This window comes from Acipenser ruthenus, chromosome 9, assembly GCF_902713425.1.
Source record: "Acipenser ruthenus chromosome 9, fAciRut3.2 maternal haplotype, whole genome shotgun sequence".
NCBI lineage: Eukaryota > Metazoa > Chordata > Actinopteri > Acipenseriformes > Acipenseridae > Acipenser > Acipenser ruthenus.
In genome coordinates this window covers 33,620,494-33,764,672 of record NC_081197.1, presented here as the reverse complement: position 1 = coordinate 33,764,672, position 144,179 = coordinate 33,620,494, and the positions used below count along the sequence as shown (strand labels likewise).

At 38.3% G+C, this 144,179-nt stretch overlaps 2 protein-coding genes across 8 annotated transcripts; one reads left to right on the top strand and one right to left on the bottom strand.

The window, feature by feature from the left end:
* Nucleotides 1-72,339: 72,339 nt before the first annotated feature.
* On the top strand, nucleotides 72,340-113,609 carry LOC117405208 (collagen alpha-1(VIII) chain-like). The gene is made up of 4 exons (XM_034008080.3): nucleotides 72,340-72,455; nucleotides 79,800-79,911; nucleotides 106,259-106,562; nucleotides 109,871-113,609. Exons 2-4 carry the CDS (start codon nucleotides 79,900-79,902, stop codon nucleotides 111,787-111,789), a joined length of 2,235 nt encoding a protein of 744 aa, XP_033863971.3. The 5' UTR covers nucleotides 72,340-72,455; nucleotides 79,800-79,899; the 3' UTR covers nucleotides 111,790-113,609.
* An 8,574-nt stretch (nucleotides 113,610-122,183) lies between these two features.
* Nucleotides 122,184-143,852, bottom strand: LOC117405374 (type 2 lactosamine alpha-2,3-sialyltransferase-like). Of its 7 annotated transcripts, none has more exons than XM_034008373.3 (10): nucleotides 143,699-143,848; nucleotides 142,159-142,319; nucleotides 139,150-139,260; nucleotides 132,058-132,164; nucleotides 131,033-131,096; nucleotides 130,328-130,423; nucleotides 128,680-128,866; nucleotides 126,225-126,362; nucleotides 125,175-125,318; nucleotides 122,184-123,584 (listed from the first exon to the last, which is right to left on the bottom strand). In XM_034008373.3, the coding sequence occupies exons 3-10, from the start codon at nucleotides 139,248-139,250 to the stop codon at nucleotides 123,498-123,500; spliced, it is 924 nt and encodes a 307-aa protein (XP_033864264.3). In that variant the 5' UTR covers nucleotides 139,251-139,260; nucleotides 142,159-142,319; nucleotides 143,699-143,848; the 3' UTR covers nucleotides 122,184-123,497. The 7 variants fall into 7 exon arrangements, with proteins under 7 accessions (XP_033864264.3, XP_033864263.3, XP_033864262.3 ...); XM_034008372.3 differs by having other exon boundaries at nucleotides 142,180-142,319; XM_034008371.3 differs by lacking the exon at nucleotides 142,159-142,319 and having other exon boundaries at nucleotides 143,699-143,851.
* Nucleotides 143,853-144,179: the final 327 nt, after the last annotated feature.

Genomic DNA, 144,179 nt, shown 5'->3' with positions numbered 1-144,179 from the left:
AGCATTTCTGTTCAGGCTACCCAGCAGTCACAAAAAATATCTGTGTGGTATGTTTTGAGACTAACACGAAAAAACTGTTTAGAAACATCTGTAAAGAGGCCACACAATACAGCCCGAGCACAGAAGATCTTTAATGACAGAACAAAATAGATCAGATCATTCTGTCTGCTACTGTACTTAAAAACAAAAGTACAGTTATCATATTCAACTGTCTCTTGTGTAAGAAGCTGATCATGGTAATAGGGTGTGCTATTCATGTTGATTAAATTGAATGTATTTGTCACTTTGCTATAATGTTTTATTTGAATTATTCTTTTTGCAGCATTCATAATATCTTCGTAACGGGTACATAAGACCGTGCTAATCATAACTACATTAAAAATGTGTAAATTATTATTTGTAACAAGTGATCAGAACATTTGTTACAAACAGAATTACTGTGTTTGGAAATGCAGCTGCATAAGGCATTGCCTTCACATAGAAACTCTACAAAGGATGAAAAATACACTTCATGAATTTACCAAGAATGATGTAAAGCAGTTGCTAAAAAAAGTTTTATTCTTAGAGAACTAAAAAAAAAATTGCCATTGTGAGTCTTCTATACACACCTTTAAAATAAGAAAGAAAGAAAAAGAAAAAACAAACTCCCAATGGATAGGTTAAGTACTGGCTGTCAAGCTAAAGAGAAACATTATAATAAAAAATACTTCAGACTAAACATTTACACACTGTCTGCTCACCCAGGGTTTGATTTCCTTAGTACTGCCAGGCTGTGGGTTGTGAGCACAGTTGTTTTAGACTCTGCCAGCACTTCACAGCTTTACCCTCAGAGCCTTTAAGTTGCTTTCCAACAGTGTGCAAATTCTAGACTTTGTAGGTGAAGATATTTATACAGTCTGATTGTTTTTTTTTTCCATTGATACCTTGAATGTTCTATTTGAGCATTGGTTGCTTACAACAGCTTGCTACGGGGCCACAATTTACGATCTTCATTTTTTAATTATTATTTTCTGAGGAAAAGATGAGTTCTGCTCAAAGGTGCTCTCAAAAAAATGTACTTCCCCATGGTAGGCTACAATCAAAGTGTAATTAAGTATAAAGTAATTTATTGTAAAGCATTGTACAGCAAACCATTGCAAATCACAAAAGTACTGCAAAGCATGAATTCATTTGAAGTAAGAATCAGTTCAGGAAACATTCCATCTATACTTATATTGGTGATATTTATAAACAAAAAAGAAGCTTATTTATCATTAACTAATGCTTTTGTTGGGGCTATAATTGTTGTTTGCTTCATTTGAATTTAATAGTAAATCGTATTCATTTGTAATTACATTTTAATGACAGGTACTCATTATGAACCGGAACACCTTTAGAAAGGGATGTTCCTTCTCAAGTGCACTTTTAGTGGATGAGCCAATCATGATTTCTAATCATAGTTCAAATAGCCAGGGTCAGTGTGACAGGGTGGCTGGGCGGTGACGTCACGGCAGAAGTAGGAACTGAGAATACTCTGACACCAAACTGCAGTTTCAAAAGACGCGGCTGGCCGCTGTTTTATTTAAATAATACAAAAATAAATCAAAGGTTTGAACAAAAACACTGTGCTCACAGAGCAAAATAAAAGGTGTAAACAAAACAAATCTCGAACACAAAATAAATAAAACACAGGTCAGGCTGGGCAGATTGCCTTCACTGTTCCTATGTCTATTATTAATTTAAGTTTCGTTTTCTTTCCGTTCCTCTCGTTCCTCACGTCACTCTCCACTCTCCACTCTCCACTCTCCACTCTCCACTCTCTCATACACCCCACACCGAATGCAGAGAGCTGCAGGCTTTTATAGCGTGCACAAGTTTATTAAATACTGTGTGGATGGGGCTTCCCATCCACGCTACTAAACAAAAACAAAACATTCGGCTACGCCGTCACTAACAAAACAATAACCAAATACGCGGCACTTCACCGTCATATTTCCATACAATAATAAATAAATGATAACGATAATAATACAAAATAACACAGGGGTGGAGGGGGAAACCCCATTCTAAAATAAACAAATACATTCAAACAGCAGGGCTTTCTACTGCCCTGCTACAGAGAGAGTGTGTCACCACCCCAAGAGGGGTGGCTGAGTCCAGGACCAGCTCAACTTCCCAGGGTGAGCCAATGAGAGGAACCCCTTAAGCTGGAGAATTGAGGCAGCGATGCTGGCTGGGGTTCATTTGTAGTAAGACAATTAAAATACAATATTGTTCTTACCAGCAAAGACATTGTCCTGGGAAAATGTGGTGCATGATTCATTACATTTATTGCCACACTTTCTTTTTAGTCATACCCTTCAGATTTTGTTTTATTTATTGTGTACTGCAAATAGAAGAGTAAATGTAAGATGTTTATTTACTGTGCATTTCACTTCGTTATTTTACATAGACAATAGCTAACATTTTCAGTGCATATAAAAAAACTACTATTAAAAATGATGTGATCCCAGGAATTTGTATTTCCCTAAATCCCACTGTGGGTCATGAAAGCATGAAAGCCTTAAATACATTTCATGGCCGTTCGTAGTACCAAAAGTTAAGATTGCTACCAGATTGAAAAGAGTCAAGCTTGCAGTTGAAAAAAACAAGTTTTAAGGTTGTAGTGCAGATGTACAGCTTTGGTAAAAAGTTCTGCATCACCCTATAGAATGAACTCATTTTGCTTCATAAAGCTTAATAATGTTATGTTAACACATTGAATTACATACCTGTAACAGGGAGACGTTACCTGTGTGGGTCGTCACTGAATAATAATGAGTCAGACACAGAGCATTGGGTGTTGACACGGTGCACAGGCGTGCAGATTTAATCAATTACCCAGGTGCTGCAACTTGGGTACCAGCAATGGTAGCCCTAGTCTCAAATTTAATAAAGAAAAGAAAACCAAACAAAGCTAAAAATAAAAGTTTGCCACACAAAGAGACGTCCTGCTCCAGGAACCTACTACTATGAAACCCTCTCTATACTGGTTGGGATCCATATCTCCTAAACTAACCTACTGCTGTTGCTCCTGGCCTCCCGGCAACTCCTGGTCTTTCCGACTGTCCTCACTGGGCAGTGCCTTCACAGTCACCGTCTTGCAGTTGAAGGGTTCCGTAGTAGTTATCCTGCAGAGCGGAAGATGTTCTTCTCGATGTAAACAAAGCGTCCGTCTGTGTAGCCATGGCGGTGCAGTTGCCTCAGGCTGTGGCGCAGACGCTTATTGTACTATGCGCAGCCTCCTCGGGCATGCCTTTTAGCCAATCTGGACCTCCTGATCAGCTCAGCGCCGGGAATTCAGCTGGGATGGACAGGGGACCCGGCCGGCATGGACAGGGGACCCGGCCTCCGTGGACAGGGCAACTGGAGTGCAGGCTGGTGACTGGGAGGCTGCAGTTGCCGGCAGAGATGAGAGCCTTGGCGACAATGCAGCGATGTCTGGTTCACCAGGTGGAGTGTAACAGGAGTCTGGGCGAACAACTGTGCCTGGTGATGCTGCGACCTGGGACAGGTCCAGCGATGGGAAGTCCAGACACCAAGGTCGGGTGTCTGGGAGCACAGGTCGAGGGCTCTGACCCACAGGCGCCAAACTGTTGCCCTGGGGTGATGGTTGGGGCTGTAGTGGAGGCAGTCTCCTCCTCACTGGCTGTCAGGACAGTAGCTCCTCCTTTAGCCCTCGGACAAGCAACTACACCGTTCTTCCTATTGCTGGGCATGGCAGCTCCTGCCTCTCTGTATGCCTTGCCCAAGCCTCCCGTTGCTCCCTCAGCAGCGCCTCCGGTGGCTGCTGATCATCACCTGGTTCTTCCTGTGCATCCTGGCAGCCAACTGCTTTGTGCTTTCACAGGCACCGTCTTGCAGTTGAAGGGTACTGCAATAGTAATCCTGCGAATGGATGCTCTCCTCCTCAATGTAAACAAAGAGCCCGCCTGTGTAGCCATGGTGGTGCAGTCACCTCGAGCTGTGGCGCAGTTGCTTTTTGAGCTGTGGCAGAGACGCTTTTTGAGCTGCGCGCAGGCTCCAGATCAGGACTTCCTGTTCAGCTCAGAGCCGGTGTCCCAGGAAAAAAGTAGATCAGGAAAAAAGTTGATCTTTTTACATAGTACAAATCTTATCCCTTAGTAATACTATATATTATTGCAAGGAATACAATTGTCACGTTTACGAAGAATATGGCATTTATGTGAATGTATTGTGTGCAAACAACATGAGAGATTTTTTTTTTTAATTTCCAGGTGCAAGGGTGTTTATTGATTTAATTAACAATGTGCAGAGCCTCATGGAAAACACCTGTAAATAATAACGATGGCGTGATACAGCGGCGTGTATCACTCAATATTTGTAATTCCCTGGGTTTGACCCGTAACCAAAAGTCCAGTTTTACACACCAACACTAAATACAAAACACAAACACAGTTCGTAGTGATAGTGAATATGTGCAAGTGGTGTAATACAGTTCTCCATGAAATGCAGAGGTGAAAGTGATGTCCGGGTTTATGCTGGCTTTCGCTACAGCTCCGGATCGTGCAACTGGTAGTCTATTAAAAAACAGATGACAGTTAACAAAACACGAACAAACACAAGACAAAACTCATGGTTCACGAAACAACACACAGACTCCTTGTAGGTTTTCAACACTAACCATTTACCAAGGAACAGATCACGTATGCTAAGTCCCCTATTTATATCCTCGCTCATGACCCCTAGGTTAACGAGCGCATCCGCTCCTCCAATCCTCAGATGCCACACCGTTTACCATCTGGGTCACTTAGTTTGGATACCGTAGCCGCGCCCCTTTCCTAAATGACCAACTTCCACCTACCCTACGGAATAAATTGTCGTGCCATTTAGTTAAGGGTACTCTGTTCCCGTTACACAGTGCCCTCACAGGTCGAGAGGGAGATCTAACAGCAAGCACCATTCGATCTCTGTCACAGGCACCAAGGGCTAAATTCTCAAAGCCTTGACCTCCAAATTTGGATTGTTTTCTAGTCAGAACCGTGTTTCCTATTTTTCTTTTTGTTTTCCCCTTATTTAATTTGCTGTGCTGACAGGGCAACACCACCCCATTGGTGTCAAATACCTGGGATATACCTAACGTGCACAAGTGGTTCAAAGACATTGTTGTGTTTTAAGGTGGTGTCGGACTGTGTTTTAAACTGCTGCGAGAGACGGAATCCACACAGCAGAGAACAAACCTCATCTCAGCCGGAGGATTAGGAAAGCTGGAATAGTTATTATTATTATTATTATTATTATTATTATTATTATTATTATTATTATTATTATTATTATTATTATTATTTATTAGCAGATGCCCTTATCCAGGGCGACTTACAATTGTTACAAGATATCACATTATTTTTACATACAATTACATTATTTTTTTTACACATTACTTTTACATACAATTACCCATTTATACAGTTGGGTTTTTACTGGAGCAATCTAGATAAAGTGCCTTGCTCAAGGGTACAGCAGCAGTGTCCCCCACTAGGAATTGAACCCACAAGCCTCTGGTCTAGAGTCCAGGGCCCTAACCACTACTGGAATAGTTGTGGAGGCAGACTAACACAGAGGTCTGGGGCCCGTGCCACTTGGGGTGGGGTGGGGTGGCAGCATGTGGGAAAGCTTAACTGCAGACAGAGCTTTGTATGGCTGCATCAACACGTCAGCCACCACCAAGGGTCTCCACCAGCCCATCTGAGTTCTGGCCCCAGGAAGAGGAGGACCTCACCACCACTCTCCATATCTTCACCCTGGAATAAGTGTGGTTTTAGGTAGAGTTTTTTTTTTTTTTTTATAAAATCTATAGTATTAAAAGAAGGGCTAGATTAGAGTTGTAATGTAGGTGTAGGAAAGTAAAACATCCTTAGTAATAGTCAATAGATAGGGGACATGTTTGGTTTGTTGTCATGGCGTGAATGTGTGAGTTTCAGTGTATGTATTAGGAGGTACCACGTGTTTGTGGCGGTGGGAGGAATCAGCAGCCTCTTGCCAATTGTCATTTGAGGCGAGTGATCTGAGGTGGAGGAAATGTATTAGCCCTGAGGGGGTAGCCCCCCATAGAAGTATGTGAGGGGAGGGCTTAGGTACCAAACAGCATTGGTGGTTGGGCCATGACGTTTATAATTAAGGTGGAGATAGAAGGATAAATAGTGGAGCCAAGCAGGAGTGATATAGTTCAGAATAGAGTGAGCCAAGAAGAGAATTGCATTAAATAGGCTGTATTAGCTCTGGTCTGGATAGAGTAGGGACAGCAGGCATAATTAAGGACGCATTTAAATGATAATTTGACAAAAGGTATTTGACCTAATCTTGGTATGAGGTATATACAGTGTTAGGTCGTGTCCACCTTTTATAGAGCAGCAAGTTGTAGCATTGTTTACACTCTTGATTTGAACACTTTTTCTGCAGTGAAAAACTCTGTGTAATTTATACTTGTGCTGAAGACCCAAGAGTTCACTGGGGAATATGAGCAGTCCATTCCTAGAATAAGTATATTTTTGTTTCAAAAAGGCAGGTGGTAAAAACCTGTAGATGAAAATGTTATTTAGAGACTAGCAGATGGTCCTGGGAAAGATTTACGCTTGGAAAACAATCGCAGCATCTCCTGGGCTTCATTGTTCCATTTACAGATATGAACTACTTCTTTCCCTCAGCCTTCAAACATGCCATTTTACCATAATCGGTTCTTACATGGACTTCAATGTGCATTTCACGATGCCATAAAACGAATGGGAAAAAGAATAGAAATGCAAGGAAGGATTGAGTCATTGAGAGTTGTGGTAGTTGCTCCTGCCAAGTAAGATTAGAATAATGACTGGAGCAAGTACTGTGACTCTCTATACTTGACCATTTTTATGAGAAAACTAGGGTACCACCACAGCTATACCAATTGTTTCTGCTTTATATATATATATATATATATATATATATATATATATATATATATATATATATATATATATATATATATATATATATATAATGTGATGATGTGTATGTACCAAACATTAATTTGGAGGCTTTAGGACCCTGGGGATAGCCACACACTTTGTATGATAACAAATGTAACAATTGCTTAATTGTAGAATTAATGGGCAAATGCTGATAAGATGGAAGTGATCAAGTCAGGGTTAAAAAGGTTTCAGTTTGTGTGTTCAAGGAGAAAGGTTGAAGTGGTGAGAAGGGAAAAACTGAACAGTGGAAAAGTGTGTTGGACAAAGAAAGATTTTCTGATAACGAAACAAAGGTACGGGTTTTTGACAACGAAATTCTGGATGGTGATTTGGATTAGGTGATTTGTGGAATTAGTTTAAACAGGGAAACAGGCTTACCCTGCCCTGCATTAGATAGCACTACTGTTAACCAGTTTAGTTAGCACCTGAAGAAAGGCTAGGTTTTGTTTTGTGTTTTTGTTTGTTTGAAATATCAGTTTGCTAATAAACGTACGCCACGGCGTTTAAAGAGCACTACCCTTGTATCGTGTATAATTAAAGTGACAGACACCTATTTGAAAGAACAACACAGACTCCGGCTGAAAAGGTCAAAGTACGTCACAATATATATGATCACACAAAAACACATTCAAAACTAAATTTGCTCTTGTTGTTCCTGTTCTCATTTATTAAAAAGCAATAGATACAGTAAATTATGATGGATCTTCATGAAGCTGCACATACTTGTTGATATTTAGATGAACTAGGGAATGCAATGTCATTGGATGCTTACCTATGGAGTGGCATCATCAAAATGAATCACTCGAGTTTGGATAAAATAAAACAATCTGACCAAAAACATTTCACACGTACAAAAGCAGCAAAGTTAAATTAAAGCAGTCGTCCTATCTGTCCCACCTAATTGCCTCTCATGCTCCAAAGTGCACTTGCACTCCTCTAGTGCAGGAGTGTTACAGATCCCTAGAGCTAATCTCAGAACATTCGGCTCGAGAGCTTTCTGCTGTTATGCCCCCAAAGCCTGGAATGCCCTCCCAGACGAATTCCGACATACAGACTCACCTCTTTCTTTTGGTCAGCTACTGAAAACCCGTTCAGAGCTACCTTTAACTGTTAGAACTGTCCTTTTGATCTTTTTATGTGAAACGCTCTGCGATGTGAAGGGCGCTATATAAATGTAAGATAGATAGATAGATAGATAGATAGATAGATAGATAGACAGATAGATAGATAGATAGATATGGACAAGGGCCATTTCATTGTTTTTCAGAGCAACCCAGTATTATTGCTTTAAAGACTAAAACAACTCAATGTGAAATTCCAAACATATATTCCATTAGTGAAAAAGCATGAAAGCGTGTGTTTAACCTTGAACTTAATACTTTCAGAAAGCCATTCAAATGTTTGAAGAAGTTTTAAGAAGAGGTTTAAAGGCACATAGGACAGCAGGGATTGCATTTTTTATGGGTCAAAAATGGATTGTAATTTGTGATCATATAAGATTATTGCGTTGTTCAAATGCGTTAAGTTGTTCAAATGCAGTACACACGTTCAAGTGAGCCCTCTAGTTACTGTATTCAACAAAGCAATTGGTGGTCATTCAAGATGACATTCAGTAAGGTTTGTATATAAAGAAATGTGTGTGTAATGTCGCCTTGAAGAGTACATCTTGGATTCCCTTTGAGAAGTCTAGCTCCCTTCCTATGAAATTCTAATAATAAGCAAAGGAAGTTCTAAATTAGCCGAATGCTGTTAAATGAGGGATACGACCAATACCAGAACAAGATACCTGCTGGGTGTTTGTGTGGCCGATACAAACTAGACCAGAGCACATTGTGAAGAGTGCAATGTGTAGTCTGATACCAAATAAACATGGCCACACATGTATTAATAAGATCATTGTTGAGAGGAATTCAATTGTAAATAAACTTATTTTAGTCTCTGCTCTGTGTGGTTGTTTTTTTTTATAGGAGAAGCCAATCCAGACCAAGTTACCTGCTCCATTAAGGATGTCTATTGGTCCCAGGGGATTTGTGAAGCATTTATCTTCTAATTCTTTTTATTTAAATGACACATTAAAAATAATAAATCTTTCCTTTTTTGATGTTCCCCTTTGTATAAATTCAATGATAGATACACTTTGTATATACAGGCAACATGTGCAGTGGATATTTTTACAACGTGTGCTTAAAAAAAAGGATAGAATGTATAAAAAATAGCATTCCTGGAATTTTACCAGACACCCTCAGTGGCTGGAGACCAAACTCAGTACTTTGGAGTGGATTTCAGAACCCAATCTCTTTAACAGGGGTTGCAAATTCCAGGACATATGTTGCTCTTTTCTACCAGCCAAGTAGTGATCAGTGAATAAACAAACTTATGACTTATCAATGCCAATAGGGCTTTAGTGATCAGTGAATAAACAAACTTATCAATGCCAATAGGGCTTCTCTGAGGCTCCTCTATAGTATAGTAGTTCACCATTCCTAGTTTATTTTGCTGCTGGGAGAACTGTAATTTGTGATGGAGGGAATAGGACAGGTACTGTAAATAGTTTCAGAACAAACAGACAAAAAACTGCCTCAGAGATGTGAAGGTGATGGTTGATTGGTCCCTAGTCAGATTATGACTATAGAACACCTGCTGTGTAGTTAAATCCCTAGTCGCCAACATCTGACATGGAGGATTGACATAGTTACTGCTGAAATGACCCTAGAACTGAACAGCACTGACCCCAAGCAGGGAACGAAAAAGTGTGCAAGGATTTTCATTTTTGTTTATTCACTTTTTCTCTGAAAAAGCTGTTAATATTACTCAATGTCTTCCCATGTGTCAGCACAACTGCTAAATGAAATCAGCAGTATCTTGTATATTTTTTTCTTTTTTTGTGTGTGTTTCAATATATTCTGTGTTTCTTTTTCGTTTTGCTACTAAGAGCAAAACTAAGACCCATTGAGGATTCAGCTTTCCTCAGGGCATTATTGATTTTTTTATATATATAATTAGAAAATATTTTCCATTGTAATTTTAACATATTGTTTCTGAATTTCCAATGCTCCAGTATTAAAATAAACAGAGTTGGGCACGTTACTGAAAAAAAGTTACTTATTACTTGTTTCTTCAGAAAAAAAATATAATGGTGTCAGCAGGATATCTTGGTGGTGACGTCAGACCAGGAAGAAAACACACTCTCAGTGCTACGGGTGAAGCGCTGGTGCCCAAGTTTATTATAAATAAATGATTTAAACACAACAGTTCTACAAAAGAAAATGGCACATTGGCCAAAATAATCTGAAAAACCTACTACAAGTAGCAATTGTTGTTATTTTTCTATTTCTTTCTCCTTCTCTCTCCTGTTCTTTCGTTCCGAACACACCAACCCCGAGTGAGAAATTCTTCACACTTAAATACAGCTGTGTCGGGACTCAGTTGCGAATCACTCAGTCTGGCCCCAGCACAGTCTGCACGTGAACTAATTGTGACATCCCCGTGCCCACATACCAACATACATTTTAAATCACCCGTGCTACATAACCCACAATAGATACAATTAACCAAACTACACCCAGGGGCAGGGGCAACCCCATCTCAAATGTCCTTAATTAATACTTTAAAAAACAGTAGCGCATTCTATTGCTCATTACATATTACTCGTTATATTTCTTTCTCTTGTCTTGTCCTGCGAAACAGTTGTTGTGACTAATGTTTACTTTTTAACTACTGGTAATTTATTTTTTTTATATGTGTCTGTGGTCGAGCAGCTGTTGAGTGGCGTGTGTGGTGACGTCACGGACCAGGAAGTACCAGAACCAAAACAATGGATGGGCGGGTGAAGATGAACGCTACTGCGCTCAGCGTATTTATTAAATAATAAAACAAAACAAAAGACTTAAACAAACAACAAAACAAAAGGGCACGTTGGCCAAACAAAATAGAAACAAATAAGCGTGCTGGTTTTAGCACCAGCACGATACTTAGCAGTTGTTTTTTTAATTTGTTTTCTCTCTCCTCGCTCTCTCCACTCCCCGTACTCTCCTCTGTACACTCTCCTCTGAGCACGGACAGCTGCAGGTTCTTATATTCTGGCCGAGGGGTTAACTAGCTGTTAATTATCTTATTACCCCTCGGCCACAGTCTGCACGAGTTTAGTAAGGATGCGTGACTGTCAGCTAGTTAAATAATCAGTAGCTGATCAGCCACGCATCCTCAAAGGGTTTTTAAATTATAAAAACAACAATAAATACGCAGCGCTTTGACCTGCGCCGCAAACAAAAATACAAATAATAATAAATATATATATAGGGGCGGCCACACATGCCCCCCCTTGTGCGCAGCACACACATGGCCTTTTCGGCCACCTCCCCCCTTAGTCCCCAAAGTCCTGGCTAGCAGTCCCGGCCCAGGAACAGGGCAGCAATGGGCCAAAGGTGGCGGCCACGGTGGGATGTCCTCCTCCCACCCAAACAGCCGTAGCGTCCCGGTGGACTGCGCACAGGCCAGCTCCTCTGGCCAAAGAAATTTTGGGGGTGGTCTCCAGACCTCCCCCCCTTCTTCATGGCCAGCAGCTCCCCTCCGTGGGGCTCCGGCCACCCATTCTCCTGCAGTGAAATTGCTGCGGGGGGAGCTGGTCTCCTGACCTCCCGCCCCATCTTCATGGCCGGCAGCTCCCCTTCATGGGGCTCCAGCCACAGTATTTCCTGCCGCATGGCAGGACTGGTAGCGACCCCAGGTAAAGCAGGACCCTTGGGAGGCGACGGCAGCAGCTACGGACCCTTGGGAGGCGACGGCAGCAGCAGCAGCGGACCCTAGCAAGGGCTCCTCTCCCTCTGGCGCTGGAGATGGCAGCAATGGCTCCTCTTCCTCCGACGCTGGAGATGGCAGCAGTGGGGCTTTTCCCGATGGAGCTGGAGATAGCGGGAGCCCTGCCATATCTGCAGCCAGGTAGAGGATTACCATGTCCGCAACCTCTGGGAGGGACACTGGGCAGTGTTGCTTTTCCCAGGCTTCCCATCGCTCTCCATCTCTGGCCCACAGGAGGTTGATCACATCGGGGAGGGCCTCTTTGGCTCCACCAGCCAGCCCCAGATTCCCTCAGAGGAGAGTGCTTTTGTCGGCCTCTGAGCCATCGGGACCTCTCCCCCTGACACCAGATGCTCAGGCTCCTCCATCTCCTACCATGCGTGGCTCTGGCTGAGTGGACGATACCTGACCACGCCACACAGAACACCACCCTTCCTCATCCAGACAGACCAGGCAAACATCCGGTGTGGTAGAAACTGCGACCGGCCCCGCGCTGTTGTTGATGCGCCTCCTGCTGCTGTTGCTGCTTTCTCCTGCCGCTTCTTCCCATTTTTTAAATTTTTTTTTCCTTCCCAATCACAAAAAAACACTTTTTGAAAAAAACGAACAAAAAAAACTCCCTTTGCTGTTCCTGGTCCGGCTCCTGGAGGCATTGTTTATCCCACTACTAACACCATATGTGGTCGAGCAGCTGTTGAGTGGCGTGTGGTGACGTCACGGACCAGGAAGTACCAGAACCAAAACAATGGATGGGCGGGTGAAGATGAACGCTACTGCGCTCAGCGTATTTATTAAATAATAAAACAAAACAAAAGACTTAAACAAACAACAAAACCAAAGGGCACGTTGGCCAAACAAAATAGAAACAAATAAGCGTGCTGGTTTTAGCACCAGCACGATACTTAGCAGTTGTTTTTTTAATTTGTTTTCTCTCTCCTCGCTCTCTCCGCTCCCCGTACTCTCCTCTGTACACTCTTCTCTAAGCACGGACAGCTGCAGGTTCTTATATTCTGGCCGAGGAGTTAACTAGCTGTTAATTATCTTATTACCCCTCGGCCACAGTCTGCACGAGTTTAGTAAGGATGTGTGACTGTCAGCTAGTTAAATAATCAGTAGCTGATCAGCCACGCATCCTCAAAGGGTTTTTAAATTATAAAAACAACAATAAATACGCAGCGCTTTGACCTGCGCCGCTAACAAAAATACAAATAATAATAAATATATATATAGGGGCGGGACACTCTGCCACAGTGTCAAACAGGTTTTTACAATTTTTGTAGTATAAATATATTTCATTTTTGGCATATAAACAATGTAATGTTTTTTCCCTGACTTTCAATAATGTTGCATTATGAAGAGAAAATTCAATAAAACCACGAATAGCAAATCAAGAATAACAACAACCAAAAAAGTCTATAGAAAAACAAACTATATGGTGATAAAGCAGTAAACGCAAAAATGATAGAGTGATGCAATAAATGTGGTCACCACTGTGTCAGCAAGCAAATAAACAAATAAATAAAAGTGGTACGTACAGTCAAGTAAGCCTTGTCCTATTAAACTTCAAAATACGCTGTGGTAGACGGGTTTCTTGTGTTTTTTAAGTTTATCATCAAAATTGGCATGTAGGGATACACACCTTTTTGTTCCCAGTGCCTAGCCTTATTCATTGGCAAGACTCAGAAAGACTGATTGGATTGCCCCACGGCTTATTATTTCCGCGAGACATCCCGGAAGAGATTGCGTCATCTGTGGTGGGGCACCGACATTAGAGCAATGTGGCGCGTCAGGGTTAAAAAAGAAAAGACCACTAATGTAGGTGTACAACAGAGAAAAGGTAACGAGACTGTGACAGAAATACAATGATTCTTGGTAGTAAATCTCCCTCCCGACCTGTGAGGGCGCTAAGCAGCGAGAACAGAGTTCCCTGGACGGGCTGACCTGACAGTTCTTTCCCCGGGTTCAAGGGAAGTCGGCCAGCTAGAAAGGGGGCGGAACTCTGTTGCTTTAATGCATTGATCCGGAAGGGAAATGTGGAGATAGCGGGAGCCCTGCCATGTGGCAGTTGTGGATTGGAGGGGCGGCTGCACTTGTTTACCAACTCTTTTTTGCGGAAAGTAACAGTAATATTATTACTCAGATTAAAAATATAACGTGTTATATTACCTTATTATTGAAACTTGTGATGAAGTTTCTTAAATATGTAAAATCGGTTCATTTGAAACAAATGTTTATTCCTAACATTGACAAAAGAAAGATCAGTTCCATACCATTGTATTTCAGCCAGAACTCATCTCCAGCGAACAGTTTTCTCACACAAAATAAGGGAAAGGAAAAAAATACAATATGAAAGCGCTCCAGTGTGAGAATCGGTGTGCTGTAAAACCTGAGGATTTATATTACGGCTGTTATTGGAAGGAAACATTTGGAAGCTGTTTCTCCACTGTGGTGAGTTTACTCAGCTCTGTTTGTAATAACACATAGACTACAAAGTGTCTGAAGATGCCCTGCCCTGCCTAAAGCTCATGACATGTCTGATCTTAAGAAGCGCTTGGATGTTAACTATGGATATGGTTATATTTAATCGCTGGCTGGGGGCTTTGCACCATTGTTTCTTTAGCAAACAGTTGAATGTTGTGCGCCAATCAAAACTTTGCTGCCTGTCTCTGATCTAATACAGTGTAAAGTGAGTGATTAATCAAAGCTCTGTAAATATTCTTTGGAGCTTTTATATCTTTGAAAGTATTCCCTCCTGGAGACAGCGAGTGGAAACTGAACAGACTGGCATGTTGGTTTTCTCTGCGTCTCATTGCTTGTCTGCTATGCATCATTAGCTAAAGAAAAGGCTTCATGTACAGGTCTTATATGTCAGAGGGCATTTGGTTCAGCAGCCATAATGCACTGGACCGTGCTACTTGACTTCTCAACTTCTCAATGGCACATAATGACAGAACATGCCCTTAAGATAGATTGGCCCATGGCTGTGTTAAAAGTCAACAGCAAGATCTTGTAATTGATTTTAAATTTTACTGGCAACCAATGAAGGGATGCTAAGATTGGGGATATGTGCTCATGCTTTCTTGTTCTTGTCAAAACCCGTGCAGCACTATTTTGCACATATGAATTCGTTTTGAAGAGACACCAGAAAGCAGCGCATTACAATAGTCCAACCTTGATGAAATAAAGGTATCTTTTAGTTTCTCGACATCAGGCACAGATAAAGATGGTCTAAGGCAAGCAATGTTTGGTAAATGAAAGAAGGACACTTTGCAGATGTTCTTAATGTGAGCCTCAAAACAAAGTGTACAATCCAGCCTCACGCCTAGGTTAGTAACTTCAGAGGTTGGACTGATCTCACGCTCATCAATAACCAATTTAAGATTTCCAGCTGTGCTAACCTGATGGGGAGAACCCAATAACATGACCTCTGTTTTATTACAGTTTAATTGCAAAAAATGTTGCTGCATCCAATTTTTTCTATCAGCTAAACAGTTATTGAGTACAGAAACAGCCAAAGGTTTAGTCTGCAGATACATTTGTGTGTCATCAGCATAACAATGATAATGAATGCCATGGCGTCTTATTATTTGACAAAATGGTAGCATGTAAAGATTGAATAATACTGGTCCCCTAATAACGGAACCCTGCAGAACACCAGGCGGAACAGAACTGACATCAGACTTAAACCCACCTAAGGTAACAAACTGCTTTCTACTAGACAAGTAGGAAGTAAACCAGTGAAGGACAGTACCAGAAAGACCAAGAAAGTCCTTTAAACAATGTAAAAGAATATCATGGTTAACAGTATCAAAGGCCGCACCCAGGTCCAACAAAACAAGAATAGATGGTGAAGCTTAACTAAGGCAGTTTCTGTGCTATGTGGTCTAAAATCGGATTGAAAAGGTTCATGAAGCTGATTAAGCACTAGATGAGACTGAAGCAGAGATGCTACCACCCGTTCTAAAATTTTTGCCAAAAAAGATAAATTTGAAATTGGCCTGTAATTACATAAAGCTTCAGTATCTAGATTAGTTTTTTTCAGTACAAGAGTAATAGCAGCCAATTAATTAAGCTAGTAACAAAAGGGCACAAAACCGAAAAACAAAGGGTGGGGACAGGATCAAGAGAACTGGTGGTGGAATTCATTTTAACAACTAGCTCAGATAAACATAAAGAAGTAACCTCTACAAAACCAATTAAAACAGTCCCAGTAAAGACAGCAAGATCAGCAGTTAGAGCAGCATCAGTTTTAAAAGAATTTGAAGTCTGATATTGTCAATTTTACTTTGAAAAAACTCCAGGAAACTATTACACTGGTCAATAGAGGGTGGTAATTAAAGTGTACATGCTGGCTGTAACATACGATGAATAGTAGAGAAAAGCAGCCTAGAATTACCACTACCTCCTTAGAGGAAAAACGATGATCTAGCTAATTTCAAGGCAGTGCCATAGGCTAGCTGATGCTGCTTATAAGATTGCAAATAAAACAATTGGACGTGTCTTCCTCCACAAATGCTCAAGCTTGGGACCTACTGCTTTCTTTGTACATAACTCCTCAGTGAACCAGGGGGATGAATGGAAGAATGACACAAGGCAGGTTTTTTTTCCGGAGCTAAATAGTCCAAGGTGTCACTCAGAGAGCGATTGTATAACTCAACCAAACATTCAGGGAACACAGCTTGAGATAACATAGAAGTAAAGCAGCAACTACATCACTTTAAATAATAATACTACAAATACAAAATAACACAAAACATAAAGTATGCACAGGAGCGGGGAGTACCCAGTCACAATCCATTTGAATGGAAAAAGTATAACTCACTAGATTAGTGTGCACACATTTTCTTCTTAAGATCACCAAGAAATGTGAGTAAAAAAAACACAGTAAAATTATATAAATGTTTTTTGAGCGAGTTAAGTCCCTGTATAGAGCTTATTCAACCCTACATATGATTTTCTACCCTTGTTTCTAAGGAGAAGGAGGAAACTGCATGAGATAGCTACACAATTATTAATAAATAGGAATTAAACAAACACATTTTTTATTTTACAAAGCATTAAAGAGTAAGTAGTGGGGTTCGGAAAAACATAACATTACACATCCTCATGTGTTGCTACACCTGTTTAAATAATATACATGTGATTTTTCTTTTCATTGTTAACATCCTGACAACTTTTTACACCTGTAACTTTAAAATCTGTTTCAAAGCTCTTTTCAAAATGTCAACTCTAGTGCACTGATAGTGTGAGGATTATTGCCCACATTGTCAAACAGGTAACACAGCAATAACGATCCATGATGTGGTACGGAACAGAAAAGCCAGAGCACTTGTTGTTATGTTTATTTTTTTTGTATCGCTCTTCCTGCAGTGATTTAGAGGACAGATCTCAAACCCCAGTGCACTAGAGCGACCATTTTAAAAAGAGCTTTGAAACAGACTTTAAAGTGTAAAAAGTTTTCAGGATGTTAACAATGAAAGGAAAGATTACAGGTACATTATTTAAACAGTTGTAGCAACACGTGGGGACGTATAACGTTGTATTTTTTGGAACCCTGCTACTTACTCTTTAAGTTTGTCAGAACAAACTTTTTTTTTTTATCTTAGCAATAGGAAGAATAGTTCCTCAACAGAAAGCAGTAGAAAAAGCTACTGAATGTTTTCCCATTAAATGCATATAATCTACAAGGAAGTAATCCACGTTTTTCAGCAATAAAATTACCATTATTGGCAGCTAATATGAAATAGTTAAAAAGTAATGATACCAAACAGTGATATCACATTATTGATCTTTTGAACCAATAACAACGAGGCGCCGGTATTGCAACTTCATCTAGATGGTTGTTATGAAATCTGGTATTGTATTAAAAAGCTGGGTATGTCACTACATGTGTAGGGCCCTGCCTGTAAATAATAATATTGTTTTGTGGTGATTTGGTGGTGGTTGGCAGGGATGGGGTTAATTTCCTATCCCTGCCAAAATATATGTGAGAATGTGGCTGGAGCTAATTGAATAATTGATAACTTGGCTCCAGTCACATGGTATAAAAAGGGGAAGAAATTCCTTTGTTTGGTGGAGGGAGTTTTGGGGTGAGTGAACACGGTGTTACGGTGTTACGGTGTTACGGTGTTACGGTGTTACGGTGTTACGGTGTTACGGTGTTACGGTGTTACGGTGTTACGGTGTTACGGGCTCTGCCCAGCCTGAACAGTTTTGTTTTTGTTTAAACTTTTGTTTTGGCCCTTGTGCCGGTTATTTTGTAATTGTTTATTGTGTGCAAGATTTGTTTTTGTTTGACCTTTTATTTTTGCTCCGTGAGCAGTAGTGTTTTGTCTTGTATTTTTATTTATTGATTAAACCGTGCAGCAGAGCTTCAACTGCAGTTTCCTTGCCTCTGAGTCTCTTTGCCTGCTGATAACATCTGGACCTGCAACGCTACCCTTTCACAGGGCATGGTTTCTATATCTCCAGATACTACAAGATGCACGGTTTCACAGCAGAATGTTCGAAGGAGCTTAGAAAGCAATTTTGTATAAAATATGGATGAAAATGATTTTAGTTTGTTTTTTGTGAGTTAAAATGAAAGTAAAAATTCCCTAAACTAGCCTTGCTATTTGGATGAAAACCCAGTTGAAGAATGTTTATTGGCTACTGTGACAGAGATCAAATGATTCTTGGTGTTAGATCTTCCTCCCAACCTGTGATGGTGCTGTGCAAAGGGAACAGAGTACCCTGGACTAAATGGCGTGATAGTTTATTCCCAGGGTTAGGTGGAAGTTGGCCATCTAGAAAAGGGGCGGAGTTATGGTACACAAACTCAATGATCCAGATGGGAAACGGCGTGGCATCTGTGGATTGGAGGAGTGTTTTGTGTTGTGTGGGTGTATAAAGAACAGGAATTTTGGTTATGGGTCAAACCCGAGGATTATAAATAAAGTGATACATGCTGCTTACATCATTATTGTTTACTGTTGTTTTGCTGTCAGGCTCTGGACAGAATACAATCAATAAACACCATTGCACCTGGATGTCGTTGTCTGTCTGTTTCTTCTGCACTGCTGTATTACCTTCACCTGCACACACGTGCCCACTTTGCCACAGCTACATACTGCCTTTCTGACAAAACTGTGCTAATGAATTAAGCAGGATTTCATTTTGTATCTATGAACAAGTAAAACTTATTGGAAGCAATATGAATTGAAATGTACTGCCAGTTAATTTATGATGCGTTCAACATGTATTGATATATAAAAAAAGTGGTGTCTGTTCATTATAATGTTACCACTGTTCTTGATGAATTAGGTTTGGGGTTTCATGTTGCATTCATATGAATCTATTAATTACTCATGCAGTATTCACATTGAAATTGTCAAATTGTAGAACAGAAAATGGTTTAGCATGTCAGAGGAGGCATGGAGCTCTGTTGAACTGTGAAACTGAATTATTTTCTATGACCTTTTCTGTATTCAGCAGAAAGCTTTTGTTGATTTACTCTGTCTCAGAGGAATGTGAGGAATTGTTTGCTCTGTCTGTCTCAGTAGCCCTTCTGGCACATTCTTGTTTGGTGCTCCCCCTGTGCCCATCCAGAAATGTATGAATCTTGTCCATCTGTCAGTCTGACCCTTTGGTACTAAAATGCAGTCTGTAATAACAGATAAATTAGTCTGGACAAAAAAAAAAAAAAAGATAAAGTTTTCTCAGACACGTAATTTTCGACCAGGTCCCAAATTGTACGTGACGACTTTTGTTTTAGGAACTGCGAACACACTGCTATGCTTGCAAATTTGAAATATTTTATTTGTGATTTACTGGGGAAAGATAGGTGGATGCTGTGCTCCAGATAAGCTGTGTACTGGGTGTTTTACGCATTGAATAAAATATGAAAAACTCATTATTGTATCTTTATTGCATTAGTGCAGGATTGGTGCAGTTTAAAAATATACATTTTTTGACTTAAAAAATACAGAGGGAGAGAGCACAAGAAAGGAAGATTTACAGAAAACAAAAAAACAACTTTAACAGCTTAGTACTAGTGGGAAGAGACTCAGTGAACGCTGCAGCTAACTACTTCAAGTCTAACAACTTCTTGGACTATATAATATTAATATTATCAAGGCAGGACTAAATGGCTGTATTTTTTTCAGGTGGCAATTAATGAAAGAGAAGTTTTTATTGTAAGAACAAGTTTTTGTGCAGTATTTCAAAGTAACATTACAGTTAAAATGTAAGGCTGTAGTTAGTGCATATAAGTTAGCATTAAAGTCTGTACTGTATTTATTGGAAGTACTCTTGACTTCACGGTAATGCATACCCTCCAACATTTGAGAGCTGAAAATAGGTCCACCTGTGTGGCATTAAGAGAGCAAACAGCTCATAGTGAAGTAGTGAGTGACCTGCTTCCATGGGCGTCTGGGGCATGCCCCTCAGAGAATTTTTTAAATATTCACTTTAAAATACACAATTTCCTGCAAATTAAATGAGTATTTGTGACAGGATTGACCGAGGTTTGAGACTCAGAGACAGTTTTAAAGTTCAAAAATAAAGTTTTTAATAAACAAAAATACAAAATAAACCAGCACAAGGGCCAAACAAAAAGGTTTAAACATAAAACAAACACAAAGCAAAAAACAAAACTTACAAAAATAAAGGTTTCCAGGCTGGGCGTTGCCTTCACTGGAACAGAAAAACACAGCACAAACAAAACACACCTTCTCCTTCCAGAACTCTCTCTACCACTCTCCAACTCTCTCTAGCCAGGGCCTCTCCCCTGGCTTTTTTCCCCTGTGGCTGGAGCCCAATTAATCAATAATTGCTAATTAGTCAATTAGGGCTCCAGCCACATTCTCACATGTTTTTCTGGCAGGGAGGAATTTTAACCCCTTCCCTGCCAGTCCCAACCATGATCATAAAGACGGGGCAGTCCCCCGTCACAGTATTATTACAATCATGTGTTCCCTTAGGGATAAGGGATAAATGGGATGGGTTAAGATTAAGAAATCTAGCAGTTTCAATATTATTATTTATTTCTTAGCAGACGTCCTTATCCAGGTCGACTTACGCTCGTAAACAAAAATACATTTCAAGAATACCTGGCACCAGCAAGAGTTTCAGCCTCACAAAAACACCCTCAAAATATTTTTAGTTTTTAATCTCCAGCACCCAACCCGCGTGTAAAAATGTTAAGAATTCTTACTGTGACAGGTTAACGTAATCCCTGCTGGTGGAGTCCGGCCTCCCAAAAGGTGGTGGCGCTGCGTTCACTTTCTCTGCAACCTCACCAAGATGGAATGGACCTTAAGTCTATGGTCGCCTTGTGTTGGCCATCTTATTATTTATTTCTTAGCAGATGCCCTTAGCCAGGGCGACTTACAATTGTTACAAGATATCACATTATTTTTTTATGTAAAATTTTTTACATACAATTACCCATTTATACAGTTGGGCTTTTACTGGAGCAACAGTGTCCCCCACCTGGGATTGAACCCACGACTCTCCGGTCAAGAGTCCAGAGCCCTAACCACTACTCCACACTGCTCTACACTCTTGGTGGAGTTGAACTGCACATGTGCTCTGAGCATCACCTCGTAGAGTCAGCCATTACACCTGCCAACTAGGGATAGGTTTATTCGATACACACAATCAATTTGTGGGGATTCAGTAACAAAGTTAGAAATTAGGTATTGTACCGGCTAAATTGGTTAAGTCGGAGCGTACAGATAATGTTGCATTTTACTCACCCAAAACACATTTTATAGACTCATGCAAGCCACACAAATCAGACAGAGAATAATAGAAAATCTATTTTCATAAAAAGCACCTGTCATCAGATGTGCATAAATAAAACACACACAAACTATTTTTCTTTCATTACAATATATCAATTTTTTTGCCAATTAACTAGCATCGGTGACTTACAAAAAACATTTCTCAAATGAATTCAATTGAAATGCCCAGCCTTTTCTTTTCCTTCACCATAATACACACTGGTATTTCATAATGTTACCTAAAATCATATAGAGTTGTGAAGTCGTGTAGTTTTCAATCTGGTTTTTCCTCTTTTGTTCTTATTTTCTTGCTTCATCAATTTCAGTGAGCTCAGGGAAGTTGTCTTCAAGCTCTATACACTACTGCGCTTCCTGGGAATTTTTGTTTTAATTTAAATTTTTTTAAATTGTGAAACGTTCTGCTCCATTTTAAATGTGTGTATAGCAGCATTTGCGTGTTTGGAAACACCAATCCCATAATTCATAGTGACTACTTAAAAATATATCGTAACTGCTTTGCATGGCCATATACTATTATTCATTACGGTCAGCAGGAGATTTTATTTTGAATTAGAAAACACTTACTCAACAGTAAAATGCCACTACTATCAATGGAAAATTGCAACGTAAAGAAAATATGGAATTTTCAACGTAGGTTACTAGCTCTTACTCTGAATAATTTACCAACTGGAAAATCAGGCCCATAGTGCTTAAATTTGAGAGTAAATTATTCAATGACCCAAAACCCTGGAGTGCTGGGTGGATGGAGGGGTCAGGAAGCAGTCTACAGTGGGACCATAGTAAATGCAGTGCACCATTTAAAAAAAAAAAAGAAGGGTGGTGTTAAAGGATGCTGTACTACAACTTTATTGTTATTAGTGTGGCAGAGGAGGGGATGAGAGAGAGGAAATGTGTAGTCTAAGAGTTGTAGTACAGGACTACGTCCCCCAGAATGCCTTGGGGTTAGAATTAGAGCTAGGATGGGAAACACCTGGCAGGCAGGTATAAAAGCAGGTTACAAATGTTTGTTGAGAGTCTGAGTGGAGGCCGATCTGTGTGAAGGCTAAAGAAGGTTGTGTGGAAGATGTGTGGAACAACCACGTTTTGGGATAAGGAAAGGTACTGTGTGTAGGAGTGTTTTGTTTCTGTGTTTGTTTGTTTTTTGTGATTTATTAAAAGTGCACAAAATCATTACAACTGCAGTTCTTGTGTCTGGGTCAATTGTATTAAGGGTGCAAACCAGCCTTGACCTGCAGGGGCTTTACCACATAAGTTATATTCACAATAAAGATAGACATTGTGCCCATGCCTTCCTACCAGAGCTGTTGCAGTCCCTGTTCTACTACTGAAGGGATACCCAATAAGCTCCACATCGGAGTTCTCACATGCACAGCACAAAAATCAAACAAACAAACCAAAGAAATATGTTGAATGCAGAATTAAGTTTTACACAATCTACCTGAATCTATCTGATTTAGAAGAACAATACTGTCTCTAACCTGTCTGCGCAATACGCAGCTTATGAGTGAGCTCTCTTTCACATCACAAGAATCAAGCTGAGATAGAACGAGGAGGACGCATCATCATGTGAGTGCTGTCTCTGATTGGTCAGGTATTTTTTGAAGATCCATTCGTTTGACTGCGGACCAGATTTGCCAGTTTGCATAATGGAACATTACCTTATCAAACCGAACTTGTATTGCTAATACAAATATGACAGAAATATACAAGTTCCTTTATCATGACACTTCCCTATTGGCAGATCATTTGCAAGCCATTTTTATCTCTTTGAAATAGGAACAGTACAGTAGAAAAATACAACCAGAATACATCAATTGCATGACTTTTGTTTTTTTTTTCAGTGATTTCATTCACATTCATTTTTTTTTTTTTTTTTTTTGCAGGAACAATTGGACGTGCCCAGATTATAAAATTATCAATATATTTTAATATATCTTTACATACTGCATTGATTCACACACAGATGACTGTGACTTTGAAAGAGGGGTAATTGTTGGGGTGCGTTTTGCAGGAGCTTCAGTGACCAAGACAGCTCAACTTGCTGATGTTTCACTAGCAACGATGTCTAAGGTAATGTCGGCGTGGAACTCCGAGGGAAAGACATCATCAGCAAAGGGCAACAGTGGGCGGAAGCGCATACTCCAGGATCGTGACATCCGTGCATTAATTTGAAGTGCAAGGCAAAACAGGTGAGCAACTGCAGATCAATTGACTGCAAATTTCAACCTGGGGCGCGAGCAGCCAGTTTAATCAAAAACGGTCCGCCGAGAACACCACAGAGTGGGATACCAAAGTGGCCCAATGCCCTATTAAGTGACTTTACATTGGTGTTTCCATTTTTTTGTCCACTACCTGTATATGGTATAATATCATTGTAAATATATCTGTTTCCATAGGGAATGTCTTAGGCAAAACTATAGTTTTAAAAAAAAAGAATTTTGAATTTCAGTTCAATTTTGAAAAATGAGAGCTTTCCATTGAAGAACTGCTGATGGAGTGTTTATGAACACTATACAGAATGTCTAGAACGTTTTATACATATTATTTTTGGAATTGTTACACTTTTGTCTCATGCAGAGGTCAATTACAAATGTGCAAATCCAACCAGATGTCTCAGAATTTCAGAAGGAATAATTTTCTTTCACAAACCCCTTTACCACATCTGGTTTACTTCTCAGCATATAGGATATCATGTATTGTAAGCCATCTATCAAATTAATGCCACATACTGTATAGAAAAGCTTACACTGCTAATCCTTTCAATTACATTTTATACAAGCACAAGAACAACAACAGAAGTGTTTTGTTAAGGAAGAGTGTCTCTTAATGAAAAGGTATAGCGGTGTATAAATGCAGATGAATAAAGGAAATGTGCAAGGGTTTCTGTTAGAAGTCTTGATGTCAAATTCAAATACCTTAGCCCCTGTAACGCATGTAATGTGGTTAAATGCTTTGGATTATCATACCTACGTTTCATAAACATCTGTTACAGGCCCACTCGTAGTGGTTTGAAGATGTTAATATGCAAACTAGTGTTAAGTCCTGAGTCATTCAGGACTTAAGCATGTTTTGATGAAGCTGGAAGATTCAGTACTTTTCTTGCACATGACAGCCAAAAAGAATCAAGAATATTGTAACCCCATTTATATTCACTGCCTCGAAGTTAGACACTGAATATGAGCTTAAACTGTAAAACTGTGGAATTGCACATTAATATTGCAGCCATTCACATCCCAGTACATTTCACTTAATATGTCTTTCCATTACTTCAGAGAGCTCACATAAAAGAGGCCCATGTACTGGTAAACAAAATGAACCAACTGTTCCCTGTAGATACCTGCACTGCTGCAGATTCAAACTCAAGTGGTCACATGAAACAGACATGGTTACTGAGAACTTACTGAGACTCACAACTCAGACTCCCTGAAGCCTTAAGCTACGGCTCTTCTCAGTACAGTAACCATTCTCTTCTTTTTCTACGACTCATATGTTTCCAAGGTCTCATATGTGGCCGAGATGCACTAGAAGTGTAATATCTTGAAGGAGTGGTCAGATTTACTGGAGATATTTTGTTAACACAACAGGCAGAATTTGGATGACAGTAGTAAACTACCATTAAAACCTATTCAGAGATATTATTAGAATGGTACCACACATAGCAGAAGTTGTTGTTGAGGCAGACTTTCTTCTTCTTCCTTTGATTAGATCTGAACCTATATGTATAATTCTACAGAGCAGCAATGGCTACACACTTCACATACAGCTTCCTTGAAGCATTAATTTTAGTAGACAATCAGTGTTGTCCTGGTTGCCCATGGTGACCCACCCCATTGACAGTGTGTGACAAAGTGGTAAGTGAATACAGGAGAGTGCAGTGCAGAGCGGATACAAAACAGACAGACAATGATTTCCAGGTGCAAGGGTGTTTATTGATTTAATTAACAGAGTTAACAAAACACTAACAAACACAAGACAAAACTCACGGTTCACGATACAGCACACAGACTCCTTGTAGGTTTTCAACACTAACCATTTACCAAGGAACAGATTACATCTGCTATGACCCCTATTTATATCCTCGCTCATGACCCCTAGGTTAACGAGCGCATCCGCTCCTCCAATACTCAGATGCCACACCGTTTACCGTTGGGTCGTTGAGTTTGGATACCGTAGCTCCGCCCCTTTCCTAAATGACCAACTTCCACCTACCCTACGGAATAAATTGTTGTGCCATTTAGTTGAGGGTACTCTGTTCCCTTTACACAGTGCCCTCACAGGTCGAGAGGTTGATCTAACACCAAGCGCCATTCGATCTCTGTCACACAGTGTTATGGCAGAAGTTTCAAATTTGTACAAATTCTGTATTGGGCCAAGCTGCAGATCCCAACCAGCTAGACTGTCAGCCTTGGTGTGTGTATGATTCTCCCCAATACCCTGTTCACATTCTTCACACAGATGCTGTGTATTTTTATTTCCACCATGCATACATTCTTTGTATAAACTAAAGGTGCCAAATGCATACATTACCAAAATTCTTTATAAAATGATTCATTTCTTGGAAAACCAACACAAGTATTAAGGGAAACTGAGATATTTTTGGCTTCTGTGAAATAATTTTTAAAAAGGTGTTTTTTTTTAATCTTTTTAACTTGTTCTTACCAAAAGACATAAAAAGAGACCATGTTGTTTTACAGAGTTCCTCCAGAAGTCAGTAATTTTACCAATTCCTGTTTGTCTTTATTGTAGACAAGCTCAAGTTAATTGCCAGGTTCCGCTGATGTCCAAGTTTTCAATCATGATATGTTTGACTGGAGCTTTGTTCGGAAATGTATTCTAATTACACTGATTCAAAATAATTTAAAGTTGAGAAAAATATATTTTAAAAAAAATAAGATTTTAGTTTAGTTCTCCTGCAGACATACTTATGATCTTAAGCCCCGGACAAGCCCCTATTCAGTTCTTAAGATATAACTTGATTATTTTCTGTTGTTTCAGCACCATGTGAGAAGATTGTTATATCTAGAATTATCTCGGGTTTACTTTTTTTGCGTTTTAGGGCTGTTTTGTGCATTCTTTGTGCTTGATTTACAAAGATTCCTAGTTATGCAATAACCTAGGTGCACCATGCACCTCTTCATGTGTTGAAGGTACTCCATCATAATGGAAAAAAAAGGATTGGAAATACTCGAATACTGGTCATGAGCACCAAATCGTCCTAGCTTTTATCGCCCAACTGGCAATAATTGAGTAATTAATACATGCCTTTGTAATGAATTGGCATCTCAGCCCATTGAAATGAATGGAAAGGCAAGGGCTGGACATGTGCACTTTTTAAACATGCTACATTGTGTACTAAAGTGATTGCTTGTTAAAAAAAAAGGCACTGTGTGTCTGAGGAATAACAGCAGGGTATAAACTATCCAGTCCAGGAAGAAATTCTTCAAGAATCACTTCTTTGTAAAAGCTTGCTCAAAAGGCCACCCTTTATACATTTCTCAGCTTTTTCAGCTTTAGGGAATCAGTTGCCATCTGAGATCAAGCCAAAAAGTCATCATCACCAAATTGTGGCAGTTGCTGATTAATTTTATCTCTGGTTTCAACATTTCAGACTCTACCTTCTACCTAATGCCAATGATCTATCACAGGCTTTACATGTCAAAAGCACCCAGTAGTTTTCTCATTTAGGCCATATAGCTCGGGCTGCCAGACCTTTGAGGCGTAAAGCAGGTTGGGACTTAATTAAAAAAAAAAAAGACCAACAGTGAAACTAAATAGGAAACCATATCATGATTGAGATCCCAGGAGGGCTTTCTGCCAGGAATTTTCTCCTTCATCAACACAACATGCAAGGTCCTTTGTAGGCAGTATGTAAATCAATCGCAAGTGGATATTTATTTCTGAAATAATATCATTATTGTGACCACAAGATCATTACACTCTGGCTCCAAACAGAAAGGTGTAAAACCAAAGAATGGGAAATGAAAGCAAATCAGACAGCTGAGCTCATCTAATACAAACTTCCATGAATAACACCAGCAAATTAGCTGGTCTTGTCCCTGTATAGGTGTATAGAGATGACAGCATTTGTTATCCTTTTTTAAAATAGGTTTCAAACCCATGCTGACATTGTAAAAATGTACCTATTGTTTCCCTATTTCAATGTGCCAGTTTGCTTTAATATCAGCGAAAAGGCAGTTTAAATCAGTGAAATGGCCTGTTTAAATTTAATAGAAAAAACTTAAATGATTACAATGTAAAGAAAGATCCCCCAGAAACCTTCAATTGAGATTTGATTCCTATTATTTATTTGGTTGAATAATATATAATGTATTAATTGCGCTATGAAATATTGTGCATGCTATTGAATGTAAAGTAAACCATATCAGTGCTACACTGATGCATGTATCTTACAGACGTGCTCAAATTTGTTGGTACCCCTCCACAAAAAACGAAGAATGCACAATTTTCTCTGAAATAACTTGAAACTGACAAAAGTAATTGGCATTCACCATTGTTTATTCCATATTTAATAGAAATCAGACTTTGCTTTTGATTTTTTATTCAACATAATATTGTAAATAAGAAAACAAATGAAAATGGCATGGACAAAAATGATGGGACCACTAACCTAATATTTAGTTGCACAACCTTTAGAGGCAATCACTGCAATCAAACGTTTTCTGTAGCTCTCAATGAGACTTCTGCACCTGTTAACAGGTAGTTTGACTCACTCTTCCTGAGCAAACTGCTCCAGCTGTCTCAGGTTTGATGGGTGCCTTCTCCAGACTGCAAGTTTCAGCTCTTTCCATAGATGTTCGATAGGATTCAGATCAGGACTCATAGAAGGCCACTTCAGAATAGTCCAATGTTTTGTTCTTATCCATTCTTGGGTGCTTTTAGCTGTGTGTTTTGGGTCATTATCCTGTTGGAGGACCCATGACCTGCGACTGAGACAGACTTTCTGACACTGGGCAGTACGTTTCGCTCCAGAATGCCTTGATAGTCTTGAGATTTCATTGTGCCCTGCACAGATTCAAGGCACCCTGTGCCAGGTGCAGCAAAGCAGCCCCAAAACATAACCGAGCCTCCTCCATGTTTCACTGTAGGTATGGTGTTCTTTTCTTTGAAAGCTTCATTTTTTCATCTGTGAACATAGAGCTGATGTGACTTGCCAAAAAGCTCCAGTTTTGACTCATCTGTCCAAAGGACATTCTCCCAGAAGGATTGTGGCTTGTCAATATGCATTTTAGCAAATTCCAGTCTGGCTTTTTTATGTTTTTCAGTCAAAAGTGGAGTCCTCCTGGGTCTTCTTCCATGGAGCCCACTTTCGCTCAAAAAGCGACGGATGGTGCGATCAGAAACTGATGTACCTTCACCTTGGAGTTCAGCTTGTATCTCTTTGGCAGTTATCCTTGGTTCTTTTTCTACCATTCGCACTGTTCTTCTGTTCAATCTGGGGTCGATTTTCCTCTTGCGGCCGTGCCCAGGGAGGTTGGCTATAGTTCCATGGACCTTAAACTTCTTAATAATATTTGCAACTGTTGTCACAGGAACATCAAGCTGCTTGGATATGGTCTTGTAGCCTTTACCTTTACCATGCTTGTCTATTATTTTCTTTCTGATCTCCTCAGACAACTCTCTCCTTTGCTTTCTCTGGTCCATGTTCAGTGTGGTGCACACAATGATACCAAACAGCACAGTGACTACTTTGACATGTGTGATACTAATAAAATAAACTAATTAGTTTGAAATATCACTATGATCCAATTATTGATTATCTTTTCTAAGGGGTACCAACAAATGTGTCCAGGCCATTTTAGAATATCTTTGTAGAATAAGCAATAATTCATCTCTTTTCACAGCTTCTTTGCTTTATTCTATGACATACCAAAGGCATGCAAGTATACATGATAAAATAGCTTTTAATTTCATCACTTTTCAGGAGGAATGAAGCATTATTTCAATGAGCTGTAAGGGTACCAACAAATTTGAGCACGTCTGTATGCCATAAAATAGTAACTAACAAGATCATGCTGAAAGCCCTGTTTATTAGATTGACAAATATATCTATTCTTGGGAAAATACATCAATAAGAAATAAACTGACATTTTATAACTAACCCATTTCTAATTGAACACTAGTTCACACTACTGTTATTGCAGTCTCTATAAACTACTAAAACTGACTCGGAGGGGGTTGCTTTTGTGTACTGTACAACACATTTTATAACTCAGTATGTCTCCTTTGAACTTAGAGCTCTAGTCGCCATCGAAGGATTTAATAATCCAATTAAAAATAGCTACACACTGAATTGTATATCACACATTCCAACTTTGAAACATTGTGAATCTCCTTGTACATCATTCCAAAATGAGCCCGCTGGAGGCTACTTGCCAATCCTGGGGGCAGATAAACGCTGCCGCTCTTGGGTAAAAAAGTAAAAGTTGCAATAAAGGAACTGAGAGTGGCTCCCAATCCAGTAGAGCGGCATGGAAAACATTAAAACTGATGACAACTTTCCCTCTAAAACACATTTTAGATTAAAAAAAAAAAAGTTTCCAAACTGTAGTGCTCTGGTTTCCCAGTGCAGTTTTTGGCAGCTCTGTATTCTGAGAGGTGTTAATTTCATGGAATTTTCAAAGCAAATACAATTTCTATCATTCTCCTGCAACCTACCACTCCTGTCACCTGTCCTTTGTTTCCATGGAAACCTGCCCAGACCCAACATGAGATGAAGGAAAGAAAAACAGAAACACCTCTGAGGATATACTCTGTTTGCAATTTCTGGCTACGGGGTAGAATCCCATGTTAGTGACTACTGCTCATGTGTTTCATAAACTGTAGAGACGGATATGAGCCAGAGTGTGTGGAAATGAATAGACGATGAAACAATGTGTATTTCAGTTGTAGCAGATAGCATCCTATTGCTTTATACCATGTAATGCAAGTACAGAAAAAATACTTGAGATACAGTATTAAAGGACTGTTATTGTTTTGTTTTTTTTCTGAGGTGAACATCGGGTCTGTCTTAAGCACAATTTTAGCTGTATGATTATAAAGATATTTCAACCTAATAAATAAAAAAAAAATGGAAAGACAGTATTTAAACACCCCCTCACAAATTCTGGTCCAAAAGGGATAAGAGTTTATTACGAATCTGGTTTATTATTATTTATTTATTTAGCAGACACTTTTATCCAAGGCGACTTACAGAGACTAGGGTGTGTGAAATATGCATCCGCTGCAGAGTCACTTACAATTACATCTCACCCGAAAGATGGAGCACAAGGAGGCTGAGGGGGAATTTGAACCAGGGACCTCCTGGTTACAAGCCCTTTCTTTAACCACTGGACCACATAGCCTCCTGAATGTTCTGAAGAGGTGAGGAGAGCTAGTCTGATAAGTTAAAAATAGTGTATGTTTTATGTCTGGTAATCATTGGTAAGAAAACAATCATGGTGGTACAAGTGTTTGCGACAATGTGATAGCAGTCTCTGCAGTCATCATTGCAGGAAGTACAATAACCTACACAGAATGAGTCTCCACCATCCTACTCTAAAAGTGGATAGCCTCCATTACTTTTCACCCTACTTATCCTCCATGTATCACATCACTTTCCCAAACGTCTCCATCTTCATCATAGTTAAGGTGGTTCCAAGGTAAAACCTGAAGCCTAACTAAGTAACATGTATTCAATAACATGGAATTAACAGAACCCCAAAACACATTTTAGAATCATCTTGGTATATTCAAATTATGTTGAGTGGATGCTAATCCAGGCTGGTGAATATATTTAATTGGACAATTATTAATCCATAGATCCATGTTTGCCATATACCCTGCTTGGTAGGTGGTTTCAGCAGTATAAACTCAGTAAAATCAGTGGAAGTTTTCCAAAAATATGTTTGTCATGATGAGACTGTTTTATTCATGATTTGATGTCTACAACAGTGTTATTTTCTTGATTCTGGCTTCAATCCTGCAGCCACTGACATGAGACAGCCAGAACTCATATATATTAGCAGCCTGACATTATACAAAGAATTGTTATTCACTCTTATATAAGCTATTTTCAATGTCTCTTTCAGAGGGGACATTCCCAGCGTAATTACCCTTTGCCACTACTACTTGTTACCTGTGTGGTCCAGTGGTTAAAAAAGGAGGTGCCCGGTTCAAATCCCACCTCGGCCACTGACTCATTGTGTGACCCTGAGCAAGTCACTTAACCTCCTTGTGCTCCGTCTTTTGGGTGAGACGTAGTTGTAAGTGACTCTGCAGCGGATGCATAGTTCACACACCCTAGTCTCTGTAAGTCGCCTTGGATAAAGGCGTCTGCTAAATAAACAAATAAAAAAAAAAAACATGACATGACTTCAGAGCTTTGTTGTGCAGTCATTGCAAGCTTCTGCTGGAACAAGTTAGTCTTTGGGACCAGCCTCACACATCACCTGCTGAAAAGGATATGGGTGCTACCAACAGGAAATGTTCAATGAAAAGCCAAAAAGTGGGGAAAAAGAGCTGACATCTAACACTTCCCAGGTTTGAATTACAGTTTTAACTATTTATTAAAAAAGCACTGTTTGATGACAGAATACCAAGGCACAGAAAATTGGAAATGTAATTTCTTCCATTGTCGCTCTTTTTTTGTCAGGGCTAACAGTTTTGTGCACACCCTCCTAGAAGTAAAACAAGCACTGGGAAACTGTACAGCACAGTATCCTCCGACACCTTTTTTAAAAAACTGTAGGAAACATAATTTATTTTATTTGATATCTAAGTGATTATTTATTCAAGACACATTTTATTCATCAATATTATTTAATCAGAAAAGCTTGAATGAGATAAACAGATCTTGATTTAAATGTTGGCAGCAACTATCACACCAGTCAAATTCACTCATGAATGCAAAATGTGGGGAAACGTTAACAACAGCTTTAGGAGTCATACATTTCTTTTAACTGTTCTTGCTTGGTAATGGTTAGTTAATACATAGTGACTTTTTCATTTGGATGATTAATTGTGTGTATTGGAACTGTAAAACTTGTAATAGAGTTAAATGTGCCTTGGAGCAACAGTAGATCACTGGAAACTTGCTCTAGCTCCAGTAAAGAGGTTCCTTGTAGAATGCTAAGTTGTATGGATGCTTTTTATGAACTTCAAAGGATCATAAGTGTGGATTGCTCAAGATTTCCCCCCATATTTTCTCAATATTATATCTAGAATATATAATATCTATAACTAGCAAGGTACAACTTTTGTTGCAGGTCAAAGTTGTGAGAATGTTCATACAGCTAAAATGTCTGTAGCTCTGAAACGTGTTATTTGCTATGATTTATATATGTGTACTGTATTAAAATTGTTGACACCTTTAACATGAGGAATAATAAAAAGAAAACAAAAATAAGCCAGTAGAGCTGAATTTAGCAAGTCAAATTCCGAGCGTCTACAGGGCCAATGTTTTTACATAGGCAACAGTTGGTGTTTAGGTTCATATGCAATACAATTTTGCAATATACTAGTGCACTGGTCTAACAACAGTAGGTACTGCTGGGTCAAAAGTTAGGATTTCACTGCTTGTTACCATGTTCCTTCATATAACTGCCATGAGTTTGTCCACTGAAGGTTTTATTGATATTATACATGGTTACATAGAGGGTTCCCCATTGCCCCATGAAATTCCATCTCCTTTGTGTTAGTTACTTCAGGAATGGGAAGAATGGTTTCTCACAAAGTGGGGAAGCTTTCAAAAAGGACTGGGAGGAAGCACGCTTTGCAACACCCCATTTCATGTCAAATTATAACCTCCCATGTTTCCACTTCCACATTCCTCAGCAACACAAGTTCAAAAGTCAGACTGTGATGTTAGTAACACCCTGGTGCTGCGGTTTCTGGCTTGTGCAAAACTGTTTTCCCCACCTATGAAAAGATATCCGTTATCCACCTCATCAAAGATCCCTTTTATACTTCATTGCATTCCAGCTTATCCCAGGTATAAAGTTTATCTTGTACTGTGTATGTCCTGTGGATCATGTAACTCTATGATGTTTTCTTGTAACCTCAATGTTCTATACTAGTTTCTGTCACCTCATTTTACTTTATCGTATTTGTTTTTTCCAGCTGCCAATATGCTTATATGTATTTGGCTAGCTTATGTTCCCCCGATAGAAGTGGGGTATTTGTTTCCTATTTAACACACTACGAGTATGACCTATTGCTTTATAAAGATCTTGGTATAATTGAATAAGCAACTGACCCTCTTCAAGTAATGCAAAAGATGTTAACGAGTGAGCTGTCTCAAAACTCAAGAACAAATGGGTATCTGTAGTAATGACTGCCAAGACTAATGTTCATTTTAACTGAGACAGAGTGAGTGAGGTTTTATTTATTTACAAGCAGAAATAAACAAGTGGTGCAGGGAGTTGCATTACCGTGCTCCACCACCGGGCTACCCGCAATGGTATGACTCAGGGTGTGCAGCAGCTTCATCATCTGCGTGTATTAAAAATGCAGAACAAAAATGGCAAATAAAATACAATACAAAACAAAGCTATAAAACAAAAGGTGGTGCAGTATATCTGCCATATGTGAAGGTCCTGCAACTGCAACTCTTACATACTCTTCTTAATTTCTTACATTTAAAAAAGATTTATTTTCTTTTAATTTCTTCGCAGTTTTCTCCATCCGGGTAAAGGGATCGGAAGCCTCTCGGTTTCATCAACCTGATGATCCTGGCTCAGAACAATGGATCTGGTTCTCAGCTCCTCCTCACAAAATGATTCATCATAACAAGCTTTATTTTAAAAAGACGGAATTAAACAAGACAGAGGTGGGACACAGCCCTTGCCACAGTGCAGCACAGAAACATATAAATAAAGTATAAAATGGTGTGGTGTAGAAGATATATTTTTCAGTTATTTTGACAATTTAGAGGAAGTCATTAATTTTGTACATGATCCACATGTGGCAGTTTGGATTGTTCATTCATTATATGGAAAAAATAAATCTGTGCTGTAGCTACAGCTTGAATCTAGTTCTCATTGTAATGTACTTTCATCAAGACAATAAACTGGCCAAAATCCAATGCAGTACCTTTTTCCATAAAGAGCTTCTGAGCTAACCCCTTAGATCATTCAGGATCAAATATGTCTATTTTGTGTTGTATTATATTTTAGTCATTTGTATTTCAATATAAGTATGGGATAACAAAGTTATCTTTCAGTTTCTGTGCACTATATCGGGGCATTGTCATATAACATTAATAACTATGTAATCGCTGTATTATACTACACTGTGAGTTCAATCTTCTTCTCGTGTCTTTACACCACGTTTCACCATTTTTCTACATATGCTTTTAGCCATTTGTTGTTCTTTGCAAGGTCATTGATTGTGTATGTGCCTTTGATCAGCAGACCCTGCAGCAGATGTTGCATAGTCTGAGGCTCAGTGCCGCAATCACGTTTGAAGCATCGCTACCTTTGCCATGGTTCATCAGCCCCTGGTGGTAAGGACTCGGCTGCTGGTATCGGGTCTTCTAGGGTGTGGTGTTGAGAGGTTAGGTGCTGGTGAGGAAGCCCCTGCATGACTTCAGTTGGTTGTGGGCTGGGGAGTGGTCGTACAGTGGGTGTCTCACATCTTCTGCTTGTCTTGATCATTCTGTTCTGCTGGCCACTGCTCTTCTGATGTTGGGCAGAGCAATGCCAGCCAGCAGATAAATACTGGTAAGGTTGGTAGGCTTCAGGCAACCTGTGATGCATCGGCAACTGGTATGTACGGATCTTTCCCATATGAAACATGCATGCTCAGTGGTAGAAAAGCTGACAACCAAGCCACTGGTTCGAATGGTTAAGGGGCTGCCTCCCCATTTCGAGTTGATGAGTTTGTATAGAATGTTGTTACGGGTGCTCACTTTCATTTTTGTCTTCGTGATGTGTGCTTTGTATGAGATCAAGAGTAACTCCAAGGTAGACTGGGTTCGGGCAGTGAGATAGTGGGGTCCCGGACCTTGTGACGCTGAGCTGACGGTTGGCCTCATGATTTTTCAGGTGGAAGGCACAGACTTGTGTTTTCGTTGGGTTGGTGTGTAATTGTTTTTTTATCGTAGTATGAAGTAAATGTGTATGCAGGTGTGTCTCGGGTAACATTGCATATCCAATGATAACCCATGCAGTGTATAATCATTATCAGGACATTGTCAATTAGAACATGTTATATATTCTGTGGTGCATATGTAACAGGACGGAGGCTAGGCACACTGGCAACCCCATGCACTGCATGTGAACGTTGTAACCATAATGCAAAAGAGATTACATGATTTTTAGAGCTTTTAACCTTATCTCATCTCATCGATAGGACAGAATCCGTAACAACAGTGCATTACACAACACTGCCCATTACACACAGCTCAAAACACCGCTAGGGTGACCACCTGTCCCTAATTGGACGGGACAGTCCCGAAATGTTAAAGATCAAGTCCCGGTCCCGGGCTTAATGTCTCCGGGATGGCATTTGTCCCCAATTCCTAGACACAGTGCAATCTTACAGTTTAGTGCCAGTCAAACCATATGGCATATCTGTTTATAGCATATCATAGCACCGCCCCTGCCGTATTATTTTGCAATACACTCACTCGCTCTCTCACCAGTTGAAACAATAAAAAAAAATACATATGTATCTTGATTCAGCACACGCCCGCCCACCCGCTCGCTCTCTTGCTCTTTGGGGGTAACAGTAAAAAAAAATTTAAAAACATATGTAAACATACCCCAACATAAGAAATGGCCAGTGTCCCGTTTTTGCATTTTGAAAAGTGGTCACACTACAGACCGCTGGTGTGTCCAAAAAGCACAGCTGTCTGTTGATCTGTGCACCACAGAAAATGCAACAGGTTCCTAATTGCCAGGGTCCTGAATCAACTTCTCTATTTAGTTTATTGCAGTATGCCTAGTTTATTCCTAGTTTTTCGAAAAGGGGTGTCACTTCACAACTCTTAACTCATCTCGGTGCTTGTGTGTCCTTTCTAATAGTTAGACAGATTGGATACCATTGGGATTTTGTTTTTCATCCCCTTCTCTGCAATAAACTAAACTGAGAAGTTGATTCAGGACACTGGCAATTAGGAACCTGTTACATTTTCTGTGGTGCACAGCTCAACAGACCGCTGTTGTGCTCAAAAGCACAGTGGCTTTTATTAACATCTTTTCTGCAGATTTCCAGCTAACAGTTTTATCAAAGGGTTGGAAACTGTAAATGAGGTACTTTGAACTGGTTTGCAAAAGTGATGAGCTTGGTGATGTTGCAGTGGCACAGTACAGTAGTTCAAATAGAAAAAAAACAATCCCTTGCATAGTCTCTGTTACACAGCAGGTATCCTGTAGGGGAATTGAATTCAAAGGGCTATTAAAACATTAAAAGTACAAAACAACCCAATCCTAATGCCATTTTGAAATGGTACATTCTATTGTCCTTTGTTCTTGTTGATTGAATTCTGCATTCTCTCATCACTCTGTTTGGCAACAGATACTCACTGTGGCATAATTGTGTTTGTGTCTTCTTAATATACTCCACTGTTTCTTCATATCTTCCAAGGTTATAAACCACTTAAACTGAGCTTAACAATGGTGCTAGACAGTGAGGGTAGATTTTCGACAATTTTACAAAAATAATATTTTGTGTGTACATTTGTATATTTATCCTACAGAGTTCTTGCTATTTGATGCAGTTCATTTGGGAGTGTTATAATATAGCAAAATTGAACTTTCCACTGTGTCTTAATGTGTTTGCTGTGCTACCAATTGTTTTATTATTATTATTTATTTCTTAGCAGATGCCCTTATCCAGGGCGAATTACAATTGTTACAAGACATCACATTATTTTTACATACACTTACCCATTTGGGCAGTTGGGTTTTTACTGGAGCAATCTAGGTAAAGTACCTTGCTCAAGAATACAGCAGCAGTGTCCCCCACCTGGGATTGTACCCATGACCCTCCGGTCAGGAGTCCAGAGCCCTAACCACTACGCCACACTGCTGCCCAGAGATTAGTTAAGAGTTGTGAAGTGACAACCCTTTTCGAAAAACATTTTAATACCCTTATTTGTGCTATTTGTTTTGTACATATCATACCATACTGTACTGTTTTAGAGACAGAGGAGTTACTGTCCACAGGTTACCACAGTAAGCTATAAGCTTAAAAAGCCTGGTTATTATTGTCCACTGTCAGTCAGTATTCTTTATGCATACCTGTCACAAAGACGGCCGGAGTGGGTGGCGTCAGACCAGAAGCAGGAAATAAACAGACAGAGAGGTGTGGTTTGGTGGAGCTGAGCGAATGGTTTCGCTCAGCATTTAATAAACAGCACAGAAAATAAAAGGTTTTAACACAAAACATGGGACATGGCACTTACGCCAAAATAAACAGATAAACAAAACGAACAGACACTGACACACAGGGACGAACACTAAACAAACACGTACCACGTAGCAATTGCTTCTCTATAGATTATCTCCTCACTCTCTCCCGTTCCTTCGCCCTGAACACCCAACCCCGAGTGAAAGAAATGTGCATCTATATATACTGTTGTGCTGGGATTCAATTACTAATTAATTATTCACTTGAATCCCAGCACGTGAATTAATTCTGTGCAACCCCGTGCTCACATATTACATTTAACCAGCACGTGAAGTGATTTGTGCCCTCCTCGTGCCTAAATACAAATCTACATTTTTAAATACACGTGAAACACAGACCCGTTTATATCCCGTGTACCAATGACTATACACCAACATTAACACACGCAACATACAACACATAACACACAAAATACACACAGGGGCGGGCACTTCGTCACAATACCTTAATCAGACTCATGTCTACAGGCAATGTCATCCCAATCTATTTTGCACAGGTAGAGTGCAATTATCTGGGCAAGCTACTGTAGTCTCATACACATACATAATCCTATCCCAGTGAGCAGTGAAATTGCTGAAATTGTGTGTATTTTTATTGTATAGTGCATTTCTACTTCATAACATGGTAACTTAACACAACTAAGACCCCATTCTCTCCAAATGTCTGTCACAAAGTTATTGCTCAAGCTCTCCTAACCATATGCCCTGGTATTATTGAGCAGGCACACCAAGGGGTCTGCCCACTCACCTTCTTTTTAGGCCCAAAGCGTATAATAGAGGGCATCAAACAGAAATAAAATGGAACCGCATTTCTTGTTTTTCTGAAACGGTGAAAGAGGGCAAGGGCTGAAGAAGCTAAATGGAGTATATACAGGGTGATTCGAAAGTAACTTTACCACATCAAAGATATGGAGCGTTGATATGGTAAACTTATTTTCTAATCACCCTGTACAATAAATAGAGGGGTGCTGAAGAGTAACTGAAGCTAAATCAGGGATCAGACTGTTACCTCTGTGACCTACTGTAGGTGGTCTAAGGAGCAGTTATCAGGTTCAGGTCATTCCCCCTGTATGAGTTTGAATCCCACTTTATTCTGACAAGATTTAAAAAAAAATAGATTCTATCAGTTATGCATATCAAAAAGGTAAAATGTCTTATGAAGACTAGGCCAGTAACTCTTTCTTCAAACTGTTGGAAGGGGTTAAGAAAATCCTACACAAATAATTCCTAACAAAACTGACCTCAATTCCTCTACGTGAAAGGATTGGACCTTTACAAATATTATCAAACTGCATTATCCCAGAAAACTCATGTGGATAATATTGTAGCGATCTGGACTATTTGTGTTATGTGTTGTATCGTTTTGTGTCGCTGTTCCGTGTATTGTCTATGTCCTCAGTGCCTGTGCATGTGAACGAGTGCTCCTGTGGGGTGGGACAGCGTGATCGAGTCATGGCCCCAGTGTGCTTGTGAATGTTGTCCAATTGTGCTGTGTTTGTGCCCCATTCCATTTGTGGGGTCCAATAACGTGTTTTCTTATGTCTAAATGCCACCTGTTTTCGTGGGGTTTGGGGTATAAAGGGGCAGCTTGCATGCAGCTGTGGGCTGTGCTGGCCTTGTGAGTAACATCTTGAAGGAGAACTTGCTGCGGTCATCTGGGTCCCTTTTGTTTGCCCCAGAACGCTACAATATTTTGAAATATGCTATATATTTTGCGCTTGGGATTCTTTGCATTACTGTATTGTAAAGAGCAAGAGATACAGCTGCCTGCTTTCTTAGCTACTGTACAGTAGGTGCAGTGCAGTACAAGACAAATACAAGTGAGCACATCTATTGTACTCTATAGAGTGTATGATAAGAAGTCTTTCAGAAGCCAGTACGGGCTACTCAGAGAAGTACTGTCTGCTGACGATGCACAGCAGAAGTTAGCTCAGGAGACACAGAATACAGTGCCGCCACCAGTTTATGCCCCCTTTTCATCATTATATTTATATTTGTTTTAAAAAAAATGTAAAAATAATAAAAATGTAAAGCAGTGTCACAAAGACGGCCGGAGTGGGTGGCGTCAGACCAGAGCCAGGAAATAAAACAACAAGAGAGAGGTGGAGTTTGGTGGAGCTGAGCGAATGGTCTCGCTCAGCATTTAATACATAAACAGAACAGCAAAATAAAAAGGTTGTAACACAAAACAGGACACGGCACTTCACGCCAAAATAAGAGACAAACAAAACGGACTAAACAGTAAATAGACAAACGAGCAGACAAACACGGTGAGTGAGAACACTTATATTTATGTTCTTATTATTTTTACAATTATTACCTCCGTCTCCTATCCCGTTCTCCACTCACGAACACCCAACCACGAGTGAGTCAAACGTGCATCTATATATACTGTTGTGCTGGGATTCAATTACTAATTAATTATTCACTTGAATCCCAGCACGTGAATTAATTCTGTGCAACCCTGTGCTCACATACTATACTTTAAATGCACGTGAAGTGATAGTGCAATCCCGTGCCTAAATATAATTATACAATTTAAATACTTGTGCTGCACACACCCATTTATATCCCGTGTACCAATGACTATACACCAACATTAACACACGCAACATACAACATATAACACAGAAAATACACACAGGGGCGGGCACTTCATCACAAGCAGACAAATGTTTTGGCAACATTTTAATACAGATTTTTAAACTTATATACACATTATATAAGTATGTCATATACACATTACAATTTTTGTTTTTATGGGTACAAATACTTTCAATTACATCCCCTTAAAAGGCCTGCTGTTCAAAAACTCTGATTTAAACATTTTAAAATATATATATTCAAAGAAACCAGTGAATAAATCAAAGGGAATTTTGTTTGTTAACTACCACCATTAAATTAGTAAATAAGAATAGTTACACAGTTACATTTGGTACATTTCAGCACCCAGCACTGAATGCTTGAGCATTATCACCCTCAAGCCCCCTCGTAATCTTATTTATTCTTATTAGGTCAAAGAGGCTGAGTAGTGCCTTTTAGTAGAAATTTGCGTGCGGTTACGTCACATTCCAGGTCTTCACTGCTGAAGTCTTGTGAATACATGGTACAGCTTTCAAATGTGTTGCCATGCAAACAAAAAACAAAACAAAAACAAGGAAAACATTTGTTTTTTTTTGCCAATTTGTGCTGCGATTTAACGTGACAAGGATTCCCGCACCATGTTTTGGTCGTGTATTCCCCATAGCAAGAGGAATGTACGTGGTATGGTATGTGCATGCTACACCACATTCTCATGACAACGCAGAGAGGAGCTGGAGTTTCTAAACTGCAGGTAAACCAATCCAGTGTAAACCAAGCCAATCAATCACAGTATCAGGAAGTGACTATTTGGTGGCTTGTATGCAGTGTATTGTCTGCCCCAGCAGGTGTCGCTTTTAAGGCAGGGTGGTTTGAGGAATTCTGCAGTGGCAGGATGTAAAACAGATATTTTGGCATTGAATGGGACATCTTTAGATTTATCTGATTTACAGGAACTCTGATTAAGCGATCAGCACATTCTGTTTCTCTGAGGTATGTGATGGAAATATTCCAATTGTGAAAGATTTCCAGATAGATGCAGGGAGTCCTCAGTGTGCAAGGCTGGTTCTTTTTATGAGCAGAATGGAAGAAGATAATAATTGGTCAGTTATGTTTCTTTCCTAAATAATACAAAATAAAAGAAACTGTACATGCAATAAAACTGATGTACAGTAGCTATAGTTTACAGTACAAGTTAATATGTCTTGACTCGTGTGTATACTGTAGGTGTCGCTTAATGTTATTACAGATGTCATTCCGTGTAGACTGTCTGCTCAAACTGTGCAAAATGATTTCTGTTTTAATAAGAGACACCTTACACATGACATATTCACTTTTTTTAGGTTAGTGGGCTATTTTTTGTGTGCTCTTCTGAATTACATCCACTGGCTAATGCAACTGAGGGCAATCGAAACAAGGCCAGAGGGAGGACATGAGTCTGTAGCACACCTCCATTTTATGAGGTACATTTTGTTGTCAGTTTACATCATTTAATTCTTAGTTTAGGCTTGTTTGTACAGTATATTTTAGCATTGTTATGGCCTGTATGGTTCATGTTTTTTTAAATCTGCTATTAAAAATTGGATTGCAGTTGTTGTTTGCAATGAACTCACTTCAGCCGAAGCAGTTAGTAGGCTCGCTAACAGGATGCAATCGATGCGGTCCTGTGAAGTTTGTTTAAACAAACTGTACAGTGTTGTTTTATTGCAGGATAACCGGATTTGGAATCCCAATGAAAGTGAATGACAGTGAGATACCATACCTCATATTATAAAGAACAGCATCATTGCCAGACTGACCAAAAAATATACTTTTCAAGAGCAGACGAAGTAAAACAGAATGGCCAACCAACATACCTGAGGTTTACAAAACTGTGAAACCAAGAAACACACCACACAGAAACATTGTAGACAGTTCAATTCCCTCTGCCATGGCTGTAAAATAACCCCTTTAGTCTTTATTTATAGCCCGTGCAGAGTTGCACCATTAACCATTTTCATTGAAGTAGCCATGTGCTCAAGGCAGCTGAGGTAGATTTACACCATTCAAAGAAGGATCCATACTGTTGTAAATGCAGAAAGCTGTGTGTTCAGCTAATGAAGCTTGCTTGGAGTCTCTATGGTATTCTTAAGATGGAACCTGAACGTAAGCATAAATTGACCCAGACAATTGGACTTTAAAACCGGGAGGTGGATCTTCTCACAGCAGTATATTGTCCAGAAGCTGAAATCCTTTCTTCATACACATGGGTGCTGTGAATGTAGGAATGAAAAGATAATTTATGTATATTCAACACCATGTTGTTTTCAAAGCAAGATTCCCACTGCATAGCATTTTGTACTATAAAGGGAAAGGATGTCAGCACGTTGTTTTCTGGAGAGGTGGTTTATCTCACAGAAGACTGCACGTTTGACTGATAGTTTGGTAAACTATCACACAGCAAGCACAGACCACCCTGACAGGTTTGAGGAGTCAGTGGGAGTGAAACTTGAATAGATATCCATACAGATTTCAAGTATTCTACTTTTATTGTGTACGCAACAGTTTAAAAATAGCAATGGGATAATGCTACAATACAATTTTTGTTAAAATATATTGTGGGGGTAGGTGGATGAGGATTTATACATCAAACATTCCTGTAACATTATTTTATTTTATCATAACTTTGAAAATCAGAGATAAGAATTGCCACAAATGTTTTTGGTTTTTATTTGTTTATTTATTTATTTGTATACAGGAAAGTCAATAAAGTTAAGAATTGACAGATTTTTTTTTAAAGGTAAATCTCACCAGTAATAATGCTTCTGTTAACCTTTGACGAGAGAAGCTAGTTGAATATATCATCTATTGCATTACTGTGACATCAAAAACAGCTGTTCGGTTATTGTTTTAATACCCTACAGTACAGCGACGGAGGACCATCTGGAATGTTACAAGATGTTGATTCACAGAGAATTGTGGGATTGATTCTTAAAAGCACTTGGTCTCAATTGTGACACCACTGTGTGAAAACTAGGAATTATTTACAAGGCTGCTGTATAGGGAGGTTTCCACTTAAATCTATACTCTGAAGTAAACATACAAAGGTAAACAAATCCTCACAATGAGTAAATTCCACTAGTGACCACATTTTTTTTCCTATACTTTCTTTTAGTTTGCACTTTCCCTGGTAAGTTTGACCTATACATATATATATATATATATATATATATATATATATATATATATATATATATATATATATATATACAGTCGCAGACAAAAGTATTTGGGCAGTTAAAAAAAAAAAAAACACAAAGAAAATGATTTCTATCATTTCTAATTGTTCTATTGAACAATATAAATGAAACAACAAATTATTACATAACATGCATAAAATGAAAAATAGCATGCAAAAACTAATTTCATACTTGAAATGATTTAAAGATATCTCAAACATTTAGAGATATCTTTAAATGATTTAAAGATATCTTCAAAAATTTGAAGATATCTTCAGATATTTATATATATCTCTAAATGATTTAAATGAACTAATTAACTGCTTTAGGATCTGGATGGAGGTTTCATTGGTTCAATGAAACAATTCAGAACAGGGTTGGAACAAAGATGCCAGGACTGGGAGAGCCACCTTTGGCCACCCCTACTCTTGATGAACAGAGGCCAGTGTTCTGTTGTTCTCTCCAGTGCTGTTCATGTAGCACCTTTAATGAGCACCAAATCTGTTTTTTTTCTTTCTTCAAAGCAATTTGTTTATGGCTGTACAATTTTATAGATGTCACAGATTACAGATTACCCTTTACTGCCCTGTAGTAATCTGAACCATGTATTCTGTATACACTAGAGTCAGTGCCACTGTTTAAATACATTGGGTTAACTGGTCAGGCTACTGCTGACAGGAGATTCATTCATGCTTATACTTTCCAACTCTTTACTGCTATTTGTTTCAGGTTGCACCGAATCCCAGTATACATTATACATCTCGATCTTAGTTATGTCACCTTGCTGTTAAGTGTGTCACCATGCTTCCAAGTTGTGCTGAAGTCTACAAAGATGCTCTCCGTGTTCTGCTTACAGTAGACGTTCTTTGAATTTCTTATGCCTTACTTTGTTTTAAACATTGAAAAATTGCTCAGTGCATTGGGTGTTCATTTGCTGTCCTTCTGTAAAGTGTGTATGATACTCCAGCAACTTTATTGTATTGTATTGTAAAAAAACAATGGAAACTGACAGAATATACATTCCAACAAACGACACAGATGCTTTTGATTTTAGAATGAAGAGTAAAGTGTAGAGTACAGAGAGACTCAGATATGGAGTCATCAAATGAAGAAAAAAAAAGTTTTAGCAAGAAACCATACACAGTCAAAAAGATGTGAAGAGCTATTACACACCTTGCTATAAATCTTACATAGTGTTTTTAAATATATCCTTTTGGTAGAGAAAACTGTTCCTAATCTGTTAAAACCTCTGAAATGAAATTCCACCAATTCATGAACACTGGACTGAATCACTGTTATTAAAATACACCAAGATAAATTCTATGGTATTATATGGTTTATGAACATTTAAACACATACAGAACACATTTTATTCCATTCTTCTAGGTGCAACTTGCCATTCAAATAATGTTTCAATTATGAAAAAAAAAACACTTCTGCATAACTAGTACGTCTGAGAAAGTAAGTAATGATTTATGATTTCCATTACATGAGAGTAGATGGTAAAACTTCATGATTTGAATTTGGCTCTCGCCAAGATAAGCACCGGCTAAGACGTAGCTTTACAGTAAATTAATGTGATCCATCTGCGTCGCCATCCCTTTGCGTTTCCTTCCATCTGATGATGTAGATATCCTTCTGTCTGGTGCTGATGGCTGAAGTGTAATACTGCCTCCAGGGATCAGCATATTTTGCCTCCCCAGTGCATCAGCACACACACGGCTGCGATGCTGGCTCTGGGGATCAACCACAGTGCGCTCTCCCCAGCGCATCAGCATGACAACCGTCTGGAGGTCTCTTAAATTACTGGCATATTTTATTAATTATTAATTTGACTCGCCTAACGGTACTGCCAGTTGAGATCAGTAGGTCATACTAAACCTGCCCCAGATGCCCGTGTCTACTAATCAGTGAGTAGAGCCCAGTTATTGGCTGCTATCAAGTGTCAATCAATAAATCCTGTCCAGTTGATGATGGACTTTCTTTTTTAAATTGAAACAAGCTAATCGCATCAGGAACCTGTAACGGTACATATAACTTAATTGGATTTTGGTATAAAACAGACCAGATTTGCTGATATAATATACTGGTCCCACATAGGATGTATATAAGATTCATTGGTACATTCCCTTATAAATATACTTAGCCACTGACTAACTGTGTGAGGCCTTTGTCCCTTAACCTTTTTTTATTTTGTTGGAGTTGCACCAAGTAATACGAATTTCTGTAAGAAATATGCACGTTCTAGATTAATTCCCTATTCTAATTTCTATAACACTTGTAGATTTACTATAGGCATTATACACCAACAAACTACACAATCCTATCTATTCCCTACTGTATACCATCGGAATGATTTTGTTAATCCTAATGTTATCAGTTGTAACTGACAGTAGGAACCTGCAATAGCCGTGTATCCGTGTGAGCTCATGGTAAAGCTGGTCATGAAGGCTGAAAAGCTCAATGACATATGCTACTGTATCTTCTTTTAGTCAACAGCTGAAAAAGTATAGAAACATATCAGAAGTCCTTCATATCAAATGAGAAGGTAACAACAGTGTTTTTGTTGCAGGTAAGTGTCATAACAATACTCTCATATGAATAAATTAAACAGGGGAGGGGGTTGTTGGTTAAATTCAAACTTAAGCATTATAGTCCCTTCAAATCATTTAGCAGTTGACACCAGTTCTTAGCAGTGTCACTACTGTCAGCCAGTAACATTAAAGCGCATTATAAAAATGTACTTTTTATTGCTAGGCTATTTGAAGTTATATGTACTGCACCCCACATAATCCAGAATCCAAGTATATTGGGGCATACATATGGACTGGACGGTACCTGTTTCATGTTTGACATCGGCTCACGCTCGGGCAAATTGAAGATGTACTGTAAGTAATTACTGTAGAAAAAGCTTTTGAGTCTTACTTTTCATTGTGATTTTGTTATTGGGTTTGTATTGTAGTTTGAACGGGAAATAGTTTTTTGTTATCCAAGAGCAACTAACAAATGTATACACTTAAATGTTACAAGTGTTGAATATCAGCCATTTTTGCATCTGGATGTACAGTATGTGTTGCTTTTTGTAGCTATTTGTCATCAGAAAGAACACATCCAAACTAAATAAATAATTAATATTCTGGTACAGTGTTTGGCATAACACCTGAGCCTAAAACTGGTTATTTAGAATACGTTAATAACAACAACTTTCAGTCAAACAGACTCGTCATTATGTTCATTATAATATAACTTAAGAGACAGAATGACACTGCATGGGCTAATCTGAAAGGACTTGATTAACAAAGCCTTTGTTATTGCTGAACTGACATTAAACAAAGATGTCAATCTCTGTGATTCGAGGATTTTCAAGGGCTGAGGCAGGAAATAATGTTAATGTTATTATTATTTTTTTTATTTCTCCCCAATTCAATTCCCTGCATTGATCAGAAGAAGTGAAGGTGAAGTGGGCATTCTCCAATCCCACAACCAAGCTAATTTCTTCTTTAGACCCAGGAACTCGAGAGCAATGTCAGCAAGCTACCGGCCACAGGAGAACAAAGTCCAGCCCTGCAGATATCTGCTTGAGCTCAGCGGATGGCTGGAGGGTACGCTGTAGCACAATGAGAAGAAACAGCCCCTGACAGTTTTACCTAATCCCCATGAAGACCAGCAATTCGCACAGCCAGAATGCGAAACTGCACTCCCCTGATATGTTTTTATATTATAAAGCCAATTTAGCTATGACAACAAACAGCACAGTTGCAATTTTCTTCTCAATAGCCAATACAGTCACGTTTAATTCATCACAAATAATGACTTGCTGTACATTATTCCAATTTTAGTTGCAACTGACTGCAACACAGTTAGAACCCTTGTAAATGATATACATGTATCACACATTTCGCAGGAATGTTGCATTGATAACCTGGTTCTCCACACGTCCCGAAGATCTTTTAGGCAAAACATTAAACCTAGTCTATTTTGCAGAACCCTTTTAAATAATAAAAAGGTTATTGCTCAAAATGTTCTGCATGAGGTCAAGAATCTAATTTCTCCAAAACAACCTGATTAACGTCTTTATACTGTACCAGTTTAGTCCCATGCCCAAACCCTAGCTCCTGACATTAGAGTGCAGAGGGTCAGCACACTAAGATCTAGAGCTGTAATTAGTGTATTTCTGAAGAGCAATAAAGATCCTGAGTTACACTTCTTGACGGCTGTGAGAAGAAGGGAGATCAAGTACCCTTGTACTCTTAGGAGCCAGTGACCTCACACCACAGTATCTTTTCAGTGAAATTTGAAAAGAGATTAAGGAGGTTCAGAAGTTTAAAGCCCATTGAAAATAAGACTGGGATTTAACTAACAGGCTAAAGGTCACAGAGAGTGCCAAAAGTGTTTGCACAATAGCTCAACAATGGCCGAAGACAGAGGTGTATACTCAGGTGGTGAGATAGCAAGGGTCTGTATCATGAACTCAAAATTACTGACCCAGAATTTCACAAAGGCAACTTTAAAATAAGAGAAGGTCATTCCGGAATGTTGACTTATAATCCATCTGTCAGTCTCTGAACATTTTCTACATAAATGATGGTCCCAAAGTGCCTGGACTACTTTATTTATATCCTTTTTAACACTGCATATATAATGTGCAATCACCACATTTTGAAAAAGTGACTGTGAATGGCAATCATGTGGTTTCAATGCGCGTTGATGGCACATTATTGAGGTAGTGTGGATAGGGTGCTAAATTAAGCAAACAGGTGATTCAGACAGGGAACTCTTAGATCAAATCATGTGAACATCAAGTATATTTTACCAACACCAGAACAAATCATCAGTCGAATACCTAGTATCTTATTTGTCTTTCTATGAACAATACGGCCAATGATCTGCAAGGAAAGCATTTATATCTTACCCCAATCCATTACGTCCACGCAGTGCACCAGAGTTCACCTCCTCATTCTCAGCCACCTGCTTTTTGGCTTCGTCTAACTTAGGAGGGCAGCTCCGGCCACCCTGCCCATGGCTTACCTACGGTCAGCCTCTGTACTTATCTGCAAGCTAATTTATGGGCAGGGGTGCCTTGAAAGGCAAGGCCAAAGGCAAAAGAATGTAGTGTAAAATATGTATAATGTAGTCGTGTTGTCTAGTTTAAGCTTTAATAAATAATCTATTGTATGAGTTTCCTGACTGAACTACAATACCCAAACAATGTAAGCCACATAGCCTATGTGCTTCTTTACAAAACCCTTTCATGCTAATTTGTCTACAGATTTTAAAATATTGATAAGGTTGACCCGAATTACTATAGGGCAATATTTATAGATGTAGGACAGAAACGAGTCTGTGAATCGGATGTTAATGCTTAGTTATCTGATTTACACTAGAAAACAATGCAAGCATATATCATTTGGTATTATGAAAGCAGGTATCTATTTGCAGGTTTCTATATGTAAATTGTAGGTGCCAGGGAACAACAGGCACTTATACCATTGTTAGATCAACAACACAGCATATAATCAAAGATACATTTTTTAAACAATCATTGGAATTACTCATTTACATTCCTAAAATTGAACAATACTAATGTATTTCAAAGTTTCCCTTACTGTGCACAGTTGCATTTGCAATCCCTTGTGTTTCAATTTCCCCTAGTTTAAGTAGCAGGATCACAAGCCAGGTTAGATATTTTGTTCTGTTCTGTTATACGTAACATAATATATTATAATAGCAATATATATAAAAATAATCTTTATGCTTATTTTCACGACTGTATCGGCTCATGATTTAGGTCAGCATCCCATCACAATGAAGAAATGTTGAAAAAATGACAAGGGCTATGGCTGTGAAGGTCTGCCATACAAAAGTTTTCCCTAACATATTTCTTGTGTCGTTGTTAGACAAATCATCTGAAAATCAGCTTTGGCAATACCCTGACTTGTCCTCCCCTGCTCTCCCTCTTCAAGAAACGTTATTTTACTTCACTAACAGGATACCAAAGTGTAAAATGTTATGACCAGAAATGAAACCCAGCCCATTTTAACAATCACATTTTAGGAGGAATCTTGGACTCTCTCTCTCTCTCTTTTTTTTTAACTTCTTTGGAAGTTAATCAAGATAAATCAAGAAAAGCTTCAATATTTCATTGTTGAACAAGGAACTGAGTAGAAGTGTGGTAAAGTAGCAAATGCCAAAAACAATATTTATATCAATGGATTGTGTTTAACTAGATAGACACTGGTAGCAGAAAGGTGTTATGTAAAAATATTGGCAAACATAGACCCAGGCAAGAGCAACCTTCAGTTTTTGACAAGTACCCAAAGTTATGTCGTTTTTGGTATTCAAATCTACTTCTGTCAAGAAAATAATGACCAGGAAGTTTGCTGTTTGCAGTGTGTAGTATACATTTTTATTGGAAAATTAACCTGTCGCAAATACCTTAACTAGTGCCAAAAACTCTAACACTAACACTTAAAATGTAATTACCTCTATATTTTTTGAAAGAAGACAAAAACATATTGATGTTACAAAATGAAAAATGAAAACACATTGAGAGTGATTAGGATTAAACTTAGTTGTTTGGTTCTATTTTTGTAAAATTAACAGGTGTTTTACCTCTTTATAAAAACAGAAGCTAATTAAACTGAAGTAAATGCTTTAAAAATATGGCTCATATTACATACCCTTCGGTGATTATGTTTTTATTTTAATTTTTAAATGTTGTGTAAACTATGGAGTTCAAGCTGTTGCCCTGCCAAACATTGAAAGAAAAAAAACAAACATAATAGACACATAGATAGGAACCTTAACATGGTACAATTGTGCACACAGTGGCTGAAAGGGATATCGTTTTTTATTTACAAAACATCACTAAATGCACCATTCCCATCCTTCAAATAGTATATACATAATGTACATTTTTTTACACATGTATCTGAATCCTTTATCAACTATGACAACTGCTAGAATTTTTCAAAAAAGGGAAAGATATTTAGAGCTGACAAACTGTTAATTTTGGCACGTTATATATGTATATCTTATATAACATGTTCAATGTACTGCATTACTGTAGACGAGAGAGAAAAATACATATTGGCATGTCTATGGTATCTGTGGAATGGCTTTGTTTTTACAAAAAGTAAAATGTAAAACGGAAAGGCATGAACTAAGAAAGCATTACTGAAAGTAAATAGCTGAGGGACAGATTATTGAGGTTCTGGATTAACCACGAAACTGAATCAATAGTATAGACTAAACCTTATGGTTGGTAATAAATCTACAATTACATTATCAGATATCCTCACAAAACTGAAATGAACCTCTGGGTGAAACAGGGTCAGCCTGTTATACGATATATGTAAACTGTTTATGTATATTTCTGGCTGGAAAAAAAAGTCAGATGTCTCAGTTTGAAGCAGCTGCAAGTGTGTAAAGAGGTCAGATTCGGTGATGATGGCTCATAAATTGTATTGCATTTCTTCACAGGCTATGGGAATCCAGAGTTGGCATCATATTAAAGAGATTGAATTTAGTCAAATCAAAAACATTTGCAAATAAAAGGGTGCTTTTCCAAAGATTAGAGGTTGTGGCAAAGTGGTTTACTGTGTACAGGTGCAGGAGTGATGCAGTGCATAATCAACAGACAGAGAGGTTATAATCCAGTTGGTCTGGTGACCAAATAATAATCCCCGGCAATACACAGCAATGTGTAAAGCACGGAGTAAATAACAACAGGGTCACAGTCCCAAATAATAAACACAATATATCCGTCCCACAATATACTAATACGGTTACCAGTCCTGGGTACGTGCTGTAGTGCTCGTGGTGGGTGATACAGGTTTATACGTGACAAGTACAGTGTTCTGGGTTTTGTGCTGGCCCTTGGCGACAGCTCCAGAATGTGTTAGCCGTCTACTAATAACAAACAAAAACAATTAGTGACTAAACGAACAAACACTCACGATCCGTTATCACAGGTACTCTCACAGGTCCTTCCGGGTTCTATTCTTAAAAAGCGAAGGAACAGATTGCGTCTCTCCATCCCCTTTTAGGCCGTCACACATGACCCATTGGTAAACTAGTGCAGCCACCCCTCCAATCCACAACTGCCACATCGTTTCCCTTCCGGGTCGATGAGATAATGCACCGGAGTTCCGCCCCCTTTCTAGCTGGACGACTTCCCTTGAACCCTGGGAAAGAACTGTTGGGTAGAGAGTGACACAGGAATGAAATTTCAGTCCTGTCCCATCCTGTCCTGTCAAAAATGTTCCTGTCCCATCCCACCCCATGAAAGAGTAAACATTTCCAATCCTGTCCCATCCTGTCCTGTCCAAATTTTTCCCGTCCCGTCCTGTACGTTTTATTTTTAAATTCCTGTCCCATCCCATCCTGTCAAAAAAAATCCTGTCCCATCCCATCCTGTGATAAACAGAGATCAACTATTATTTGGAGGTACAGATATTTTCGGATTCATGTATAAAATTAGGGTTTATAGGATTTTGCATTAAACACTACCGGTATACTACTAGTAATTTGTTTTTAGTTTTTAGTTTTTTCAGAAAAAAAATACAGTGCAAGAACAGGGTCTTTATCAGCACAATGTGCAATATAATGATGTAATATATAAATTTGGTAATATAAAAACAACTGTTTAGAGTTTTGTGTGGCAGTTTCAGTTTCTAAATCGGTTACTAAGCAACCCAGCTCAGAGATTTTAGTATGTCAATGCCACAATAAACTGTCAGTGAAATACAGTATTACAACCATTAATTCATTAAAAAAAATAAACAACAAAAAAACATGGTATTGAAATAATATTTCATAAATGTTCAGGGAGTATCCATCATGTATTTATTTATTAAAAATCGTAGTATTATACATACCCCTTCAACGTAGCGCCGAAGCAGTAATAGTAGCTGCTACGGCCAAATCGTAGCCTTTGACATCTCTGCATTATGATTAGGGGTAATAATCATAAAAAACGAAAATGTGCACATCCCTAATATAATGAGATAAGTTAAATACATGCCAGTGGCAATCCACAGCGTTTGGTTATTCTGCTAGTATCAATAATTCATGTATCAATATTGTTAACTAAAGGACTGACATAACTATACAATTATGGGTAGGGTAATATGAAATATTTTAAGTATCAATCTATATTAAACGTAAGGGTTTTTATTAATCATTCCGTGTTGCCAAGACGGTGATTCTCTGCCAACATCTGCTGTCCCACTGGTGCGTCTGTGTTGGTGTTGTGTTGTTGGTGAGTTTGAACCTTCTGATTCGGAGACATATGGTTCGAATTGATACGGAAGACAATCCCTATTTTATCTCTCTACGTCAGATCCATCACTACATCATTCACATTCATAAGAGGTGTCTGAAACTGATACAATTAGGCCACTCTCACTTTCACTGTCGCTGTCAGCCATACTGGCAGATGCAAGTAACCTGTGGGTATCTCCCTCTGTGACGTCACAGTCTCCTGGCCCCAAACCAGGAAATGGAGATAGCCCTCTGTGTATTTCCGGGTATTATTTGAATCATTCTACCGTGATTAAACATAATTTGGTAAAATGAATGTGATTATATGTTCAAGTGAGACCTGTTAATATTAATTTGTATGTTTATGGTAACAGTCAAGTTCCATGTCATAGGCTCTTTTGTCTGCTGATCTCACTCTTCCTGTCTGCTGGTGGCAGAGTAGTCCCATTCCTTCCCATTTCCGGAAGCTTAAATCCCATTCTTGCCCTCCCTGAGAGGTTTATTTTTTTTATTTCCCGGTCCCACCCGTTCCCGTGAGCTTCACTCCTGTACCATCCCATCCCGCTAAATTTAACACAATTTTTTTCCCGTACCGTGGGAATCCCATGTGTCCCGTGGGTCCTGCGGGAGTCCCGTCTTCATGTCACTCTCTATTGTCGGGCCAACCCGTCCAAGGTACTCTGTTCTCGCTACTTAGCACCCTCACAGGTTGGGAGGGAGATTTACCACCAAGAATCACGGTATTTTTGTCACAGGTATTTCATGTTATATTAAATTATACAGATTAACAGAAATTTGTATACAAGTAAATGCTATATTGCCAATGCAAATGATTAAACAAAGAGATGTTTCTCCCCCTCTCTCTTTCACCATCCAACTGCTTACATTCTCTAGAGTCTAAAGCAAGGCACTGCATTTAGAAATTGCACCCTACCTGGAAACCCTTATTAGGGCTTAATGTATGGGCAGACACAGATGAGAATAGAAGGTAAACAGAGTTTCTCATTACAGCCTTGGTTTTATATATCTTTTGCACATCTGCGCAAATGCATTTGTGCGAACGTTTGCACTGTAGTAAACAATGTGGCTGCTGCAACCAACAAAAAAGAGACATTTTGGATTTAAGACAGTTACTTCTCAAAGCCAGAAGGGTTTAGTGAAAAAAAAACTCTCCTGGGAAGATGTCAGGATTCTTTAATATGTCAGGAATGCAGTTAAAAGGCTATAGTTTGCTGCCATCAGAATTCAAATTGATATTCCAAAAAGGCTGTTAATGTGAAAAATATGTCAGCCATCTTACATATTTCAATTTTTGAAAACAGAAGTTTTTAAAGGTGCAAGAAACATATTTCTAGATACATATTTAAAGGGGTAACACTCAAAGAATTAACAACACACATATCCTTTTTAACTCAAAATGTATATATTCATATTCTAAAATAGTTTGAAAGACAAAAAAAACCCTCTATGTATATCTGATCATATTGAGAGTGCCAATAATGTAACATGCAGACCTTTGTTGGACAAGTATTGGAAAGAAGCAGGAGTTAGTGCCAAAAGAAACTTGCTAAGCCATATACTCCTTGCTTGCTTTTCAAACGGAGGGGCTCCATTTGCGTTCCAACAAACACTTCCTGTGTCTACTTTAAAGCAGAATCTTTGCAAATGATATGAGGGGATTTGTGCAACATGAATCATGCTTTCACAGGCATGTTTATGGCTCTTGACTTTTTCTCACCAATTGAAGAACAGCCCATTAATCACAGTGGGGAATTTCCTCCATTATCCACCCAAACAATCTTAACAGTTGTCTAAGCAAGTGAAAAATACTTATTTAAGATATAAAGATCATTTTAAAAAGGTAATAACGATGGAAGAAATTAATTCAGTACAAGCCTTAAAAAAGTACTTTTCCTTTTAAAATCAACAAGTATTGGTTGATTCCATTGGGATTCCATTGGTATGTCAAAATATAAAAATGATAACACAATTGTAGACCATTCTACTAGTGGATCATAGTGGACAGAGCCAGGGAGTACAGCGTCTATCACCAGCAGCTAAATTAGTAGGGAAGTTTCATTGTGCTAATCCCTGTATTGGGACACTAGATCCCAGCTGAACTTATACATAGTCAGCTGCTAGTTACCTGCATTATTCTTTTTTATAAACCCTATCCCTTATATATTGACAATTTTGGCAAAGCTTTTTTTCACAATTATACTTTATTATATTCTTTGACCAAGTAGCAAGTTTATGTTGATATAATGCTAAATATCCATTCCTCACATTTCCCCCTTCCCCCACTGTAGGGTTTCTCAATCAGTTTCATAGTAACGCTTGCCTGGAGAAGATGGGGCAGAAGAGGTAGCGGATTCACACCCAGCTGCTGTCTGTAGCCGCGCCAGAGTCGGCACACTGTTAGAAAGCTGGAATTGCTTCTCAGGCTAAGTGAAATGTACAGGACAGTACTGGCAGCCCTGCACTTAAATCAGATTTCTTAGGCAATGTTTCTCTCTGCCACAGGGATCCTGTTCATTTCCATCAGCAGAAGACTGAGATTAACCTGGTTTGAAATGGGACTGCCACCATCCAATGGCTGATCAGTTGCGGTCACTAGGGCACCAAAAGTGACTTTGGAATTTGTAGACGGTTTCAAAGCACTACATATGCAATATGAATGACAATGATGATAACATTTGTACCACGGTATGACAATTATATTCCGACAGAAAACAATTTAGACAGGCTCATATACCCTGATGTCAAAAAAAGTGTTTTACCCATCTCTGCATTTTGGGAATATAGTTGGTATGTTCATTCATTTCCAGGCATCTGTCTATATGTAAGACTGGGCACACATACAAGATACTTAAAAGAATGAAGGATATCTTAACTTTTTGTTTCCCCTCCCTGATAGGGGACAAGCAAGAAAAACATTTGCATTCTTAGCGCAAGTTTAAATCCCCTGGTAAGACTTGACATAAAAGATCTACCACTGAACTTGTAAACTTTTTCCATGTGTTCAGAAGCAAATCAATAGAGAATTTGATAGGCTACACAATCAAATAGTAAACCAATCTTGAGCTTGTCTCTGTCCCAAATCTAAAAATTAAGCATCAGAGCATTAGTATTAAAAGTGCAGACTTTCTTGGACATCATGCAGGGACAGAAGAGACTGCTAATAGCGTGAAAGGGAAACCAAGGGAAGCATCTGCCAAATAATCTCAGATAACGAAGCTGTCATTCATTGTCTGCAAAACCCTGTCACAACACCGGTCACAGGGAAAAATAATCTTGGAGGGTAAAGATAACTGGAGACTGTGGGGTGCTATCAATATAATAATGGAATATATTGTAGAAAATGTAAAACTTTAAATATTTACTGTTGGAAGCTTTCCATGTACAGTATTTTTTTTAAAAAAGTAATCCATGCTCTTTTGTAAATTATTTTACTTGGCCCTGATTAGCGCTAATCCTGTTTTTAGCTTTACAGCACTACATTTGCAGAGATGGGGCTTCATTTTTCTATATAAAATCAATTGGAATGAAATCAAAGCATCCCTGGGTGCATAATGTAAGGGGAATAACATCTTCAATTGAAAGGTTTGTAAACATGAAATAAAATGGATATGTGAAAAAGGTGGTGATGTGTATCATGTGACTAAGACAATGGACTCATCCTGATCCTTTCTCTGGTGGGAGGCATTGGTTCTCTGTAGATGGTTCTCTTCTATGGTTCACGGTGGGCTGAAAGTTTTTGGGTCACCAGAATGTTTTTGCTTTCTAAGACAAATCAATAAAACCGCAAATTTGTCACCATCAAATCCAAGTTTCTTTCTCCAAATTTTAACTTTTATTTCTGTCAAAAAAAGTACGGCTTGGGGTTTTTTTTTTTTTTTTTTGGTTGCTCCATTTAATTTACTGCATATTGAAGTCACTTAAACACAATTTAGCATAAACAAATCTGTTTCTGATAAATGAAGTATGACAAGAGCAAATATAGAAATACATTTGTTTTATTTGTATTTTGCTATGTGCTGTTCGCATCGCAATGGACCAATCAGAAATAAGGTCAAAGGTAGCGGCTGTCAGGCTGTCAGTGTCTTGCTCACGCAGAAATTACCACAGAAATAAAAAAAAATCGACATCAATGAGAATTTAATTATTAATGTCGAAAAATATAATGTTCTTTATGATGCCAGTGTCCGTGGTTATAAAGACAATAAAAAGGACGCACATGTCAAGAAAGAACAATTGGAAATTGATGGTATGTCTATCTCTCTATTTCACCTTAATTTTAGTCAAAGTGACAGGGAGCACCACACACTGGTTTCGTATTTCTGTAAAATGATGCTTCTTTGTTTTAATAATGTTGACCAATAATAATAATCACATTAGCTCTTTAACAAGCCGGTGGTATTCCCCGAACTCTCCTTTTTTTTAGTGTGTGGGGGTACCCATGCTCTTGTGTTTTATTTATTATATTTCGTCTTCACAAAAGGAGACAGTTTTTTCTTTTCATGACTAGCTGCATCATTGTTTTGTACTCGTGCTTTGTGTCGTTTGCTTCGCTCCCGGTGTGCATGCTTTATTTTGTGAAAACCCGAGATTTATTTGCTGAACAATAATGTTTTTTCAAATTTATCTGTCAGGTAAATGTTGAATCGTCAAGTTTAAAAAAAAAAAAAAAGTTTTAAGTTGCATGTATTTTTTCACTGATTTATTTGTTAGAAATGTTAGATAAAATATTGACTTGCCAAGTGTACACAAAATATTTAAATTACCGGATTTATTTGTTAGAAACCCAGGTTTAACCGCGGTGTCAGGGAATAGTGCCCCAGTTTCCCGCAGACGCTTCAAATCCAAGCCAGTAATTCGGGGGCTGGTGTCTGGCCTTGTCTTTACCTGCTTTTCTAAAAGTAATCATGACTGATAGGAATACATTCTTGTTGGTTTTAAACTCACTGTGTAGCATTTTAAACTTCTTCTGTTAAAATATCTATTTAGTCCAGCTCAGCATTATAAAACTAGAGACTGAATACTGATCCCCAGCTGAACTTCTTGCACTGGCATAAAATTCCCTTATGTTGTTGAGATATTTTTTTTAATTATTTCCTTAAAATGAATGTCCATATTTTTTTCTTTAAACCAGCCTTTAAGTACATTAACAACCCATGCCGTAGTTTTTTTTTGTGTTTTTTTAATCTTTGTTTTCTTCTATTTCATTTAGCTGTTCCTTATCTACTGTTATGTGTCTACTCTTGACAGATGGTGCACTTATTTGTATTTTTTTTTGCAGGTGGACTGCTGTCTTCACTCAGAAAGTTGGTGTTGTACCAGTTATCTGGAGTTTCATCCCCAAATATATTAAAAGAAATAGGTGGAATGTCACTCATTTTTGGCAGTGTTTTTGTAATTAATAACCAATAAAATTGGCAGTATGTCATGGAATTTAGAATGTAGTGGTGCGTAGTGATTTATTCAGTGTGAAGCGGCTCATTAGTATGCAAGCCACGGTATATGCTATATATACGTACGGTCATGTGATGCTGTTTAACCAATCAGAGGTTAAACAGGTATATATAACATATATATAGTAACAGCGGGCGCCACCCACTTTTCTTACCAGGGACTTTCCAGGATCCCTGGGCTGGGGAGTTTCCCATCACCATCTGCCTGTACTTTCCCTCACCAACTGTCAGGCAGGGTATTTCCAGCCATGTGCGGATTGGCTGGGGCGGGAGCTGCCTCCCTCCAGCTCCCCTATAAAAGGGGCTGTGATCAGGAACTTGGGGTTAGCCTGGAGAAAAAGGAACTGTTACAAGAACCTGGATTGTTTAAACTGGTTATTTTGTTCGATTTATTTGTGTGAGAATAAACCAAGTGTTTACTTTCAGCAACTCTGTTTAGGTTCCTTCTTGACATCGCTACAATATCACTTTACTCAGTAAAGAGCACTACACATTTAAAGAACTGTTCCTTATTTGTTGAAAAATTATATTCTTTTGCCAGCTTGAATTAATTCCTTTTTGTTCAAGTGTTGGCACTTTACCATACCTGTCATCTTGCCCCGGGACGTCAGCTGGCAGAAGCAGAGATTAGCTGACAGAGTAGACTTTTAAAAAGTTATCTTAAGACCCAGATGCTCTTCAATGTTCTCATAAAATATGTCTTTGGTATTTCTTTACATTCCCCACGGTCATTCAATAAGCTAGCCCATTAGCTTAGTAAAAGTTCAATGAGATTATTAAATAGCTTCATTTAAATAGTCTCATTTGTATTTTTATATCATTTCTTCTCTTTCAGTATGTTTGTAATGTTGTCATTTTGACAATGTATTCTGTGTGGGACTCATGCCATGCAGTATTGGCTTAATAGTAATAGACGTGCTGTACAGGGTCAGAATGTTCATTGGGTTTAGGTTGATGATATGTTCTTTTTCATCTTTATGCTTGTAATCAGTTTATTACTCTTTACCTAGAAGTGATTCTTAAATTAAGCAATCGGATGTGAGTTTTCAATGAACAAACACCTTGACTGGTTCCACTTCAATGTTAAAAAGCATCCTTATTTACATAACTGTTTGACTACTGATGATGAAATGTGGCCTACGTACCTGTGGCTGTCCATTCATGTTTATTCCCTCTGAATCTCTAAATATGGGTGTGATGAGTCAAAGGGGTTTTGGTCTGTAATTCAGCCTCCCGACAGTAGAAGGCATCAAACCAACTCGGGACTTCCCTTACCAAGGTCTCGTGACCATGACAAAAGTCATCTTTATGAGGGGCGTCACCTTGGTATGTAAATTCCAGCCACTTGAGTCAAGTGAGTTGTAAGGATACTTGTCAGTTTGGGATTGGTGTTCCACTGACTACAGGGGCGGGGCTTTGCATACTAAAGGAAACGTGCTACTGTGTTCGGGGTTGGTCCTGGAAAGCATAGGCGGGGTGATAGGCCTGAGGGAGACACTAAGCGTTGGCTTGTTTTGTTTTTATTTTGTTAGCACGGGGGTGGAATACACATTAACGTTTTCTTTTCTGTTTTATCCCTTTTATGTCCGGGGATATCGTGAAGGAGTATCCGAACCCTTCTTTTTATAATTATTCTAGCACCCCCTCCCTCACGCCATTCTTTTTTCATTTTCTTTTATTGTATCGTGTAACTAATAATATTAATAAAACAAATTTTACTTGGTTGCACTTAAATTACTGTCTGGACATTCCATTATTACTCACACGCCTCACAATGGGGTTTACTATTCATCAGCTGGTTTTCATGGAGGGTAGATTGACCACTGAGTCTTGGATTCAAAAATATATTTATGGGGCAATTGCTGTTAGATGAGCCACCTGTGTTGTATGTTAAATGAGTAAGTTCTAATTTTGCAAAAATGTACGCATTTAGAAAAGAGTGCCCTGTAATCCAGTCAGGAATTCATCCAGAACTTCAAACAATACATTCTGAAGTAAAACTATAAGAAAGTTTGTCAGATTGACAAACGCTTCAGGTTCCATATAGTTTTACCTCAAAACGTATCCTTAACACGAATATACTCGTATTTATTTATTTATTTGTTTTTTTGTTTATTTATTTACTCACATATAATAAAAACCTAAAGCTTTATAGAGTTCTTATGCTGGGAGATTTCCTTATAATTTATTTCTTTGATTTAGACTACATTTTACAGTCAAGTAAAACAAATTTAATATTGCCATGATGTAAAGAACTAAGTAGACTTAGAAATGCCCGCCTGGGTTCTGCAATTTAACAAGATGAATTGTGGTGCCTATTGACATAATGAGCTCTTGTTCTCCAGATGTTTTTTTTTTGTGGAACTGTTGCATTGTAATTCTGGCGCAAGGTAAGGTCTGGCTAAATGACAGTTCATTCCCTGGGTCGGGAAGTCAGTCAGCCTGGAAAAAGGCAAGACTCCGGTGCAGGAACATATTGACCTGGAAGGTAAACTAGCTAGCAGTTGCAGGCAATAGAGTCAGCTGCAATCGTTTACCAAGGGTTCATGCATAATCGCATAAAAGGGGCCGGAGAATTGTACATTTTGTTCCTTCGCTTGGGTATGAGAGAGATGAGGAACTGGAAGGACCTGGAGATTTCCCACAGTAAAAAGAAAAAAGTTTGTGAGAGTTTTGTTTGGTATTTTCTGTTTAGTAACTGTCTGTGTTTTTTTGTTAAATAGCACTAGACGGCTAAACACAAATCTGGAGCTGTCGCCAGGGGCAAGCACAAAGCCAGATCACCACAGCACTTGTTTTCACCAATAGCACGTAATATTGTACTTTACCACAAGCACTGAGAGCACTCACTTTGAACCTGTGATCGTGTGTGTCTAATTGTGTGTGTTTTGTACCATGTTTATTGTTTGCGGGACTGCAACGCTTTTTCATTACTGTGCAATACACATTGCTGTGTATTGCCAGCTTGTTATTGTTTTCTTGCTGGTCATCAGACCATTGGATTTATAATCATTAAAACCATCATTTCACCTGTACTTTGTTGTCAGTTTGTTTTCGGAATTACTGCATTCGCACTGCACCTGCTATACACCTGCTACCAATCTACCACTTTGTCACAATCTCAAACAAAATGTAATTGCAGAAGCACAAAGGCTCTGTTTGTTCTATTTACATTTTGTAAACTAAAGCAGCACTCCATATTGTCCCTAAGCTTGGTAAAATTCTTAAGAATAAGAAACTAGATTCATGTTATAAAACATTTTTTTAATTCAGACTCAAGAACATTCAAAGCAACCGTGGCCACTCTCTCCAAGCTGAGGTAAAAAATATGCGTGAGATACAGTAAAAGGCAGCAAGAGTTTATTGCCAGGTTGGGTAGGCTTGAAAAAGCTGAGCGGCCCTGAATCTCCAGTGCTGCAAAGGTAAAGACAGATCTTATGTGGTTGTCAAGTCCAAGAAATGTATAGGATTTAGCCAGTGTAGGGTTCCAGTTGCAGGACAGCTCAGTAGGAGGATAGCACCCACCCTTATATGGAAAACCTTGGAATTTGGGAATTTTCGTTTGGACTGTGTGAATGTCTGATGTGTGAAACAATACCTGATAGGGCCTTTTCAGGGGACTAATAGAGAACCTGTGGTTCTGGCAGGGTCGAGATTGAAATCCCTGCTGGTATAGCTATCAGGGCCAACGACTACAGCTTCTTCAGTATTAAGTACGAAATGGCTGTTGGGAGTGGTGCTGATTGGAGAGCTCCCAATTGCCAGTCATGAGGTGCTGCTGGTCATCATTGATATTTCTGATGTGTATGTACAGCAAGCTAGGTTAATGTCTATTACATGCTCTCTGCATGCTTATTTTTTAAAATAAAAAGACCAAGCTCCTGGGCCAAACTGTCTAATCATTAATGTATTCATCTATCAAAGCTGTGCCTTTGAATATACAATCCAAAACTAAATTTCCAGGGCTGGCCAGGTTAACTAGCCCCCTATGCAGCATTTGAAATGGCACCCCCTCCGAGTTAAAACTGAAGAATTACTGTTGTGTATTGTATGGTTAAACTCCCTAGTTACCGGTATCTTGGTGAATACCTTTAAACTCTAACATATAACATATACAAAATATTATTATTCATATTGATGTAGAATATGACAGATACATATTATCATCAACAACAACAAAAAAAAGGATGGGTTCTACTCTACTCAATGCATTGCTTTGCTCTGAAACACCATTGAAAGCACATAGCCAGTAATAAATACAATCTTATTGGCTTTTCATTTTTATTGTCATTGCAAAAAACTGTAAACTGATAGAGATAATTCTGTTATAAATATTTTAATCCACACAGATTATTTTTACTTTCGTAGTTGGGCTACCATATCGCTGTCTGTAAATACATCAAAGACATTATCCCAAAAATAATACAGTACAAGAAACAAACAATATTGTGAAGGATAAACACTCCCTTCATTTGCAGACACACTTTAAAAGGTTTGTTGTCCCTTTTAAAACACTGACCGGACACAGGAAATGAAAGTTCAGCACTGTCACGTCCTTTTATTTCTCAATATAAAATCAACAAAACAGAAACAAAAACCTAACTCCATCAAGGAGTACTAACTAACCTTTTAAGGAAAATCCCTAACTCTACACCGAACGGCTACACCATTTACCGGTAAAACAAAACACACAGTTTATAAAAATAAACAGCACAGTACTTACAAAATGACTGCTCGGACACAGAGTACCACTTTCTGTCTCCTACTCAGCAGCCTAGACTATACTGGCTGCTGACCTTAAATACATGGCAGCTGGCTTCAATTTACAATACTACCAGCGGCACACAATTAACAATAATACAATTTAGGCTGGCAGGGAGGATTTTAACCCTGTCCCTGCCATACAATAAACATTTTCACCTTGCAAGACTCTTGCCCTGCTACACAATTATTATTATTATTATTTGTTTATTTAGCTGACGCCTTTATCCAAGGCGACTTACAGAGACTAGGGTGTGTGAACTATGCATCAGCTGCAGAGTCACTTACAATTACATCTCACCCGAAAGACGGTGCACAAGGAGGTTAAGTGACTTGCTCAGGGTCACACAGTGAGTCAGTGGCTATGGTGGGATTTGAACACACACAGATTTGAACTGGGGACCTCCTGGTTACAAGCCTTTTTCTTTAACCACTGGACCACACAGCCTCATATATATATATATATATATATATATATATATATATATATTGTAGCAAACCTCAGTTCCCGCAGGCAGGTGCATCACACAGGGCGAGGCAATCCATACAGAGGTAGAGGGGACCTCTCGCACTAAAGCATAACACTGATACCGCTGTACAAAAGTGCTGCATTCCCCTGTGCATGCTACAATGCCTATATACAATCAGCACTCGGATATACAACATTGAGATACACACCAGTAGCGTTTTATCATCCTTGTATTAAGAATACAATCAATCCCCATTATTTATGCAACAAATTAATGTACTTACCCATCACACATGTATTCCAACTCCAGTTTTCTGATACAAAGCCCATCTTTTCAATGTTATAATTGACTTGTTTAACCGTCACAGCCCTCGTTTTTTTTTCTTTTTTTTTGAGGCATGGCAAATCAGTGTCTTTATTGTGCACTGCAGTTACACAGCGCTTCCTCCAAAAACAAAGTGAACGAGACAAGGCACGGTAATATAAAAGTTAATCATTAAACAGTTTTAGATACTGTGATACATTTTATTTTTTTAAATCGGTGATCTTTAGTTGCTTTTGTGCATTTTCATTTGCAAGTGAACTGTGACATTAGTGCCAATTTTGGATACTGTTTTAATTCTGCAAACTGGTGGTGGTGTTGTTTTTATCTTTTGCTAAATTGCATTGCCTTTAACTTTTTAAGCAGTTCTGTGCATGGGTAACCTTTTGATTTCATTTTGCTGTTGTGTCATTAATGGGGAATTTTACATACTGCTACAATATGTACCAGATTTAAAAGTATGTACTGTATTACAGTTCGCATGTACAGTCGTCTTGATTGGCAAGTGATATTTTCAGAATCATATCGTTACAATTAACCACGCAAAAACAGTGTACAAATGGTACCTTGCCAGTCACTCAGAATGAAACTTGTGGTTCAAGTTAAGCTATATTCCACTGGCACTGCCATAACTTGGAGATACAAGGTATTGAGGCTTACCTCAAATTTCTTAAAGAAATGTCACTCCCACTGTGCATGGAACACCTAGTTTTCTCTATCTATCTAACTTTTATGATAAAAAGACAGAAGAATCAGCGACTGATTTGTATTATAAATGCTTTGTTTTCCACCTCACTTGCAGGGGCAATACACAATCCTCACACTTCACACATTCCAGTTCGTGTTACTGTACAGCATACATGCTACCCAATCAAGCACACAACCCCGCCTCCCAGCCATTGATCTTCCACTGGCATCTCTGGATTCTACAGGAACGACTCCATTCACTGCGCAACTGTAGCAACACAAAATGCCAACGAGAGTGTATATTGGTTGATTAGACTTTAGTTATATATCACTATCGCAGACACTTTTATTCACACAGTTTTTGAAGCCTGCACATTTCAATACAAGCAGGTATCAATTTTAATAATCCACTCTTCAGCTGACAAGTCTATATTTTCTTCATCCAGCAATAACAGAATATATAACCCCAAAGGGCTGCTCAAAAAAGTATGGTTTGGCTTGCTCCCAGCACATACAGTAACAGTCAAAAAAATTATATTTTGTGTATAATTTGTGTATCAGAATATTACACATTAATACAAATTTTCTTGTCTGAGTACAAAGAACTTTGTGGTTTCAAAAGCTATATATGTGTATTTTTAATACACATTCAGTTCACCCCATTAAAATGTATCACCAAAAAAAAACCCCAAAAATAAAAGTTTGTGTTCTTCCCTGTAAAAACACCCTAATGTATGTTAACATCTGTTTGGCATAATCATTGTTCAGTCTGCCTGGTCTCGCTTGTAAAATTGCTCAAGCAAAATTGACAATAGTGACTAATTATGTTGTGGTTTTTTAATGTTTAGTGTGTCATTTTACTAATCACATGAGCCTGATTCAAACCCAGGTCAAATAATGTATGTATAATACTCTTTATGGCCTTGCCATAAGTGGCAAGTCCTTTGTGAATGTAACCTTTATATTACACTGTGTAACAATTATTATTTTTTTTTTTTTGTTTCCGGGTAGTAAGTGTTATTTCCTAATTGTTTATGCCTCAAAAGTATAGAAAATGGCTATTATTCCCCACAAACTTTGCTTTTGTGACCAGGACAGTGATATTTTGAAATTTACCTATTTCCAATGAGAAAACGGGCGAATTTGTGTCTTTTCGTTCACATAAAGTCAGAAAAAAACAACATATGAATCCAAATTAACATGTATTTATACTAAAGTAATACAAAAATGACTACAAAAGATTTAGAAGTGAGTAGTTTTTCGAGATTTACGATTATACTGTAAATCACTTTCACGAATCAGCCCCCAAATGTAGTCTCCCATCATGTTCTCGTTATACTGTCCTTGGTAGCGGCGTTCAAAGTCCAGTATATCCTGGTGGAAGCGCTCGCCTTGCTTCTCCGAGTACGCTCCCATGTTCTCCTTGAATTTATCAAGATGAGCATCAAGGAAATTGCCTTTGGGACAGCAGGGACACCAAGGCGCACTACCACAGGCGGGACTGGCCACAGCGGACCGAGTTCTCTGTGGGGAGGAACAACGTCAAGTGGGAGCCACTGGTGGACCCCCGGAAGGTGCTGATGCCACCACTGCACATCAAATTGGGCCTTATGAAACAATTTGTCAGAGCTCTAGATAAGGAGTCGGCAGCCTTCAAGTACCTTCAAGAATTCTTCCCTAAGCTGTCTGAGGCAAAGGTCAAAGCCGGTGTCTTCGTTGGACCACAGATAAAGAAGATCCTGGAGTGCAATGAATTCCCCAAGAAGCTCACTAATAAGGAGAAAGCGGCTTGGAACAGCTTTGTTGCAGTGGTTCGGGGCTTCCTGGGCAATCACAAGGCCGAAAACTATGTGGAGCTGGTTGAGACTCTGGTGAAGAACTACGGCACAACAGAACATGGGAGCGTACTCGGAGGAGCAAGGCGAGCGCTTCCACCGGGATATACTGGACTTTGAACACCGCTACCAAGGACAGTATAACGAGAACATGATGGGAGACTACATTTGGGGGCTGATTCGTGAAAGTGATTTACAGTATAATCGTAAATCTCGAAAAACTACTCGCTTCTAAATCTTTTGTAGTCATTTTTGTATTACTTTAGTATAAATACATGTTAATTTGAATTCATATGTTGTTTTTTTCGGACTTTATGTGAACGAAAAGACACAAATTTGCCAGTTTTCTCATTGGAAATAGGTAAATTTCAAAATATCACTGTCCTGGTCACAAAAGCAAAGTTTGTGGGGAATAATAGCCATTTTCTATACTTTTGAGGCATAAGCAATTAGGAAATAACACTTACTACCCAGGAACAAAAATTGTGTTACATAGTGTTATTGAGGCTGGCTTCACACTGCTGTTCCTCAGGGTGCCATTGCTGCACCGTGATGAAATACAGCCCAGTGAATCTGTACTGATAGCTCTCCAACCTAACACCAGTATGATAATGCCTCTGTAGTTGGTTAACCACCCATTTGTATGAATTAAGACCGACCTATGAAAGTGTAACTAAATATGAGTGTGTACTGTTCTGATTTATTGTTCAAGATATCTTGCCAGTGCTTATAATTTTAGTTCACCAGTTCCGCACTACAGTAATGAAAGCTTTTTGTTGGAAGTGATGTTTTTATTGTATCGTCATACTTGATTGTTTTGACGTTTTTAAAATCCTAAAATGAATTTACAAAGTTACCCGCAGGATATATTTCAACTATATCACAGAGACCAGAAGCAAAGGACAGAAGGCAAAAGAAAAAAAAGACACATTTTATGCAGTGGAATACCAAATTACCATTAGTTACACAGCTTAAGAGAGGCATTGTGTAGAAACAGATATAGATGATGGGAGCTGCAAAGCTACTAAGACATTTGTGAACATTAAAGAAAACATTTAAGCAAACAGAGAGATTTGGCTTGAATGCGGTTGTTTAAGAATGTGTTTCTTAGCAAGGAGTGTGCAGTGATTATCAGATAATTGTGACTGTGCTTCCTTTTTTACTGTATTGGTTTGGCGTTTCCCAAAATAAAATAAATTGTACAATTTATTTCTTATACCCAAGCACATCTTTTTATTTTATTTTATTGCTAGTATTTTAGCTTGCCTATTTTAATGAAAAAAGCTTGCAGCTTACTTAAAGGTCAACACTTACAGGGAAACGACCCAGAATGATGACCACTTAGTACTATAACTTCTGACAGCTCTACAGAGCAGACCCACAAGCCCACTCCTGTCCTAAACCATTATGCACCTGCTCAGTATTAGGACATGTCTGTAGCTGCTTTGTTACTAATGCAATATCTTGCATTTTGTGCCCTCATAGTTGCAAAACATTGATATAAGTGGGTTTAAAATTGTTTATTTAGTATTTTGATGGACATTTGGGGGGGGGGGGGGATTGAATTCTCTTACTCTCCAGTTTTAGCAGATGTTTTAAATATTGGAGGACACGTGTGCTTCAAATGTCCTCCCATTTTTACATCTTTTTTTCCTGAGTCAATTGTTATGATCTGCTGAGCAGCACTATTTTTTTCTGTATTTATTTTGTCTCTCAGTCTCATTGTCGGTACAAGACTCGATTTAGGCGTTGTGTAAACTAAAGACTCAAACTTCATTAAAATATTTTTGTTGCAGTTTTTTTTCTGCACATTTTGTAATGAATTTATTATTTTTTTGGTTTTATTTTGTCACACATTTACATTATAACATCCTTACACTATCATATGAAAACAATGCCTTAAATTGTTCATTTCTTTTTATATGTTTATTTAGTTTACAAATGATTGTTTTTCTCCCTAATTTAGAATGCCAAATTATTTTCCCTAAACAGCTCAAGAGAATTGAAGGTCGGTGGTCATCCTACAACCATGCTATCCCCTTTACACCTTCTAACTTCACAGTGCATGTCGACAAGCTACTGGCCCCTCATGGGCAAGACCAGCTTTGCAGGTGTCTGTTTGAGCTCACTGAGCCCCTGGCCAGTAGGGGCTGCTGTAGCGAAGACAAGTGACACACTTTGCCTCTACCGATTTTGCCTCCCTACCCCAGAGTCAATGTGTTGCTCCCTGTTGAATCTCCAGCAAAGAACAGCAACTGCACACAACCAGGACATGAATCTGCGTTACCTTGACTGTGCACCCTGCAAGGCTGTGCCTTCACTAGGTGATGCCTTTGGAGCCCCTGAAGAATGGTTTATTATGCTGTGTTTATCTTTCAATCGCTTCACATTTCAGCACATCTGTGATCAGTCCTTTAAAAGAATAGGCTGACAAATGTTTCAAATCTTCCAAAACTTTGACAACAAAACAACCCCAAAAATAGTGTATATAGCTGGAGCCTTAATAGAGTGTAATAATAAAGTAATCAGGAAATGTATATCCTCAATAATGGTTGCTCGTTTATGTCTAGCAATGTAGAATGTTTTAATATGAAATAGTATCTCGCAATGATGGGTTTGGAACAGATCGGATGCTGCAGTTATACATATCATCCAGCTTGCTAAGAAAAACATTACTGACCTATTTCTGTTGAAATGCATTTACTTGCTTGAAGCTTGATCCACTTAGAATTTTTTTTTCATTATACTTTCCTTCAGTTGAATTAGTTTCCAAACCGACATTGTCTGACATTGTCCAGAATGTTGGCTGTGATTTTTTTGCACTTTATACTATATTATTGTCCTGTCATTTGCCAAAGTTCTGTATTTCAGTGTTTCTATCTTGAATATTTCTATCCTGGATATATAGTCTGTTGCCATTGTTATTATTGTCATTAATAATGCATGCCCTCCATTCAGTAAGATGCACTGCCATACCTGTTATCCAGTCACAGGTAGACAGAAGATGCACATTTATTTGTGCATTTGTACTCTTGAATATTGAGGAATGTGTCACACTACATTATATTCAATTGTATTACGTAGTGGCTGCATTGCACTGAAAACATTTAATTTTGTAAATCAGCATGTTGTTGCATTGTTATTATTATTATTATTATTATTATTATTATTATTATTATTATTATTATTATTATTATTATTTATTTCTTAGCAGACGCCCTTATCCAGGGCGACTTACAATCGTAAGCAAATACATTTCAAGTGTTACAATACAAGTAATACAATAAGAGCAAGACATATGGTTGTTACTACACAACCATATGTGTAATGTGTTATTATAGTGTTATTATGGTGTAGTTACATATTTCATTTAAAGTATTTCTATGCATATTAATTTGACTGATTTGTTTCCATACTGGAATCACTGTTGTCCTTTAATGGACAAGCTTTGGTGACATCTGTGACTGAACTTGTTCTGGACCGAAATTCTTGCCTTTCTGCCTGCCTTGGGAACTGTTACCTTAGCAACATTAGTAAAAGAAACAGATTCAGGAGCTGGAAGAGAAAACACACACTTAAGATTCATTTTCTAGATGGTGTTTCCAAAAAAAACCAAAAATAAACTCTGGTTTGTCCATGTACATTGTATTATTATTATTATTATTATTATTATTATTATTATTATTATTATTATTATTATTATTATTATTATTATTAGAGACACTAACCCTACCTTACATAAAGCATTTATTTTGAAGCATTTTACCAGCTTGCACATGAACCTTGCTTTGAAAGGAGTTTAAAATAAAGAGGTTGGTAATAACCCTGTTCACCCTTGGTTGGTGACTTTACGTTTAGACTAATAAAGTATTATGTAGTGTATGTTCTTTTTTAATTTTTTTCAAATTTAGATTTTATCAGCCACCTTGACAAGGACTTTCTTGTAGAAGTGATCGGATAGTTTTAATTGATTGCATAATTCAGTGTAATTTTCACAATTTTCTATTACAGTAATATCCCTTGGGTCCACTCTCCCAACACAATTTTCCGAATTTTTTGTATGTATGTGTTTTCCATTGCAACCTGTAACACAACATATTCAGTTTCTCTCCTTCTCACTATATCAAACATGTATTTGTATTATAAGGTTAAGTCTGTTAGTATGTGCTCCTTTGCCATGTGGTTTCACCTGCAGACTGCTTCAATTAATGTTTCACAAAGGTGATGTGCCATTCTGTAGATTTCACTGCAGATTTCGACCCTCAACAAGCCCTGAAGATACAGAAGGTGAAGAATGGGCAAATTTCCTTCCACAAAAATACACAAACACCTTGCAGATTTGCCAAACCAATGTTATCCCAACTTGTCATGGTCAATCTACTGACAGTAGTGTCCAGTAGTAGTTTCCATGTGGAGTGGAGTCAGCTCAGCCCATTGAATCTTCTCCCTTGCTTCTGTAACGGGCAGTGCTGTGTAATACCCTGCCCTTATGGATTATGTCCCGTCAGTGAGATGAGAGGAGTTTAAAAGCTCTATAACCACAAATACAGAAGGGCCTCTTTTGTATAGTGGTTAAGACTCTGGCTTGCGGTTCACAGGGTCACCGGTTTGCATCCAGCCATCACCCTGTTACACTAGCACACCGTTTACAGCTTATTAAGAGTTACTGAATAAGCTTAACCAATAATGTTGAAGGGTAATAATAAACTACTAAGCAAGTCAACCCGCTGTCTATTTTACAAGCACACCTCAAGCATATGGCAATGTTCAAAGGGAATGCTATTACACACCCCAGGCCAAGTTCCCAAGTTTCCTGATGTTAGATTTCACTGTGGGGTTTATTGATCTGTTCACTCCTGTTAGCAATCACCTGATCCCACTGCTCAAACAGAAGAGATATACAATACATTCTTCAATACCATATTGTGTGGGTTCCTGTTTCAACAGTGATTATAACACATTTTTATTTCTTGTAAAGCAGCCTTTAAATAAAAAAAAATCTTCTCTTATCTCGAGATATCAAGTAATGTTTGACATAATCAGATACTCAGTTTGTTTTTATCAACCTTGCTATTTGATATGCCATTCTTTTTGGATTGATTTGTGTCCTGTTTGTTCAACACCATTTGGATATGCTCATAATGCATTGTGTATTCTCATTTTACCTGGAGTAATGCAAGGCAAGCTATGACTGTTTACTGTATCTCGCAGAAAAGGATGACATGCCAAATGATCCTAAATGGCAATGCAGTGGCACTAAAATGGCAAAGCAAAGTACCACATTCCCTTTGTTTTTACATGTATAGCTAGATAGATAGATAGATAGATAGATATATAGATATATAGATAGATAGATAGATAGATAGATAGATAGATAGATAGATAGATAATTGTTGCTGCATCCTGGTTAGATTTGTTGTTTGCTAGTTATATATTTATTGTTAAAAAATAATCAAAAAAGCACATGTGAATAAATAAATAAATAGATATTGATACTGAAGAATTTAAAACTTGGTGAGGGTTTGCCTAAGGACAGGCTTTAGCTAGTAACAGCTGAGCTTTGACTTAAACTATAAAGGCCCAGTTCCTAAAACAACTGCGACTCTTATGAGATGAATATGTCTCCCCACACTGCCCTCCCCACCCCAAGCACACATACTTTACTCCACACATCTCCACATCTCCATTCACACAGTGCTTGCCTGCCTGCCTGCATGTCTAACCCTCTGACTGCCCACCTCCTAACAGGGATGAAGGAGCTCCACCCACCTGCACATAAAAGCCAAGTACAGGCTGCCAGCAGCTGATCAGAGTGCCTTTCCAGTCCTCTGCTTGCAGTGATCGCTTCTCTTACTGCACCTCGCACAGCTTAAGGTAAGCAGTTATTTATATATTTTTTGCCCCAGTCAGATCTGTCTGTTAGATTGCTGCTTGCAGCCAGCAGCCCTCAGTGCCACCTGTTCTGCTGGAACCTTTTTTCTGGGTCTATGAAAATTATACTGACCTGCTATTGCATATAACCAAGGGGTCTAAGGTGAGTGCAAGGGCTTTTGAAAAAATTGAGCTAGTTTGGGGGAAGGTCCAGTTTAAAGGAAATATGGTGTTTGAAACTGTATTTTGTTTTGTATTAGGAAGTCTAGAAGTGCTTTCTTTACTCATTTAAACAGAACAAAGTGTTACAAAGCACCGAAAGGTAGCAGAACTTTCTTTTGATTTACCACACTAATCATGCCAATACAGAACATTTAAAACCTGAACACAGTTTTCTATTTCAATAGCATTGAATCCACTGAACATTGTGGTTGGAAATTATTTTGCGCCTGGTTATTATTCATAATCTGATGTTGTAACTTGTTTTATAGTGTTGCATTAACAGAAGCTTGGATGTCTTGTGTTTTGGGATATACTGTACAGTGCATGTTTTAGCAACTTGGATGCTAACACAACATTTAAAGGAAGTGCACCTGCTTTATTTCATGTTTTGTACTTTTAAAGCTGAGGTAATGTGAATCATCTATTAGGACAAAACAATCTGGGATTTACTGTAACTAGCAGAAAATCAAAAAGAGCAGGATTTTATATTGGCAGTATTTGTTTTTTTATGATTATCTTCATATGTGCTGTAACTGATAAAAAGCTCTGTTCTGAGAATTAATAAAATTACACATATGCTTAATGATAATGGCAAAATAAGGTTACCTCTACTGTGTATATGCATGTGTACACATGCTCATAGATAAACACACTCATAATTCTAGACTAATATTAAGATTTGCGTGTGCGTGTTCTGTAAGCAAATTGTGCTGTATTAAAACAAGCATGTGTTTTCAGCCCAGAGATGATAATAAAGGTAATTTATTCACACTATTCAGCTGTACTTCAATATTAGATTTAAAACCAATTTTCGTATTCTGTTACCTTTCAGCTGTTTTGCATTCTTTCCTCAGTTGTTGTCTTGTTATGTGTTTCTGGTAACAAAAGGACAGGATTTTGTTGCTCAGGCTCCCCTTAGTTACCTCCTGGCACAAACCCCAGGTCTGCGCTGGTTGTCACTTTTTTTGTCTTGTTTCCCAGAAGGCTTTATTTCTGGACCCCATAGCATGTGGAGTGGTACCTCTGTATGCTAACCTCATAAAAAACCTGGGTCTCTTTTGGCGCACTCGGCTTCCACAAAGGTGCTTTAGAAAGGTGCAGAATTTGAAACTCTGGTGTGGTCTCCTCTCAGCTGCACTTTCTTGGGGAAAAGTCAATTTCCTCTGGAATTTTGCGGCTAAGCCTTAACATCTGCAACGTGTGAACCGGGACCCTCGGCTCTGTTTGGTGCTTGCAGACAGTGTATGTGTGAGAATGCTGAATGGCGCTCATCTCCCGGGTGCTTCTGAAATGTCGTGTCAGTGTGATGAGTGACTTCGGAAGCTGAGGGCTGGGGTTAACATGCCAGCTCCATTCACATCCATGGTGCTGGTGCGGGCATTGGCAAAAAACTATTTGTCCAAACCGTTTCAGCTGTGTGGGAAGGATGTACAAGGGAGGGACTCACCCTGAGAATGATCATCTCCTTCATAGACCAAGCTTCTGCCTCTTATTTTACTGCTGGGTTAACCGAATGGTTCAACGCTAAAGTAGAAAAGTCTTTGCTGTTTGCAGACCCCACAGATGTCCGCACAGATGTCTACGCTGCCCTTGTTTTGTGAGACAGACAACCCTTAAATAAAGTTTACTGGACTAACACTGGTAAAGGCATAGCAACCAACAAGGCAATGAAAAGAGAAGCATAGTAAAGCTTAGTATTAATGGTTAACTGCAAAAAAGAAAACTGAAAATGTAACATGGTAACTGTTAAATTGATATTGATATCATTTAAATGAAATCTTTTTGAAAATAAAAACAAGACATAGTGTTAAAAATTGAAATATAATTAGCTATTTTGTCTTTTTCAGTTGAAAAGAGGTTTTAAGTAATTTGCTATATTTTCTTGCTGATTTGCCATTTAAAATGATTATTGCTTATGACTAAAAAATAAGCAGTTAAAAAAACATTAGCTAACATGAATGTAGTCCTTCATTTCATGTCAAATGTATAGAATGCACAAATCAATTACTGTGCGTATTTTAATGAAGAAATACTAAAATAATACTAAAGTAAAATCCATTAACGAATGTTCTGAATACAAGTCTTTATTAATATATAAAAGTTGTGGATGATATTATCTATTAAATATATGCTGTTTCTATTTACATTCCATAAATTGTCCACATTACTGTATATACAGTTATATGAAAAAGCTCCTGCACACTTCAAATATGATATATTCTTCTAAACTACAAAACACGTGCATGCTGTGTGATTGTGTTAGTTTTATACTGTAGAATACTGCCGAGGCAGAGCATTTTTTTGGGGGGTATTTCAGCAAATGTCCTCTTTCTTGACTTTTTGACCTGACTGTGCCATGCACTGCCCTAAAAACTGGTTCTTTAAAAACCTGAGTAGCGGTGGGAGATTTACAGGCTGCTGTGGAACTTTCCTGTAAATAACTTTAAAACCACTGATTGCCTTTCTGCAGGCACAGTTAAGCCTGAGAATGACAAACATCCAAGGCCTCCTCACTTCTCCCTTTTTAGCGGGGGGGGGGGGGGGGGGGCATCTGTGAGGTCACCTCCATCCTGAAGGGATCAGTGTGGAAAGTATTAGTCGGGTGATGCATTTAAACTGCAGAGTCACTGCTGAAAAGTCATTGGTCTGTTGTTATTTTTTCTTTTCCATATTCTTTTTATTAATATTCAGGAAATCCCAGCAATGACCAGCACTTTCATTTTTTTTTAGTCAAAGCTGGTTGCTGTTCTGGTTTCCAACTGGTCATGCTGGTTAAAGAAAATGTTAAATTATCAAAGACATATCATTGTTGTTGATACTCTTGTTGTAAACCTGTGTGATATTAAATACCAGCTAAGATCCAGTAAGAAAAAAACAGTAATTATTATTATTATTATTATTATTATTATTATTATTATTATTATTATTATTATTATTATTATTATTATATACTCATCATGTGAGTTCATTTTATGATAAATGTCATGAATACTATTTTTCTTTTTAGCATTGTTACCTACTCCAACACAAATACAGTACATTAAACATACTGTATCTATGTACACACATTGATAGTCACACACTTAAGAAATGTGCACCCAGGTACTGTATGAAGCCCATTGGGCTTGATTGTTATCATCATATCCATGACAGAAAAAGTGTATCTCATTGTTCTCATGAGATATCCTCAAATATGAATAGTATTATTTATAGCAATAGTAGTAATAGACATAGTAGTGGTAGTCACAGTAGTAGTATAAGGGTTATTTGATCAAGGTGTATCCTCCTGGGAAAAGCCACATATATTTTTTTTAAGAAATCCATCCAGATTGCATCAACCAATTGTTTTTAGTGATTACCTTGGATAACCGTGACGGTTGATGTAATCCAGGGTGATTCCTCAGTGCTGTATATTATCCCAGGAGGTTGATCACATCAACCATCAAGTGTGGAAAATCTCATATTCGATTAATCAAATCTGCTGGGGTAATACTAAGTATAATAATATAAACACTGTTATTTAAAAAATAAAAAATGCATTTACTTAAAACAACTGTTTTTGTCAGGGTATTTTAGAGCTTAATTTCTTTTTTTTTTTAAATTTAGTAGTTGCCAATTCGTTTTTTTGTTATTTTCTCCACAATTTGGTAGTGTCTAATAATTTGTTTAGCTCAGCTCACCGCTACCACCCCTGCGCTGACTCGGGAGGGGCGAAGATGAACACACGCTGTCCTCTGAAGCGTGTGCCGTTAGCCGCTCGATTTTTTACACACTGCAGACTCACCATGCAGCAACCCAGAGCTACAGCGTCGGAGGACAACCCAGCCCTGGGCAGCTTACAGGCAATCCCGCAGGCGCCCGGTTAGCCCACAGGGCCGCTGGTGCGCAGTGAGCCGAGGACACCCTCGCCGACCTAACCCTCCCTCCCCCTGGGCGGCTCTCGGCCAATTGTGCACCACCCCCTGGCAAATGAATAGCCTGGACTCAAACCCGCGACATCCTGACTATAGGGCACATCCTGCACTCTACGCAAGTGCTTTTACTGGATGCGCCACTCGGGAGCCCCTAGAGCTTAATTTCAATATAAAATGTACAATTTTACTAAGGCAGACTCGTATGTTGTAAAGGTCTACTATTACTGCAATTCTAAATTATTCCATTTACAAATTCAAAGTTGCCTCAGTTGCTAAGGGAGCATAAAGTACAGTTGCACATAATGGCAGGTACATTTTAAAACTTCAGGTTAAAAAATGGCTTTTTTAATAGTTAGTAATCATGGTAAATAATATTGTAAGCAGCCACAGCAAAATAGAGTGATTAAGAACACAGCTGTAATATACTCCTCAGTGTGTAAGACATACAAATTCTGAAAAATTGTATATTTAAAGTATTGCTTTAACCTGCCTTAAGTGCAACATATGTCTCACTTACACCCATATATGTTTTGTAGAAAAAATATTGCCATGCCAAAGCATTATACCATCCATATTTTAGGTTAAATTATTATTCTCTCAATTTAGGAGCAACTTTCTTTGTTGACAAGATTTCATGATGACAGTTTTTAAAGCTATTATTATACTTATTTTAAGTATGTGATATATAAGCTTGATCCAGCATGTAGAGCTTGGGAAACATAAATAGAAAGAAAACATAACAAATCCATCAAGTTGACTACCTTGTGCTACAGTCTTCAGCTGTCTGATTGGCCCTAAAACAATAAAGCACTTGAACATGCTTATTACTGTCAGAAATGAGAACTGTTCTGTGGGAAAGTGGACCAGACACAACTATAAAGATCTGTGGACGTGTATCCCTCGTTTCTTTTGGCAGGACAGCATGCCGCACACTGCGTTTTAACTCTTTTCAAGTGGAAACAGTTGCATTTCTGTTTAGGAGAACATTCTTCTGTGGATCAGATTGTATCTCTGATTTTCTGGAGTTACTCTCCTTTTGTTATCTACGTGTTGTGTGCAATGTATTAACCATGGAATCATCTCAATTTGACATAAAATAACTAATGTTATAATTGTGTGCTAGAAATGTATTTTTGGCCACTACTGTAGGTCTGTTCTCTGTGCCAGGTATGTTCCAAGTTTAATAGGTAAAATCAATGAATTAATTACTTTAGTGATTGTATGGAAGATTTATTGGTCCAATTAATCAATTTAGAAAATTGCTGAAACAAAGAGCCTGGCTGGGTCCACTTTGTTCACCTCTTCTCTGTGCAATTCTGCTCATCCCTCTGAGCTTCCAGCTACATTAGTTAAGCCATGTCAGGCTGAAACACTGGAAAGTGGTGGAGTTTTTGTTTGTTTTGACACCCAGCATTCATGATGATGCAGGATTAGTGCAACACTGTAGAGTAGAGACTCTGCAATAGAGTAATTTACTGTACTGTTAAAAAAAGGTTAATCAGGCTAATTAAAGTGCATTATGCAAAATTATTTATGGTGTAGATAGTGTTAACTATGGTTACTATTTAGAACACATCATAACGCATAGGACTAGGGGGCATAGATGGAAGTTGAAGAGAAAAAGAAAACAGTCAAATTTTGAAACATTTTCTCTAGAATAAAAACATGCATATTTATAAATAGACTTAATATAAGGACACCTCACTGCACTATTTTAAATGTCTTTAGAACAGTTGGGTGAAATGTACAGTAGCATGCTCAGCCTATGGTACAATGATACTGCAATGCAATACTATTGTGTAATGGTGGTATGCCACAATATGAACCACCATGGGACCAATGTAGCTACCCTTATGTTCAGAACCATTGCAATACTATTGTAGTGTTACTGCGTTGTCACTGAAGATCATTTCGTAAGAACATTAGTCGTGACTTTGTCCTGTGCCATAGCAGTTGAGGTATAGTTTTGTCTTCCAAATGGCTATTTTCCCCTTTTCCCAAAGCATTCCCAATTGAAGATCTCCTAACTGGAAATCATATCAACATTATTACATGATCAGTTGACAAACATCTGCATGTTTACATCACAAAACCTCCGTCGATAAAGTCAAGGGGAAAATCCTGCACATTGTCTTGAAGCGGGTTATGTACAAAATAAAACGTGGTCCAGTAGTACATGCCCTATTTAACCAGTGCTATTTTTTTAGATTAGGATTTACAGCCCACCTGATGTTTTAACAGACTATAAGACACCTCATGCAATTTGAAGCTTTTACTGCATAGCATTTTATTTTTTAGTTCACACTCTAAAATTACTTTCCAGCTTTGCAGTCTAAACAGTGTTTTCTTCTTTACTGGCCAATCAGTGAATTTCTTCCCTGTGTACATTACTTAAAGCAATACCCATACACACTGCAATACTGCAATATTGCTTATCTTTGCATTGAACTGAAACACAAAATTACATGTTACAGCAAATATGTATTGATATACTGGTAAGCATTTACCTACTGCTTTAATGTTCAACATTTAAAAAAAAAAAAAAAAAAAAAAAAAAAATACATGTAACATGCCGGTAGGAGCAACTGTTCGCTCTGTAACTAATACTGACTCTTTACAAATACAGTAGTCAACGTGACAGCTGCTATAATGTTGTATCCCTAATAATAATAATAATAATACACATTTATAAAAAGATGTGAAATGCTGTTCTGTTTTATTTATTTGTATATATAATGTAAGCAACAAGGCACTTCAGGGTGTGGGATATACTGTAATATCCACACTCACCGGGCGGTTAAAGCCACTTGGCTATAGTGTATATCCCACACCCTGCTGTGCCTTGTTGCTTACATTATATATACAATTAAACTACATATATATATATATATATATATATATATATATACACACATATATATAGTTTAATTGTAAATGAAGTCTCTATACAGAACCGTATTGTGGGATTACTAGTACCATGTGCCACAGTCTGCAGGTCAGATTCTTGTTAGCATTCTCTACCTTCTGTCTAGACTGCTCTGGGGTAACTCTAGATCTTCCCTTTTTTGCATTGTACTGTATGTAGCTGAGGAGACAGATGGTATTGAAAGCACACTGTGCAGCAGTGCCATCCAGTCAAAAAAGATTTCCTTCTCTATCAAACAGAAATACGAGCCCTTGAAAACCCATTGTTGTCTATCTCTCACTGCAGGTTTCAGAGCTGGAAGCTTTCCCCAGTGCATTCCCAAAGTAAGTGCAGAGAGAGTTTCAATGAGAACACTTCGGGGTGCCTGACTTGAAATCCCGCAAAGATGCAAGACAAGGTAAGGCAGGTTTTTTTTTGCTTGCTTTTTTAATTTACAAGGCATCACATCCAAGGCATCTAGTTTTTTTTTTTCCCCCAGAATTAAATCGGTGGATAGCCAATAAACACCGGAAAACACCGGAAAGACTGTGGAAATGGTTAATCAATTGGCGTTGATACCCTTTTCACATTTTAAAAAATAAAACCTACTACAAAAGTAATAATAAATACATTTCCCTGTGCTGCTGGGCAATGTCCCGCCTTCCTGACAGCACACTTCTACATTTCTATTGGAGACTCCGCTTGCGAGATTTAAAACAAGATTACAATCAGGATGGAGGCTTGTTAGCGGGATTTCAAGCTGTATTACAGTTAAGATACGGAGGATTTAAAACAGAATTGTGGCGAAATGTACCAAAATGTCTACACACAAAAACCCCAGAAGAATGTGCCCGTTCATTGTGGAAGACAGCAAAGGAAAGAAGGTACAACTTAAGTGTGCAAGTACTGTTGAGTTACTACTATAAATATTTTGACACACAAAAATGCTCAAGCATTTTGGAAAGTAACCGAAAACACTAATTTCATACAGTATATCAAAAACGAAAGCCCCGAAAAAAAACGATTGACATAAATCTTGAAAATAGCTCAAAATAAGCACTGAAAAATACAATTAATAAAACCTGAAAAACAAAAGCCCTAATTATAATTCATGAGAGTTGGAGTTCAGAAATCTACTTGTTTAGTCTTGTTTAATATGGACTATTATTATTCATCAAGACCCCATGAATTAGGATATTTCTTCAGTGCACATGATACAACCAGACTGAAATGTCAACACTTGCTGATGGTTAAACATTGTGATGGGTGGCTGGAGAGAGAGTAATAACCACAGCTGTGTACTTTTTTATCTGGGGAGATTTTCAAAATATTTTAGTTCCTTTTTTTCTGAAATGAATAAATGCCTGCTTCAGTTACAAACATACAACCTTCATGGTATGGCTCTTAAAGAGTAAGTAGCGGGGTTCCAAAAAATATAGTGTACACATCCCCACGTGTTGCTACAACTGCTTAAATAATGTACCTGTAATTTTTCTTGTTAACATCCTGACAGCTTTTTACACTTATATCTTTAAAGTCTGTTTCAAAGCTGTTTTCAAAATGGCCGCTCTATAATGTAAGGATTATTGCTCACATTGTCAAACAGGTAACACAGCAACAACGATCCACAATGTGGTATGGAAAAGAAAAGCCAGAGTGCTTGTTATGTTTTTTTTGTTGTTTTTTAATCGCTATTCCTGCAGTGATTTAGAGGGCAGATCACAAACCCCAGTGGCCATTTTGAAAAGAGCTCTGAAATAATAAATAAGTGTTTTTCCTTTCAGATCTTACATCTATGCCATACCTACATGTTTACTTATATCTAGAGAAATGCTTACTGTATCTACTTGCCATAGAAGTATTATAGAGAGTATCAGGGGCCCGTTTCATAAAAACAATTTGCGACGACTCGCAATTGTAAGCACCTTGCAAATAAAAAATTGAATTTCATAAAACTTTCACCAGAAACCTGCAACAGCCAGACAGCAGCCACAAGTACCAATTTTCATTGCAGATCCTATTAGAACATACAAGGGCACTCATACTACTAGCCAAAACTACTAGTCAAATCCTCTTGATGCATATTCAGACTCCGAATGAATATCAAAGTACCGATTGTCAAGAAGGGAGATAACTAATCTTAGGGTAGCCAAACGTATTTTAGATTTAAACAGAAACAAATCTAAATGGATTGTTTATTAATCAATTTTAACCTTTTTTTGCTCTCAATACCAGCAACAGCTACTTAACCAATTATATTTAGAAAGGTGTTTCCTCCTCATTTTAGGTCTTTTTCATCTCCCTTCTTTTCCCTTCTTTTAATTTCGTTCTACTTGCTAGGTCTATCAGTTTTTTTTCTTATTTCAGGTACCGTTCTTTGCTCCACCAGTGATTATGTGCCACTTTTTTTTTCTTCTCTTCGTTAGTTAAATTTCCAGACAACTTCCAAGTAGAACAGATTTGTGTTGGCCAACCATTGTATCAATTTCTTCTTTGAAAAAAAAATAGTTTTCCTTTGCACCCCTGCCTTTGAGTAATTGGTCACTGGGCTTTAAAGTGGATTACCGAGCTACTGATTTTTTTTAGCGCAGATCGCAAAGCAGTGATCGCAAGCGACGGCACTTGCAAAGTGCTTTATGAAACGCATGCAGCAACAACCTCTATGTCCTCGCAACTTCAGCACAACCACAACGCAATCACAGGAATTTTATGAAACGGGCCCCAGGATTAGAAAATGCACGGAGGAGCTTGTCCTTCTCGTCTTCAGTATGTCTCACTTAAATTTTGACATGAACATAACACAGATAAGCTGCAGGTCTGTATTTTTTGTATACAACTGTAAGTCACCCTGGGTAATAATAGCTATAGTTTGGTATGTGCAGCCCTTGTGGGGTGTGTATGCTACTAACATTACTAACAATTCTATACAAGCCAAGGACAAAAATGTGCAGATTTTATTGGAGGCAAGGGAAAGAGAGAAATAGGTGAGACAGTTAGGAATTTGCATCTTTTTGGACTGGGAACTTTTTTTTGAACAGTTGGCCTATGACTCATACCTGGAGTGAACACTTTTCCACTTCCTAGGCCAGTTTGGCCAGTTTTTGCCGTCTGTGTGCTATCACAATCTCTTTAGCATGTTAAGATACCGTGGTGGAGGTATCTGTTTCCAAACATCAGTTTTAAAAAAAATAAAATAAAAAATAAATCGTTTGAATATCACAATAATGTATCCTGTGCTGCACTATCCCAAAAGATCCTAAGTCAGTAAGGAAGAATGACAGTTGCCACAAAGAAACTTACGGTTTACACATACTGCATGTCTTCTAACCATCCATAAGTTAAAAATCAGAGTTGTAAGGTAAAACTACGTCAAGTAGATAAACGTTTCGGTTAGTGCCTTCTTCACTACGCAGTACTGTGTCTACCTGAGCAACTCAATGCATATCTATCTATCTATCTATCTATATATATTACTAATTTAAACAGTGGTGGTATTTACATCTGCCTCAGTTTAGATCAACTGAAAGGTTGAAATTAAGGTGAGGTTATTATTATTTGTAGTGCACTTGTGTGAAGTACTATTTGCAGGTGTTTTAGATTACTAACAATTCCAATTGCAGTTGTAAAATGGCAGGGCTTGAGAAAGAAACAAATAAGATAAATGGATACCACTGTACAAAAAGGTCTTTCTCCCCTTGTACCGGTAGTTAGAAGTGTTCCCTTTACCTTACCTCACCTGTAGGGGTCAGGCGCATTACTTATCACAGAATGACCTGTAATGTTCTTCAATCTCAGCAGGTCATTTTTAACAGTTGAATGCCATAGTCTTGTCCTTCACAAAGGGACCCACATGATCCATCAATGAGATACATGTTGTGTTTGAAGTCTATTATGGAACCAAGAGTGAGAAAAGAGATTCTCAACCCACTGCCTAATTCACTGCGCTAAATGGGTTATATTATTGAATATTATATTCTGTAGAGGAAGTCTGAGAGAAAAAATGACACCAAAGTTTGGTGCTTCTTTCATTTGTTTGGTATGCAAGGTAATCAATCATGCAATCTTCAGGTGTGAAAAAGTTATTGCCCCCCTGTCACAAAGACGGCCGGAGTGGGTGGCATCAGACCAGATCCAGGAAATAAGCAACAGAGACTTGGGGTTTTGGTGGAGCTGAGCGCGTGATCGCGCTCAGCATTTAATAATTAACAGACAGAAAATAAAAAGGTTGTAAACATACAAAAACACAGGGCACGGCACTGGTAGCCAAAATAAAGAGACAAACAAAATGGACAGACACTAACAAACAGGGATGAACAAACACAGTGAGAAACACTTATTATTATTCTTGTTATTGCCACATTGCCACATTGCCACACCCCCCTAGTTAACTCAACCCAATTAAAAGGATAATTAGGGTCAGCTGTTTGAATACTTTGGTTAACAACCAGGCCTGATTTGGGCCAGCCCTGCGTGGAAGTTGTCAGCACACAGGTTGTAGAGGCACATCATGCCACGAACAAAAGAAATTCCTGAAGACCTCCGGAAAAAAGTTGTTGATGCCTATCAGTCTGGAAAGGGTTACAAAGCCATTTCTAAGGCTCTGGGGCTCCACCGAACCACAGTCAGAGCCATATTGTCCAAATGGAGAAAGTTTGGGACAGTAGTGAATCTTCCAAGGAGTGGCCGTCCTGCCAAAATCCCTCCAAGAGCAAGGTGTAAAATCGTCCAGGAAGTCACAAAGAACCCTAGAACAACATCCAGGGATCTGCAGGCCTCTCTCGCCTCGGCTAAGGTCAGTGTTCATGACTCCACCATCAGAAAGACACTGGGCAAAAATGGGATTCATGGCAGAGTAGCAAGGTGGAAACCATTGCTCACTAAGAACATGAATGCTCGTCTCAAGTTTGCCAAAAAGCACCTGGATGATCCTCAAGAGTTCTGGAACAATGTTCTATGGACAGATGAGTCAAAAGTGGAACTTTCTGGCCGACATGAGCCCCGTTATGTCTGGTGAAAACCAAACACTGCATTCCATAGTAAGAACCTCATACCAACGGTCAAGCATGTTGGTGGTAGTGTCATGGTTTGGGGATGCTTTGATGCATCAGGACCTGGATGCCTTCCCATCATTGAAGGAACCATGAATTCTGCTCTGTATCAGAGAATTCTACAGGAGAATGTCAGGCTATTTGTCCGTGAGCTGAAGCTGAAGCACAGCTGGGTCATGCAGCAAGATAATGATCCGAAACATACAAGCAAGTCTACATCAGAGTGGTTGAAGAACAAGAAATATAAAGTTTTGGAATGGCCTAGTCAAAGTCCAGACCTAAACCCCATTGGTCCCATTGTGGCAGGATCTGAAACGAGCAGTTCATGCTCGAAAACCCACAAATGTCACTCAGTTGAAGCAGTTCTGCATGGAGGAGTGGGCCAAAATTCCTCCACGGTGCTGTGAGAGACTAATCAATAACAACAGGAAGCGTTTGGTTGCAGTTATTGCTGCTAAAGGTGGCGTAACCAGTTATTGAGTCTAAGGGGGCGATTACTTTTTCACACGGGGGCATTGGGTGTTGCATAACTTTCTTTAATAAATAAATGAAATATGTATCACATTTTTGTGTTATTTGTTCACTTTTATCTAATATTAGGTTTTGGTTGAAGATCTGATAACATTCAGTGTTACAAATATGCAAAAATGCAGAAAATCAGACAGGGGGCAAATACTTTTTCACGGCACTGTATATATATATATATATATATATATATATATAAACAGGTAACTTGCTTTCTTTTAGACAAGGGCCATTCTAATGGGACAATTAGCTTGGTTTATAATAACATTATATTGTACAAAAAAGTCAAAAAAGGATACAGGCCTACCTCAACACACAACATGGCCAACCATTTATCTCCAACACTGGAGTCTTGAGGATCTCAGTCATGACTCATGGGAGAGGTCACTTCTTGGTAATGATGGTGGCCGATAATTCATCTTAGTGTGCGACGAAACAAAAAAACTGCTTTGTCTGAAGGAAGTCATGCACTGCTTGAACTTACCGTGGAGAAGAGCAGGCAGGAGCCATGGAAAAAAGTTACACTCCAACTCCGTCTCAACCGCTTTAGCTGACAGAAGCAACGTCTGTTTTGCACAGGAAAAGGCATTTAAAATATTTACTGAAAAAAGTGGGAATGACACCAAGCCAAAGTATGGTTTATATAGTGAATGAGAGTCAAGTGGCAAATTAATGTTGGACAGCACATGGGTTGTCTTCCTTCTTCATTGTATGCAGTTTGAGTACTGGTATAATGCAACAGTACCTTATATCTAAGCTTGCTACTATTCTATTTTTTTTTTTTTTTGTTGCCAAATTGCCGATTAATATCGACGTTTATTTTACAAAGAATTAACTGGGTTCTTTTCTATCTATTTTTCAATTCAAGCAGAGAATGGGTGAAATCGACCTTTATGCTTAAAAAAACCCCAGATTTTTATGCCATTAAAAAACGTCTAATTTAGCAAAACCCCTTTATCATATTCAACATGCAACAAAACTAACTTGCACTTATTATTTGCAGTCTGAGCTCCCCATCTCCTGCTTTAGCACAGTCGGACTCGGTCACTGGGAGGCAAGGCAGTTTATCGTATATAAATTTATTTCAGTCGAACTCATATTTTTGGGGGAATTTGACGTTTAACAAGCTTTATAGATTAATTAGGGTTACCATATGGCTCCAGATTAACCGGACGCTTTGAGACAGACCGGGATTTCAAAATTCCCCCTATATTGAAAGTAATTCACATATAAATGAGCTCCACTTTTGCTGAGATTAATCCTGCTGTGGTGGAATTGCTTGGGCGCAGCAAACAATTCACACTGATCAGCTGCTTCTGATCAGATCTTAATGAACGAATAGCTAATTTATCGATAGAGCAACGAGATGATGATGCGATTGTATTTGCAGAATAATATGGGCGATTGAATTTTAACAAACAGAAAAAAATAGCGACTGGCTGCAATTCATTCTTAGTATAATACAATTATTTGACACGCATGCAGGTATTTAAGCACCATTATTAATTGTAGCTAAGGATGGTTCATTTACACCTTCATTTATTTCAATTTAGGGGCAAGTTTGCAATCCCGTTCTGTCTCACAGCGTCCGGTTAATCTGGAGCCACATGGTAACCCTAGATCAGGGGTGTGCAATTCCGGTCCTGGAGGGCCGGTGTCCCTCCTGGCTTTTGTTCCAACTGTGTTCTAAATTACTTAATTAGACCAATAATTGGTAATAATTGGTCCAATTAAGTAATTTAGGGCAAGGTTCGAACAAAAGCCAGGAGGGACACCGGACCTCCAGGACCGTAATTGTGCACCCCTGCCCTAGATTAATATGGAAAAGTAGCAAACCTACTTATACCGTAAATGTTGTGACATAATCATTTAATAACAGTAACAGGTGGGTTATTATTCAAACTACCTTACACGCACTCCTCATCTTGCAACAGCGCCATCTAGCTCCCTCAGTGGCGTAGCCAGGAATGATTTTCTGACAGGGCCCAAAGATAACATGGATGGGCACAAGGTATACTGACCCTAATCTCAGTTACTAACATAATGCCCGATTACACCTGACAGTATTAAGCGCTTCCAGAAGAAAACACTGAAACAACACCTTTACGTGCCGATTTCTAATTAAACAGACTGCAACAGTACTGATTTTAAAATAATATTATCCATAACTTCAAGCACTGGCTCACTAACAGTTTTTAATGCTAAAAAACATAAATGCTAAAATAAGCAACCTAGTGGACAGGAGATAAGTATTCTATGACACCATTAAGCACTTCTATGCAGTTTAAATTTGACAAGTCACAAGCCTACCAGAAAACACGAGAAACAAAAACACCTCAACACATATGTTTGTCACAAGAAGCATCATACTGATTAACCTACTAAGATTCATTTCACCCATAACTTCAAATACTATAATATAATTTATGTTTAGTAAAATGCGAAAACAACTAGGCTAGGCAAGAACTGAAACATTTCAAGATTTTTTTTTTATATTTTATACCATGTAACAGTTAAGAGGATGAAAGACAAAATATTTTTTCAAGTGTTGTTCTATGACATCAATAAGTACTTTAATAATCTGTATTAATAAACAAGCAAATACCTTTTGATGTTTTCTTCTCTCCGCTCCACTCCCCTACATGACAAGGTGTTGTGGCTTGCTGTTGAATATATCAATAATACTGTCGTAGTCCCGTGAATCACACAGTTCCCTTTCGAATTACAACAGTGACAGATTATTGAGGCGACTTGTGAGCATTGATGCTCTTGTTGCTGTCTTGATCCGATTCATAGTAGAGAAGAGCCTTTCCACACTGCAGGTTGTCATGGGTAGAGTGATCAGTGCTCTTAAAAGGGCGTTAACATTCGGGAAAATATCCAAATTGCAATTGTCAAATACTTTGATGAGTGATGGATAACTTTTACCTTCGACTACTTTGCACTTCAGCTGCTAAACAAATACTGCAAATTCGGCATCCTCTACATTGATGCCTTACAGACTACATGTAGGCTGCAAATGTTCCCTTCGGCAGAAGGTCTCTGAGGTTGGCAAACAGGCAACAGAGGCTTTCATCATACCATAGGCATCTTCCTGAAAACGATTCAGAAATCTGTCTGTCAATTCAGAAATCTGTCTATCTAAAATCTCATTCCACAAATGTCTCAAGTCGGCATTGCAATGTGCGCTGGATTATTTACCCACTGTTGATGTAATTGGTGAATCACTCAGTTTATTAGGTAACTTTCTCTTTCAAGAGGAAGATACATCCCAGTTTTCAATTTCATGCTTTTGCATGAGTTCTTGAGAGTCATTCATTGTATTGTCCCTTAATTGTGCAAAACTTTGTTTAAGACATTCTATCAGATCAATACAGTCAGTGATTGATAACATGGCGCTCTGCAAACCTTTCATAGCAAAATCACTGATTTCAAATAATTTTCCAAATGTAACTGCTAGAAACAAGAATGTTTTGGTCTGGATTTGCTGTAAAAGAGACTGGGCGTTTAGTCTTGTCTGTCCACTGGATTCTTTAAATTCAGCAAACACTTCCATTATAACATCAAGAGGTATCGGTACTTTTCTCACAGACCCAGATTGTGAGCTCCATCTAGTGTCACTTGACTGTTCAAGTTCGAGGCATTATCGATCAGGATGCAACTGTTTCTGGATTTCCAGAAACCGAGAATGCCTGTAGGTCCCTGTCATGAAATTGTGTAAAGAGTTTAGGATCTCAAAAGATTACATTTTTTTCGAAACAGCGTAGCATCATTGCCCCAGCAGAATTTGGCTGGTGTAAATTCTTCAGAACGGTGGTTTCCAAGTACTGTACCAGGGGTATTCAGGTTTCTGTGGAATCACATCAAAGAGGACTGTATTCAAGGTGGAGTAAGGCAGAGTAAAAGGGAAATAATACTGACACGGATGATTTTCATTTGGGCCACAGTTTCATTCTGCTTGGATCTACCTCAATGAAACTCTTTGATACCCAGAAGTCAACTAAAACAGACAGTAATAAACCTGTTAGCTGGCCCACTTAATAAAAGTATGTCCCATAATTCCAATGTAACATGCTTTGGTTCATCTATTTTTACACACTGTATTAGCACAAAGTACTGCAGTGATTTCTAAACATAAAATCCCCCCGACACTGAAGCTGTCTTTGTGGAACATTCCCTGTCATGCTAATTATTCCCAAAGCTTACCTAGTCCCTATCCTTATCAGCTTATATTGTGTCACACATTTGGGTCACACATTTTCAAAAACAGCATCTGTGTAGTGTATATAGGCCACTCAACTTAGTAAAACTGAAATTGAAGACAAAATAAGTTAGAAATGGATGGCTTGAAGTTCCTGTTAGTCACATAATCTTGTGCTGCTCAAAATGATTATTTGGGTTGCGCTCTCCACTGAGGTGCTGACACTCAGATGGAAGCCATTGTTGTTGATTGGGCTAATTTACCATTCAAAATTAAACAAGTAACAAACAGCTGCTTGGATTTGTGGTAATTGCTGCTTTTCTTAGACACAGCAATCATCACAACTCCTAGCAGCTGTTTTCTTCAGCTGTTTCCCTTGGAATGGTAAATTAGCCCAATGAACACCAACGACCCTCACCTGTGGTAAGCTTATCCAAATAATCGAATAATCAGCCTGTGCAGCTCCAACAGACTCTCCAGTTGAGAATATGTCACAATTTACATAATCAACTTTTGGCTAATTTCAGATGCCCGTAATTATGTCATGCTTTAATGCCTGTAAGTAGTATAAATGAAGTGTATAATTTCACCCCACGATACCACAGTACATGCCACATACCTTAACACAGACTGTACAGTAAGGTTCATACTAGGCTGTTTCATCAACATGCTCACTAGTGAACTGAATGAGATTCAGAGGGCCTTTTGTACATCAGTACTGCTGTGGTCTGGAGCTGTATCTAAGGGAAAGAATTGCAGGGAAGTTCCCTAATTGAAACAAGACCGAAGCTGGCAAGACATAGTCCATCCTCCTATGCAAGTACATACTCAGACAAAGAACAAAGAACTCCAGACTTCTTGTGCTGACATAACCCAATGGAAAAATGTGTATGATCTATGTTGAGGCTAATACAAGTGAGTCACTTGAGGTATTATTATCTACATCCGTTCACAGGGTGAGCCAGCCTTGTAGCAGCTCATTTAGATCCCATTGTGTATGGGAACCATCCAGACTCAGGACATATTTGTAAAATGAGTTTTCATCAATACACAAAAAAAATTGTCATGAGACAATCCAGTGGCCTGTAAAAAGTCGGTTTAAAAGTTTAAACAACACCAGCACACAATACTTCAAAGGATAAATAATAGGATCAATGCAATAAAAACTGTAAAGATAAAGACAGATACACATGGATGGACAGAACCAAAGATAGATGCTTTTCTACTGACATGCCTTTGATTTCCTTATTCACAGCACATTGCGTTGCTTATGCTTTCTTCTTCAGCCAGGAGGTAATGCATACAGCCGTATACAGTGTTTCACTACAGAAATGGCATGCAATAGGAACACTGGGACCATCGCTTTTCCCTGGGCTATACATTGAATGAAATGAGAGCTGCAACATGCAACACCCTTCATTTAAGTTAAACTCAAAACCAATACATTTTATTTTATGGCTGAGCCACAGCTCTGTATGGGGTGTCAGATATATATATATATATATATATATATATATATATATATATATATATATATATATATATATATATATATATATATATATACACTACTGGTCAAAAGTTTTAGAACACCCCCATTTTTCCTAGTTTTTATTGAAATTTAAGCAGTTCAAGTACAGTGAATAACCTGAAATGGTACAAAGGTAAGCAGTAAACTGCCAGAGGTTAAAAAAAAAAGTTTAGGTTACCAAAAACTGAAAAATAATGTACATTTCAGAGTTATACAAAAAGGCCTTTTTCAGGGAACAAGTAATGGGTTAACAACTTACAGCTGTTCTGCAGCAATGGAAGTAAATTAAGCCTTGAAAGTTGATGCTAACAATTCCTACAGGTGTCCCAACTTTTGTTGATTACTTACAAACCCTCTGTCTGTATAAAAGCAGTGTTGGAACAGACTGTGTTACTACACCATCTTAAGCATTATTTGGACAGTATTGTACTGCAGGAAGTAGTATATTGCTCTCATAGTGGCGAGAAAAAGGCAATTAACAAAGGAAGACAGACAGACCATTATAACCCTTAAAAGTGTAGGTCTTTCCTTTAGAGAAATTGCAAAGAAAGCCAAGGTGTCAGTGAGTACAGTTTCCTACACCATCAAAAGGCACTTGGAAACTGGAGGAAACTCTGACAGGAAGAGGTCTGGCAGACCCAAAGCCACAACAGAATCAGAAGACAAGTTTCTGAGAGTCAACAGCTTGCGTGATAGGCGGCTCACAGGACAACAGCTTCAAGCACAGCTTAACACTGGTCGAAGTAAGCAAGTCTCAGTTTCAACTGTGAAGAGAAGACTTCGAGCTGCAGGTAAGAAAGCCATTGCTAAGATGGCAAAATAAGAAAAAGAGGCTTGCCTGGGCCATGAAGCACCGCCAGTGGACTACTGAAGACTGGAAGAAGGTCTTATGGACCAATGAATCAAAATTTGAAATCTTCGGTTCATCACGCAGGGTTTTTTCAAAACTTTTAAATATGTTTTTGTTAACATGTATGTATTGAGCTAAATCTAGAAAAAAATATTTAAATCTGGAAAAAACATATGTGTATTTTTTTTCTACCCTTGGAGCCCCATTGATCTGATTATGGACAAAAAAAGCTTCTATTGACTTGACTCGGAGCATATTATCATCAAACCGGATATTGTTTTTAAATAATTTAAAATATCTATTTCACTTTGACTGATTAAAAAAAAAAAAGAAAATGCAATGAAATTTAAAAAATCTCATATACTTTAAAACTGAATATTAAAAATACATATTTTGTGCAGCCCACTGTGGATCTTTTATTATATGATTTTTTTGTTCTTGTTGTTGTTAATATTAATTCTAATACAGCCAAAAAGACAACATGTTTTCTCAAATGCAAACACTAATGCTGGAAACTTTTTAAACAACTCCATCATTTATTGATATAAACAATATAAAGGCTCCAGCAAATATTCAGCAAACTAACATTTATTCAAGACGGAACAGAGCTTGTCCTGTATTTCTTTCAATGTGTTTATACATTTCACTCACCCCTAATGTAAATTGTACTGCAATGCCAAACTAGGAAACTCCTGGGGGGTCATGTAATATTAAAAGCTACAAATTGTAACTTTAATTAGATCAATTTCATATTCTCGACTAGAGTATTGAATACACAAAACTAGAGTATCTACTGTTAAATCCCAATATGACACATGAACTGGGTCTTACACCACCAGAGGGTGGAAAAGCACAGACACAAGCTACAGTAATGAGTGTAGTTCAGACTGAACTGCAGGGAAGAAAGCCAGCGCCATCAATTAGCAAACTCTTGTTTTGCATTCGCCTGTAGAAATCCCATTTATAACTAGCAGGATGTTAATAATACTTTAAAGAAGCAGTTTATTCCAATTTTTTTTTTTTTTTTTTTACATTAGCCCCTCCGTCTAGTGCGTGACTCGGTATGGCAGCGGTGCAGTCATAATATCATAACAGATCATAAAAGTTTTTTGTTTTTTACAGTAATGTAGACCATTGAGTTCTGTTTGCATACCACCATGAAAAGAAGTGTGATTAAGTTACCTTATCTCATCCTCAGTGGGCCAGCTTACTTCACTCAGAGTTTAATTTCTCTTGATATGTTCAATTTGGCTTGACCTCCTAGGGGCACTTTTGGCTTCTGCATGCTTGCAGTCCTCCTGCAGTAATAATAAATTGCTCTACAGAGAGCATTCCAATTCTGCACTGCTTCACTTCAGCCTCTGACTCTATCCCTGAGATAGTTTCAGGGGATACTTCACAGGATTCCTATACATTTGCACAGGAGACAAGTAGCACAAGATTACAACAACTCGCTTCAAATTGTATTGTTTTGCCTTGTTAAGATGTTTGCACTCATTCTTAGCACTCGTTCCATTGCAATTACCCAAATATATTTTTTAAATTGATGTGTGTTTAGATGCATTGACTATGAGTCCAAGCGCTGCTCTTCAGTTCTAGTAGCCTTCCATTTACATACTTGAATGTAGGTTAGATTTCAGTGTCTTGAAATGAATACGCGCCAGCAATTGCCAGCAAAACTAAAGAAAACCCCAGAGATGGTGATGCCATCGTAGGTTACATACATGTGTGGCAGGTGAAAGCAGCATAAACTTCTGATTGCAATTAGAACCACTAAAGGTGTACATATTCTAAAAAAGCAAGGGACATTTACAGTTCAAATCTTTGAACTGAATTGTGATGCTGTATAACACTATTTCATTTAAACATACTTAGTTTAGTTGTGGCAAGTTTGGCTTAATGTTTAAAAAAACTATTCATTTAGAAGGTGTCAGTTTTTTGTGTGTGTTTTTTTTTTAAAGAGGCTAGAAGCAAAACAGGATATCAGTGACTTACTGTGTGTGATTAAAGAGCTGCTATAACATTCTTTAAATTAAAATTAAAAGTGGCGGTGCTGTTTCCAAAGACATCCAAGCACCTTTAAGAGCTCTGTTTCAAACACTAGATTTTGTGACAGGTTTGGATCACAGCCTAAGATCCTAGAAAAAAGGGGATATTGTCTAGAATATCACATTCTGTTTGCCTCAACAGGTCATTATAACAATTAGCATGTAATCTAGCCTAGGGAAGTCGCTGTCTTTTTTAACTCTTGTGTTGAGATGTTAAAAAGCGAGTCAATGATAAAATAAAACAGTTCAGAGCTAAGCAGTGAACAGTACTGTACCTGTTAATAGCATAAATAATTCTCAGTGAAACTCATTGGAAAATGTCTAAAGAAACCTTACTCAGTGAGTCCATTGTAGAATGTCATCCACAGATATTAGAAATAAAAGAGATGTGGCGAATTCAGCCACAGCCACTCATAACGGCGGTTGTGGTCAACTATGTACTGAACTGTTGTTGCTATTTGAAACCACTTACCGCAAGTTGTGGTCTTCAGAAAAGAGTGTCTTTCTTGAGTCGTTACTCTTGCACAACATTGAGAAAGACTTCTTATTGACTAATTTCATAAAAAACATTTAAAGTAAAAAAAAACTGTATTTAGTACTAATGCTAGTTAGTATTAGTTATTATTATTATTATAACATCAAACCTGTTCCCTGCGACAGCAGGGGTTTTTTTTATCTTGCGTTGTATATTTCCCCATGTCACACTTGCAAACCTCCAGATAACATCGTATGAAATCAATCTGTAGAGTGTGTCTTGGAGGAGCACATGCTAGCCCTATTTCCTAGATATAGAAACTTTTGGAAGCGTGCATGATAGTGATATATCCCTCTGTATCTCCACTGACTTCAGACTACAGAGAGGAGCCAACATGCCTATGAGGTTTAATTCTGTAAAATAAATCACTGAGCTTTTTTTCTGTACTTTGTGAGATATTTCCATATAAAAAAAGGTAGAGATTGCGTTCCTAGAACACATGCACAGCTAAGGTGCATGATGTCAACCCACGGTTCGGGTTTGGTGACGGACCAAATTGGCCCAAGTTTTCTCCAGACTAACTCACTTCAATGACCTAATGCACCTGAGGAAATTGTCGGCAGATGTGTGATATTGTCAACAACATGGCTGTCTGGAGCCCAAATGTATGGTAGATTATAACTTTCTCAGAAAATGCAATTATGTGTTCAGAAAATAAACTCCGTGGAACTTGCTACAACACTGATGGATTATCATGAACCGGGTCACAGGATTTATCCACTAGAGTTCAGAGGTAGTTTAAATCCTGGACTATCATCTGGTCTGTCTTCAACCCAATAACAGTCATCCAAGAATGGCAATATTCCCAGTAAATTACCTTTCTATAACAAAATGCACTTCATTTAGTGGAGGAGCACAGTGTTATTATTATTGTAGTGATTAAGTTTATGATGTATGCTGTTGACGAGACTAGAGTTTGCTCAATCCGTCATGCAAAAGTCATGGACTGGCTCAAAGTGGTCTTAAATCTTAATGTTGGCTGTCGGGGGAAGAGCTTAGACATGATGATATGCATTTTTTTATTTTTATTAAAATGATGTTTCTCTGTAAGGTAATGGATGTAGCAAGACACGTGTGTTGTACCTGTTGCGAAGATGTGCGTCTGGAGCTTTCTGTTGCTAGGGAAATCCCTCCTACGGTGGGGAATGTGGAAGAGAACAGCTTCATCCTTTACTCTGCTCTGTCTCTCATCCACATCTGCTTTCTGAACTCAGGACAGGCGTTCTGATGAGCTGCTGAGTATGCAGACCTTTCTTCATTTCTTGTGTTGCCCCAATGCCTAGCCTGACAGTGGAGGGAATGGAAGTTGAGTTCACTTTTGATTGAAGCTTGTGAATTAGAATTAATTTTCATGTGTATAAAATAAAATTGATCAACTTTTAATGTAGAAGAGTGTATCAAGGTAAATAATGTATGCTGCTGTCTGGATGGTTAGGTACCCATAATTTCAATATTATCAAAACTGTCAATGTCCCTAAATCTGAAATAAACACATTTAGGGGTGTTTTCTCCTTATAGATTGATATCCCGGGGCTTTAAAATCCATTTTGCTTCTTATTAAAGGACATTTTGGCGCAAACAACTGCCTGAAATGAAGGTTTCCATTAAATCAGAACATCATGTTTTAGACCAGCAAAATAAATAAATAAAAACAATCTTTCTTATTTTTGTGGTCAACAGTTATTTGTACAGTTGTTTGGTCTCCTGCCACAAAAAACTAGGCTGTGTCTATGGCTAGCATGTTTTTTCTTACATAACATTTTCCCAGTAGTGCTCCAGTTCTTGTGTTAGTCTATGCAAACATCTTGTTTTGTCTACATTCTATATCAAATGAGCTGTGAAGAGGAAGCTCGCTAATTCAGTTTCTGACAGGCTGCAAATACTACGGTTGTCAGGTCGCTTGCTGGAACAAGTGTCCTGGGATTCTCAAAGGAAAAAGTCTCTCCAAGGCAATTTCCTTTTAATGATCAGAAATGAAACTCTATGTCATTATGTGTGCAAAATAAACACAGCCTTGCTGTTAAACTATGTTATTGAGTTTACTGAGACACTGGCAGGATTTTGTGCAACTTATGAGGTGAATTCCAGGAATGGCATCTTGTATATAATGATTTCCATTACACGAGAGTAGATGTTAAAACTTCATGCTGATTTGAACTCGGCTCTCGCCAAGATAAGCACCAACTAAGACGTAGCTTTACAGTAAACTAATGTGATCCATATGCGTCTCCATCCATTTACGTTTCCTTCCATATGATGATGTAGATATCCTTCTGTCTGGTGTTAATGGCTGAAGTGTAATGCTGGCTCCAGGGATCAGCTTATTTTGCCTCCCTGGCGCATCAGCACACACAATATATATATGTATATACACGTCTTTGTATTCTCAGGGAGTTAAAGACAGGAGATGACGCTTGGTTTCCAATTTGGCTTTATAAGACCCTTCAATTCTTGCCTCCTAATTCCAATGATTTGGGCTTCATAAAACACATTGATATTTAGAGCTAAGCAACCCAAATGGAAGGTAGAACAATGCCATTGAGAAGGGCTAGAGGGACTTGTTCTTATCCTCTGAGGTTTATATTGCTGAGTTTCATAAAAACAAACTTCTAGTATCATATCATATGTAACACAACCATACCTTTCAACAACAATAAAACTATCTGAATAAGGGTATTAAAAGCATTATTATCCTCAGTATGCATATCCCTGATTTACCGGCGATGGGGATATAGTGGGGACGGGTTTAAGTACAGCATACCAACATTTCTGTAGTGTCCCCTTTCATACTCAGCATTGTAAAATCCACAGCTTGCCCGGTAATATTATTTTGTTTCTGATTAACAGTTTGCTCCTCCTTTCATTGATTTCTGATGTCCATATATTAATTTTTGTTTGCTACCTGGAGGTTGCATGCTCCTTGCTTTGGTGTTATGCCTTTCTGTGATCTTGCTATTTCCAGATGGCTTTCTTTGGATCGTGCTGGATGCTTCCCTTTCGTTTTGTTTCTGTTTTGCTCTGAAAAGGGGGATCCAGTAGGTTCTTCCTTTGGGGTTCCTGATGGTATATTTGTGTATTTCATGGTGGAGAGCCACTGTGTTTGTGTTCTAACGGATAAGGAATTAACTGAATAGGGAGTAAAACTGATGGAATGAGGAAAGGGGATGAAATTTAGCTTACAGTTGGTGAGCAAAGTCACAGTTTGCAGAGAAAGGCCAGACGGAATTCTTAAATTCCTAAGACCTCAGGGGTATAAAAAATGTTTCTTAAAGATTTTTTTTTTTTTTTTTTAAATGGTATTAACAGTCTTCTGAAACAAAACCTGGAAATGTTTTCTTCTTTTCTTTTTTTTTTTTTTACAAGCCATCAAAGTAAATTGATGAGATCCACTTTATGGATGAGACAATGTCTTCCAAGTGCATATGCCAGAAAAAACAAACAAACAAAAAAAACACCCAGTTCTAGGGCGTACAGATGACATTGGAGTGTTATAACTGACACAAATATGGCAAAAGTCAAAGTGTATTAGTTGAGGTCCTTTATAATCTTGACATGTCTCTTGACTATATAAATAATCGGACGATCTTAACTTACACACTGAACACACTGAAAGACTTTAGCATAATTAGATTAGAATAAAATATGGAAATGTAAAACACAAAATACATTAACTCTTAGTAATGTTTTTTTCTCTGCTAAAATGCAGAAATGAAAACTGAACTATACAGCAGCTCTGTTCATTTTATTTATTTTTTTCCAAATATAATACAGGTCTTTCTATGCAGTAGAGTCTACAATTAGGAACCTACCTGCTATAAAAAGCCCAATATGACAAAATGATGTCCAGAATTCTATCAGCACGCCTGCATATTAAGGCTCATCGTTCAATACAATTTGAAAGAAATTCATTCAGACACTAATTGTGGAATTGAACCAGCTGAACTGGATTGGAGGTCAAAGTCAAGGTCTCTCAACAAATCCCCATTGGTGGTTGTTAAACCTTCCCATTTTTAATTTAATACAAGAATACTCACAAGAGATATATCAACAACCCAATCTGTCAAATATCAATTAGATACATTGCTCTTTGGTTTGCCCAGTAGAGATGTTTCCTTTCTCAAAATACATATTGTACTGGTGCTGCAGATGGGCTAATCAATTTTATATATTGTTTATATACTATATTGTTTTTACCTTATTCTTAGTCTCAATCAACCAGGCAATTTATCATTTACATACCAATTTTAATGAAAGGGTCCATGATCTATTAAACTTAAATATTATATTTATGTTATTTCAAAAGTACCATTTTATTTTTTATTTGTTTACTATCCCCTGCCCGTCTGGCTCTATTCACAAAACGTTAAGGTCTGTTTTTAAAGGACTATTTTTTTGTAGCGTTCATAACCATTCGCTTAGATCAGGGGTGCCCAATCCTGGTCCTGGAGGGCCGGTGACCTCCTGACTTTTGTTCCAACTGTCCCCTAAATTACTTAATTGGAACAATCAAGCACTTATTAGAAGCTTAATTGGTCCAATTAAGCAATTTAGTGTACAGTTGGAACAAAAACCAGGAGGGCATCGGCCCTCCAGGACCAGGATTGGGCACCCCTGGCTTAGATGAAACACTGCTTTAAAAACGTATGATAAACTAGTAAACCCTCCCTAAATCGGTTCATGGACTACAAACTTGATGTAAATAATCAAAATGGACTTAACTGAATATGTTGACAGGGTCCCCTGTTTCACTATGATTCATTTACTGGTTTATTTTGTTACAGTTTGGCAGAGATAGGACCAGACTTCCCTATCCCTGAATGTGAATTGGTCCCTGGCTCCCTCGATTCCAGACATGTGAGAATGTGGCTGGAATCAAGGAAACTGGCACCTTGATTGGCTGACCAATTAATTAATAAATTATTCAATTTGGTAATTTTACAGCTGTATATAAAAGGCCATTTAAAAGTGGTAGGATGTAGTGTTTAGTTGAAGGCATATAATAGTACCAGGGAAAACGATATCTTCCCTTAAAATCCTGAAGATTGCCACTGTTATTTTGTTTAATTTGTTTATTTTTGCTAATAAATTGCACAAAAGTGCTTGAATATATTTGTGCATTGTGTGATTTTACCATTACCACTCGGTCTACCCTGTCATAGACCCATTGTGTTTTTACTGTGTTGTAATTATTATAATATTGACTATTTATTGTCATGTTATACTTGGCTGGTTGGTGTGGTATGATGCTGCTGCTGCTTTCTTCCAAGACCCCCAGGATGGATATTTCAGTACTTGGGTATATTATAACTTTTTCTGTATCTTTACTATGAGACCAGCCATACATGTGCACTCATATTGGGAGGATGACAACAATAATTATTAACTGAAGCTGTACACATGCAAAAACATATTGACACACATTTAAATTCATCTACAGTAAAGTATAAAATATAATTTACAGCCAGGCGAAAGGAAGCAGTAATACTGTAGCGATCAAACTTAACCCCAGGCTTTCCATTTCTGAGGCATTTCTAGGGGAGGCTGGGTGGTGGAATTCCATCAGCAAAATGCCTCAAAAGGAGTTCATTACAAAGCCAGGCTAGTTATTGTATTTAAATATTTAAATAGTGACTCTTCAGCTATATTTTCAAGCCTCAGTGTGAGGTTGAGTGTGAAGTTGTAATGCAGTTTCATCTCCACTAGAGGGTGAGCCCTTCAAATATATCCGTTCAAGTTTTTTTCTAGAGATCCCAGTAATAATGACTGCAGCACAATAAACATCCCATAGGCACAGCACAATAACTAACATATCATAGGCACAGCACAATAACTAACATATCACAGGAACACCACAATAACTAACATGCCATAGGCACAGCACAATAACTAACATCATAGGCACAGCACAATAACTAACATATCATAGGCACAGCACAATAACTAACATACCATAGGCACAGCACAATAACTAACATCCCATAGGCACAGCACAATAACTAACATATCATAGGCACAGCACAATAACTAACATGCCATTGGCACAGCACAATAACTAACATCCCATAGGCACAGCACAATAACTAACATATCATAGGCACAGCACAATAAACATCCCATAGGCACAGCACAATAACTAACATCCCATAGGCACAGCACAATAACTAACATATCATAGGCACAGCACAATAACTAATATATCATAGGCACAGCACAATAACTAACATGCCAATAGGCAGGCTGACAAACCCAGGAACAGTGCTGACTTACAGACAAACCATAGAATACATTCGCCAGCCATTCAAAAATTCTGTTTAAACCAAGACCTCTGCTTTAGCAGAACACAAGCAGCCCCATTTCATGCTCACTTAGTTGCTAGGTGTTTCACAGACATTGTGTCCACACAGTTGTTTGACAGAGCCCAAGTTGCGCTGAGTAGATCTATTCACCTCCCGCCCTTGAATAGAAAATGATTCTGAAGAAAAAACAAAGGAGGCCAACCAAACAAAGACACAAAGACAAAAAATTGAATTGCCAGGTTGACTGTATTTTCTAACCAAACAAAAATAAGAAATTAGGAAAAAAAAAGAAACTAGCAATTGGAATTCTGAGTTTGTTCACTGAGCATATTACTGAAATCCATGCCCTTGTGAATGTTGCAGTAACTCCCAGACCGGAAATGCTGGAGCTGGGTTTTGTCTGCACTGTTTTAGACTGGGCACTGCTGTTTGAACAATTTCACCCGTATAATGTGGCAGTCGATTCTCTAATGGTTACCAGAAACCAACAAGCCCAGTGCTTCCAGTTTTTTTTTTTTTTTTTTAAACCTTAGCTGAATAACTCAATGCTGTTTTATGTGTTTCTTATTATTTTATTGGGATTAGACTAACTTGAGCTGAACACAGATATTTGAATATGTAACTGATTAAAAATGGGAGGGGTTGAAAAAACAGAAAATGTGATCCAAAAATAATTCTCAGGTCCACCTCATCCTGGTGTTGGTAAATCTTAGATGAAACTGGTCTGTAGAAAGTCAGGAATTTCCTTCAAAGTGCAGTGCATTTGTCTAAACTATGTCCCTTCATTTTTTATTATAATGAAAAGTGGCAATCCCTATTTCCTACTGGGCAAGCAGCATTTTAAATAAACTGTTTCTCAGAGGTTTTGAGTTTCCCAATGCTGAGGTGTACCATACATTTTCTGTATTTTATGCTCCATTTCTTTTTTTTTTACAGTACTACAAAAAGTAAACTAGGATCTTCATACTAAAATATCAGAGGAGAAAATTGTGTGATGTATAGCCATTTACTGAACAGTGAGTAACCAAGTAAAACATTATGGTGAAAAAAATATTTCCGTTTTATATTATAAATGTACCTGTGGTGGGGTGTGTGGAGTATAACAAATATATCTCTTGGTCTTCACTAGCAGGAAACTCGACACACCTGATGGCCACTGCAAATAGACTATATACTTACTGTATGCGCCATCTTGTTGAGGTCACTTCTGTCAGGAGGCCAGTTTTTCCACCCTCCAGCTTCCTTCCCCCTGTTGTAGCATTATAAAAGATGTTATAAACAATATTATACCCCATGGGAAACGTTGCTACACTTGCTAATGCTTCCTGTTCAAAACAGAGGATTTTGGTTTAATTATACAGTTAATAATAAAACAGGCTATAGCAATACAGTGTTTTAGAATATGCATGTCGTTACTTCATAACTTTGCATGAAGCATTACACTTATAATGTGTCATGAAATAATTGTATAATAAACTGTTATATCTGGTTAATAAACACTTAAGAGTGCACTTTGGAACTGAAAATATGAGGAAAGCAAAGAGCAAATGTATTTATTTATTTAAACTCAGCAACAGCTTAGTAAAACTATCCAAAAATGTTCACTTGGCCTTAGTGTCTTCCTAACCCTTCTGTGAAATTAAGCTTCTCAGCAGAAAAAAATAAATAAATACATAACAGAATGGTCAACAAAGCTGATTAAATGTGCTAGCTTTGTAATTTCTGTAATAGAGTTCAAAATAATAATAATAATAATAATAATAATAATAATAATAATAATAATAATAATAATAATGTGCTAATTTAGATTACACCCCCTCCTAAGTACCTGTTCACGGCTGTGTTCTTTGGAGAGAAAGTTTGTCTAAACATACTGGGATCAACCTTACTGCTTTCCATCTTGCATTTCGGTCCTGGGCACAGAGTGTATGTGATAGAAAGAAGTCTGGGAGATGCTTGGAATAGAATTGGAACTTTCTGGTCAACAAATGTATTTGACTTTGAAGGCTGCTGACATCTTCACAGCCAGGAATAAGCAATAACAGAAGTGAGATACGCAGTTTCATGTTTTATGATACTTCCTAGTTCTTATTCTGTTGATTATCATTAACCAGACCACTGCCTGGTCTCAATAAAATGGTGTATTTGCATAATACCTTTTTTTTTTTTTGCAGAGTCGTGCAATTACAGCCGGCAAAGCTGGCATCTTCCAATAGTTTTTGGTCTTGCACTGCGTCCATGTTACTTTCTAATATCCACACTAAATGTCCATCCCTGATTAGTCTGGTTGTGAAGAAACAGACACCATGTAAACAATCTGGCTTCCCTAATATACCCCTGCTGTGCAACCTCAGATAACAAGGTGCACTTCCCTCTTTTCACCACAAGAGGCTGGTGAAATCCCTACAGTATGCCTATATAGCTCTACATTTGCTGCTGATTTTGTTGTATTTTTTATTGTTGATTTAGCAAACTATTAGTTAAAATAGAAATTGCAGATCTTGAATTGTTCCTGTTATTGCTATTACTTTTGATTTTTTAAACGCAATAGTGGTCTGTAATTGAATAGAGCTAGTGTTTCTACATGGAAGTTTGGTGTAGCTGAATACAGAATCTCTATTGCATAAAATAAAGCAGGTTCCCATTTAATCTTGGAAGAACAGTGTATTCCCTCTGGATATGCAATCAGTTTTACAAGCTGTTTTATGAGCAGTGTTTAAAGGTATATACTGAGTTAGTTAGCCTTTCTACAAAAACATAAATTAAAGCCTGTTATTTATAGCCTACTCAAAACTGTCAGTCCACACCCATTGACTAGAATGAAAGCAATAAATGTTTTTATATCTCTTACATATGTAACAGGATGGAGGCTGGGCGTGAACTAGCAACCCCATTCACCACAAGCAAGCATCTTAACCATTATGCAAAAGAGCCGGCTGCTCTACATTCGTGGTTATAGAGCTTTTAACCTCATCTCATCTCACTGACAGGGGTCCGTATCCATAGCAGCAGTGTATCCACAACACTGCCCGTTACACATACTGTACATTAGGTACCAGTCATTTTACAATAATCCCTGTATGTAATATATATATATATATGTATGTATATATATATATATATATATATATATATATATATATATATATATATATATACAGACGTGCTCAAATTTGTTGGTACCCTTACAGCTCATTGATATAATGCTTCATTCCTCCTGAAAAGTGATGAAATTAAAAGCTATTTTATCATGTATACTTGCATGCCTTTGGTATGTCATAGAATAAAGCAAAGAAGCTGTGAAAAGAGATGAATTATTGCTTATTCTACAAAGATATTCTAAAATGGCCTGGACACATTTGTTGGTACCCCTTAGAAAAGATCATAATTAATTGGATTATAGTGATATTTCAAACTAATTAGTTTCTTTAATTAGTATCACACATGTCTCCAATCTTGCAATCAGTCATTCAGCCTATTTAAATGGAGAAAAGTAGTCACTGTGCTGTTTGGTATCATTGTGTGCACCACACTGAACATGGACCAGAGAAAGCAAAGGAGAGAGTTGTCTGAGGAGATCAGAAAGAAAATAATAGACAAGCATGGTAAAGGTAAAGGCTACAAGACCATCTCCAAGCAGCTTGATGTTCCTGTGACAACAGTTGCAAATATTATTAAGAAGTTTAAGGTCCATGGAACTGTAGCCAACCTCCCTGGGCGCGGCCGCAAGAGGAAAATCGACCCCAGATTGAACAGAAGGATAGTGCGAATGGTAGAAAAAGAACCAAGGATAACTGCCAAAGAGATACAAGCTGAACTCCAAGGTGAAGGTACGTCAGTTTCTGATCGCACCATCCGTCGCTTTTTGAGCGAAAGTGGGCTCCATGGAAGAAGACTCAGGAGGACTCCACTTTTGAAAGAAAAACATAAAAAAGCCTGACTGGAGTTTGCTAAAATGCATATTGACAAACTACAATCCTTCTGGGACAATGTCCTTTGGACAGATGAGTCAAAACTGGAGCTTTTTGGCAAGTCACATCAGCTCTATGTTCACAGACTTAAAAATGAAGCTTTCAAAGAAAAGGACACCATACCTACAGTAAAACATGGAAGAGGCTCGGTTATGTTTTGGGGCTGCTTTGCTGCGCCTGGCACAGGGTGCCTTGAATCTGTGCAGGGCACAATGAAATCTCAAGACTATCAAGGCATTCTGGAGCGAAATGTACTGCCCAGTGTCAGAAAGCTCTGTCTCAGTTGCAGGTCATGGGTCCTCCAACAGGATAATGACTCAAAACACACAGCTAAAAGCACCCAAGAATGGATAAGAACAAAACATTGGGCTATTCTGAAGTGGCCTTCTATGAGTCCTGATCTGAATCCTATCGAACATCTATGGAAAGAGCTGAAACTTGCAGTCTGGAGAAGGCACCCATCAAACCTGAGACGGCTGGAGCAGTTTGCTCAGGAAGAGTGGGCCAAACTACCTGTTAACAGGTGCAGAAGTCTCATTGAGAGCTACAGAAAACGTTTGATTGCAGTGATTGCCTCTAAAGGTTGTGCAACTAAATATTAGATTAGAGGTCCCATCATTTTTGTCCATGCCATTTTCATTTGTTTTATTATTTACAATATTATGTTGAATAAAAAATCAAAAGCAAAGTCTGATTTCTATTAAATATGGAATAAACAATGGTGGATGCCAATTACTTTTGTCAGTTTCAAGTTATTTCAGAGAAAATTGTGCATTCTTTGTTTTTTGTGGAGGGGTACCAACAAATTTGAGCACGTCTCTATATATGTATGTATGTGTGTGTTTTAAATCATGACCAATCTGGCTTGCACAGCATGTAGGCCCCTTTGTTCCGAGAAAAATAAACACTAATAACCTGAGTAGGAATAAAGAAAACCATGTTTACATATTAAATATATTACTCTTGGGGTGGGCTGAGTGATAGTCAAAGATAATATTGCTGAATTGAACTGTTAAAAAATTCAGAGACCTTGAATTATGGACATGCAACTGCTTTAACTCCCTGTCCTGTGTGTTCTGTATAATGCTGTGCTTTTTGTAACAGGAATTTACATAGAATAATCTATGTTGTTGCTGTCTCTGTTTGTATATTACATTTTAGTACCTCATTACTGTTATGAATGTGACTCAAGCATTCTAGGATTAAGAACAGGCACTTGTTTGCTGAAGAAATGGGAATGTTATTGTGCTAAAGCTGGCTGTTGAATGTTGATTTATATGGAGCCCATGATGTGACCAGACTTCTTAGCCGCTGTAAGCTTCTGGCGTGAAACCTGCTGCACAAACAGAGCCCTGCAGGTGGCAGATTGACTGCAGACTAATAGTAAGGGACAGGACCAGAGCAAGCACTCAGCAAGGAGCATTTACTTTTTTTTTTCAATTTTCAATTTAGTGAGTTTTAACTGGTACAGAAAATAATGTATATGCTTGTCAAATCTTAAGGATCTAGATGGTTTAGTGTGATTGATCTCTAGACATTGCCATAGATCAATTCTGGCAAATTCCTTCATCAATGTAAACAGAACAACTAAATGCCAATTGGCTGATTTTATCAGGAATGTGTACCTGCATGGCTGAGGGTCACATATAAAAGGGAAGGGAAAATCACTGAAAATGTGTGGGCAAATAACATGATCATTCACCTTCATCCTGGTTTAAACACTCACCAGATCTCCTCAATCTTGTGTCTCCTCATATTAGGTCATGACTATGCCACTAATTCCTCTTCGGCTGCTCACTATGGCCCTCCACCTAGCCCTTTTCAGGACGACCCTCGCTGGGGTGTACTATGGGATGAAACAGATACCCCAGCAGCAGCACCACCAGATACAACAGTTACCTCACATGCCAGTGGGCAAAGAGAGCTTGCCCATGCAGCACCCGGGCAAGGACATGTCCCACATGCAGTACGGCAAGGAGATCCCAATGATACCCCAGTACAGAAAGGAAATACCCCAGGTGCCTCTGCCTATGGGAAATGAAATGCCAAGGAAAGAAGTTAAAGGTAAGAGCAGTGAAACTGCCGACCCACCAACAGAACCCTCCAGCATCCTTCCATTAACGCTGTGCTGTTATACCATGTATTGTAACCGTTCATTTTATGGCACATGCAGCTAAATATTATACTAATCAGAACAGCAGGAAAGCAGTTTACTGTAGCAGGCTTCTACTGTAAAAATGTTAATGAGGTCTACTGGGAACATAACACTTGCTCTGGTATTCAGAGCTTTAGTGAACTATTAAAAATGGGCAATGGTTATTGTTTTTGAAGATATTACCATTGTCCCAGGTAGAGGGTAGAATGAAATTAACAAAACTCAGGATGAACTGGGCCTGCATATGCTATAAAAAGGAGTTGCTTGTTTTGTATTAGAAGATTTGTTGATTCAGCCTTTTTACATTACGGTAATGTGGTAATTAGAATTCCACTCAAGGTTTAATTATTCTTATTTTCTAACCAATATTTTGTAAGACTTAAGAGTGTGAGTTTAACAGTAAGGAGAGACAGGAGGGATGCCAGTGTTCTTTAATAGGAGCTTTCCTTCCAAATATCAAGGGTTCTGTAGATATAGAAACTTTCTTAGTGTGGTTTGGGGATTCAACTCCAAGTTTAACTGATTACGTTTAAAAGTAACAAATAAATAATAGTAAGTTTTGTGTGACACATCATAAAACTAATAGGGTAAGTGTTGAATCTATCAATAATTCAAGTAGATATTTGAACAAAATACAGATGATTACATTAATATTTATGGAGCATCGCCACAACAATCTTTTCTAAAATGTCAGGTTTCCAAAAATTGAATGGTCACTAAATCCAAGAAATTGACATGTTGCACCTTAATGTTAGAGCATTTAACGAAAAGTAAACTTCTACATTCCTGGCAATATACATGTAGATTATTCCATTACAACTCAGGGCCTGGAAAATGTACTGTATTCATTTAAATGAGAGCCGGCAGAGGAAAAAAACAAAGTAAGTTTTGCGACTCTGCGCATGTCTGCGCATGTGCTGTTTGCAAATAGACACGGTCATACGGGGAGGCAGTCTCGGTTACCTGGACACCCTCCAGAAACAACAAGCTCACTCAATGTGCTGTCTTTGGGGGGTTACGTTATGCTGAATGTTTCTGAAGAACAAAAACTAAGCATGATATAGGAGCAAAATGCGTACGTTAGCTAACAAGTAAAATGTGCAATTGCTCCTTTGCGCTATAGGAAAAGGCACACTGGAAAATAAACATTTTGTACTGTCATATATATATATATATATATATATATATATATATATATATTCCCTTATCTGTAAAGTTGTTCCTGCCAAGTGTCATTATTCACAACGATGGAGCCTGAAAAGAATGCCCAGGACAAGCTGGGAAGAACCCACTGGTTAGACCAATGTTCTGCAGGTTACAAAGCACACTGGAGTTTTTATTACAGTAAATCAACACATCTTACAGAAATTTTGCTGATGGATTCAGTCATTTAGTACATATTTTACTGTTAAAGCTATTAGGGGCCTGCATTAGCCTGAGGGATCATGTGCTATTAAGTGCAGAGGTTTCTTGATGTTGGATGGGAGTGTCTGACTGTCTGATTTTTCTGCATGCTGCACAGACTCAACAGCAGCAGCATCATTAGTCATGCAGGGCCGTTCTGCTACTGATACATACTGTGGACCTGCGTATGCATAAAGTCCAGTGCATTTGCCAGTGCATTAATGCATTATGGAGATACCCCAAGTTGATTTTTAATCAAGAAAAGAATACAAGGGATGGACAGTCCATTGGGTGTCGGGCCACCATGGGCATCCCCATAGAGGGTACTGTTCCTTAATGCTGCAAAGTATCACCTTACACTTCTTGCTTTACTGTTTCCATAGCTATTTAATGCCAATCGAGGACCTACTGTGACAGTCTGTGATATCTGCTGTCTTGCCAATTGTGGCTGAAACTGACTTGCACAAGCAGGAAGGGCTCTTTCTACAGTAAGCCCTTTCCAGCTTTCTGTGCAAATTCACCACCGTTAACTTTAAAGTGTAAGTTACTTCAAATGTCGGTTCAATTTCTTTGCACATTTCTCTTATTATTTTATGGTATTCATTCTGGGTCGTTCTTGACCATGTCGCTGTAATATTCTTCTCTAAATTTGTCTGCACCTGATTTTGAGCAGGTTTGAGCTTGTCTCAAGAATCCTTAGTGCTGACACTGAACAACCTTCCTCATTCCATTCAAACCATGTAACAATGTGACCTTTTAACTAGCCAGTCCCACCTACTCTATATATACACTCTATACTCTTTATGTAAACAGTAGCGTTGATTGCCTGCATCATGCATTTACTGTGGAGTGGGCAATTTGCCAACAGTGTAAAATATAGGTCACATAATTGGAATGTTTTGAGGAAGGCTGTTCGGTGCAGGCACTTAGGATTCTCCAGACAAGATCAAAGCAAATACAGATAAAGGCAAATTTAGATAAAATTATAATAATTCAGTATTGGTGCAATAGACCCCAGAACTGTGCAGAATGATTGCCAACACCATAAAATAATTAAGAAATGTAAAAAAATATATAATAAAATCAAATTTGAAGTTACTTGCTCTTTAATAAATAAATACACATCCAGCAACATTCATGCCATTTTTCTGCCAACAAATGATCTGTGTTATTCTCATCTACTGTATAATGTATACAGTATGGTCAATGAACAACTTTAAATGCGTTGTGTTAGACAATGCCAGACCCTGCCCCCCCTTCTTCTAAAATGTCCTGTTTCAGCTGGAAGGTGTAATTTGGCTCCAAACTGCAGTAAATTCAGCAGATACCATTGGAATGCTCAACTATACAGAACCCATTTCTCTGGAGGAACGTTTGATCTTAAACTAAATAGGTTTAATATGGTTTACTTAAGAATGTTTGGTCAGTTTGGCAAATTGGGTCACAGGAATGAAACCAACATAAAAGTGAATGAAAATAGTTTCCCAGTTGCCCTTTTTTTCTTGACAGTGGAAACTATTGCTCCCTATATAAAACACACCAACATGGCTTGTATACTGCATAGTACAGCATTCAGTGCTCCCTTATTATAATGCAACCCTTTATAGCATGGAACTAATTAAAGGGTCATTTTTGGGTGACATTGATCCGCCCATTTGGCCTTCAAGGGTTTACCAGGTGAATACGCCCCACAGCAGGGTGATGCCAAATCGAATCAGGGAGACCGGTATTGGACAGACAATGGATGACCACCGTTAAAGGATAGGTTGTTACCCAAAATTGCTTTTCTGACCATTATGTTTTTCATGCACAGGTATTATCCCGAGGGGTGAGATGGGCCCCCCTGGAGAACCTGGCCACAAAGGTCTTCCAGGACCACAGGGCCCTCCTGGAATGCCAGGCCGTGGCTTACCAGGACAGCCAGGAAAACCTGGCCCGCAAGGACCCCCAGGATATCCAGGCATTGGGAAACCTGGGATGCCGGGATTGCCAGGTCAACCAGGCGGAATGGGATTTCCAGGTCCAAAAGGCGAGTTAGGCCCTGGTGGAGAGGGAGGGCCAATGGGTATGCCAGGACCACAGGGACTTCCAGGGCCACCAGGTCTGCCTGGGATTGGGAAACCCGGTGGCCAGGGATTACCAGGTCAACCAGGGCCTAGAGGCGAACCGGGGCACAAAGGACCACCAGGGCTGCCAGGATTGCCAGGGCCGAAAGGCGAAAAGGGCATTGGTCTGCCAGGGTTACCAGGGCTGCAAGGGCCAGTGGGTCCACCAGGTCAACCAGGTCAAGGCGGTCTCCCAGGGATAGGGAAACCTGGCCTAAATGGACTCCCTGGGGCCCCAGGAGGACTTGGAAAGCCAGGGCCTCCAGGAGAGCCAGGATTACAGGGACCAGCAGGACAAGGAGGACAACCAGGACCACCAGGCCTTCCTGGTGTTGGTAAACCAGGGCATGACGGGTTACCAGGGCGGCCAGGGTTCCCTGGAGGAAAAGGAGAACTTGGTCCACCAGGCTTGCCTGGGGGCCCTGGTTTACCTGGCTATGGCAAACCAGGTTTTCCTGGGCCAAAGGGAGAACGAGGGATGGGCGGCATGCCCGGGGCACCCGGGCCTAAAGGAGAAAAGGGTTATGGAGGCATTCCCGGAATGGTAGGACCCCTAGGAGCAATAGGTCCACCTGGTCTGCCTGGTCCCATGGGGCCGCCAGGAGGTGTTGGCTTTCCAGGTCCAAAAGGGGAGGGTGGGGCGATGGGGCCACAAGGGCAAATGGGTCCAAAAGCAGAGCCTGGCCTGCCAGGTTTGCCAGGCCAACCAGGGTTCCCAGGAGAAGGAGGTCAGCCTGGACAAAGAGGTTTACCGGGCCCCATAGGACCCAAAGGGGATAATGGGCATAAAGGATTGCCGGGTCTTCCTGGGGCCCCTGGCTTGCCAGGGCCAAAAGCAGAAAGAGGATTGCCCGGTGAACAAGGTCAGCAGGGCCCAAGTGGAATTCCAGGAATTAAGGGCCCAAGTGGTCCAATTGGGCCTCCAGGTTTACCAGGACCAAAGGGAGAACTAGGTCTTCCCGGCCAGCCCGGCATTCCAGGTGTTGGTAAACCAGGACCTCCAGGATTCCTTGGGCCTCAAGGGGAACCAGGACGCATTGGACAGCCTGGACAGCCTGGTCAGCCTGGCCAACCTGGCCCTCCAGGACTACCTGGCCCTCCTGCCCAAGCACCAGGCCTCGGTCAAATCATGCCAGAGATGGGTCCAGGCCTGGACGGAGTGAAAACCCCACCTGGGGGCTACAAGAAAGGGAAGCAGGGAGCAGTAATAGGGGAAAATGATGGCCTCCTGGAAATGCCTGCCTTTACTGCTGAGCTAACATCACCATTCCCACATGTGGGGTCCCCTGTAAAGTTCGACAAACTCCTCTATAACGGCAGGCAGAATTACAACCCCCTGACCGGCCTCTTTACCTGCGAGATCCCTGGGATATACTACTTTGCCTACCATGTCCACTGCAAAGGTGCCAATGTCTGGATTGCACTGTACAGGAACAATGAGCCAGTGATGTACACATATGATGAGTATAAAAAGGGCTTCCTTGACCAAGCCTCTGGCAGTGCTGTGCTCCCGCTCAGGCCAGGAGACAAAGTGTACTTGCAGATGCCATCAGAACAGGCATCAGGACTCTATGCAGGCCAATATGTTCACTCATCTTTTTCTGGGTATTTATTATATCCAATGTAAAAAATGTTTAAGAAAATGTACACAATTATAGATTTTTAAAGTAATTTTTTATGCTGTTGAAAGCTACAGTTACGATTGGACCATTTTGACCAGCTCTTACAATGTCATGTGCGAGTTTAAAGGTTCATATATGCACAGCTTCTTATAGTCACAGTACTCGGTACATATTTACAATATCACATGTTTAAAAAGAGAAGTAAACCTACACAACGCTACCATAAACTGTACTACAAGTTAACATTATACTCTATTTCAACTGAGAACATACTTACTGTACATCCAATCAGTTGCATATTATCTCATTCTCATTTTTCATACCAACTCTCTTTGTAGTGTCTATAGTACTTCCAAATGTAAAGAAAGTAAAATCCCAGATCCTGTTTCACTGTGAAAAGATGCCTTTTGGCTTCTGTAGAAAAATAAAAAAAAACTGAAAGCACCAGTCAAACTAGAATAAGGTGAATCACATTAAATGAAAAACTACATCACAGGGTGCACATTGGATATTTAATAATACAAGCAAGATTTGTTTTTAAGGCTCAAACTGACAGATAATGGTTAAAAAACATTCAATAAATGTATATTGAGAAAAAAGGACAAAGTATGGGGCTTTTTAAAAATAATAATAAGAAAAAGCATATTTTTTTCAAAGACATTTTGAAGTACATAGTCCAGTGCAAAAAAAATAAAATAATCCAAAAATATATATAATGTGGATGCAGGTATTTTAAAGTGGCTATCACAATAGGGTACAGGAAATGTTTTCTAGTCACAAAAAAGTAAAACATGGAAGGCAGCTTTTTCAATGTCACACCACAGAAGAATAAATGTGAATTTTTTGTAAAGTAAGAGAGATAAAATAAGAACACCAATGACGATTCACTCTGCAAGGCAAGGGTCAGTTCAACAGTCATAAATCTTTAATCTGTAATTCTAAAAGGATGAGATGCGAGAGAGAGATATTCAGAGACGTATTAACAGTGGTTACAAGGGGCTATTGCATTGTCCAGTGATTTTTAGTTGTGATCATTTCTGACTCTACCATGTTTTGCAGACTTACATTGTAACAGCTGACATAACATGATGTAGCAATAACAGGGTTAAGAAAAGCAGTTGTGAATCACAGTGTACCGTGCTGACTTCAATGTAGTCAGCCTAGAATATTTTTTTCTTCAATTTGTTTTTACACTGATACTTCCTATTTTGAGTCCATTACGATTCAGCCACATACGTAAAAAACAAAAATTGAGTGAATTACTCAAAAAGAATGATGGCACTCTGACATGTGTACCCCTTATACTGTTAAGAGAAATGAAATGTGTTTTTCTTTTTCCCCGAAAATGCTAGTAATTTCTGAAATACAAATATACCCCGTTTTATACAAACGATTACTAAAGATGGCTACCTAAAAAAGATTGGTAGTAGAAAATGTTGAAAGATGTTGGCTGCAGTTGCTGGGAATAGCACGGCCAAATAACAATGTTGTTTTTTGTGATGGGGGGGGGGGGGGGGGTAAACTATACCAGTATTTAAGTGTTGCAGAATAGTATGTGTTTTGACATGGTAAATTAGCTACCGAAGGGTTTGTTTCAACATTTGTCTCTGTAATGTATTTGTTTGACTACTGATTGCCTACATTTGTATATGAGCAGAAGGGCAGATAGGCCTCAAGACAAAGTAAAAACTAAAACTAAAAAAAGGAAAAAAGAAAGAAATCTATGTATAATACTTTGTCTGACAACGGTGCTAAACTTATAACCAAGTGGATTACTAAGTTACATGTGTTTTTTTTTTTATTAAAAGTGGATTCATTAACCCTATGGTGTGCATTGTGTATTGTTCATCCCCCCTACCCACCCACTCACCCACTCACCCCATAAATGATTAAGTAATGAATAAGAGGCAGGTTTGGGAGCCACAACAATTATTTCAAGGAAGAACATTTCAATCCATGGGCCCTATGAGCAAAGCTTCAAGGCCTGCAGTATGTCAAGCAATGTTAAAGCCTTATATATATATATGTATATATGTAGCCCATTTTCAAGAATTAAATGAAGTCGACAGATCACGAAATGTTTTTCAACTGCTTTAGACAGGCCTAGTGTATTCTCATTCAAAGCACTGTTTAATCTAAGAGAATGTTTTTTTAAATAGCCCTAAAAATACATAAGTTAATACATAACCTAAGGTTTTGTGAATAGAGGGCACTATATGTACAGCCCAATATTTATTTATGAATAAGATTCAGTATATTAATGAAACAAACAAAATAATTCCAGTAGATATTACCTAATATTTATTACCAGCATTTGTAGCTCTCACATGTCCTTATATAAAAGATGTATCGTGTACACTTTCATAGTATTTTTTCATAGGGGTTAGTTTCTTTTCTCTTTTTTTATCAGTGCATAGGAAAAGCAGCAGTTGGTTACTGAGAAGGAGACACCAAATTGAAGGTCACAATAGCTTCTTGGAGTATTCTTACCATAACTTGTTGTCCTTTTATGACAAGACAAGAGAAACACACACAACTTACCTATCATCATTCAAATTTACAGAAAACAAATACTGTAGCTTGTGAAATCATTACATCTTAGAAAGAACACATATTTATCCAGCATTCTAAGATCGAGGCACAACTGTAAAACATGTAATGTATTATGGTTGAATGGGATACTGTAATTAGACAGTTTGGCCCAAGATCGTGTGATAATTAAGAGGTTTTATTTTTGTAGCCACTACGCCACTGGAGGAATTTCTCCTCCAGATATAGTTTATATTCAGGTTCTTTCTATTCGGGGGAAAAGAACCAGTGTACAACCACAGAGACAGAAATATATTTAGAAATTATTTTATTCCAGATGCCAGTAAACAAATTAAAAGACAGCCACCACAAAATGAAGAAAATAAAATAACTAAAACTAAGCCCTAAATTAGACAATAAGACGACTAACTACAACCTATTAATATATATTAAAAAGTCCCTGCCAAGTCCCTCTGCTGAGCGATGCTCGTCCTCACTCTTGGTTTCGATCTACATAGGCCGCTTCCTGTCTCAGCAGGAACAGAGATTGACATGTTGCATTAAAACTAGAATAAAAAACAACAATAAAGCGCAGTGTTGGGGCCTCCAGAGTTTAAAACACATGCAAGCAACAGTTTAATATCCAGTCTAAATTCCTAGCTGATAAAAAATGAAAACAAAAGTTGCTGCATGAACTATACTTGTCACACCTGTAACAATCGCACCTTTCTTAGCGCTGTCCTCAGTTAGGGTGTGCCCGCCGACATCATTCAGATACAGCAGGGGAGAACATTTTGGGTCTATAAGATGGGTTGGTTTACCAAGGGGATATAGTGAATCTCATCCTCCATGATATATTTTTTTCTAATAATTTGAACAGAAGTTGATCCCACCAGCATGAAACAGCATCAATTTGACATATCCAGGCATCCATAACTTTAAACTCAAAACCATAAAAAATCAATCACTAAAGTAAACATTAATAAAAGCAAGATTTTGATCTGTATAGAAATAAATACATGTAAAAAGTATCAAATAAAAAATGAACTAGGACAGCAATATTGCCCTCAGCTTCAATATCCCTTGTGTGTGTTACTGTGTCAATGTGCCCCGCCCCTGTGTGCATTTCTGTGTTATATGTTGCGTGTGGTGTGTTAATGTTGGAGTATAGATATGGCTGCAAGGGATGTAAATGGGTGTGTGTAGCACAAGTTATTTAAAATGTATAATTGTATTTAGGCACAGGGATTGCACTTCACTTCACGTGCATTTAAAGTATTTAATATGTGAGCATGGGGTTGCACACAATTAGTTCACGTGCTGGAATTCAAGTGAATAATTAATTAGTAATTGAATCCCGGCACAACAGTATATATAGATGCACAAAGCACTCCCTCGGGGTTGTGTGTTCGGTGAGTAGTGAACGGGACAGAGAGAGGAGGAGAAATAAAGTATATTAATAACAATTGCTATTGTGTGCTGGTAGGACCAGCACGATACTTGTTTGTTTATTTTTACTCACCGTGTTTGTTTGTCTGTTAGTCCACCGTTTGTTTAAGTGTTAGTCCATTTTGTTTGTCTATTTATTTTGGCGTAAAGTGCCGTGTGCTGTTTTTGTTTCAATCTTTTATTTGTTTCATTAAAACACTGAGTGCAGCAATTGCGTCTCAGTTTCAACTCCACTACTGTCTGTCTGTGTGTTTCTTTCTGGCCTGACGTCATCCACTACAGCCTGCTTGTCACAGTTACATATCACATATTTTAATAATAATAAAATGCCCTCTTCTGTCCTTCTTGGTAGTTTCTCTCCTGTCAGGTCAATGATTTCTCCTCTTCTGTCCTTCTTGGTAGTTTCTCTCCTGTCAGGTCAGTGATTTCTCCCCTACCTGTAAGATAACTGAGAAATGTCTGCTCAGCGGTGATGTTATGATACTCATTCTGGAAGAATAAAATAATAATTATATGTTTACAAAACTATTACTAAACAACTGAGTAGCGTAGTTTAGTTCTTACTTTTTAGGATCCTCGTTGAATATGTTCAGCGTTCTTATTTATAATATGCACTGATCATGTCAGTCTTTCACAACCTCTTCAGCTGAATCTTTTCCAAACTTGTATCACTTACTATCTATCCTGCCATCGACCTTTTTGGATTATAATCCGATAAACTGTTGTTTTTTACACAATTATTAAGTTATTTGTTTCAAACAGAACTCAGTATAAGGACAGGCAGGCTCCCCCCTATGTCGCCAGAATATGAAACTTTTTATAATTTATTCTAAACAATGCTATTACCAAGTTTCATGACAAATGGATAAGCGGTTTTGCAGCTATATGATGGAATCTGTCGATTGTGGCACACTCTACAGTGTGTGCAACCAACTCCACCATATCCACTGCCAAAGCCGGCCTTGTGGTCGTGGTGTGACCAGGTCTTTAGAGAAGGTGCCACATGTACATGTTGGCAGACAACTGCTTACCGGCATTTATAAAGCTGAAAACTCGCAACTACCATAGTATCAGATCAAAGGTGTCAATGAGGGCACCTAAAGTCTTGTTTCTTAGGATGCCTCCGTTACTGACAACAACACACTTTCTGTGAAAAGAAATAGATAATGAAACAATTTGAAGTACTATTATTATGGTTGCCTTTTAAATGGTGATGTAATCTAAATAACATATTATTATAAAATATATAACAATCTCTTTTGTGCACAAAACTGATTACATGGTGAACTATGGAATGATTGCAGACTGGAAAATCTGGATTCCTCAGTGCATTAGTGTTCTAATTCTTTTGCTGTACTGTAATACAGTGAACACCAACAGTAATTACAGTACATACTGCAGGCAATATATAAGTATTAGCTGATGGAAAAATTCTAGTGAGTACTGCCTACCACCTTGTCAGTAAAAAAATTACTGTATCAAGCAGAGAATGAGAACTGCGTCTAATTTACTTAATTTATTGAATCCACCACTTTATGCGATCAGAAAGTAGCCATACATTATAATGTACATCAGTACATGGTTTGAAGAGGTTATGTCTAGAGGTTACAAAAAAAATTGATTCCGAAATAAAAATCAAACCATACACCAAAATTATGGAGAAATAAACAAAAGATATAAAGAATGACCCACTTCTTTACTTCAAAAGGAAAGTCACATCTTTTCGTATTTTGTAGAACTGTCTGAAATGCTGATTCTGGGGCGGACGGACGGACGCATGATAACTTTACTCAGATTTAAAAAAAAGAACTGTGATGAGATGTTTTCCTGTTGTATTTAGCAAATACCTTATATATTCCACTCACAAAAATGAAGGGATAAAGAGATATTTTAACTAATAGTGTCAAAAGTTTAGAAAGCTTAGATATTTGAGATACAGTGTTGCATTCTGACCAAATCATGCGTTTTCACAATTCTGTGGTTTAACTGAAACAAGTGCAAAACATGTACCTTGGATCTCATCAGTACAGTATACAAGGGATATGCACTTCCCCTTATGGTAACCTTTCACACATAATGCTGCAGAGAACCAACCATCTGGCAAACTAGTAGGGCCCCCTGGCAGGAAGGAGTGATTGATTTGTTGCAATTCACCTTGGTACTGCCCAGTTCCTTGCCAGGTTTAGGGGTCAGGTGGACACTTACAAATTTAGATTTCAGGGGCCCGCTGGAAAATCAAAGGTACATAGGGGTAGATGTAATAAGATGGGCCAGTTGCAGCGCAAACATACCGCAATTTGCATTTTCGTTGTGAAAGGCAGTTTAATCCCATCAGATTCTATAGTGGGGCCCCCACCTTCACCCCCAAAAAGCTTGTCATAATCATACTGTAGCTCCTCACTAAACTGGACATGTTTGTCCGACATAAGGAGGTGTCAGGTTTAAAAACAAAACAATAAAATCGTACATACATACATTTATAGTGCTCAGTGCATTTTAAATGTAAATCATTGCGCTGAAATTACAGTAATGTGTTTTGGGTAGGCTACACATTGCATTATGTAAAAATATAAATCTGTACAGTGGCCCTATACAGTATACAGTACAGTAGTAAAATCAAATGAATACCTAGCGCACTTTGTTTTTACTTTAACCTACCGGTAACACAAAATAAATCATGCTGCTGCATTGTACACATTGGGTACAATGTGAATAAAAGATTATTTTAAATTGAAACTAAATGATTTTAGTGGGGGGTGGGGGGGGGGGGGGGGGTTGTTTTTTGTAATTATTATTTTTAATTTTTAACTTGGCCTAGACAATTAACACAAAATAGATCATGGTCCTGTACACATGCTCAGAATGAGCTGGAGGGGTTAGTGGCACTTGTGTGCAGTCTATTGCTCCCAACATGTTGGGGAAATAAGAAATGTGTTGTCAAGGCTTGTAAGTACACCCTGACTTTAGTGATAATTAGGTACTTGGGTGTTAGTCTCAAAAATGCATTGAGCACAACCAGCCCACACACGAGAAAAAACAGACTGGGGAGTGCCAACAACAATTTCAAAAGTTGATGCAATTGTAAGTTGCAATTGTCGGCAGCTTTAGTACATCTCATTTTAATATTTGAGAACCCTCCTTTGCACTATCTCCAAAGCCTTTTTTGCAAACACCCATAATTACATATTCATCTAAGGTTGAACCGCAAAGCATTCCCTAAAAAGTCGGTAACAGCATTGCGCTTGTTTAGTACATTTCACCCGAGACTTCAGACTCGTTTGCAACTGGTTTGCGACTATTTTGACAGGCGCAACACTTTAGTACGTCCAGAGCCATTTTAAACACTTACGAGACCCTGGGCAAACATCCCCCATGTCCAGATTATAGCACATTTGAATATGTATACTATTTATTTCAAAGCAATACTTTATGTGACTTTTGGGTAGAAAATGTGTGAATAATGTCTGTGTAGTCAACACTGCGAAGTATGTCTGATTCAGCACTCATTATGGTAAGATTTGTGAGACGACTGGGTCATAGTAGTGCGTTTCAGGTTTTTGATCAGCTTCATTTTCGAAAAAGATTGTTCACCAGAACAGTTAGTGATCATTAGTGTGAGAGATCTTAACCTGAGTAACAAAACACAGTATTTTACTTAATCAACAATTGCAAGTCTGTATTTTACCCCTTTTGTCTCATTAGCTACATAGGTCTCACCCCTTCAACACTGTCTTTCCTGTCTTATAACTAGCTGCTTACCCTATTGACTGACATTCTTTCAGCCAGTAAACCAGCAAACCCTAATTAATTAAAATTACCTAGTAGGAAGTGTAACAGATTTTCTGAGAGTAAGGCACGGAAACTGGTGACTTTCTTTAAACTAATGTACTACCAGATCATGTTTTAAAATGTAAATATATTGCTATAGCACATGTTTCTTTCAAAACTGCACAATTGGGACCTGTATAGCTAATGGAAGTGCAAAACAGTTAAGATTAATTAGCTACAACCACTGTGTGCATACTGCAGTTCAAAATGACCTCAAGTATTGAGGACTAACACAAGTAACATAAGAACACAGGAACATAAGAGAATTTACAGACGAGAGGAGGCCATTCGGTCCAATTAAGCTTGTCCGGTTCCTAGTAGCTAACTGATCTCAAAACTTTGTCAAGTTGGATCTTAAAGGATCCAAGTGATTTTCCCTCTGTTCTAAGTCTATTTCCAATTAATCATCTGTGTCCTCTGGTCCTGGTTTCTGTACTGCTCTTAAAGTATTGGTTAAGGTTAACTATGTTCAAAGTTTAAAGACCTTATCAAGCCCTCCTTAATTATTTTGCTCCAGGCTAAACAAATTCAGTTCTTTCAGCCTATCTTGGTAAAGTCCTTTAGGCCCTGGGATTATTCAGTTTGCTCTTCATTGGACTCTCCCCAGGGCCACAGGGTCCCTTTGGTGCTGTGGTGACTAGAATTGGACACAGTATTCCAAGTGCGGTCCAGCAGTGCATTATACAGCCTCATCATAACCTTCATCATAATACTCTGCACTTTTGGCTATATACCCAAGCATTCGGTTTGACTTTTTGTTGCTTCCCCGCTCCGTCTGGTTGCAGACAATCTATTACAACACCAAGGTCTTTTTTCTTACAAGCTATTCATGCAATTGAAGTCAATAATTCTGACAGACAAACCGGCAGACAGTCTCCACATAACCCCACATTGTGATACACGTAATAAACTGTGAAACATGCCCTTAGCTTGTTTAAGTGGTAAAGCAACATTTGCAAACCTAGTAGCATTGTATTAAAATTGCTAAACATGGCAAACCATTCAGTAAGGTCACATTTTGGAGCATTGCATGCAGTGCATTGTTATTGTTTGCTCTAAGAAAAAGGCTGCATTGCTGTTGTGAGTTTGTCTTGCAACACAACAGGATAGAGTTGGGGACATTGCTATTGATACCCAGAAGACACCATGCTTACCTACTTGGAATCTTGATAATGTGAAAAGTGAAGGTGCTCAGCCAAAAAACTAAAATAGTCACCCCACAAACATTCTGGAACCAGCACAGCCTTCTCATATTGGGTAGAGCTGCAATAAAAACAACCTCTAACATGTCAGTATGGAAAAATTATATTTAAACTATCAGTGGCAATGTCCTCAAAAATACTTTTCCCCAAATCAACACATTGGGATAGATGTAAGCATAGGTGCAGTGCAAATAATTGCAGATGCAAAATTCAAATTGCCTAGTGGCCAGGCAATTATTTTGCACTGCTTCCTATGTATGCTTAACAAATTACTAAACATGGATAAATAATGATCCACAACTATGATAATGAGGGTCTTAATGAGCGCATCGGTCTATTTAGTGGCTGCATTTGCAGAGTTAGGAGTACAGGGAGCAGTAGATTCCTTACGGCTGAGGCAACATGAAGCGGAGTTGTTTGGAAAAGCCTCAGCCAACATCAGTTATGCTAATATCCTTAGGAAATGATATGTATTGGCCTGCCCTTTTTGGCATGAGATCCAGAAATTTGCCTAGCACTCTGGAAAAGGTGGATTGGGCTATCCCTCCAGACATTCCAAATGTGAAAGGAACCAGAGGCTAATTAGTGCAGAGAACACAGCACTTTCACATGTGCAGGGATTGCCGTACCTAGATTGACGCTGGGGTCTAGTTCATCCCTAAATTCAGTTGAATATGCAGGGTCTTCTTTATCTTGCCCTTCTCCTCCAAAGTGTTCCTGCCTCTCCTCAACAAGAGCCAAGTGTCGCCACATCAGGAAGTGTACCACAGCAGCCATCCTGAAGCCAATGACAATCTGCAGGTATGTGCTTTTATACAGCTCTTAGTTACTCGCTTCTACAATGGTTTGCACCTTGTATAAGGTGTGAAGTTTTTGGAGGGAGCAAAGCAAAATCCTTACCTCACATTCTAATGTTTGTGCCCACATAGTATCCAGATCCTGCCCAATCCCATGCTCTTTTCTTCATTTGAATGCAGTTCAATATAATTGTAATGGATTAATGATGGCAAAGTGTAAATTTGAACGCCAGGTGAACACCATTCTTCAGACTTTACAGCAGCTAAACAATATTTTATGGCAGCATTATGGGGGTTTTACACCTGCAAATCATTTTGCGTGTATCCTTACATCTACCCGATTAAATTTAAATATGTAGGGTAAGTCAAATTAAACAGATTTAAGTAGGTACATTTATTACTGTATCTTCAAAATTGAATGTAAACAAATTCAATTAAAATACAAAGATTAACTTAATTTATTCAATATACCTTTTTAGTTTATGTTGTTATTTCTAATTTAATAATGTATTTAATATTATCCTTTTGGTTTCAGAGATACTATATATATATATGAGTGCTTACTTAACATACAACAATAAAACAGACCTGTCATTTAAAGAAAAAAATACTGTTGTTTTTAAATGCAACACAATTCAATTAAAATATAAAAAAAGTGCATAGTATTAAATCCCCAGAAAATACATTCAGACATGGATTAAAAATATATTTGATCAGAACTGGTTTTAAAAGTATATTCAGGCATGGAGTAATAATATATTTGATCAGAACCGGCATTCAAGTATATTCAAATTGTTATTAAACACATTTCATCAAACACATGTTATACAGAATTAAGGTTATGTGAACCCGTGTATATAGACTGCCAAATGTGTTACGCTTTCAATTCAAAGAAAACATTGAAAATACATGTTTTAAACTTGACAGTGGTATCAATACAGTATCGGGAAATTGTCAGCTATATTAAAAAAAAGCCAAGAAAAAAAAAATCCAACAATTTGCAAGGCACAGGAAAGACAGCAGAGCAAAGAAAATAGATGACTTGTACACAAAGATGATGATGAGATTTTGATAAAGCACTCCATAAGCTGAGTGCTGGTCCTGGAGAAGGCAAAACAACTGTACCAACAAATGTACCCAAACAAAGGTGAGGCAGATTTCAAGGCAAGTATGGGCAATTTTACTAGGAACATGTCCGGTTTAAACATAGCAAACTTTCATGTCAGTCAATAGGGGAAGCAGCTAGAAAGAATCCAATGAATAGGTGGGGTCAGCTTCACTCTCCAGGACAACCCAGGAAGTGCAAGAAAGTCTAAAAGCATTTCTTTAACCTAGTGTACTGCAGTACCAGAGTTTGTAATTTTGTGTTTTTGAAGTGAAAATAAATGTTTGCTTATTTTATTTATTTACATTTATATGGTGTCTTTCATCACGGGAACCTCAAGGCACTTTACAACATTTTACAATGTAATACAACATTTAAAAAGCAAAGATAATTCCTAAAACAGTTAAAAAGACGATATATAGTCAGTGATAAAATTATGGTAAAAAAAAGCCATTATATAAAAATAGGTTTTCAATGCTGTTTTAAAAATAGAAAGATTCCCTGCTTTTTTGACTGAAGATGGTAGAGCATTTCACAACATTGGGGCTTTATAAGAGAAAGCCGTCCCTCCCGCACCATCTTTATTCACTCTCGGAACAACCAACAGCCCCACATCCTGCGATCTTAGAGTACGACTTGGATTGTAAGGTGTCAACAACTCCTGTAAACAACTTGGTGCCTGAGCAAGTCACTTAACCTCCTTGTGCTCCGTCTTTCAGTGAGACGTTGTTGTAAGTGACTCTGCAGCTGATGCATAGTTCAGACACCCTACTCTCTGTAAGTCGCCTTGGATCAGTTGGTGCTCACTCTTCTATCAGGTCAGTGATTACTTGTCTATATTTAAGCTGGTGGAGAAAAATCTGCTCAGCAGTGATGTCGTGAATGTCATTCTGAAAGAAAAAGAATACAAAAATTGCACGAAGGTATAATTTTGAATTAGACTAATTAGAAGTAAATACACCTGTGTGAGAAGGAAGTGCTTCACATATACATTAGCTTTGTAGCTGCAGATCTGTCTAGCCACAAATAAAAAACAGATAGATGAACACTTACCACACAAATGCATCCCAACCTCAGTTTTCCCACTAAAATAAGGAGCTAATTCTAAAATCGTTAAACCTCTTACTAGATACAATGAAACAAGCGAGTACGAAAAAACTATGTGTGAAATTGTGGGTGGGGTGCCCCGCCCATGGGTATTTTGTGTTTTATGATGTGTGTAAGTATTGGCGTGTGACAGGCTAGCTGTAGGGATGACGTCAGGCCAGAAAGAAACACACAGACAGACAGTACTGGAGTTGAAACTGAGACGCAATTGCTGCACTCAGTGTTTTAATGAAACAAATAAAAGATTGAAACAAAAACAGCACACGGCACTTTACGCCAAAATAAATAGACAAACAAAATGGACTAACACTTAAACAAACGGTGGACTAACAGACAAACAAACACGGTGAGTAAAAATAAACAAACAAGTATCGTGCTGGTCCTACCAGCATGCAATAGCAATTGTTATTAATATACTTTATTTCTCCTCCTCTCTCTGTCCCGTTCACTACTCACCGAACACACAACCCCGAGGGAGTGCTTTGTGCATCTATATATACTGTTGTGCCGGGATTCAATTACTAATTAATTATTCACTTGAATTCCAGCACGTGAACTAATTCTGTGCAACCCCGTGCTCACATATTAAATACTTTAAATGCACGTGAAGTGAAGTGCAATCCCTGTGCCTAAATACAATTATACATTTTAAATAACTTGTGCTACACACACCCATTTACATCCCGTGCAGCAATATCTATACACCAACATTAACACACTACATGCAACATATAACACACAAATACACACAGGGGTGGGGCACATTGCCACATGATGCATGGGGTATAAATTGGGCTATGTAGCACGGGTGATTTTAAATGTATATTTGTATTTGCACAATCACTTCACGTGCAGAGTAAAGTGTGTATTTGTATGTGGGCATGGGGATTGCACAAATTAGTTCACATGCTGGGATTCAAGTGAATGATTAATTAGTAAATGAGTCCCAGCACAGCTGTATATATATAGAGGCACAAATCACTCACTCGGGATTGATGTGTTCGCAGTGGAGAATATGAGAGAGAGAGAGATTGAGAGAGAGAGAGAGAGAGAGAGAATAAATAACAATTGCTACTTGTGCTGAAACAGTTCAGCACAATACTTGTTTGAGGTTTTGCTTGTTTTGTGCTAGTGCTTCATGTTATGTTTAAATCTTTCTTTTGTTTAAATAAATCTGAGCAGCAGCGCTTTACTCACAACACTGTTCTGGATTTCCTTCTTGGTCTGACGTCACCACAAGCCATCGTGTCACAGCAATATATCATTTTAACTCAAATGAACAATCTGCACTGGTCTTATTACCTACTATACATTGATGTTTACAAATTGATACATTTAAATATATGTCTACCAACAATGTTAAATGCATTTACCTTTGTCATCTCAAACATTGTCTCGTTTCCATAATAGTGCAGGTAATTGTCTGAAGATAAGTCGTACTTGAACCCTGCTATATATACTTTTTCGCACACATCCAGAGCCATTGTGATTGCAATAATTCCTGATGTTGGGAGTATCTGAGGAAAAAATAGGCAAATCTGACTAATAAAACAATATTGTTTCTTTACAACTATTGCATATGTTTCACATGTGATTTCTACTGTCTATTAGGACAACATAATCTAAAGAAATATGTTCGATTTTTTGACTTGATTAGGAGCTGTATTAGTCTAAAAATGATTTAAATATATGGTTTAAAAATATTCTGACTAGCCTTTATTGTAATGGATTTATAAGAATCACTGATATAAGAATCAACTGCATATAGTGATCAGAACCACTGGGACCAAATCATTCCTAAACCAACCAATGTAAAATAATCCACTTGTAAGAATCAAGCAATCCGCTTATAAGAATCATTTTGGGGCAAACTGACTACATGTAATACAGTACTTGATCAAGTGCAATGATGTGTACAGCCAATAAAAGCTGCTTTTGAATTTGATCACTTCTCGCGTGATTAAGCACATACGCAGCGTGGATAGTGCAATGACACAGGAAACACTGCGTTGTTTGTAATCAGACAGTGACTGCACCACTGCATTGTGCAGGTATGTTTCTTGTGTTCTCTGTTAGTGAAAATGTGTTTCAATAAAGTGAATACACGTTCATTGAATACATACTGAGTACAGCAATGTTATTGTGTGATATGCATGTAGAAGGCACAGGGAGTGGGATTGCGGAGCTTTGCATCTCCGTTTAATGAAAATACAGAAAATAAGTAAGCCACAGATGCTTAAATGCAGTGGTAGTCCTGACAGTAAAATACTGCACTGTAATTTTAATTCAAAGGCCATTACATGTAACACTGCACGGCAGTTAAACTGGGGGGGGGGGGGCACTACATTATTGTTAGAAGAGCTTTGTTCAGTCCAAGTCTCCCTCCATCTCTTCTGAGGAGCATGTTTGCTACATCTTTTTACCTTTTCAAGAAGAAATTTCTCAGGTAAGTGAAAAACGTTGTGGGCTGCTTTGTACAGGTAGAAAGGACTTAACACCCTGAGCTGATCTGGCTTGTAAATTAGTTTTGTAGCAGGCTTTTTCCAGAATCCTGTGACATTCTAAGAAAGAAAAAAAAATCAGTTTCTATATATGTAATATCTATCTATCTTGATATATATATATATATATATATATATATATATATATATATATATATATATATATATATATATATATATATATACATTAGAGGGTTAAATCCTCCCTGCAGAAAAACATGTGCATAGGAACATTTTTGTTTGGTTTAATTGTGTTATTAATTTGGTTAATTGTCATTTGTTAATTGTTCTGGCAGTTGGCCTTGTTATTGCAAATTAAGGCCAGCTGCCAGGTATAAAAAGAAAGCAGCCAGTGTACTTGGGGCTGCTGTGTGAAGAGCCCGCTTGCAAGTGCGTGCAGGCGAAAAAAAAGGAAAAGGGGCCACGAACCAGAGGGAGTTGTAGTCGTGTTACAATATATATATATTTTTACATACATTATAGATACACACACACACACACACACACACACACACATACACACACAAACACAGACTCTGCTATGCAAAAGTCTTAGACATGTTGCATTTTTCTACTCTGGTGCATTATGAGCATCAACAATTTACTCAAAGCCTCCACTAGTGTTTTCTACTATTATAACAACCTTGACTTGCATAAAGAAGGAAACACATTGAGTGAAATAGCTTGCACCACTTGATTTTCAAGGTGTGGTATCCGAAGCATAATCATGAAGTACAGAGAAACATTATCTGTAATTGACAAACCCAGGACTGGAAGATTCAAAAAGCTGTCTAAAAAGGATGAGCAATACTTGAAGATAATATCCTTAAGGAATAGAAAGAAGACAGGCGTTGAATTGACAACAGAACTGGCAGAAGGCACAGGTGTCGTTGTCCATCAAATCAATAGTATGAAGGTCACTCTTGAAATCAGGACTTAAAGGATGTGTTGCAGTAAAAATACCTCTGTTAAGAAAGGGGAACAAGACTAAAAGGCTAAAAAATGCACAAGAACACAGAATTGGACTAAAACAATGGTCAAAGGTGCTTTGGACTGTTGATGGGCTTTTTTTTTTTAAGCATGGGCCACAGTGTAAATATAGCTACTATCCACACACACACACACACATATATATATATATATATATATATATATATATATATATATAGTAACAAAGTGGGGTTACCTTGCTACAATTCGGGACCTTCTTGTATGAAAAATAAACTTTTACTGGACCACAGATGTTATTTAAACAGGACAGGGCCTGTATATTTATTCATAAGCACCCCAAACAAACAAACAAAATCCTCAAAGGAGTACTAACTAAACAGAATACAGTCCCTGACTGACCATCGGGCAGCTAAGCTGCTTACCGATACAAAACAAACCACACAGGTTTACTCTACCTTTCTTCTTCCTACACTTGTACACACAACCAAGCGGGATCTCCACACAGCAGCCCTGAGCAAACTGACTGCCTCTCTTAAATACCCTGCACCTGGTTCTAATTTAACAATGGCTACCAGGTGCAGGGGATAATTAGTAATAAAACAATTAACAAAACCCTTCCACCATTAACAAAACTACACATTTTACTGCGGGGAGGATTTCAACCCCCTCCCCGCTGTGCTACAATATATATATATATATATATATATATATATATATATATATATATATATATATATATGCAGTGTACAAAAATGAAACAAATGAAGAAAATGGGGGATGTTCACAAAAGTTTTAAATGATTAATATATATATATATATATATATATATATATATATATATATATATATATATATATATATATCAGGATGTTTCAGACAAAAGCCCTTTAGCTGTGCAGAAAGAAAAGCAAACACAGTTGCAGTAAACTTGTTATATTTCAACAATAAGTGTTTTGTGGTATAGTATGGGTTTAAATAATTAAAACATTTAATACAATTAGGTTTTACACAACTTAATTTGAATGTGTACAATGCCATAGAAATATGCCATTCAAAGAATGAACAATTACTGCATTTATCTACTAAGTGGCAGTCTGCAGAAAGTAAAAATCCAATTCAAAGTTAAAGTAACATAATAATAATTAATATGCAATTAATAATCTTTTTTGCACACTTTACAATGTGAAAAGTGGAAAATATCTGACAAGATCGAAATGCTTTCACATACATAATTTAAGTTCTATTTACTGTACATCACTTGAGTCTTGTTTTCACTACAGTCGGTAATTTGTTATTTGAAGGCAATTTGTTCGGGCTCATGGAGACAACACATCACATGCAAGACTATATAAATGAATACAACTTGCACTGATGGCTTTCATTTTAATTGGAGGTATGTCACAATGTATGATGATATATGTCTTACCACTGGTTTGTGTAGTAGTACATCAGTCACCCATCTTAAATCATGTGGTTTAAATGGGATGATGACTACAGTTGTGTCTGGATCAGCATCTCTGGGATCTTTAAAGATGGATTCAGGATAGCACAGTCTGAACGTGGTCCTTTTCCCAACATCACTCTCGTACCCACGCACAGGGCCACTGTTTATCCTAACGAAAAAAAAGCAAACAAAATACAAATCACGGAGTCTGGTAAGATCTGCTCATCTTGCCTGGTTTTCACAATAGTTTTGTTTTGAACTGGTCTAATCTAACGCTTAGAAGAGGATGGGTACGGAGGGCATGGCCCTGTACCACCACTATTAGGGGTGTGCTCAGAATTTGGATTCAGCTCCGTCCTAGGTAGCATGTATGTAGTGTTCCGCGTGTTTTTTTTTTTGTTGTTGTTTTTTGTTTTGTTTTGTTTTATCTCTTTCAGAGTTTATTTTACATATATTAAATAGGGATACAATCGGTAAAAATAATAAATAAATAAATAAATAAATAAATAAATAAAATAATTTTAAAAAAGACACCGAATTAACGTGTCAGAAATCACACCAGGCATTTCCATTAATGCGTTTACCAACTAAACAGCATCACCATTTTCTCTCAAATATTTACGATTATCGTCGGTGTTAGGCAGTGTTTTAGCTGATGGACAGACAGTACTGTCGCACGAGGTCATCGATACATAGCAAAGCACAGTGCTCTGACAAACTCATTAACACACTTATTCTGTGTTTTCTTTTTATTCAAGTGTGTGTAAAAGCCGCATAAATGACTTGCTTGTCTCTCAGTTCACTTTATTGTTTATGTTTAATGTGTCGCTTATTTTTCAGTATGTTCTTGTCAGCGCAAACATGTACCTCAATGCAATAGTATTTGCAGCGCTATGCATCCTCTGCCTCATCTGACCCACTTTTGCTATTTTTGCTTTTTGTATACCACTAAAAATATCGTGTAAGTATTTCAATTTCGTTTATGATCAAGCTAGTAGTTTTTACGCCCAGCAATAGCCACAATAATCAGACTTTGATTGGCCAACATAATCAGGTGATAGTGTGTTTGCGACGTGACAGAACGCTTCATTATGTCTGTTTACTGTCATGATGGTCGTGTGCTGTTGCGTTGGGGGGATACGTCTATTAGTGTTTTGTTTTTTTTGCCTATGACCTCTCCCTTTTGTATGATGTGTGTCTGTCGTCCTATATAGCCCTATAATATGTAGCTTATTGCAAAGGTTTCCCCTTTACAGGCGAGTCCATAGGGCCCTGACGGCAGGCAAAGCAAAATTGTGCAAGTGATACAGGAAACCACCACACACACCCACACACATGTGCAGGACATTGATACACTGAAGAAGTTAAGCAATGGCATCACCACATTGACTGACTTCCTAAGCAGAGAAATGTCAACGTGCTGCCCTGACCAGTGTTACAGTCTGCTTTAAACCCAATTATGCATGCCTGGATTTAGTGTGCAACACCACCAAAAAGGACCCCAAAGATATGTTTCATTGGTTAGTTGATGTTAATGTACTGCAGCCAGAACTTGAGGGTTACTAGCAGAGACCTTGGTACAGCATGGACAACATGCACTTCATTTCTAATGGAGAACACTCATAATTACCTTATTACAACTTCAAAAGAGTCAATACGTTTGCCTAACATCTTATTTCTCAGGACTCCGCCATTGCCGACAACAACACACTTCCTGCACTTGTTTCTGTTGAAAGAAATTATTTTATTTATTTATTTATTTATTTATTTATTTAGTAGGCATTAATAGTATTTTAATAGTATTTGTATTACCAATGATTTATTTACAACAGAAGGTCAATGAGCTGTTGACATGCTTATGTCAACAACAAAACTGCTTTGCATGACAGAGCTATATTAGTACAAACATATATAATATAGTAAATTTCACAATGAGTGTTCTTTCAGGCTAGAACATTTCAGAATGTGCTCAGTGTAAATATTGGGTAATTTAATGGAGTGCATATTGTAATAAAAATCTTTTTTCTATTCTGAATCAATATACCTCCCAAATTATAAAGTAAATTTTGTGAGTTTACTTGCAGTAACACACATGTATTGCATTCAGGCGCAGCCCCGGTACAATGCACGTCTGAGAGCAGCAAACTACTGCACGTCAGTGAATCATAACCATTGCTTGCCTCATCACCTGTTTTTACAACAGTACTTTGTTTCATTGCTGCTTACTGTAGGTATACACTAAAAGAACTGACACAAAAAACATAGTAGCTCTGTAAAGACAACGCTTTCCAACCCTTACAATTTAGTTAGCCAAGCAATATAACTCATTACCCACTTCTTTACTTCAAGTGGAAGGTCACATCCTTTCAAGATGTGTAGGACTGTCGCAAATGCTGATTCTGGGAGGACAAAACAAAGAAACATAAGACTCCTGTTACTGACAGCTAGTTGCTGTGGGAGAAAGAATATAACTGATACGCTTGTTTCATTAGCTATGTGTGCAGCTCCTTTAATACCATGAACAACTTGTACACACAATACACGTTTTTTCTACAAGCAGCACAAGAACCAGGCATTCACAAACCACCAGTTTGCTCCATCTGAAAGCCATATTACATTTGTCAATAAAACAATTTTTAAAAGTTCAGTATATAAATACAAATATAATTTCAATATCAGTAAATACTGAAATATTTTAATCAGTGAAATATTTATTTTTGTGCTTTAAAAAAACAGTTTTCCTTCTATTTATGCCTTCAGCTGAACTTGATTTATTGTTTTTTGGATCCTTTAAATCAGATCTCTGCTGGCAGCAACACAAATCAATATCACGTTTTAGAGGTATGTCAAAAACATTTCCAGCATAGAGCTGGTTGAGAGACATGGCCCAGCCCAGTGTTAACTACAAGTCATAGAGTTTAGAACTTTATAAAAGGAAAATACAAAAGCTCTTGTCAAAAAATAGCTAGAATGCGTATATAGTGTACTAAGAGACATGCTTTCCTTGCTCGATAACATTTCCTTGTTGTAAGTGCTTCAGTTGTACTGGATCAACCAGCAGGTCTGACAGATGCTGTTAAAAAAAACACTTGGCAGGTATCCGAAGTAGTTTCACAAGGAACAACAAGTGATGCAGCGGTAATAAATGAGGAAATATTCATTGGCCATCTGCTAATGTCTTTAAATGGAGAACAGCATCGTGGGTTTCAACCACATAATGCTTCCTGTTGCTAACAGTTTCTAGCCCTTCTAAATCTACATCTTGAAGTGTAAAAACAGCCAGTACTAATTCAGGTTATCCAAAGTGGTTTTAAAATGAAAAGCAAAAAAACAAAAAATCAAGTAATAAAATAACCTTACCTGATTTTTGAATTCCATATGGTAATTGATGGTTTGCAAGGCTTGTGTCTTTTGTTGAGCCATTAACATCAGAAAAACACAGAAAAGGGTTGCTCTTTTTTTTAATCCTTGAAAAGAAAATTATAAATGGATAAAGCCAACTATTCAGTGTAGTCTAAAAAATGCTTGCATATAAATTATAAAAGACTGCTCAAACTTACCTAAAGTGTTCAGGTATTACATGTGGCTGACAGAGACTGAAACTGTCCTGCACTGCAGTCAATGTATATCCTATCTATAACAAAAACTTGGGCTCCAGCACCTTTCCAATTGTGCCTATTTGCTTGCTGCTTGACAAGATTGGCCTAATTACTTCTCCTAACTTGGACAATTGTGTTTGATATCACACCCTTAAATGGCTGTTGCGTTTTTCTAACTTGTTTTTTTTTACATTGACAATGTTTTTGTTATAGATATCACTTCTCACTTTTTTTACTTCATCAAATAATGAATAAAGCAAGGGAAAGATATTCGAGAATGTGTATGGTAAATAGACAGACAGACATTACAAGATAGTAATGATAAAAGATTTGAAAGTAAAATAATGGTAGAAGGGACTTTTGGATAGTATTGAAAGTGTAAACATTGTATTCTTATAGTTGCATGAGTGGTGAAAACAATATGTCTATTTTGGTAGGTATTGATATATTGATATTTACGTAGGTACAAAACTACAATGTTATGAATGGTTCAAAAGGTACATATGCATGTCCGTGCTAAAGGGTAGTATACTAACACATTTTAATGCTGGAAAAAAACATTATTCTCCTTGATATAGTGGTGTTATGAACTTAGGCGAAGGCATTTGTAAAGCATTAGATCTCTTCATAAAAGGCCATATACATTTCGTTTGCATTTCTTGACCATGGTTTGACTTCAATAAGTGCATCATTTGCCTGCACCCATTTTCCAGTAGCACCCACAGCAAGAACAGACACATAGTGTCCTGAAGTAACACCCTGACCTTGGTGTATGATAATGGAAGCTAATTGGTCATTCCTGTTGTCCACAGTAATTGTGCTCTTCTGCACAGCAGTAAACTTAGCATTGTGTCATTTTGTAACGGTCCCGTCTGGTTTGGTTTCCCAAAGCATAAGTTGGACTGTCTCCCTACTGATTGAATAAGTTCACGTTTCATGAATGGAGAAGTTTTGCATTGTCTACATTTGCTACCAGGAATCATTACCCATTTGTCATTTCTATAAATGAGTTGGGGAAGAACAGCAGGTAAATATGCCACATATGTGGCAAGTGTACCTGCTGTTCTGCCGTAGTAAACCACGTTGGGTCGGGCTAAATACAGGTGTAGCTTGCAGAGGGGGTTGCCCCTCGCTGGGTACCTGTGGAGAAATCAGCGGGCCGATGTGATTTAACCCGTTAAATGCAAGGCTACTTATTCAACATAGATACATAAAGATTGAATAAGAAGCTGAGCAATTGGCATATGTGGCATATTTACCCGCTGTTCTTCCCCAGTAAACAACGTTGGGCCAGGCTAAATACAAGTGGGGCTTGCAAAGGGGTTGCAAGCCCCACTTGTCCCTTGTCAGGTACCGGCAGAGAAATCGGCAGGCCGAAGTGATTTAACCCTTTAAATGCAAGGCTTTTTCCAGTGAAGAAGCTGTGCAATTGGCATGTGGCATGTTTTGCCCTCTGTTCTGCCCCAGTAAACCACGTTGGGCCGGGCTAAATACAAGTGGGGCTTGCAGGAGGGTTGCCCCTTTTCAGGTACCTGCAGAGAAATCGATGGCCCAACGTGATTTAACCAATTAAATTCAAGGCTACTTCTTCAACGTAGACAAATACATTTATGCACTTAAAAGCTTGCGAATAAGAAGCTGGGCGAATAAGAAGCTGGCAAATAAGAAGCCAACTTCAGCCTCGTGTTTTGCAGTGTAAATGTAAGAAAAGAAGACAGATGTATCCGTAATACAGTCAAATTTAATGTCAGTTCTGTTTATGTCTGTGACAGGCTGGCTCGCAGTGGTGACGTCACGGACCAGGAAGTACAGAAACCAAAACAATGGATGGGCGGGTGAAGCTGAGTGCAACGGCACTCAGCGTATTTATTAATAAACAAAACAAAAATAAAAGATTTAAACAAACAACAAAACAAAAAGGCGCGTTTGCCAAACAAATAAACAGCAACAAGTATATTAAATATAGCAATTGTTTTTGCTCGCTCTCCCGTGTTCTCCCGTACTCTCCTCTGTACACTCCACCCCAGCAGAACGGACAGCTGCAGGTTCTTATACTCTGGCCGAGGGATTAACTAGTTGTTAATTATCTTATTACCCCTCGGCCAGAGTCTGCATGCGTTTGGTAAGGATGCATGACTGTCAGCTAGTTAAATAATCAGTAGCTGATCAGTCATTCATCCTCACAGGGTTTTTAACTATAAATAATAAAAAACAATAACAAAAGACGCGGCGCTTTTATCCGCGCCGCAAACAAAAATACAAATAATAATACATAGGGGCGGGACACTCCGCCACAATGTTACACTCTGCTTATTCTCATCAAATTGAAATGTCCTGTCCCGAATATAATGCATGCTGTGACTGATGTTTTGTTTTTAAAATGTATTAATGATCAATGCATTGCTGAGTTTGTTGCGCTCATGTATCAGGCGGTGTCTGGAATGATCCAATTGCAATTAAAACAGCGGGTGGAGGTGTGAAATAAATATATTTATAACTTCTCTTATGCAATTATTTCAATAGCGATTAATTCCGTTTGCGGTCCATTTATTCAGTGCGTCAGGTCCAATTTATTTTCACACGAGCAGTTTATGTTAGACACGCTGTTTAAAAGTATTTTTTTTCACAGTAAAACAGGTTTAAAGGGCACTGCATATCAACAGGACACTCAGTACTGCATCTCCAGCCCCGCCCCACCGCTTGTTCAGTGTATTTTTCACATAACTCCTCATACCAATAAATCATCTCCTAATCACTCGTTTTATCACCAAACTCCTCAATAATGCGATCCAAGTCATTATTTTATTACTATAACATCTAAAAAACTCTGCAAATGTCCATGATATTCTTTGAGCGCTGGATGCAGAAGCAGCTATCTTGTTTGTTTATGTCCGTGTTATCTCTGTGGTGGAGAATAGTAGTGAGTAGCTGGCGAGCAAATGCGACCCGGGAATCTTTTTTAAGGCGAGCAAAGTGAGGTGGGAATTATTTAAGACGAGTGTAAGCAAGCGGGCATCAATAAATTAAAAGTAAATCAGCTCATTTTTGCTGCTTAATCTACTATTTGTTAATTAAACAAGTAAAACTTGAAAGAAAAGTTTGAAGTACCTGGTATTGCCAGGCAGTCTCCCATCCAAGTACTAACCAATCACGCATATTATTATTATTATTATTACTATTTTATTTTTAGCAGACACACTTATCCAGGCCAACTTACAATTGTGACATACAATTACCCATTTATACAGTCAGGTTTTTTACTGGACCAATCTAGGTAAAGCAGCAATGTGTACCCCACATGTGATTGAACTCACAACCGTCCAGTTCAAAAACAAAGTGCTCTAACCGCTACTCCACAGATGCAGCAAGCGACGGATCACTAGTGTCTTGTTATATAAGGCCACAGACAATTCACAATTTCACGGAAATCATGTATTTGACTGCCTACCCTGAAAATTGTCAATATTGTTGATTTCTGGATGAGGTATGAAATCAGATTCCGAAACATGGCAAAAATTGCACTCTGTTTTTTGTCAATTCCACCAAACTCTGTGGATGCAGAACGAGCAGTTATGGACAGGTTTTTACACCACAAAGACAAACCATGAGTGTTGAAACTGCAACAAGATCCACAATTATTATTATTTATGTATTATTTATTTTAGTATAGCAGCAGTGTCCCCCACCTGGGATTGAACCCACAACCCTCCGGTCAAGAGCCCTAACCACTACTCCACACTGCTGCCCATGCTGGCCTTCAACAAATAACTAGTTTTCTGCTCACGGGCCAGATTATTTATTTGTGTGTGTGTGTGTGTGTGTGTGTGTGTGTGTGTGTGTGTGTGTGTGTGAGCGTGTGTATGTTTGTGTGTGTGTGTGTGAGCGTGTGTGTGTGTGTGAGCGTGTGTGGTATATGTGTGTGTGTGTGTTTGTGTGTGCACAACACGCGAGATAGATAAAAAGTCGCATACGATTTACGATTTCTCCTGTTCTTCAGATTATTTTGTACAGGTTGATTCGCTCAAGTAGCATGATGTTATGTGGTTTATAACGTCATATATAATTTAGTGTGTGTAGTGTGGTTTTGTCACTTGCACTTAACCCTGTTTTTCACATTTTGTTTTTCAAAGTCAGCATAACGCTATACAACACAGTCCGTTTAATTACTGTATACAAGTTTTAAATGTTTATAAAACTCGACCATGTTGCCGAATTTGTCATCCAAACTTTTTTTGTTTTAATAAGTTTTGTCTGCTTGTTACTTTTTTCAGCCAACACATTTAAATGACCCTTGTTTGTTACATTTTAAAAGATTGTTTTAAACGTTGCAATGTAAATGTTGACTCAGTAGCTGCCATTAAATGTTTCAACTTCGATGACACTCTTTGATGCGCTATTAATTTTAGGCAACTTGCAATAGAAACTTACCAAAGTACCCTGAATTTTCCGTGGCCCTATGTATAACTAAATATCGGCAGTTTCCGACAAGTTTTTCTAACTTGTATGAGGAACTACCGTTCCTCACTATATATATATTTTACATGAAACTTGTACTTTTTATATAGGTATATAAATGTCAATTGCTATGGATAAACGCATCAGCCAAATCAATTAATATGACATGTAGTTTTCTAGATTGCTGTTTATTAATTTATTTATACATTTATAATATAAACATGTACATTTCTACATTTATTTATTTAAAAATATTTATTTCTAAATGTATTTATTTCTCTATGCATTGTTTAAATAATTTATTTATTTCTACCAAATACATTTTTCCTTTATTTTTAATTAAACGAGGAACTACAATTTAACAGAAATCAGAGATTTAGACAAGGAAGCTACATGCCACTCCTGTGTACAATTCCATTCTATGGTATCTACCAAACAAACAGGAAACTATAAATTTTCAAACAGGAAATCGAAAATTTCTAGAATCGAGCAGAACCTTGTTGTTTTCAGGAAAGCTGGTCAGGCTTGGTTGTAAGCTTAAAAAATGAACGCATTTCAACAACTGCGCAGTGGCGCAGCGGGCTAAGGTCGTGTGCTCTTCAAGAACATCATGTTGCAAGTTGTATTTTTTTTTTCTTGCGATATGTGCTATTTTAAAACATAAATAATTTGTTTAATATAAATGGTGTGGATATCAAACTGCTTGCATACCCTGGTTTGTTTTGACCTTGACCAACATGTGGAATCACATGATTGGTAGATGTCCAGTTATTTAGCTTTTCTGTTTGAAAAGTCGCTACACACCCTTAAAAAGTAGACAGAAGAAGAAGAAGAATAATTTTACCTTAGTTTGACGACTTATATCTCATTGTGTATAAGAGGTATTTACGTTTTTTTTTCACATTTGATGTAAGAAAGTTTCAGACTTTTGATACTGGTACAGATGATAATTCTAAGTGATTTAATTTTTCCCACTGCAACATGGTAAAAACAGCTAAACTCTTTGAGCTGTATAGAGACTCTCGGTAGTTTCAAACAAGTTTACCGTTCCTCTCAATATCGCTCCAGAGTCTGTTTAAAGAAAGAATGGACGCACCAGAGCGGTCAGGAATCACACCAAAAGACGAGAAGCGCCTTTGCACATTTTTTTAATCTGCTTATTAAAAACAAGTGACAGAAGGTGTTAAGTCATTTCCGAAATGTTGTATTGTGTCATTTGCATTAACGTCTTATTTTCAGCTGTGCACCGTATAAAACATTTTATACATGGAAATGCATGACAGCACAGCATTCAAAAACAGTAAAGCAGGTTGTAATAAGAAAAAACAGCACCAGGTATAGTAACTTTAACTGAATAATGATTGCAGGTTAGGTCTTAGACGTTGACCAAATAATTGTATTTGGTGTTAATCCCCTTATGGAACAAACATATATTTTTAATATATGGTAGAAAAGTATGATCCTTATATTTTTCATATACAGATATATTTTAGTCTGTAATCCATATATTTATTGTATATGACTAATTACAGACTAATGAAAATATATGGTGCACCATATATTTTCAACATATGAAATAAATATTAGGGTCCATAAGGCCCATAATATTCCATATGGGTCATATTGTGGATTCAATTTGCAGATACATTGTGAATGCTGTGTACAAGCATATTTAACACAGATATGAAGATGGTTATATATTAAACAAGCTGCATGTATCTGGAAATATTCCAAATCATAAGTGAGATTAAATAGAAAAAATATACCCTCTCTGTTTTCTCTTTATTTGTAGTGTTTACATAAATTTATCTTGTAACATTGAAGTAGGTTAGGGTTTCTAACATTTATTTATCATGTTGGATGTACCATCACCCAGTACTGGACACATATTCTCCGGACAATATTTTTCATGTTGTGCTTTACAAAAAATATGTTGTCCTTAAGTTAAGAACCCCTTCCATGCATGACAGTTTGAGGTCTCTGAAAATGTTGTAATACAGTTGGCAAGTAAGTGGAGATAGACAGAGGGAAGGAGACACTCTTTCACACAGAGACTGTGATGGTATGGAATAAGTTACCTAGAAATGTTTGTTGAGGCAGAATTACTTGGATCCTTTAAGACCCAACTTGACAAAGTTTTGAGTCCAATCAGCTTCTAAGAACTGAGCGAGCTTAGATGGGCTGAACAGCAGTTGATTAACGCTTTATGAAAACAACCTACACTTTTACATTTTAAAATTACTTTTAACAAGACTTTTAATGCTATAAACTGAAAATGAGACATGAAGTTTAATCGTAACCATGCCGGCACAACCATAAAAAAAACATTTCACAAGTAAATTAATTACCCAAGACAAAAATAACTGTGAAACCTTTTTCATGTGAGTAGACTTCTTACCTATGTGATGCAAAGGACACCTTGGTCAGGATAAAAGTGCTATAGCTCAAGCTCAAAGCAGCCACAACCACCACCCAAAATTTGATGGACCCCTTCTTCATAGTTGAATACCTATCAAAGATATTATAAACAACAAGAATAGATTTTAATTCTTGCCTGAAGGCACACTTGTTCAGAGCATGTTCTAATACTTAGCTAATTGGTTATGAGTGGAGGTTTCTATAGCTGATCAAGATATATACATTTATTTTTGTGGGAGGACTTGTCTTGAGAGAGCTACAGTATATACAGTACAGTACGTGAAATGTCTTTGTTGTTGTACATTACTGATGTCATACACATACAACGCTGCTCTTTAAGTTAATTTATTATTATTATTATTATTATTATTATTATTATTATTATTAATTTCATAGCAGGCGCCCTTATCCAGGACGATTTAAAATTGTTACAAGATATCACATTATTTTTTACACATTATTTTTACATACAATTACCCATTTATACAGTTGGGTTTTTACTTGAGCAATCTAGGTAAAGTACCTTGCTCAAGGGTACAGCAGCAGTGTCCCCCACCTGGGACTGAACCCACAACCCTCCGGTCAAGAGTCCAGAGCCCTAACCACTGCTGCACATTAATGCAATGGAGTAGAGGTGCTGGACGCTCAGGCTATCCCGTCTTGGGCGCTGGACTCTCGGGCTCTCCCCTCTTGCCCGCTGAACTCTCGGGCTCTCCCCTCTTGCCCGCTGAACTCTCGGGCTCTCCTCTCTTGGGTGCTGAACTCTCGGGCTCTCCCCTCTTGGGTGCTGGACACTCAGGCTCTCCTCTCTTGGGCGCTGAACTCTCGGGCTCTCCCCTCTTGCCCGCTGAACTCTCGGGCTCTCCCCTCTTGCCCGCTGAACTCTCGGGCTCTCCTCTCTTGGGTGCTGAACTCTCGGGCTCTCCTCTCTTGGGTGCTGAACTCTCGGGCTCTCCCCTCTTGCCCGCTGAACTCTCGGGCTCTCCTCTCTTGGATGCTGAACTCTAGGGCTCTCCCCTCTTGGGCGCTGGACTCTCTGGCTCTCCCCTCTTGCCTGCTGAACTCTCGGGCTCTCCCTTCTTGCCCGCTGAACTCTCAGGCTCTCCCCTCTTGGGTGCTGAACTCTCTGGCTCGCCCCTCTTGGATGCTGAACTCTCGGGCTCTCCCCTCTTGGCCGCTGGACACTCGGGCTCCTCCCATTCCGAGTCCGTGTCCTTGTCCCAGTCGGCCTCCGGGCAGCTTTCCTCCTCATGGCCATAGCACAGGCAAAAGGAGCACTCTGGGACCGGCCCAGGCCAACTAGGACTGCTCCACCTCCCACTCCTCCTAGACCCTCTCCACTATCTCCGTCATTCGCTCCACGGCTTTCCTCAGCCCTGGATATCCTCTGCTGATCCCCAGCTGGACCTCGGGCTTCAGGCTGATGAAATCCATGAGGATATCCAGGTGGTTGTCCCCCAGCAGGTGCCTCCCCTCCGTTCTCAGCCACAGGGAGGGTGGGGTCCTCAGCCACCTCTTGTACCTCTCCATGCTCTTTTCTTTCTTTCTTCACAAAAACCCAATTCTTCCAAAGAAATGTGTACCCGCAGTACCTGGCATGGGTTTGTGGAGGCGCTGTTGCCAGATCACAATACTAACACCACGTGTGACAGTGTGTTTATTTATATCAAAAATAAATCAAAAGGACATTCAAAAACACAGCTCACAGAGCCAAAATAAACAGTTTGAACAAAAGCAAATCACAAAAACATAACCCTGACACCAAACAAGTATCGTGCTGGTCGTAGCAAATGTTCTTTTAAATTTTTACCTCCTTCGCTCTCTCATTCACGTTCCTCCTTTCTGAACACCCACCCCAAACACAGACAACGACTAGCTTATATACACGTGGCCATCTCCGAATTAGCAATCATTAAATCAATTCGGAGATGGCCGCATTATGCACAAGAGTTTTAATATGCGTGGCCGACAGCCAATTTGTGAATAAATCATTAGCTGCCGACCACACATTCTCACAGGATGTAGTCTGGCAGAGACAAGCTGCTAACATCGCCACTGCCAAACCATATTAAACTATACAATAGCACAATCAAACCATTATTTTTCAAATCATAACACAATCCATTTATCGGCAGGGTTCTGCCGTGCCATATATTTACACGCAGCCTCTGCCCTGCTACATACCCCGATTAATGTGGAATGACAAAGTCATATTAAAAAATATCCCAGCCTACACCTTTTTGTAAAAAACAAACCAAATAACCATATGAAATAAACTGTATGACACATTTTTTTAGTAGGATATGACTCATACAATTTAAATTGAGAAACACAAGAAACTTCAGTTCAATGACAAACGTTTCAAGGATTCAACAAAAATAGAGTCCCCCTTTGTGTTTTAAAACAGTGCAACAATGTCTTTCACCTTTAGACATTAAAAGTGTAGAGGAGTTAATTACATGCTAAATTACTGCTACTTCATTACATTCATTAACAAACATTCTGTAGCTGAGAATTAATTCATTCTGTTTTAAACTTTTCCATTTCAGGCACCCAGCTAGGCATTTTGGCTATACCACTGTAATAATTTCCATAAATGAGCATCTGCACTGTTCTGTGAATCATGTAGTGTGCAGCTACTAGTATATACATTTGATTTGAAGCACACAGCTCTGAGGTTTAACTTCATAACCTAGCCTTCTCTTTTGCTGACTACTGTAAGCAAGCTGCATTACATGGATAGTACTTGGTGCCTCGGACTAGTAGACTTTCAGATTAGATTACATTATACGTCTTAGAAACTGGGAGATCAAGATGGTTATTTTGTTATCAGTGATCATGACAGAAAGAAAAATGCATGTCATGGTTTTTTATGAATTATTTTGTTTGTGCCACAAAAAACACAGTTCACTTAGAAATCCTACATTCAAATGTATCCATCAATATTTGATCCATTTTATATTTTACACAAATTATACAGCCAACATACCGTGTTCCCAATCTTACTCACATTAAATGACACTGTGGAGTGGAGCCAGGGAGGCTGATCAGCCCTTTACTGTATGTTGATGCCTTCTGTAAAACTATTTTCACATACTCTTGCGCTTCATTAAATTCTCTTCTCAAGTTCTACAAATCAGGCGTGTCGCCCTGGCAGCAAATCATTAAGCTGTTAGCGTATTGGATGACTCATACAAAAACAAAATCAAATGATGTCAGAATGTCTTCATCTTTATTTGTACTCTTTATTCATTGATTACGGAAGATAAAGATAAAAAATAAATAAACAAATTATTATTATTATTATTTATTTCTTAGCAGACGCCCTTATCCAGGGCAACTTACAATTGTTACAAGATATCACATTATACAGATATTACATTATTTTTACATACAATTACCCATTTATACAGTTGGGTTTTTACTGGAGCAATCTAGGTAAAGTACCTTGCTCAAGGGTACAACAGCAGTGTCCCCCACTGGGGATTGAACCCACAACCCTCCGGTCAAGAGTCCAGAGCTCTAACCACTACTCCACACTGCTGCCCATGAACAAATGAACGTTTCGTCCTCAAGCGGCCATCCTCAGTGTTTAGCAATTATTATTGGAATAACAAATATTCATGCAAAGTTATTTCAAATTTGAGAGAGCAGAATGGAAATTAGCCTTTCAGAACCAAAAAATCAGGACCCACACTGAATATAGCATTTATTTTAAAAATCTAAACAGTGTTAGATCTAAATAACCCCAGCCTTGATGTTAAATTTATATAATTTGGATTCTAATTACAATAACTAAACACGTCGGCCACAGTTGTGCTTTTTTTTTTTTTTTAATGAAATAGAGATATCAGTCGTGATAAAGTAGATCATCATGACCTGTACAAAGTTAGTTTGAACAACAGTTCATTAAGGGATTACAGAAGCAGCAGCAACAATATGTAGCTTTACTATACTTTAAACTGAAGTATGCAATTTAAACCAAAAAAAACTAATATCTCCCACATAAAAAGTAAAAAGTGTTAATCCTATAGAGTGATGACAAACTTTTGGCCATAGCTGTAGGTTAGAAAAAAAAAATCATAGACTGGGGGCTCATTTAAATGAACATTTAGAGAAAGCATTTTACAAAAATCTCAATCCAAGCAATAAACAAAGCAAATTTGGAGCATACAGTATATTAGAAGCACAAGTCCACTCTGTTACTTGAACACTAGTTTAGAAAAAAACATACCCACATGCTTCTCTGCAGTGCAACAACTGCTCAGACCAGGAATTGCAAGCTACTGCTTACTGTATTGCGTTTTGATCAAATGAAAACATTGTTCATCTGCTTACTAATGCTGAAAATGTAAACAACTTCTGGTTACTTTGTACAAATGCTCTGCCACCTTTAAAGAGTGGATTACAATAAAGGTGTGCTCCTGTGTTTACTGGTTGTGCTGCTGGTAGTTTTTTTTTTCCCTCAAATACAAAACATAAAGATCCCACTATAGTTGAAATAATTGTAAAAGTCACGCTGAACTTACATTTTAGTACTCCACTTCATGACTCAAAATAGTTTTCTTGTACATTGCACCCAAGGCTCCAATCTGCATGTGAAGATTGCGTACTGATTGCCTTCAGCTACATACTGTATGCATGAAATCCCTCCTCCTTCTCCTCTACTCTCCTCTGCTAAATGTACTTATTTCCAATCTGTAATCCAAGCCTCCACTAACAACCCACGTACACTATTCTCTACCTTCTCCTCCCTCCTAAACCCTCCCCCCTCCTCCCTCCTCTTTCTCCTCTGATGACTTTGCGTCTTTCTTCTCTTCTAAAATCTCAGATATCCGCAAACTCTTTAACACCTCTCCCCCCCACCCCTTCCCGCTCCAACCCCTACACCCACTGCATCCCCTACTAACTCACCGTCCTTCACCTTCTCTCCCCTCTCAGACTCTGACCTCTCCTCCCTGCTCCAGGGTCACAAACCCACCACGTGTGCCCTGGACCCCCTCCCCACTC

What these genes read in the sequence shown, in the direction of transcription:
- LOC117405374 (XM_034008371.3), bottom strand. Translation starts at nt 143,718, where the DNA reads ATGAAGTGGAGTACTAAAAT. An exon ending in CTTCCACTTGAAGTAAAGAA is followed by an intron (nt 130,424 to 131,032) that starts GTGGGTAATGAG and finishes TTCTTTCAACAG; the next exon opens with AAACAAGTGCAGGAAGTGTG. An exon ending in CAATGTTTGAGATGACAAAG is followed by an intron (nt 123,585 to 125,174) that starts GTAAATGCATTT and finishes TTTTTCTTTCAG; the next exon opens with AATGACATTCACGACATCAC.
- LOC117405208 (XM_034008080.3), top strand. An exon ending in GCCAAGGAAAGAAGTTAAAG is followed by an intron (nt 106,563 to 109,870) that starts GTAAGAGCAGTG and finishes TTTCATGCACAG; the next exon opens with GTATTATCCCGAGGGGTGAG.